A 144,179-nucleotide genomic window follows, 5' to 3' on the forward strand; every position below is an offset into this window, starting at 1 on the left:
GTCTCCTCCTCCTAGTCAACTTTGGACCTACCTCATTGTCCATCTGCAGTGTCTGTCTAAGATTTATGTACAGATGGACCAACCCTATGGGATATATATCTGACAGCACATTATAGTCTGGATTATTGGTATCCTTCATCCACTTGGTTTTCCCAGTGTGGATTGTAAGGTAAAACTTTTTTCAGTGATGATAGGCCTCTTTAGGAAATTGAAATGTTGTGGGGCTTGATGCAACTAGTACAGTGTCATCTGTAAACGGCAGCATCTGGGACATCCTCCATGATAACGATAGATGCCTTTGTTGAGCATATGTCTCACTGTTTTGGGTCTCCTCCCCATTTGTCTGGAACTGTGATTTTATTGGTATAGAGAACTCCTGGTGAAGAAACTACCTCTACTAACACAAGCTGGCACTTTGTTCTGCAACATGGAGACTAATGCCTGATGCAACTTTGTGCCTTGTTTGATATTCGTAACTAGAGTGTCATTGAATGAAGTTATTTCTGTTGTTAGATCTTTGAAGGAATCTTGCATGATTTTTACTTGTGCATGGAAGATATCTTGTTATAGGAGAGTTTTTAAGGTAGTCTTTGTGCTACCAAATACAATTCTTTTCAGTAGTCAATGAACAATAAGCGCAGGAGCATCTTGTACTATTTGTACCTTTTAATCACTTGTGTGACTAGAAGGATTTGGTCTGCTATTCAATAACATTTGTAAAAGCCTTCCTGTTCCCTTCTCTTATCTTCATCACATGCCCTCGATGTGCATGTAGATTATTTATAGAATATTCTCATACAGATTTTTGTAGATGGGAAACCAGGCGTGTAGGTTAGTAATTATCAATGTTGTCTCAGTTGACATTTTTTTTTGGTGAGAATAAGATCTATGATTCCCCTCCCCCTCCCTGCCTTGAATGCCATTTTTACTGTTTCATGTAGAACACTGGGGACTATGATGTTCGAATACAAAGGTGGTACCTCCACTGTCATTGATAGAGAAATAGAGTTTGGTATAGACATTTTTTTTTTTACAGATCTTAGCCTTTCTTTGACCTGTTCATTGTTCTCCATCCAGTTTCATACTTAAAATGTCTTCAATGTGACCTATCTTAATTGGGCTCTTCTCACCTTTCTGTAAATGTGTTTTTCCTTTTTTTTTTTAAACTGCTTTTTACAGTTCAATGCAGGAAGACTGCTTATAATCCTTTCTATAAAACTAAGATTTTACAAAAGAATTTATTATTCTAAAACAAGGTCACCCTTGGCTGTCATATCTCATTCTTAGCAAGATGATCAAGTGTCTTTCTGGATGAGGGTTTTTGAGGCTCTTTTGGTCTCCATATTGTGATGATTAACTTTCTTAGGAAATGGCAGTAATCTGTGTCCGTATCTCTTAATCCATTTCCCATTTTAGGGGATCAACAGCTTGCTGAACTAGAACAGGTTGGAGTTGCTTCAGTTGTACTCCATAGCTTCTCATTTTTATACCTTCTAATTGGTACTGATCTTGAACCAATAAGTCATCGATCTGGCTTTATATAGGCAACTGATTCAAAAATGACCTCCACATTGGTAACCAGTCATTTTGTGTATGTTAATATCAGAAAAAAATCTTATTTCATATTACTCCTCGTCCTATACTCTCCATTCTAGTCAAACTTCCCAGTTACCTGTTTCCCATAATGAAATGTTATCTCCCAACTCTGTGCCTTTGCATGCTTGGAATGTACTTTCTTCTCACCTCTGCCTTGTAAATTCCTAGCTTTCTTCTTTCCTTCCTTCCTTTTTCTTTCTTTCTTTCTTTCTTTCTTTCTTTCTTTCTTTCTTTCTTTCTTTCTTTCTCTCTCTCTCTCTTTCTTTCTTTCTTTCTTTCTTTCTTTCTTTTTCTTTCTTTCTTTCGCTCTTCCTTCCTTCCGTCCTTTCTTTCTTTCTTTCCTTCCTTCTTTCTTTCTTTCTTTCTTTCTTTCTTTTTCTTTCTTTCCTTCTTTCTTTCTTTTTTTCTTTCTCTCTTCCTTTCTTCCTTTCTCTCTCTCTTTCTTCCTGTCTCTCTCTCTCTCTCTCTCTCTCTCTCTCTCTCTCTCTTTCTCTTTCTTCTTTTTATCATATTATAGGTGCTGCCTTTTGCATGAGGTCTTTCCCACTCTTTCCCAATTCCCATTGTAATTAGTGTGTCCTTCCTTGTGAAATTACATCGTACGACTTTATTTTGCATTTACTTATTTCTATACCTTTCAATCTTGCTCCTACAATGTAAGCTCCTTGAGGGCAGGGATAGTTTTATTCTTTTGTCTTTGCATCCTTAGCATCTAGAACAATGCCTAGCACTCTTAGGTTCTCAACAAATGTTTCTTGAATTGAATGAATAAATGAGATTTGTTGGAGAGATTCCTTGCAGGTTTTGGCTGGACTGACTAGGTCACCTCTGACGTCCCTTCCGACTCTGAGATAGCATGATTCAATGCTATTGTGCTAAAACACATAAGTGATGCAAACATTTTGATGCTTCCCTCCTAGAGTTCTCTAAATAGCCTCAAACATGAAGATTTTATATCTCTAGTTAAGTGTGTGGTATGTGTTGAGTGTGTGTGCGTGTCCACATCAGATTATACACTGTGGGTGGATTGGCTCCTGAATTAGGAAACACAAGATGTTCTGTGGTTTTAGTCCAGGGGTGGGGACTCCAGTACAGCAGCCCGGATGTTATCCCCAACTTTCTTTAACCTCCCCTCCCTCAGTGCCCCTTTCCCCAATCTGATCACCCACATGATTTTCTAAAAGTGGAGGTTATGCTTGGTTTCTGTAGATCTCTTGGGTGGGACGTGATGTAGGAGCTACCTTGGAGTAATCCAGTAATTTGTCCTAGCAGTAAGCTAGAGGATGACCCCAGGATGGATTTGAGATAAATTAGCTTTCCTGTTCCACCAGCTGGCTGCTCTTTCGATGAGGATGGAGACCCAGTGGCACCATGTGAATATAGTCAGGCCCAGTATGATGATTTCCAGTGGGAGCAAGTACGCAATGATGCTGGACCCCGGTTCCCACCAGACCTGCCTCATGGTGAGCCTTTTTCTTCCTTTCTTTAAAAAAATGCTTTATTGATGCCTTATGTCTTTATGTCAGTTATATCTCACCTCTACCTCCAGATTGAACCTTCTTTTTGTGACAAAGAAAAACAATGAAGCAAAAAAACATATACAAAAACCTTGTCTCACAATGTCTACAGTATCTCTCCTAGTTGTCTTTCATCTCTCTGTCATGGGAGAGGATTTATCTTTTGTTGTCTCTTCCCTGGGATCTTTACTGGTTTTTCTGTTATTCACAGTATGATTCCTTTTGGTGTATTCCTCATTTATGTTTTGTTGTTGTTGTACATTGTTCTCATGATTCTGCTTATTTTTCTGTACTAGTTCATACAAATCTTTTCATGTTTCTCAGAATTTTATTACATTCATATGTCACCATTGGTTCAGCCCAATCAGTGGACCACCACTTTGTTTTCAGTTCTTTACTACCCTAAAAAGCTTTGTTATTAATATATTGGCATATATGGGAACGTTTTTTCTTTCTTTGACTTTCATGAGGTATATACCTGGGAGGGGGGTGGGTTATTCAGTCAAAGAATGTAGGCAATGTAGTCATTTTTCTCACATAATTCAAAAGCGAAATCCAGACTAGTTCGATTATTTCTCAGCACTGAGGTGAGTCATTTTCTGCTCTCCCCTCTTCCCTGCCCTATAGTGAGCCTTCTCTTACTTTCTCTCAACACTGAACCTTCCCTGACCCTCTTCCTTTCTTATCTAACGTAGAAGTTAGATGCAAACACTACTGAGATTCATAAAGGCTCAGGATATCTGCCCTGTAACGTAAACATGAAGCTGTGTAGTATCAGGTTATCGCTAGGCGAGCCTGACTTCCTCTTCAGGAAACTGCATTCCCCACTCTCACATTCATTGCCTTATCACCCCTTACCCTGGTTAATCTGGGCACAATTCTATTTTGGGTCTAGTCTAAAGTTTCCTCCAAGAGGGACAAAATAAAAGAGGTGCTCAATGTACAAACATGAATCTGGTATAGTATAGGAGAGTTGTTCCTATTTAAGGAAGCCATGATAAGCAAAGGAGAATCTTGGCAAACATTACAGAATGACCAGAACAGAACTTTGTAGCTTGCTTATTACTGCCAGTGCAGTTAGCTGGGAGTCAACATTCCAGCCCCATTTGGACATAAATAGGTTTTACAAGACTTCTGATTAGCCATGTTACATTAGACAATGCATGCCACCTCCTCCCCTGGTGCCATCTCACTCCGTCTGCTCTCTTTTGATGTGGTCAAACTTCCCAGTGCGAGTACTTGCCCCTTGCTGACAGAGATTGCTGTTCTAGGGGGATGCCATTTCTCCCACCTTACCAGTGGTAGATGTTGCCACTATGACCAAAAGGCTTCTAGGCCTTTTGAGTTTCCACAAGGCCCTGTACCAAAGTCATGAAGACATAAAAGGCATTAGCTTGCCTAGACAAAATAGAAGGAAGAAAAAGGGCTAAGGCTCAGGGTACCCCTTTAGCATGCTCAGAGTTCTGGCTTAGCAGCGAATTATGGGACTGAACTCAGTGATGAGTTGTATATGGTCGAAAGCCAGTCCCTGAGAAATCCCACATGGTCCCCCTGACAGCAGGAAGAGGATATTTGTCTGTGGGTAGAATGGCTCCCATTACACTTGCCTGGAGCTTTCCCTGACCCTCTTCCTTTCCTGTCCCACAGTGAAGTTTCCCAGATTCCCCATCCTTGCTCCATCGCCTTTTCTCTGATCCTCTTCCCTGTCCTGCACTGAACCTCCTCTAATCTTCCTTCCCACCCCACAGCGATCCCCTCCTAATCTCCTCCCTTCTTTGCCCCAGAGTAAGCTCACTTTGTTTCTCCACTGTGGGAACCTTTTTGGGTCTTTCCCTGCCCCACAGCAAATCTTCCCTGATTGCCCCTCATCTCAGCCCAAATGTTCTGCTGGGAACCTTGCCTGATTCTGCTTCCTTCCTGTCCCCCTGTGAGCCTCCTCCATTTCTTCCCTTTGCCCTTCCATGGACCTTTCCCAACAGGCAGGTGGTGTGATGGAAAGAGCACTGAAGATGGGAGACATATTTACTACCTGTGTGACAGCAAAGGACTTTCTTTCTCTGAGCTTCATTTTCTTCATCTATCTCATGAGGGGTTTGGGCTAGGTGATCTTTAGGGTCCTCTCCAGCTCTATATGCCTGGTCCCCTTCATTGTTTACCACTCCCTTCTTAGTCTTGCCCCATGATGATGATCAGGGCCAGGGAACTTTTCTCATACCTCTCCTCTTCCTCCCTCATTGTCTTCAAGCTGTCCATAAGCCCATGAACCCTGTTTCCATCAGTGGCTGTTCTTACTCCTACATGGTCTTCCCTGCTCCTTCTCTTTTTTGGGCCTCCAACACCCCTCTCCCTGAGGATTCTCCTTCCTTCTATAACTCCCTAGCATACAACATTTTCTGCTCAAATTCTGATCCCTACTCCCCCATCTAATGCCTGGACTCATAGCCCTTATGTGTTATCTTCTCCCTTAGAATGTAAGTTCTTTGAGCTCAGGGACTATTTTGCTTGCTAACATTTGCATCTCTAGCACTTAGCACAGTTCTTGGCCCACAGTAAGTGCTTAATAAATCCTTTGTTTATTTATTTCATAGATGGTGTGCCTGACCTCAGGACAGCCTCCCCCACTTTTTGAAGGGAAGGATAGAGTTGCCATCACTATTTCTTCCTTCAGGTGCCCTCTGAGCTTGAGAGGATGAATCATGCAATCCCAGGTTCTACTCAGGCCTAGGTCTGATCAGAATTTGATGGCCTTGGTGGAGAATGGGTATGATGACCAGTCCTGCTTGTGTCTCTCCATGTTCTGAGATAGAATCTTCAGCAACCTCTCCAGGGCTAAGTTTGGGGTTCAGCCATCACCGTTATGCTGTGGTCATATCACAGAATCACAGAACTGAGAGCTGATGAGCCTTCTCTGAGGCCATCTTTTTCCAAACCATAGCCAAAAGGAATCCCCAGAATAGCATACTTGACAAGTGGTCATCCAGCCTCTGCCCGAAGACCTGCAAGGAGGGTGAACCACTCCCACCCCTCCTCTTGGGGCGGCCCAATCCACTTCGGGGCAGCTTTCGTTGGGACGAATGTTTTCCCGACATCAAGCCTACACTGGCCTCTTGGAACCGTCTACACATTGTTTCTTCACTCTAGAACCAAGGAGAGCAAGTCTAATCTTTCCACCTGCTGGCCCTTTAGATAGCTGAACAAAGATATCATGCCTACCCTGAGCCTTCTTTTCTCCAGACTAACCATTCCTAGTTCCTCTAAGGGATCCTCATGTGGCATGGCCTCAAGGTCTGTCACCATCCTTGGCTGCCCTCCTCAGGCTTCCTCCATCTTATCAAGATCCTTCGGCTCTGATGCCCTGTTGAATTCTGACTTCCTTAGAGACTTGCTTACTGCATGCAGCAAGCCTCAGATGTCTTTCCAGGCACGTCAGAAAGCATCATAGAGCTTCAGAGCTGGAAATGCCCTCAGAGGGTAACTAGCCTAATTTCCTCATTTAAATAGATGACCCAGATTGGGGCAATTGAGTTGCCTAGGGTCATCCAGCATAGTCAGTGGCATGGTTGGGAACAGAACCCAGGTCTTCTGATTCCTAGTCTGTGAGTCTTTTCTGCTCCATCATACTGTATTTTAGAACTTTCTGCAATGCTTTCTCCCCCTATTCCTCTTCTCCTTGTCTCTCCTTCTCCTTTTCCCAGAAGCTCACAATTGTGGAGCCTTGGAATCTGATTAGGCAGCCTTTTCTTCCTTCTGAAAATAATTTGGGCCCTCTTTTTTTACTTTTAACATTTTTTTCTTGATATCTTTTGTTTTCACATTGCCACGATTTCCAAATATAAACCTCCCTCCTCTCCCCTACTGAAGGAACCATCCCTTGTAACAAGGGATAGAAAAGAAAGGGTGTAGTGTGTGTGTGTGTGTGTGTGTGTGTGTGTGTGTATGTGTGTGTATAAAGCACTTCAGTAAAACTAACCAACCGATTAACTGAGTGTGACAGTATATGCATGTTCAACATTCATAGCTTCTCAACCCTGCATGGAAGTGGGGGAAACCATTTTCTCATCTCTTTATTGGGAATTCCTTTCTCTCTTTCCTTCTGCTCCTGCTTCTTTCCCCTCCCAGACTGGAACTTATCTTGGCTGGCACTGGTAACCTGTTAACATCCCACTTTTCTTCTTCCTCTTCCATCCTCATTAGGGGTAAGGTTAGGGATGCCCAAATTCTCCCCCCAGGAGTTCTAGTGGCTAGGTCCTTTTATTAAGGGGATTTGTTCTGTGAAGTTTGGATTCAGTCAAAGGGCTGCACTTAAGGACCGAGAGGGCCGCATGTGGCCTGGAGGCCGTAGGTTCCCCACCACTGAATTCTAGCCTGTTGGGAGGATAAGTTATACCCCTAGAATAGCTAGAGGAAGTCAGAGCATGACTCTGTGTTCCCTAGTATTTTGGGGACTAGAGTCAAGGAAGATCAAAGCAGGATGGAAAGGGAAGGCAAGGGGTCATTGATGACACCAGGGCTAGAGCCTAGGACTCTGATGAATCAGTAAGGGAAGGAGCCAGAGATAGGAAGGGCTGTTTCTTATAGAGAGGAAAAGAACAGGAGGAGAGAAGGGGAGAGGGCTGTTCTGGTTCCTGGGTTAGGGGCTAGGATGGTAGAAAGGAAGTCAATGGGTTCATAAAAAGAGAATACAAGTTTGTTTAAAAAAATCAAAATCTCTAAGCCCTGCCCACTTCCCTCCTGACTCTGTAGTCCTTGCCTTGGAGGAATGAATGAAATTCCCTTCCAGGGGTGTCTCAGGGGAGCTCTGAACTCTGGAGGTACAGGGGCTGAGATGAAAATGAGTTTTTGTTGGATGTCTTCCAAGCCCAGGAGTCAACTGGGATAGCTCTGACTTTTGGCCTCTTGCCACTCGCCTCTTCCCTCCTGGGTGGCTTCCTCAGCCACTGATCACCTCCTGCTCTCCTCTGGCCTCACTCCAAGGAGCGATGGCTCCTTGTCTTCAGATCACTTCCCCTATCCCGGGCCCAGTTGGGGCCTCCCTAGTTGACCCCATTTCAGCAGTAAAGGTCATACCCCAGAGAGGTGGACCTGTCTCTCTGGGCTCTCCCCAGGAAGGACTTGTCTTTTAATCCCCCAGGAGAACTAGGACCCCCAGCTCATAGCCCTGAAGGATTGCTTCAGTCTGACCTTGCTAGAGCAGAAATCACCTGCTCCAGGTGGTTCAAGATGAAGAGGCTCATATGCATAGCTGGGATTGTGAGGGACAGCTCTATACATTGGGAAAAGTGCTGGAGAGATGGAGGTTGGAATTCCAGGCCTGCACTTACAGTCTGTGTGACCATGGCTAGCCTCTGAAACTCTCGGGGCCTTGGTTTCTCTCATCTGTGAAATGAGAGGTTGGATTTGATGATCCAGTTAGGTGGAGCTGTGGATAGAGGGCTGGCCTTGGGGTTCACAAGGTCTGGGTTCAAATCCTGCCTCAATGACTTACCATCTGCATGACAAGTCATGCAGTTCTGAGTCTCAGTTTCCATGCTCATGAAATGGGGATAATCATAACATCTATCTCACAAGCCCATGAGGATCAAAACAAATGAGATAATGCACTTTGCAGGCCTTAAGGTGGAATAGAAATGCTGGCTAGTACGTAAATGCCAGCAATCTCTTAGATCTCTCCCAGTTTAAATCTAAGAGCCGATGGTTTATTGCCAAAATATACAGGAATCCTCTGGTTCCTGTCTCATCCTGTCAGCATTTCCCTTGACTCCTTCTTCCCTGACTTCCTCCAGACCTTCTTTGTTTCTCCTCTGTGGCCCCCTAACCCTGTCTCCCTGAAGCCTTCTTAGCTCCCCAGTGCTTAACACAGTGCCTGGTGCATAGTAGGTGCTTAATAAATGTTTGTCGACTCTGTTTATTGACTTAGTTTTCTCCCCCTTCCCCCATCCCCAAATTGTGAATGTTTCTCATTCTAGGTTCTTACCTGATGGTCAACTCTTCCCAGCATGCTGCTGGTCAGCGAGCCCACGTGGTCTTCCAGAGCCTGAGTGAGAATGACACCCACTGCTTACAGTTCAGCTACTTCCTCTACAGCCGGGATGGGCACAGCCCTGGGACCCTGGGAGTCTATGTGCGCGTCAATGGAGGCCCCTTGGGCAGCGCCGTCTGGAACATGTCTGGCTCTCATGGCCGTCAGTGGCACCAGGCTGAGCTGGCGGTCAGCACTTTCTGGCCCAATGAGTACCAGGTGAGCCGACCACGGGCGCTCAATTGGGGAGCAAGCCTTAGAGGTCTGGCTATGGCCAGGCTGTGGCCCCTTGGGGTTAGAGGGCAGGCAGAAGGGGTTTGGGGTAGACATGGAAGTAGAAGGGCTGGGACAGAGGCACAAGGTATGAGATCCTCAGTTCCTTCAGGGAAGGAGCATTTACTTGCATTTCCTACCCCCCAAATCCCAATACAGTGCTGTGCACCTGAGCATTTGTCAAGTGGATAAATGAAAACCCATGTGGCTTATAGTGGTCGGAGGAGGAGCTGAAGGCTTTGGGGAGAGGGGAAGGAGCCCTTTGCTAGCAGGGATTGCTTCATTCTTTGCACTTGTATCTCTAGCACCTAGAGCTGTACCTGGCACATGGAAGATGCCTACTAAGGGCTTGATGATTAATTGATCGATGGTGGGGCTGGGGGAGGGGCAGAGGCCTAGACCATGAGCTCGGGTCCCTGCTTCCCCAGGTGCTGTTTGAGGCCATCATCTCCACTGACCGCCGAGGCTACATAGGCCTAGATGACATTCTGCTCTTCAGCTACCCATGTGGTGAGTCCTCCAGGGAGTCCGTCATTCCTTGGAGAGGTTGCTAGGGTGGGATGTAGAGGGGACTGCCCCCTGGGGGGCAGAGAGGAGCCTGGCTCTTCCATCCTGCCTACATACCCCATCTTCACCGCCTTGTGACCCTGTCCCCTCTCTCCAGCAAAGGCCCCTCACTTCTCCCGTCTGGGCGATGTGGAGGTCAACGCAGGCCAGAATGCCACCTTCCAGTGCATGGCAGCTGGGCGGGCCTCGGAGGCAGAGCAGTTTCTGTTGCAGGTGAGAGGCTTTTCTCATTGCCCTTCTCCTTATCACTCTGCCCCCACCATAGGCCATCTGGTTCTTTCTTTCCTTGGCGGGCAAGGCAGCAGGCTGCTCCTTGGGTTCTCCTTCCTCCTCCCAGAGTGGCTGTTCACTCTCCTCATTCCTGGTGGGCTGGTCCCCCAGCAAATTCTCTTCCTTTCTGGTGGTCAGGGCTCTGGGCGGGCAGGGTAGTCACCAGGCTTACTCTCTTTCTCCCCTAGCGCCAGGGTGGTTTGATGGTCCCTGCTGCCTCTGTGAAGCACATCAGTCACCGCCGCTTCCTGGCCACATTCCAGCTGCCCGAAGTCGGGCGGGGGGAACAGGACCTCTATCGCTGTGTGTCCCAGGCCCCACGAGGGGCAGGAGTCTCCAACTTTGCAGAGCTCATTGTTAAGGGTCAGTGAACCCCTGAGGTGAATTAGACCTGGGGGATCTAGGTCAGACTGACGGATCTGGGAGAGTCAGGCCTAGAGGGTGGCCTCTGGGTGGGTTAGGGTCAGTGTATGATTGGGGGAGGGAGTCAGAGTCAAAGGGTATCTTCTTGGTTCCTCTCTGGGTTATGTCCCCCTGCACTCCCCCGATCCCCTTAGGGATTCTAGAGTACCAGACATGGGCAAGAGGTGGCTGTGGTTTCTCCCACACTGCCTTTTCCTGCCTACCTCCTCCTGTCCCCCAGAGCCCCCCACACCCATCGCACCTCCCCAGTTGCTCCGGGCTGGCTCCACCTACCTCATCATTCAGCTCAATACCAACTCCATCATTGGTGATGGCCCCATTGTGCGCAAGGAGATCGAATACCGTATGTCTCGGGGCCCATGGGCAGAGGTGCATGCGGTCAGCATGCAGACCTACAAGCTGTGGCACCTGGACCCCGACACTGAATATGAGATCAGCGTGTTGCTCACCCGGCCTGGTGAAGGGGGCACTGGAAAGCCTGGCCCTGCGCTCATCAGCAGGACCAAATGTGCAGGTGAGTGGTGCTGGAAAGGGAGAGGAGTGCATCCTGGACCCAATCTAGTAGAAGCTATTTGTGTCTGAGGAAATTAGGCCCAGAGATATTGAATGATTTGCCCAAAGTCTCACAAGGAGTAAGTAAAATCTGAACCCAAGCCTTGTGACTCCAAATCCAGTGCCCTTTCTGCTGGGCTATGCTGTCTCTGTGGATACTTAGGCTCAACAAAATTGTAGGGGGGATGCTTAACCTACTGAGGAGAAAAACTTTTTAAGTATCCTACTGGCCTGAATATATGTCACCCTTGTAGGTAGGTGGCATTTTGAAAGTGAGAGCACTTTGAAAAGGGGGTAAAAAAGATACACACTGAAAAATAATGCCAAGTATAGAATGCATTCAAGTTTTATCCAAGCCACATTTGGAAGAAAAGTGTGGCAGAGATCAGAGGTACTATTTGCTTGTAGACTGTTAATGTGCTAATTACAAATAGTCTTATTTATTCCTTAAAGTGGGTCCCTACGAGACCTCCATTTGTTGATACTTTTTCAGCAGTTACTGTTGGTATTTGAAATTAATGAGATTTTCCCTAATATTTCGAAAGACCCATGATTTCCTGAGTGGGGTATTCCCTGACACAGATCGCCATCACTTTCTGTCTGAGAAAAGGGTCCTCTTAAGTTGCTGGGGTCAGTCCCTTTTCCCCCAATGTCTACTGGTGGCCAAGTTTCTGGTGATGTGCATCAACTGCCCTCAGCTGGGTCACTGCTCAGTGATTGGCTTCAGAATTGTATCTGAAGCCTTCCCAGCTCAGCTGGTTCTGGCAGAGCTTGGGGCTCAGCTGGTTCTGGCAGAGCTTGGGGCTCAGCTGGTATGGCCTTTGAGAGGGTCTTCTCCATGAGACCGTGGAGGCTGCTGTAGAGGATAGAAATGGAATTCCTTTGAAGTGATTCAGACTGGCCTTCCCCACCTTAATCTGACCCTGGGGTGGTGCTGTGTTCGTGGTGGTTCTTTCTCAGCATCTAAGGGCAGTACCTTCCTATATTTCCTTCTGGCTGATCAGTTCTCTCTCTCCCCCCACCCCTTTCTCCCTGTATTCTTCCCCATCTTTCCCCCTGCCCTTTGGCCCCATCTTTGTTCCCCAGAGCCCATGAGAGCTCCCAAGGGTCTTGCCTTTTCTGAGATCCAGTCTCGCCAACTGACCCTCCAGTGGGAGCCCCTTGGCTATAATGTCACCCGCTGCCACACTTATACTGTGTCCCTGTGCTACCGCTACACCGTGGGCAGCAGCCACAACCAGACTTTTCGGGAGTGCGTGAAGATGGAACGGGGCACCAACCGCTACACCATCAAAAACCTGCTGCCCTACAGGAACATCCATGTGAGGCTCATCCTGGCCAACCCTGAGGGAAGGAAAGAGGGCAAGGAGGTCATCTTCCAGACAGACGAAGATGGTAAGGCCCCCGTGGTTCTGAGTGGCCTGGTCCTACATGAAGGGGGCCGCCAGAGTATTGGTGGAAGTCTTGTTTGATGAGTGCCTTGGGTCAAGGACTGCCTGCCTGGCAGTGGTTGAGGATGGGTCAAAGAGCTAGAACTCAGTAGTAAAATGGTCAGCAGCAGGACATTTGAGAGCTAGCTCACCAGGACTAGGAGGCAAAGAGTGTGTCCATTTGCTCTCTTGTAACTCTCCAAGGTACTTAATATGCACTGAGTTCTAAACGAACCTACATCTGCAAACATGTATTTACCTTTCTTTGTATTTCCAGGGCTTAACACAGTGCCTGGAATACATACAGTAAGCACGTAATAAATGTTTATGGATTGATTGGGAATATGTAGCAGAGTGTCTGAAGCTTGTGGACTGAATGATATGCTTAATACTGACATATTAAGTGCCTACTGTTTACAAAACATTACACTAGCTATTGAATGAGATTCAAAGTTTAAAGAAGTCACTGTAGTTCTTTGCTAAATCTACCGTGAATCAATCAATAAGCCTTTAGTAATGACCTGATATGTGTCTAGTACCGTGTTTGACATCTCAAAAGGGCCAATACCACACACTTGCACCCCTTTTCCTCCATTCATACAGCCACCTTAGCTCATCACCCGTCATCTGGATTATTGTAATGACTTTGCTGATTCTGGTCTTTCTTGTCTAATCCATCCTCCACACAGCGCTTTAATGGTCATTTAGTAAACATTTGTTGAAATTATTGTGTATTTATTGAATTTCTGAAGTCACACATCTAATCATAGTACTGCCTTGCCCAAGAATCTTCAATGGCTCCCAGTTGTCTCTAGGATAAAATACGGAGTTCTCAGCCCGGCATTGCAGGTTCTCCCACTTACTTTTCCCATTTATTTCATAGAACTCCACCTTCACAGTAGACTAGTTGTTCTCTGCCCTCGACCTTTCATCTCTAGCTTCAGTGCATTTGCATCATCCTTTCCCCATACCCGGGACACACCCCCTCCTCATCTCTGCCTCTTAGAATCCTTATCTTGCTTCAAGGCTCAGACTAGGTGCCACCTCTTCCATGAAGACTTCAGGTATCTGTGCCTGCTCCATCTGCCAATTGCTTTGCATTTACTCCTGTATGTTGTTGTTGTTGTGTTTTGACTTCCAGGAGCTGGCCACCCTCCAGCACATTTCTCAAGGGTAGGACTGTTTCACTTTTGTCTGTGTTTCCTCAAGAGTTAGCACACTAGGGTGTATACAGTAGGTGCTTACTTTACATTTATTGAATTGAATGGGAGACAAGGTCATTGCTCTGCCTTTTTGCAACTTACTGTCCAGTTGGTCAGACAATAACCATAATGATAAACCATAAAAGCCAACATTTTGGTAGTGCTTTATAGGTTTTACTAGGCATGTGCCTCAGGGCAGCTATGCCAACTAATTGGTACAAGCATCATTGTCTTTATTTTACCAAGAGGGATACTGAGTCTCAGAGAGATTGTGACTTGTCACATAACGCTAACAAAGTAAGCTAAGCCAGGCTTCAAAATACAGGTGCCTTGGGTCTAAGTCCAACCTGCTTCATTGTCCCCCATGGTTTAGGTGTGTGAGGGAACCATAGAATTCCAGCATCAGGGAAGACTTCAGAGGCCACTAGTCTAGCCCAGATCTAAATAATCAAACAGTCAGCTGGCATTTACAAAGTCCTACTCTGTGCCAAGCCCAGTGCTGACCTCCGTGAATACAAAGACAAAAACAGGACAGCATCCCCTCCACTCGTACCCATTTAACAGTTTTCCAGCCTTTGCTTAAAGCCCTCTACTGAGGTCTCTAAGGTATAAGGGAAGATATTATTACAGATGAGGAAACTGAGGTTTAAAATGAATAAATAAAAATTATTAAGTGCATACTATGATATAAATACAAAAATGAGACAGTCCCTGCCTTCAAGGAGCTTACATTCTAATAGGAGCAGATACACACACACACACACACACACACACACACACACACACACACAAAAGACTATCCAAGGAAGGGTATTTTGGTTTGGAAAGTTACAGGGATGCTGAGAGTGGAGCCCTGCCATAGGGTTGGTAGATTGATATACCCTTTCAAAAACAATAGCAGTATTGATTGGATTGTGGAAAGCCAGGGGAGGGAGGCAGAGGCTTGGGGTGGAGGGTGGGTGTGTGGCTGTTGAGGAAATGGCCATGGAATAAAGAGAAGAATGATGATTTTGAGAATTGGCCCTGGATAAAGAGCTCCTGAGCTTTGTAGCAGGCCTTCTCCTTAGGCAATCAAATGTACTTGTTAGGCTTCTGGAGTTATGGAGTCTTTATATTCTCACACAGTCTTATTGTACATGGTCCTTGTTGAGGTGGCTAAAAGGGTGGAACTCTGAAAACCTGAGTTTCAATCCTGCCTCAGACTATGAGATTCTGAGCAAGTCCCTGAGAGAGGTCTTGACCTCAGTTTCCTCATCTGAAAAGCAGGGTTAATGATAGCTCCTCTCTCACCGGATTGTTGCGAGGGTCAAATGATAGCTGAATAAGTAAAGTGCTTTGCAATCCTTAAATGCTGTAGGAATATTAGCTCTTATTTATTATCCCATGGTCTTTAGGTTACTATATGGCCTCTTAGATGGTCATGTATCCTATAAAGAAATATGACATAAAAACTAAAAGACATCAATAAACCTTCCTTTGAAAGGATTGGCCTCAAATCAATTACTCCATCAGTAAGAATTTATTAAGTGCTTACTATGTTCCAGGCACTGTGCTAAGTAAGCCCTGGGGATATGAAAGAAAATTAAAAAAAAAAACTTGTCTCTGCCCTCAAGGTGCTCACATTCTAATGGGGGGAGGGAACATGTATAAATCAGTGCACACAAGATAAATCCAGAGTAGGTGGGACAGATACTCACAACTGCATATAAAATGAATAGATGCAGAGTATAAGTGCCCCATATAAATATCTGCTTACACACATGCTTGCACAAGACACACATGTACATGCGTACATTTACATGGCACATGCACGCAATGCAATACATGTACACAGTGCAGCTCCTATAATACACGTACACATATGTACACAGATACGCATGTATGTAACCCTCTGCACAGCATACATCCATGTAATACATTTATACAGTACGTTCATATATACCTGCACAAATGTACATATTCACAGTATGTATGTACACACGCACATGTGTGCATCATAGATAAGCACACATATAGGTGTATATTGCCATAACACACATGTGTACGTATATATGTGTGTACACACATATACACACATATGTGTATTATATAATATATACATATACTTACACACATACATACACACATATGAGTGAATACTTACTGTTACCCCAAACCCAGCTCCACTAGGGAGCTCCTTTTCTCGCCTCTCTACCCAGCCTCCCCTGTGCCCGTCCCTTGAACAGCTAGGGGTGGCCCCTTATCCTAGCCCTCTCCTGCTTCCACCAGTCTGCGCCTGGTTCCTGGGTAGCCCAATCCCCCTCTTCCCTCTTCTTGCCTCTAGTCTGGATTCCCTTTTCTTCTCCTTAATACATTAAAGTCTGATGTGGGGCATTCTTTTCTCACTTACAAAACATCCTAGTGCCCAGATTTATTTGATCTTCCTGTTACAATTACTGTTATCGGTCTAGTAGGCTGTCCTCATACTACTGTGCTATCCTTCAGAAATAGAGACCCTAGGGCTGGACCGTGCCTTAGAGACAATCAGTCAGCAAGCATTTATTAAACATCTACTCCATGCTGGGTACTGTGCTAAGCTCTGGGATACAAAGAAAGGGGAAAGGAAAGTCTCTGCCCTTAAGGAGCTTACATTTTAATGGGGGAGGCAGCATGCAAACAATTATGTATAAACAAGACGTAGACTGGATAGATTTGAGACTGCTGAGTCCAGCTCTCTCATTTTGTACAGGGAGACTGAGGCATAGAGAGATTGAGTAACTTGCCCAGGGTCATACAGCTAATAAATGTCTGGGGCGGGATTTGAACTTGGGTTTTCTCGACTCCAAGCCCAGCACTCCATCACCACCAGTGATGTTGCTGACTGTGTGATTCGAGTTTGTTTTTCTTTCTTTGAAACAAGTGATATTCTCTTTGGTTTTGACACCACCTTCATTGTCAGCTAGATCCCTCTTCTCTCCTCTCCTTTGGGAACCATCTAGCGAGGTCCTGGGGCCAGCTCTAACCCGCTTGCTAGACCCAGCCTCAAATTTTCAGTTGGAGCATTCGCACCTCTGAAACTGGCCTATCAGGACTTGATTTACTGTCTTGTTGATTGTCTGGCCTTAAAAGAGTTAACAATGTAGATTAAACTTAAAAAGATGTGTGTGCATCCATACATTTTTTTTTTTTGCCCCCAGAGAACCTGATTGTTACACGTTTACCAATTGAGTTTGCTTCCTTTGTAATAATGAAAAAAGGAAGGAAGAAAAAAAAGAAAGGAAGGAAGGAAAGAAGAGAGAAAGAAAGAAAGAAGGAAGGAAAGAGGAAAAAGGCATTTCAGCTGATCAAACTCAGTTGACTCCCCTCCCCTCCCCTTCATTCATCAATTGAGTCTGACAGTATAGTCTATGCAGCACTCCACTCCCATAGTCCTCCATGAGGTGAGGCTTTTCAGAGGGACTTTACCAGCCGTAGCTGAAGAAAGGGTGAAACAAAGCAAACTTAGAGGCTGGAGTGTCAAAGTTTCAGGACCCAGGGATCTCGATGCTGCAGTACCCCTAAGCTGGCCATAGAGGCCAGTCCAGCTTTCTGGGCTAACTGACCAGCATGCTGCCTTAGCACACATCTCTCCCTCCTAAGCCTACAGCTCCATTCTTGTCTCTTTTCCTATCTCAAGGCTGATATCATCCTAGCCCCTCTTATCAAATTCTGGGGTTAGTGCTTCCAGGAGGATCCCTGCCCTCCACTTGAGCAAGGCTCCATCTACTTGGCCAGCCTCCTTTTGATGAATGTAACTCCTCTCTCCCTGCCAGGCTGATAGCACTCTGCCCCGCTCCCCCCCCCTGCCACTCCCCTCCCCCATTGACATATACAGTAATAACCACATACAGTTTCCATTATTATGAAGGGAAAGATCTTCAGAACTTTATATGAATCTGTATACTTCTTGCAATCTTATTTTTCCCTCTTGGCTGACATTGAAATTGGAGGGATCAAGGATAGGGATGGTCTGTACTACTAAGGGTGTTGGAAAGAGGACTGAATTTGGAGTTAGAGGACCTGGGTTCAAATTCGGAAGCTTGCAAGTGTGCCCTTGAATAAGTCACATCCTCTATTGGCCTCAGTTTCCCTATCTGTAAAATGAGGTGGTTATACTTTATTAATCAGTCAACGAGCATTGACTAAATACTTACTATGTACCAGGTGCCATGCTAGGTGCTGGAGATACAAAGAAAAAAATGAGATGGCTCCTGCCCTCAAGGAGTTTACATTCCAGTGACTATCTCTAAGCTCCCTTCTAAGTGTATGATCCTAAGAGGAGGTGGAAATCCAGGGAAAGTTAGAGGGTCTTGGTCTCTCCTCCTGGGATGCTACTTCTAATACTTCCAAAATATTCAAAGACCTCTCAAGTAAAAGGGAAATGGGGCGTGGGGGAGTTGAGACTCGGCTGAAAGCCTATGGGCTTTGCCTTGGCAGTACCTTCTTTGAGCCCTGCCCTGCTCCCTCCCTGTTATGGAGGTTGTTTCTGGGAGCTTCCAGCCTCCGGATGACACAGAGCTGGAGCAGAAGCTGCAGACGTAGCAAAAGCAGCTGGGACTCCCCTGCCTCTTGCCTTCCTTTCAAGGGATGGGCTGCCCCCTGGAGAGGCTCCTGCCTGGGCCTGGGGCCGATCCTCTCTCTGTCTGTTTTAGGCTCCAGTCTATGTGGCGCAGTAGATAGAGTATCAGCCTAGGGTTCAAATCTGGCCTCAGAACCTTACTTACTGTGTGACTATGTGTGACTATGGGCAAGTCATGACCTCTGTTTGCCTCAGTCCTCAATTATGAAATGGGAATAGTACCACCTACCCTCCAGGGTTGTTGTGAGGATTAAATGAGATCATATTTGTAAAGCACTTAGCACAGCGCTTGGCACACAGTAGGGGCTATATAAATGTTATTATTTTTATTGACTCATTCATTCATTTATCTCTATTTATCTATGTGTTCGTTCCTTTATTTGCGTATCCATTCATTTATTCATTTATCTATCTATTTATTCATTCCTTTATTTATCTATCCATTCATTCATTCCTTTATTTGCCTATCCGTTCATTTATTCATTTATCTATTTGTTCATTCCTTTATTTATCTGTCCATTCATTCATTCCTTTATTTACCTATTCATTCATTTATCTACCTTTCTATTCATTCATTCATTCCTTTATCTATCTATCCATTCATTGCTTTGTTTGTCTGTCCATTCATTTATTCATTTATCTATTCATTTCTTTTTCTGGAGGCTCCATAGTCAGTAAATAGCAAACCCAGGACTGAATTCCAAGCTCTTCTGCTTCCAAATTGCAATACTCTTAAAAATAGTTTTCAATGAATGAACATTTTTCTTTTTTTTAAATGAAATTTTATTGATATCATTTGTTTTCACATTGCCTGTCTTCTCAGTATTCTTCCCCTTCTCCCTCCCTCCTCCCGAAGAACCATCCCGCACAGCAGAGATAGATAATTTTTTTTAAAGAAAACGAGGTAGAAAAAGAAATCAAAAAAATTGATTGAGATATAGAAAAATTCTGAAGATATATGCAGTGTTCCGCATCCCTGGCCATTTTCCTCCCCCCGCCCCCCGCCCCTTCTCTCTCGTCCCTCCTCTGAGGCCAGGCTCGTTCTTTGTAATTCTGCAACATTCATTTTCATTTGTTTTACAGTTGTTCCTTCCGTTTCCATTGTCGTAGAAATTATGTATATTGTTTTCTTGGCTCTGCTTACTTTACTCTACATCATCTTTCGATGCTTCTCTCTTTGTAATGTTCTTCACTTCTTACACGAGAGAAGAGAAAGGGAAGGGATTTAGCATTTACGAAGTGCCTATTATGTGCTAAACACTTTAAAAATATTATCTCATTTGATACTCGCAACAATCCTGGAAGGAAGGTGCTATTGTGACCTCATTTTATAGTTGAAGAAACTGAGGCAAACAGAGGTTAAGTGACTTGCACAGAGTCACACAGGTAGGACATATCTGAGGCCAGATTTTAACTCAAGTCTTCTTGATTCCAGGTCAGGTGGTCTCTCCATGGGCCACCAGCTGCCTCTTAAAGCAGTAATATTCCATTCCATTCATGTTCCACATTTTGTTTAGCAATTTTCCAATCTCTAGGCATCTACTTTATTCCTAGTTCTTTTAAGTATTTATTTTCTTTCCCTCCTGCCTCCCCTGTTATTGAAAGAAAAGAAAAAGAAAAAACCCTGGTAATAAATATACATAGTCAAACAAGACAAATTCCTACTCTGGCTATGTCCAAAACCATATATCTCAATCTACACCAAGAGTCCATCACCTCTCCGTCAGGAGGTAGGTGGTGTATTTCCCCATAGCTCCTCTAGAATTGTGGCTGGTCATTACCTTGATCAGAGTTCTTGTCTGTCCTTACAATGTTGTTATTACTGTGTAAATGGTTTTCCTGGTTCTGCTTATTCACTTCCTTCTGCATCAGTTCATACAAGTCTTTTCAGGTTTCTCTGAAACCATCCCCTTCATCGTTTCTTATAGCACAATAGTATTCCATCACCTTCCTATTCTATAACTTGTTCAGCTATTCTCCAGTTGATGGGGACCCTCAGCTTGCAGTTCTTTGCCACCACAAAAAAGTAACTATAAATATTTTCTGTACATGTGAGTCCTTTTCCCTTTTCTTTGGTCTCTGAGGGTGTACAGGCATAGTTGTGGTATTGCTGTGGTCAGAGGGTGGGGGGTGTTTTCCTGCAGCTGCCAGCCATGCCCCCTTCATAACTAGATTATAAACTCCTGGAGGTTAAAAGCATGTCCCTGACCGTGTTCATCATAGGTGCTTGGTGAGTTTTTGGCTCTAACAATCATTCATAAGCCTTTCTTGAAGAACAGTTGACTGTCTGGGCTCCCTGAATAGCCTCCTTCCCCAGCCTTCCTTCCCCTTCCCTTCCCCAGCCTGGGAGCAACATCTATGCTTAAGTAGGGTGGTTCAATCCTGCTTTGAAGTTTTCGCCTAATGATTAGGGCAATTAATTGGAGAGTGCTCCTGGGTTGTGTGGATTCTGGGATGGTGTCTAGGATCAGGGTCTCCTCCCTAAGCCAAGAGGGCATGGGGTGAGACTCCTCTCTCCCCAGTCTGCTGGGAATCCCAGCAATTCATCAATCTAGGCTGGGTGGTGAGGCAGACACCATGGCCCTGGAGGACTAACTGTGGTTTTTGTGTAGATTGTTCCCTTGGGTCTGCATTTTTCACTCTGCATCAGTTCATATCCAGTGTGGCTGGACTTTTCATTAGAGAGACTTGGATTCAAATTCCACCTTGGACTCAGGTCATCACTTAACCTCATTGGGCTTTGATGTCTCCATCTGCAAAAATGAGAGTGTTGAATTCAGTGACCTCTTCGGTCTCTTTCAGCCATAGATATAGGACCTACTACTTCTACACAGGCCACCGGGAAGGGGCCAGTTCCATTGCCAGGCATTTTGTGTGCTTGGGACAGGGTTTCAAGATGGTGCCTCAATGGGTCAATATCCTCTGGGTGCTTTTCCCATTTAATATATCCCACAAGACTCAATTCATTCCTAAGTAAACTCCTCCAGGCCAGAGAGAGTAGAATTTTCTGGCATACAGGATATAGGGATTAATCAAAACATCCATTGAAAAAGATTCCATGTTATGTGGTTAAGAGACTTGGGTTCTAGTTTTACCACTGACCAGCTGTGATCTTGGGTAAGGCACTTGTTTGGGACTTTGTTTCCCATCCTATACAATGAGAGGGTTGGACGAGGTTGTCTTGAAGCCCTTTACTACCTTTAGCAGTCTATTCCTTTTAAAGCATTTTATTAATGTTCTTCCTTCCCATCCCCATCTTTCTTGCTTCCTAAAGACTCTTCCTTCCCAATAAAACCTTACCTTATAACCAAGAAGAATACTTAAGGAGAACAAATCAACATAGGGGCCATGTTTGACAATGTGTGACTTATTCATCACCTCTCTGATGAGCTGTGGGAGGCCGAGCATTCTTTTCTGCTGAGACACCTTATTCTCCATGGTGGTCCCTCACCTCATTCTGCTCCAATTTTGCTACCTGGAAATTTCCTCCTTTAATCATCCAATTTGTCCCCTTGTCTTGCTGTATTGTTCCAGGGCTGTTCTCATAGCATTTCCAACTGACTCCTCACCTTGGACCCTCCCATCTCCCATCTTTGCACTGAATTCCTTGCCTGGAATACGTTCCTTCCTCACCTCCACCTCAGAGAATCCTTCTCTTCCTTTATAATGAACCTCAAGAACCGTCTTCTGAATGAAGCCTTTTTTGATATCCCCAGGAGTTGTCCTCCCTCCTAAACCATTGTTGTTATTATTATTCACTTGTGTCTGACTCTCTGTAACTCCATTTGGTGTTTTTTTGGAAAGATACTGGAGTGGTTGCCATTTCCCTCTGTGGCTTATTTTACAGATGAGGAAACTGAGGCAAAAAGGGTTAGGTGACTTGCCCAGGGTCATACAGCTAGGATGTGTCTGTGGTCAGATTTGAACTCATGAAGATGAGTCTTCCTGATTTCAGGCCTGGCCCTCTATCCACTGCACCACCCTTGTATTTATTTGTATTTATCCAGGCAATATTTTTGCTTCATGTATTTATAGGTGTACTTGTCTTGCCCATTAGACATAAAGCTCCTTGTGAGTAAGGATTGTTTGATTTTTATCTTTAATATCCTTAGTGCCTAGCTCAGTGCCTGGCATGTAGAAATCATTTAATAAATCCTTGTTGGTTGAATAGGGCCTCTCCTGTTTTTAAAGATTTCCAGGGAAGGGAAGCTCCCAATTCATCTGTGCGAGCTTCATCTCTTTTGTTGTCAGAAAATTCCTCCTGTTCTTTGACCTCTGTCCCTCCTGATCATGGCTGGGCTAATTGAGTCTGGGTTGGGGTTTCCCTTATAGTTCCTGGAGGAATCTCAGCAGAGTCACTGACCTTCACCCCTCTGGAGGACATGATCTTTCTGAAGTGGGAAGAACCCCTGGAGCCAAATGGCCTTATCACCCAATATGAGGTAGATATACCTTCTTGAGACTGTTCCTAGGGGATTAAACCTTGGCCCTCTGGTTAGATACAGACCCATAGGTGTTGAATAGAAACCCAGGAAGGTGGGCAGAAGAAATGGGTGGATGGTGGAAGGAGCAAGAGGAAGAAAAGAAGTTGTCTTCTACAGTACCTTCTGATTCTAGGATTCTTTGGGATAGAGAGGTGAGAGGGAAGAGTTGTCTGGATTTTGGGGAGAAGGGAGATAGAAAGTTGGAGAGGTCATCCACAAAACTCATGTTGTTAGGGCTTAGTGACCTGTCTCCCTACTGTAAATCCCAGTGGTCCCTGATGGTGACAACTTCTTCTCTGTGATTTTTCCCCCTGCCTTGGTCTGTCTCCAGATTAGTTATCAGAGCATTGAGTCATCAGATCCTGCAGTGAATGTGCCTGGCCCCAGGCGCACAGTGTCCAAGCTCCGAAATGAGACCTACCACGTGTTCTCCAACCTGCATCCGGGTACCACATACCTGTTCTCTGTGAGGGCAAGGACCGGCAAGGGCTTTGGCCAGACGGCTCTCACTGAGATCACCACCAACATCTCTGGTAAGCAAATACCTTCCCCACCCACCAACCTACCCTGTGGACTGGATTTTGCCATGGAATGTAGGTTCCCGGAGAATCCTGATGAAAGTCAAACAGGGTTGGGGACCATCGTTGGGTTGGATTAAGGGGTGAAGTAGGCCCTGGATGCTTGGGTGAGGATTCATGAGGGAGGGGGTTACCCCCCAATAAGTTACTGTGCGGTGTCTAGGGGCTCAGTTCATTTCTCATTCCATTTTGGCCTATCTTTTCTGGTTTCTGAGTACATGTCTTGCTGTCCTTGGGGAGAGCTTTGTCCTTTCTACCTGGAGGGTCAGTGTACTATTAGTCCTCCTAACATAGAGAGACAGCCTGGCATACCAGAAAGCTGGTCCTGGACTACCTGGGAGACCTGGGTTCATTTCCTACTTCTAACACAGGCTGTGTAACTTTTGGGAATTAACATCTCAGAGCTCTAGGCAACCCTCTAATGCTATGGTTGCAGAGAAGGTGCTGACCTGCATTAGTAGGGGGTTTCTTTACCTAGAAGTTCTCTATACCAATGAAATCACAGATCTGGACCCTATCCCTGGCCCTTTTGGTACTTCCCAGAGGAGTTAGGAAGGCAGGGGACAGGGAAGCAGAGGACAGTGATGTCAGGGGAGCCAGAGATGAGAGTGGTCAGGGATGCTGGGGTCCAAAGTATCAGGCATTCTGGGGACTTCTACACCAGCAAAGGGTCAGGGGAAAGGAGGGTCAGAGAGGTCATGGATCTAGAGGGATCATGGAGGTTGGGGACAAAGGATCAGAGGACTAGAGACTAAAGGGTTAGAGAGGAAATGAAGGATCATTGAAAATGAAGGATCTGGGAGAATTCAAGAAAGTTCGATATTAAGGGGTCAGAGAGGTTGTAGATAGAGTGATCGTGGCGGATGAAGGCCAAAAGATGTAGGGTGGGGGACTGGACCCTGAAGGATCATGGAGGCTGGAAAATGGAGTGTTTGGGAGGCTGGAGAGTGAAGGAGTAGAGGGGTCAGGGGCCGGGGGAGTTAGGAAGGTTGGATGGTCGGGGTCAGTGAGATCAAGTACAAAGGGATCACTGAGGCTTGAGAGTAAGGGCACTAGGGACTTCAAAGGATCAAGGAGGCCAAGGATAGGAGGGGTCAGGAAATTTGGCTGTTAAGTGGTCATAGATGTCAGGGACAAAGAGGTCAGGGAGTCTGGGACCAAGAGACCGGGGAGCATGGGGACTGAATGTTGAAGGAGCCTGGAGATTAACTAATCCAGAAGGGTGGGTTTTAGGGGTGAAGAAGGCTGAAGATCGAAAGATCAGGGAGACTAAAGCTTGACATGTTTGGGAGTCTGGGGGTAGGAGGGCTCAGGAGACTTGGGTATTAAGGGAACAGAGAAGACATAGGAGTCTAGGGGACAATGGTCATGACGTTTGAAATCCAGGATGCTCTGAATGTCCTCAGACTTTTCCCCTGGCCCCTGGCTCACTCCTCCCCTTCTCTCCCTTCCCAGCTCCAAGCTTTGACTACGGGGACATGCCATCCCCACTGGGGGAGTCGGAGAGCACCATCACAGTGCTGCTGAGGCCAGCACAAGGACGTGGGGCCCCCATCAGGTAGGGCGGCTCAGTGGAGAGGGCCGGGAGTGAGTGATGCTGGGAAAAATTGGCTCCTGGAGGACCTTTTCTCTCCCAAGTCTCCCTCTGCCTGTTTGTTCTTTTGTTCCCTTTGTCCTTTCTACCTGATTACATTTCTTCTCCTTTGATTCATAGTTCCATTCTTTTGTATAACACCAGCTGCCTCACCCCTTTCCCATGTCTTCAACTCCATTTTCATCTCTGTTCCTTCTTCTTCCTGGCTGGAGACGGAAACCAGTGAAAAGAGATTGTTTCCTGAAGGCCCATGATTGGGAAGGAAATAGGGTAGGGTTGGGTGGAGGTCATTTTTCCTCTGGAGGTTTTGGTTGGTGTGGTGTTGTTTGGCTCCAATCTTGTCTTTATGCACCCCAGTCACTGGGGACTCTGGTCCCTGAGGTTTCAGTCACTCTGAATACTAGTCCCTGAGGATGGTGGTCTCTGAGAATACTGGTCATTGTCATGGACATTGGTCATTACTGATCCTAGTTGCTAAGGATCATATGGTCATGTTATTCACTATGGATCCTGGACTCCGAGGATGTTGGTCAATCTGAGTACTATGGACACTGACTGCTGAGGCTGGTGGTCACTGTGGACCCTGGTTAGTAAGGGTACTGGTTACTGTGGACCCTGGTCATTAAGGGTATTGTTTACTGTGGACCCTGGTCAGTAAGGATATTGGTTACTGTGGACCCTGGTCACCATCAGTATCAGTCACTGAGGATGTTCACTGCTGTGAACACAGGCCATGTTCACTGTAGACTCTGGTCACCAAGGATGTTGGTTACTATGGACATTGGTCATTGAAGATTCTAGTCCCCTGGGCTTTGGTCACCATGGTCAACTTGAGGGAATTGGCTACTGAGAATATTGGTCACTGTGGATCCTGGTGACTGGGGATGCTGTTTATCATGGACTACTGGGGACATTGGTCACTGTGGACATTAGCTGTCGATGATGTAGGCCATTGAGCAAGTTGATCATTAGGAATACTGGTTACTATGTGATCACTGTCAATACTAGTCAGGGAGGATCTTAATCCACTGTGGACCCTGCTAATTCTGTTCATTATGGATTCCTGGTTTGCAAAGATGGTAGTCCCTGTAGACTAGCATTGAAGATAGCATTCCTTTGGACTCTGATGACATCGATCCCTGTCGATATTAGTCACTAAGTATGCTGACCATGGTATATTAGCAATAGAAGATGCTGGCCACTGGCTGTTGGGATGTTAGCTAATGAGGGGATTGGTCACTTTGCATGTTGGTCATGGAGGGCTCTGATCACTGAGTATGTTGGTCAATGGGGTGCTGGTTACTCCACATGTTGGATATGGAGGACACTGATCACTGAGGGGCACCAGTCAGTGTAGACATGCCAGGTACTGGACATTGTACACTTTGGGAGAACTTGCTTTTCTCTATGTATTTCTTTGCTGCTATAGAAACAGGGTGAGGCTTCTAGCTCCCCTTCTCTAACCTGCTGGAGTTGAGGGGATGGGGGTTGGTAAAGTATGTAAGGAGGTAGGAGACCACAGGTTGTGTGGTGGAATTGTGTTTGAGATGGGTGTCTGGTCATGGGGTGGAGAGCCACCCAAACCTGGGGAAGGGCACCAGGTGGCTGCCTCATTTGTGATCAGGAAGATACTTCTTTTCACTTACCTGCCCCCAACTCATGAGAGAGGGTTGGGTTTGTGGGTTTTTTTTTTGGTTGTTGTTGTTAAGAGGGCTGCTTCTGTAATAATATTAATATCATTATTTATACTAGTGATGACAACACTGGGGGGCAGCGCCTATTCCCCACTCTCCCCATTGCCCCCAGAGATGGTAGCAAGTGGTGTCTGGCTTGTTACCATGGAGACAGGGATGTAGGAGAGCCTCTCATTGGGTGAGTTTTCCCAGCCACAGGGCAAGAGAGAGAGAGAAGCTTGAAGCCATCCCTTGGAAGGGCAGACTGTAGTGAGGCTGGCCCTCCTTTGCACAGCCTGCCCTGATGAAGAAGGGACAATGAACTGGTTTTGTGGCTAATCTGCATAGACGTTCTCCCTCTCTGACCCTGAACCTCTCCCACCAGATTGCTTTTCTCCTCTGGTGTTCCCAGTTTTCTTCTTGTTGAAATGACTGACCGGCTTCCATTTTGGAGCAGCTCAGTAAGTCTTAACCTCCAACCCTTGGAGTCAGGAAGACCTGAGTTTGAATCCTGCCTCAGACACTTATTAGCTGTGTCACCATGGACAAGTCCCATCGCTTCTCTCTGGCTTTGTTTCCTCATAATATTAATAATAATAGCACCGACCTTCCAGAGCTGTTGTGAGAATCAAGTGCTTGGCAAATCTCAAAATGTTATATAAATGCTTGCTATCATTGTTATTAATATGAATTAGTTAATGTCTATAATGATGATAATAATTTCCTCAGAGGACCTTACTTCCGCAATGTGAAATAAAAATCCTCTCTCGCTGTCATGGTGTGAAAGTGACCGGGGATTCCCAAAGGCTTTACAAGTCATCAGCATGCAAGATATAGCAGGCCTACCAAGCTGGGATGGGTTCAAGGGCAGGCCTAGTTCAGAACTAGCCTGGCTCTGTTCAGAAATGCTCATTTTGTAGGGCTCTAATTTTTCAGCCCCTGTCGCTCTCAAAGCCCGAGTACTGAGTTATAGAGGGTTTGTGATCTTTGTCAGTGACATGGGGAGAGGACCCACGTTGGAAGGCTCATGTCCTTAAAGTTTTACAAATTAGGGCAGAAGAGTGTGAATTTCCAGAGCCCAGAATGATCTGGCCATAGAGCAGGGAGATCATAGCCTGAGACGTCCTTAACCTGACTCTGGAGGTCGTCCTGGCTTTCTGTTCTCCTCTTACTGGCCTCTGGGTCTGGCCTCACAGTGCCTTAAGGCTCATCATGACCTTGATCTGACTTCCCTAACACCATCTTCTCTCAATTCCACGGAATCTCAGGGTTGGAAGGGGGCTTTGAGGGCATCTACTCCAATCTCCTCCACAGCTTCCCTGAGAAGTCACCATCTAGCCTCCATGTACAGACCTCCATTGACAGGAGCCTCAGGATCACAGAATTTGGGAGTTGGAGGGGAAGGATGGTCAGGAGCCGCCTGGTGCAATCCATTCCCTGAAGGCATCCACATTATAACATACATGACAAGTGGTCTGCCAATCCCTGCTTGAAGATCTCCAGGGAGGGGGAGGAGCTCCCCCCCTCCCATGTGGGTCCTTCTAGTTTTGGACAAGTTTCATTGAGAAGCCTTGAAACCAGGATGACTCGAGTTCAGGTTCTGCCTCTGACATATGACTTTGGACTAGTTCTTTCCTTTCTCTGAGTATTTACACACACACACACACACACACACACACACACACACACACAGTTATATATATATGTATATACACATACATATACATATATATATATACACACACATATATATACATACATACATAGACAAACATGCATACACAAACAGACAGTACTTATTTGCAAAGAAGTGTCCTAGCTGTTGGGAGAATCAGGAAAAGCTTCATTCAGGAGTTGTTGCTTGAGCTGTGTCTTAGAGAAAGAGAGGTAGTTTCGGAAGTGGAGGTAGGAAGGGAGTGCCTTCCAGGCACGTGGGGTAGCCAGATGGGAGGGCTGTTTGTGAGAAGAAGGGAAGGCCAGTTTGGCTGATTCCACTCCCCACTCACAAGGCTGGACCAGATTGTCACCAATGTATCCACTTAAGCTTTTTGATGTGTGTCCCATTCTCCCTGCTGGTTCCATCCGAGTTCTTGGGTTTAGATTTTCACAGGTCATATCCCCCAACCAGGGAACATTCTCCAGAAAGCTCCTAGTGTTTACAACACCTTAAATGCAGTGCATCTATGCATAAGCCATATGGGACTGACATTAGTAATTCGTGGGAAGGGTCATTGCTTCACAATTGCTTTTTTCTGGATATAGGGATGCTATCTCTGTCTGGGGCCGTCTCTCCAGGGGGCCTGGGTGACTCATCCTTCCCTTCACCCTGCCTTCCAAGCGCTCAGATGGGGGCCAGGGAAAATAGTCAGAACCAGCTGAGCTATCAGATTGAGGGCACAGCCAGCTCTGCCGAGGAGGGGACTGGGACAGGTTTGAGAGAGGCCATTACAGAGATGGTGCCCAGAGATAGTGGGCTCTGGCTCTGGTTCTGTCCTGGATCTGGAGGCCCCCTCACTTCCCCAGAAGTAATAGAATTAATTGAGGAGGGGGCTGGTCCTTTTCACTGCCTTCCTGAGGCTTGGTGACATCAGCTGAGTGGGATAGTAAGAGCAAGCATTTATAGAGGCTTTTACGTGTGCCATCTTATTTGTTAGACAGCATGATCCTCTTCAGTCTTCCTGCACCCTTCTTTCTTCTTCCTATTCCTCCCCTAGGAGGAGAGGACTTGGAGTGAGGGAGACCCCAGTTCCAAACCTGCCTGAGATACTAGCTGTGTGACCCTGGGCAAATCATTTAAGTGCCACCTGCCTCAGTTTTCTCATCTGTAAAATGAGGAGATTGGACTCAATTGCTTCTAAGATCCATTACAACTCTAAATCTATGGTCCTGTGATCCCTGTGTCTCTTCTTTTCTCTCTCTCCTGTTTTCTAGCTGTGCTTGTAGGGTAATGAGCTATGAGAGACCAACCAGGAAAAGTGGCTAGAAAGTCAGTGCCCACATGCTGCTGCCGTGAAAAAGACCAAACTTATGGCTTTGGGATGGGATTGGGAAAAAAAACAACCACATCATAGTCTCCAGCCTCCCCCCACCCCTCCACCTCAGAGGTCCATGTGCAGGGCAGCTCACTGTCCCCAAAGGGAGCTTTTATGGAACTGAACGAGGGGCCAGGGAAGCTAATTAGATGACCAAGAGCATTGGGGGGCGGCTGGGTGGAAGACGAGAATTCTAATGTCTAGATATACTCTGGCAAGATGAAAATGAATGGGACAGGATGCAAGTTTATAAACTAATCAGAATGATGGAGGGGACACAGGGACTTACTCATCCAATCTCCGAGGGGTAGCAGCTGACATTTCTGTAGCATCTTAAGGTTTGTGGGGTGCCTTACCTGTGTTACCGATATCTGGTTACACAAATATTGATCTGCAGCAGGCCGTGGACTCGGGAGCAGGAATGTTGGAGTTTTAGTCCCACCTTGGACACTTACCAGCTGGGTGACCCTGGCCAAGTTACTTAACCACACTGGCCCTCAGTTTCCTCATCTGTTGGACTTGATGGCCTCTAAGATCCCTCCCAGCTCAAAATCTATGCCTCTATTGTGTCATCTGGGCCTCACCACAAAACCAGAAAGTAGATACTGTTGGGATATTATTGTCCTTCCTTTATAGATCAGTGAAGTGAGGATCAGAGACGTTAAATGTATGGTCCAAACCACACGGTGTCAGGGACAGAATGACTCCAAACCCATCACTCCGTCTGCTACACCCTGTTGCCCCTAAAACAGCAGCTCTCCAGAGTTAGGGTCCCTGCCCCATTATGGGCTAGCTAAGTGACCCTGGGCAAGTTAATTTCCCTTGCTGAGTCTTGGTCTCTCTCTATAGGGATAATAATATAAATATGCACTACTTACTTCTGAGGGGGTGCTGGAGCTGTTAAGTGCTATAGAATGGGGAGCTATTGTTATTTAATGGAACTAGTTAGCCCAAGAGGTGGGACAGGCTGAAAATAGAAATAGCTTCAGAAATGTTTAGCTAAATCCATGGCTGACAAAGCCATAATGGGTTACTAAGGCGATATGAAATCATAGCATTTTAGAGCATGGGGGATGTGTGTGTGTGTGTGTGTGTGTGTGTGTGTGTGTGTATGTGTTTGGGGATGGGCACAGGATTTTGGTGAGCCTTCAGGGCCCACTGACATTGCCATGGTAATCTGGTGGTTTCTGCTCTCAGGCTTCTTTCTGGGGCTCCTCGAACCCTATCCTGATGCCCCAGGGGTGGGGGCCTCTGACTGTCTTGTTTCTTGTGTGCTCAGTGTTTACCAGGTGATAGTAGAAGAGGACCGTGCCCGGAGGATTAAGCGGGAGCCTGGGGCTCAGGACTGCTTCCCGGTGCCCTTGACCTTCGATGCTGCCCTTGCCCGGGGTGCGGTCCATTATTTTGGGGCAGAACTGCCAGCCAGCAGCCTCCTGGAGGCCACACCTTTCACTGTGGGTGACAACCAGACTTACCGGGGCTATTGGAACCCGCCGCTGGAGCCCAAGAAGGCCTATCTCATCTACTTCCAGGCCACAAGCCACTTGAAGGGGGTGAGGAGCAAGCTGGGGCCAGGCAGGGGCTGGGGATACTCCCTTTTTCTTCTCGGAACTATCTGTACCCTTCCCTGGGGGCCAGGCTGTGGGGTACAGTGGCCCTGGTTTTGGGTAAATGCTGCTCCCCAGTCCAAACCTTCTCTTGGTACTCAGAGGCATTGAGGGGGTAGTGGAAAGAGTTCCAGATGTGGAGTCAGTGTCTAGATTTAGAACTACCTGCCATGACCTCAGGTGAGTCACTGAACTTTTCTGGGTCACAGTTTCCTCATCTGTAAAACGAGGAGATGGACCAGATGATCTTGAAAATCTCTTCCAGCTCTGGATCTATGATCCTATGATCCCCGAGGCTCCCTCCCTCGGTCTTCTTCCCTCTTAGGGCTCTCCCCAGTTTATTCCATGCTTCTGGAATGTGCCCCTGATTTGGACATCTAAACGTTGGCTTGATCCTCCAAACCAGCTATGAAAGAGAGGGCAGCAGGCTTTGTGGGCACAGTCCTGTAAGGCTAGGGGAGGCCTCAGGAATGTGGCAGGCCCTGAATGCCAGGCTCGGTGGTGTTGATATTCCCTGTTTCATGTGTGTCTCCTCAGGAAACCCGGCTGAACTGTATTCGGATTGCTCGCAAAGGTAGGACCCTACCTGTTCCCCTCATCCTCCTAAACCCCTCCCTTTCACCAATCTAACCACACTCTCCTCCCTTTTTCATAAATATACCCATTTTTCTTTCTCTGCAGAATTACTGGCTGGTTTTTCATTGAGCTTGCTTTGGGGAGGGGCGGGGTAGGGGCCATCCACAGAAGGGCTGTGCATGAGGCATGTCTAGTGGGGTTGGCCATGCATGAGGAACTGATCCCTATCTGCATTGGAGGAGGTTGGTCCTGTATGTGGAGCTACGTATATGTGCTGTGTTTGAACACACACGTATGTGTGGAGCCACATGTAAGTGTTGTGTGTTTGAGCAGGGTAGATCACGCACAGCTAGAGTTATGTGCATGCTACATTTGTGTTCGATTAGCCTCAACCTGGCTCACCGCCTGGGGCTGTTAATGTTGGTTGTCTGGGCAGGCTGGTGCCTGGTGAGTTCCAGTCTCGAGCCTGACACTTACTAGCTCTGAGACATTAAACAAGTCACTTAATTTCTCTGGGTCTCAGTTTCCTCATTTGTAAAAGGAAAGCATTGGGATAGATGGTCCCCAGGGCCTCTCGCAGCTCCCATATCCCATAAGTCTCTAATTCAGTCTCCTTATGGAATAGCTTTAGAGGAGAAAGGATGTGTAGGAAAGGCAGAGGGGGAGGGGCATTTGTCCTCTTTCCTTCTTATTCGCTATGACCGTTAGGGGAAAGGCCAGTTTAGGGTTGGGTCCTTGTGGGATAGTAGGAAGCCTTTCTTCGTCCCCTCCCCTTCACCAGCAGCTAGTCCCTTCCCTTTAAGATTTACACACACACGCACACACACACATCAGCTTCTCTTTGCGTCCATTCAGACCCTTGGCTTTACATCATTATTTGTATGTTGAGGCCCCTGAGGACAAGGTCCGGTTTTTTTTTTTCTTCATTTTTCGCATCCCCAGCACTTGGCAGCACAGTGTCTGCCACTTGGAGGCATTTAAGAAATGCTTGATGCTTGACTGCCTGGCAGTTGGAGGTAGGGGGAGACTCCCCCCCTTACCACACTTTGGGGGATGTCGGAGTGGAGGTCTGTAGGGTTTCTCTGCCTCTCCTCCCCCTTGTTTATAGAGTTCGGACTAATTAGGCAGCTGTGGCCTGATGCTTTCCTAGGGTGTGACATTTGGGGAGCTAATGAAGTTGCTGCTGAGCTTGGCTGAAACATTCTGTTCTTTTGTCCAGTGCAGAGAGAGGAGGAATATCTTAGCTCTGGGCAGGGGGAGGGGAGGCATCGGGTCTCAAGGCAAAGCCTGAGAAAGGCCAAAGAGGGCAGGTTCCTACGGGGATACTTGGATGACCCCTGGGGGAAGGCTGAGCAGCTCAGGTGTGGAGGGAGGAGGCCAAGGGAGGCCTTAGGCTCAGGGCAGCCTTGGAGGTCACAATCTAGGTCTGAGAGTGCAGATGGCCAGTCTGCTAACCCCATCCACAGAGGAAGACAGGAGGGATGGCTGCCCAGGGATAGCCGGGCAACCACTACTTGGTGGCTGAAGAAATTCCATGGATGACCATATATCACTACTTGGAACTGAGGGATGGGGTGGGGCAGGCCATGGAGCGAGGAAATGGGGTTGTGCTATCAGGTGGAGGTGTGGCTGGGGCCTGGAGGCAGGCTGGTTCTGCAGCCTCCAAGCCTCTCCTGAAGGGTGCAGCTGTACCAAGGTTAGTCAGGGGTCAGCAGGCTAAAGCCGAGGCACCTTTTGGGGTGGCTAGGTTGGGAGTTAGGAGTCCTGGGTTCCAGTCTTAATTTAGCTTCTAGCTTTTTTTGTGCTTTTTGGGGGTGTGTCACTTCTCTCTACATCTAGTAGATTTGGTCCTTTCATGTCCCAGCATTCTGGGTTCTATGGGGAATATGTGTCCTTGATGCCACTTGTGGCCCTCTAGGTCCTCAAGGGCGGCCCTTTAACCGAATCCAGACTTCATAGAACAAACACCCTTAATAAAAAGGACAGTCTATATTCTAGACTCATTCTGGAGGATTAAGTGGGAGCCTGGGGCTCAGGACTGCTTCCCGGTGCCCTTGACCTTCGATGCTGCCCTTGCCCGGGGTGCCCCTTCATTCTGATTCATGGGAGTTTCCCAGGTGAGAGTGGGGGTGGGGTGGGATGCTAAGGGACACCAGGAAACAGTCCACCTTTTTCCGGAAGTCTGATGAAGTCTCGTCCCCTATCACCTTCCCCAGCCCAGGCTGCTGGGTCAACTGTTGTCTTCATCATCAGTTACCATGTTCTCCATCACCATCATTGCCATCATACGAGGCCCAAAGGGAGACCAAAGGGAGACTAGGCCCTGCCTTTGGGTAGCTTATGGTCTAGTAGTGATCCTGCTGCTCCATTGGGGGACATGATGTTTTCTCCCGAAGCCTCTGAAGGCTGAGCATATGGACACATAGAGGCACGTTGGTCCATCAATCTATAAGAAAGCATTAAAAACATTACTCTGAATTTAATCAACAACCCTCCCCCTCCACCCCCTGCTGAAGACAACATGTTCATATACCACGCAGAGCAGAAAGAGAGAATATGTGAAACTGTTGGGTACAGTTTGCTTTTAAAAAGTAGAGAATAAATTTGATATGATATTTTCAAAGCTGTGCTGCTTCAGGAAATATTTACTGTATTAAGCACTCTGTATCAGAGAAGTTAAATTACTTGCTTGTAGTCACAAGTCAGTACGTGCCTAAGGCAAAATTTGAACTCAGGTTTTCCTGCCTTCAAGTCCAACACTCTGCCTACTGTACTGCTTGGCTGCCTCTGCTCTGCTCATCAGGACACTTCATATATGCCCTCATTAGAATGTAAGTTCTTGAGTTCAGAGATGTTTATTTTCGATCTTTGTACGCCTAGCATAGAGCTTAGGACATTCATTGCATGTTCAGTCATTTCGGTCATGTCCAACTCTTCATAACACCATTTAGCGTTTTCTTGGTAAAGATGCTTGGAGTGGTTTGCCATTTCCTTCTCCAGGTCATTTTACAGATGAGGAAACCGAGGCAAACAGGGTAAAGTGATTTGCCCAGGGTCACACAGCTAGTAAGTGTCGTGGTCAGATTTGAACTCAGGAAGATGAGTCTTCCTGACTCCAGGGGCATCGTCTAGGTGCCCTTATCCATCGCACATTAGGTGCTTAGTAGAGGTTTATTGGGTTCAATCTGTAAAATGGAGATAATAGTGGTGCTTGATTTGTTTAACCTACCTCACGAGGCTGTTCTAAAGAAAATATTTTGCAAGCTGGGCTTAGATAAATGGAATTACTTTTATTATTGGTTCAGAGGAAAGAAGCGTGAGGCTGGATAAATAGCTGGGGCTAGATTAAGGGAGAGTCTCGAATGCCGAGCTGAGGCTTTTGGATACGAAGGTAATGAGAAGTTTTGGGGGGACTCGGTGTCGGAGCATGTGTATGTGACTGTGGGCGTGTTTCTGTTTGCATGAAAGTTGTATTGTCATCATGGTTCTGCAGGGTGGTCTTAGGGCTCCCCTCTGACTCCTCGCCCTGGGCTTCCTGTCTCCCCAGCTGCCTGCAAGGAAAGTAAGCGGCCCCTAGAGGTATCCCAGCACTCAGAGGAGATGGGCCTGATTCTGGGTGTCTGCGCTGGGGGACTTGTGGTCCTCATTATCCTCTTGGGGGCCATCATCATCATCATTCGCAAAGGGTGAGTTGGGTAGGGTGGGTGGGAGGGAGAGACCCCACTTGAGTTCCCATGGGAAAATTCAGCGACCCCTTTTCCCTGTGGTTAGACCAGGGTCTCTTCATAGACAAACCCAGTGTCCTTTCCCTATAGACAAATCCAAGGTTCACTGCCCCTCCCCAAGGACAAACCCAGTGCCCATCTTTTCCCATGTCCGGTGCTTTTCCCCACTGGGCAAACCTAGAATTCCTAATGTCCCCTGCCTTTCCTCATGGACAAAACCAGAGGTCCTTGTCTCTCCCCATGGAGAGATCCAGTGCCTGTGCTTAGCACATGCTTGGCACATAGTAGGTGCTTAATAAATATTTATTGATTGATCGAATGAAAAAAAAAGTTTCCCACCATTTTTCCATTGGTAAACCAATTGCCCTTGATCTCCCTCCACAGGTAAATCCAGTGTCCCTCACCTTCCCTCTATGGTCATACCCATCATTTCTCACCTTCCTTCTGTAGGTAATCCCAGCATTTCCTGCCTTTCCTCTATGGACAAGACCATGTCCCCCACTTTCTCCCCATGGGGTAACAGACCTATTTTCTCTCACTTTTATCCTTCATTAGCTACAGCTAAACCCTGATGTCTCTCAGGGTGCCCTATTCCACTTCCAGACAATCTTGAGAAGCAGGGGACAGGCTTGGGTTCTGTGATTAGTCAGCCTTGACTGACCACTTTTAATTCTGTGCAGCAGGAACATCCCCAGCTCTGAGGACGAGTTGTCCCCATGTCAGTGTCAGATCAGTGGGGATGAGCCTGGTGCCAGCTTGAAGCTGGAGAATGTGTCTGTAAACACATCAGCCATGAAAAGAGCTGCCAGGCCATGCCAGTAGATGCCACTACCCGAGAACTATGGCACAGTGCCCACTCAGCGTGCCTGAATTAGCATCTGGAAGGTGGCTTCACAGAGAGCATGGCAGCATGGCCCCTTTCCCTACCACCCCTTCTCATTTTCCTACCTTCCCCTAGGCTGTTGGGGAGGGATAGATGGAGGCAGAGAGGTCAACTTTGGTGCCTATAAGTGAGACAGTTAAGGACTGTATTCAGAGATGCTGAGCAAGTCAGGGCACATTCAGGCACTGAGCCCAGGTGTGGCAAGGAATGAGGCTGTGCATCACTGCCCTCTCCATGGGGCCCTCAGATGGCTGATCTGGCCAGACCGTACCAATGAGAGTCTGAGGACTGAGGAATGTCAGTGGTGGGTGTGGGGGATAGGGAATGACTTTGAAAATTCTCCAGTCATCATCCCACCCATTCTCTCTTTTGGCAGTCCCTCAGAATCACAGAGCTGAAAGGGACCTCAGAAGGCATGTGGGCCAACTGCTGCCCAAAGCAGGAATCTCCTCTGTAGTGTCCCTGACAGCTGGTCATCCAACCACTGCTTGAAGACCTTAGCATCCCAATACAAGGGGCAGCCCATTTCATTGTCAGAAACTCCAAGGGTTGGCAATCCTTACTCTCTGTTGATCTGGAATCTCCTTCCCTGTAACTTCCACTGATCGGGCCTCCTAGTCCCGAACCTTGGGGTCAAGCAGACCAAAGCCAGTCCCTCTTCCACAAGAAGGAAGTGGTGATGGGAGCACTGTGGACAGAGCACGAGGCTGGGGGTTAGGAAATCTAGCTTCTAGCTAAGCTCCACCTTTACCTCACAGTGTGACCTCAGGCAGGTCATAGCCCTCTCTGGGCTTCAGTTCATTTTTGGGAAATGAGAGAAGCCAGCCCTGCCCTACCTCTCCTCAGAAAGTCATATTATGAAGGTCAAATGAAGTAATGGATCAATGGGCAAAGCACTGTTTGCAAAGGAGCTGTTTATGATATTCTGTTGTTCCTGTCCCGGCTCTCAAGGTTGGGTTGTTTCAAAAACCCACTGCTCCTTTCTCATACCATGTCCTCTGGACAGGGGCCCTAGAATTTAACTTCCTGTGTTACCTGCTCCACAGGAGTTTTGCCATCTTTGCTCAGCTCAGTGCCAGCCTTGTTCTCCTGTGGGTGGATTAAAATTTTAGGAGTTCTTCAGTATTGTAGGAAATCACTCCTCCCTTCCTCCCTCACCCTTCCAAAGTGGTTGGACTGGCTTTTGCATTGGGAATATTTCCTGGGTTCTTTGCTGTCTTCATCATAGCCAGAAGGAGCTGGAGCCAAATCTCAGACTCTAGGAAACATAATTTAGGAAACAATATTCTGCGTATGGACAAATGGACTAGAATCTCAGGCTCATGGAAATGTAGAATGTCAGAGCCAAAGGGGATATTAAGTCACAGGATGTCAGAGTAGGAAAGTGCCTTAGAACACAGAATGTCGGATCTGGGAGGCATTGTGTATAACAGAATGTCAGAGCTGGGAGGGAGCTTGGAATATGGAATGTGAGAATTGGAAGGCCTTTAGAACACAGAATGTCAGAGCTCCAAGGGTCCTGAAACACAGAGTGTATGATCTGGGAGGGATTTCAGACAACAGAATGTTAGTGTTGGAAGGAAGCAATCTAGACCAATCTCCTTACTTCCCAGAGGAGAAAACTCAGGCCTGGGGAGGGGGCATGATTTGTCTAAGGTCACACAAAGAGACTGTGGAAGAGCTGGCACTGGATACCTTCCAGCCCTCCTCCTAGCTGGCTCAGAACCACTTCCTGGCTCCAGGCCCCTAGGCTGGGCCACATCCACCCACTGGCTCTTATCTCCACCTTGCTGTTCTGGAGCAGATAAGCAAGTTGGGGGTTGAGGGCTGGGAAGGTAGCCTCCCCTCAGTCTGGCCTCACTTGTGTTATAGTGGAAGATGCAGTCAAGAGGGAGCCAGATGGGTTGGCCCTGATTCCTGCCCCTTTGAGTTCAGGGATAAAGGGGGACCCGGGCAGTTGGAGGAACCTAGTGGAGAAGGGACATGGGACAATGATAGGGGATGGGGTCCTGAGGGTCATCCTCAAGGGCAGGGGCCTGGAATGCAGGAGGCTTGCTTAAGGAGAAGATGATCTATTCCCCCTCTCTAGGAATTCTCTTTACTTCTTCCTCTGCAAAATGAAAGCTTAGACAAGATGGTCTCTATGACCATTTCTTTCTCTAAAGCCAACCGGCTAAAGCCATAAGGCTCCCCACATAGCAAACCTTATTCCCCCTACCCATTACTGGCCCATGGCTATTCCTCTAGGGATACCCCACAAACCTGCCTTGTGGCTCCTTCAGAGACTCTTCTGTTGTATCTTTCCTTTGTGCAGGCCTCTGCTCTCCCCCTCTCTCCACCCCCATTCTCTCAGGTTATCCTCAATAGAGGGGTCTCTGAGAGAGGCCAGACCTGTAAGGGAGAGAACTCTAACTCTGTGGGAAACTGATGAGAAGAAGCAAATGAGGTATAGATTTGCATAAGACTCAGACACACAAGGCCATGTTGAGCTCTTTGGAAGGGAAAATCATGGATCTGAGTTGGAGGAGGGAGGCCAGGGGTGGCAGGGGACTGGAAGATCCTAAGGGAAGTGGCTCAACCCTTGTATTTCCAAAAATAGACCCCTGTCCCATAGTCCTAAAACCCCTTCTTCTTAACCATAGCTTCCAAGTCCCTGCTCCATTCACATGGCTGGGGAATCTGGCCTTGTGTCAAAGACTTAACCTCTTGGGGTCCCCAGCCATTGCTTCTTCTTTGTAAGGCTGAGTGGCCCTGTGTTCTAGGGAGAATGGAGACAGTCATGTGGTAGGCTTCCAGGGCCCAGGTGAATGGATGGGAATATTGATTTGGAGAGGGACTGAGAGACTGGAGTTGCCAAGCCAAGAGGGAAAGCAAAAAACTTTATGCAAATGTAGGAGATTAGTATTTTAAGGGTGGAGCCTCAGGAACAGTTTCTTGAGGTGTTGTGAGAAGGGCGGAAGAGAATGGAGGGATCTGAAAGTCTTTTGGGCTCAGTTGTCAGGTGAGGACTGAGGAGACAGACTGACAGCCTTTGGAATCTGGGCTGAGACTCAGTGAACCCAGCTGACCTGGGGATAGGTGAGGTAGGATATATGAAGGAGATGGGAGGGAGAAGAGGAGGGAGGGTATAGTGCTCTGGAGGATGGGGAAGTAAGGGACACTGAATGGAGGAGGAAGACTCAGGAAGAAGAGTTCACTTCGACTTTTCAGGAAACTGTAGGCATACTGGGATCTGGGTCTGGGTAAATACCATGGGGCCAGGACCAGATCAGAGCAGACAGAGAAGGAGGCAGCAGAACAAGATAGGAAAGCTAGGCCAGTAGGTGGGTGACTCTGCAAGATATCAGAGCAAGAAAGAAGAATGGAGATAAAGGCAGCACACGCCTAGAGTAGCCCTTTTTTTTTCTGAACATCAGAAAAGATGGAGAGGGGAGGAGAATTTCCTTTCTAGGGCCCATTCTTGGCTTCTCTGGCCCAGATTGTAGTGTTATGGACTATGACCACTCCCAGGGGAGATGCTAGGATTGTCTTTGCAGGCTGGGAAACTTGCCTCTTAGAGGTATCACTTTGGGTGCCCTCTAACATATGGTTGCATTGCGACGCCTGGAGCCTTGGGCTGACCCTGTCTCCTTAGAGACTCAATATCTTTGATCCAGAAGGGATGCCAGAGCTCAGCTAGTTTGGCCTGTCCCTGAAGCAGGAGTCTCCCTACAGCATCTCCAACAAGTGGTTGTCCAATCTGCCTTGAAAGACCTTCTGTGAAGTGTAACTCACTACCTTACACCAATGGCTCTCATTGCTTCCTCTCCAGTAAACTAACTTGGCCTACCGGTAAACCTCTACCCACTGGTCCTCTCAGAGGTCCACTTTCACAGTCCGCAGGGTGGGGAACCTGTGGCCTTGAGGCCACATGTAGCCCTCTAGGTTCTCAAGGGCAGCCCTTGGACTGAATTCAAACTTCACTGAACAAATCCCCTTAAAAGGATTTGTTCTGTAAAACCTAGATTCAGTCAAAAGGCCACACCTGAGGACCTAGAGGGCCACACGTGGCCCCACCCCTGGTCTAGCAGAACGAGTTCAGTCTCACTCCCAGGGGCCAACTCTTCAGGTATTTGAAGACGGTGATCACATCCCACCTACTTCTCTTCTCCAGGATACACATCCCCAGTTTCTCCATCTTATCCCCAGGCAGTACAATCTCCACTTCCCTTACCCTCCTACTTGTTGATGACCTTTCTAAAATATGATGCCCAGGACACGGTACTCAGATATGACTGAACCAGGGCAGAATTCAGTGTCTGTTGACTCCCTCTTGCCGCTCCTGTTAATGTGACCTGATGCAACTGGCATCCTCTCACTGAAGTCCGATTTTGATGCCTCATTGTAGTATAGGGTGATTCTAGACTCTTGAAGACTCTACCATCAGAGTTTTGGGCATTTCACACAGAATTAGAAAGGTTTAGAGAGGGATCCGGTCGGTGATACATTGGATGTCTGTTGTCTGAAGACCAGCCTAGCTGAGTTCAACAGGACTCTAAACCGGCCATAGAGTAATCAATCCCCTGGCCATAGTAACTCTTGAAGGAGATCTACTAAATTTTAGAGTTTTGATTTTAATCTGTGCCAGGAGAGGTATTACAAATGCTTGATGATGTGGGGAGACAGCATGACATGGTGGTTAGGGCACTTGGAATTAAGATCTGAGTTCAGGCCGTCTCTCTGACTCAGACTGGCTGTGTGACCTTGGGCAGAGTGATGTGATGGATGAGGCGGTGGACTTGTGGTTAGGAAGACCCGGGTTTGATTCTTGCCTCTGACATTGGCTAGCTGTGATCCTGAGCCAAGTCGCATAATTGCTCTGGGCCTCAGTTTCCTCATTTGTAAAATGAAAGGGTTAGACTTGATGAGCTCTCAGGGCCCCTTCCAGATCTTAATCCATGAGTGTATGATAATATTAGCTTTTTTGGCTTCTACACCACATTGTTGGCGCTCTCTCTCTCTCCCTCTCTCCCTCCCTTCCTCTCTCTCTCTCCCTCTCTCCCTCCCTTCCTCTCTCTCTCTCTCAATAGGGTCTATTGTCTAGCTATTCCTCCCCTATCTTTACTTGTTCAATTGATTTTTTTAACCCGAGGGCAAGACCTAACATTTACCTCCATTGAATTTCTTCTTGTTTAATTTGGCTCACCATTCCATTTTAGATTCAATTTGCGTCATCCAAAATGTTAGTTGTCCCCCTTCTGTCCCACTCCCCGCCCCCAGTTTTTTGTCATCCACAAATGTGATAAGTGTGGTATGTCTTTATCTAAGTCCAAGATCAGAGCGCGCCATTAGAGCTCTTCCCGTACATAGATGGACATCGATTGATTAATCACCGCTCAACCAGCCCACCAATGAGCCGGGATGGGTCCTTTCGAAGGTCCATCCAGGAGAAGTGTATTGAGGCCTAGACCAAGATCTAGAGCTGGAAGGGACCTTGAAGACCTTCTAGTTCAATCTAGTTATTTTATAGGCGAGGAAACTGAGGCCCAGGAGGTTGAGTGACTTGTTCAAGATCACACAGGGACTAAGTGGAAGATTTAAGATTTGACGTTTGGTCTTAGGAGTCCAAGTTCAGCCCTCTTTCCATTGCTTCATACTTCCTCTCTACCCCCAACCCCAATCCCAACCTGATTCATTGGTTATTATTGTGTGTTTGTCCTTTGTTCTCAAAGAGGACCATGACATCAGGAAAATGATGACATGATTTGCAGTTGACTTTGATTTGAGTGAGGGAGGGCTGTTCAGGGTCACCAGCCTCACTTTCTCCTCCAGAGCCATCTGGGTCCAGTGGCCTGATGTTCACCAGGAGATGGCCCAGGATGCATTGGGAGACCCTGGCCCTTTCAGGCTAAGGTCTTTTTGGGTTCTCACTTTGAGTGAGGTAATGCCCATTATTATAAACTACAGTGAGAGAATGGGCATTAAAGTGCTTTAGAATAGTTACAGACACTATAGCATGGAAGGAACTTAGTCACTGGACAATGGGCTGGACGAGGTCCTTTCCAACCCCAGCATTTGATGATTCTCTTAGGTCAGTTGTCTTGTGTTGAGGCTGGGGGTGGGGGGTGGGGTCCTGAAGGGAGCCAGCTGTACTGGCTGTACAGGTCAGGTTCCAGGGTCTCTTAGGACCTGTAGCGGGGCATTACCTGAGAGTGTCTGGACTGAGGTGGGAGAGCTTAAATTTGAGACCCTTGAGCTGAGCTGCTAGGATGAGCCTGCCTAGAATTGTCCTGCTCAGGTTGTGTGTATGGGCTACCTCTGGAGATCCCCCAGCCCTGCCTTCATCAAACTATTGGTTGGCCAGTTGTTGCTTGTGTGATAGTGCAACAGTGTTGAGGCTTTTGAGTGTGTATTTTGGGCACATGTAAGTGTTTGTGAATGAAAGCGTATTTAGGAGCCTGCATGCCTGAGTGGATGTGAGAACATGTATGCAGGTGCATGTAGAGTGTGTGGGTGTTGCAGTGGGTCAGTGTATTTGTACAGCTGTGAGCGTGTGAATGTGGGTGTGTAAGACTTTGGGGGGGGAGCGTTTTTGTGGGGCTGAGTGTACTCCTCAAGGTGTGTAAGAGGGCTCAGTGTGCTTTTCTTGAGAGAAGGACAGAGACAGAGACCCTTAAGCACCCCATCCTGGCCTGATGTCTCCCCCTGCCCCCTCCCACCAGGTCCTCTGCTCTCATTTCTTCCCCTCCCACCAGGGGCCCAGCCCAGCCCCATCCTTGCCATTTACATGACTTCTGTTCTCTATTTGCACGCTGCCCAGGAGGGACTACTATTCCTACTCTTATTACCCGTAAGTAACCTGGCCCCAGCCCGGCCATCTGTGTCCCCAGTGTCTCCCATTCTTTCTTGGACCAGCACGTCTCCATTTATCACCCCTTCTCCATCTCCCTGCCTCCATTCATGCTGCTTCCCCCACCTCCCTCTGGCTCTTTCCAGCTCTGACTTTGTCTTGCTTCCTGTTGCTGTTTCTATATAGCTCTCCCTGTCTCTGTCTTTCTGTCTTTTTTTCCCCTAAGTTCAGAGCAAATTGATTTACTAAGAGGACAGAGTAAGAAGAGTACTTACAAGACATTCCCCCCACAAACCTGGGACACACTCTCCCACAAATACACATGGTGTCAGTGGGAAGAGTGGGCACAAGCTTAGAGTTCTGCCTCTGTCTTCAGTCCTGCCTCTCTGTCCTTGTCTGGTCTATCTCCCTCTCCCTCCATTCCCCCCTCTTTCTTTCCTCTCTTTCCATCCCTTTCTCTCTCTCTCTCCTTTCCTTTCTCTTTTTGTCTCTCTTCCCCACTCTCCCCTTTCTGTCCCTCTTTCTCTCTCCCCCTCCCCTTTTCTCTCTCTCCCTCCCTTTCTCTTTCTCCTTCCCTCCCCTTCCCTTCCTGTTTCTTTTTCTCTCTTTCCTCCCTCTCTCCCTTTCTGTATCTCTTTTTCTTTCTCTCCCTCCCCTTCCCTTTTCTCTTTCTCCCTCCTTTTTCTTTCCCTCCTTCCTTTCTTCCTCTTCCCCTTTTCTGTCTCTCTTTCTCTCCCCTCCCTCCCCCTTTCTCTTTCCTCCCCTCCCCTTTCTATCTTTCCCTCCCCTCCCCTTTTCTCTCTCTTCCTCCTTTCTCTTTCTCTCCTTCCTTCCCTCCCCCTCCCCTTTCTCTTTTTCTTTCCCCTCCATCCCCTTTCTCTTCCCCCTCCCTCTCTCCCTCCCCCCTCCCCCTCTCCCTTTCTGTTTCTCTCTCCCTGCCCTCCCCTTTTCCTTCTCCTTGTCTCTCTCATTTTCTCCCCTTTCTCTCTCTGTCTCTCTTTGTCCTCTCCCTTATTTCTGTGTGTCCTTTTTTGAGTCTCTTTTGTCCTCTTGGTCCCTGTCTGGTTTTCTGTTGCCTTCCTCATTTCTCTATGTATCTTTGTCCGCCTTTATGTCTTTATAGCCCTTTATGGCTTTCTGTGAGCACTGGTTTTAGAGTCAGAGGACCTGGGTTCAAATCCCAGCTCTGTCACTTAAGGCCCAGGTAACCTTGGGCAAGATACCTCCCTTCTCTGGGTCTCAGTTTCCTCATCTGTAAAACGAGAGGATGGGACTAAATGGTCTCTGAGGTCCCTTGTAGCCCTAAATCTATGATCTTATGACCCTCTGTCTTGTGTCTATCTTTCTCAACTCTGTAAACATTTATTAAGCACCTATTAAGTACGAGTCTTTTTGCTTAGCGCCAAAGATACAATGATGAAAACAGATGTAATCCCTGCCCTCAAGGAGCTAACCATATGTAGCTATGATATTAAGTGTAGATAGAATTCAGAAAAGGAAGTATGCTGGAGTTAGCTCCACTTGGCTTTCGAGAGCTAATTGTTAAATTCTCAGTGTGAACACATACTTCAGAAATTTGCAAATGCTACGATTAGGGCTTGATTTATTGTTTTGTTGATTATCTTCTAGACTCAAGAAAGTGATGGACAAAATGTTAGTAATACTAATTATATTTAAAAGCATGTCCCGGGTACATTTTTTTCCTTTGGAGACCTGATTGTTAAATATTTACCTGGATCAATTCTAGCTGGAGGGTGGGGGAGGATCAGGGAAGTCTTCATGGAAGAGGTAGTTTCTGGGCTGGGCCTTTAAAGTAAGTAAAGTAAAGTAAATTCCAATAGGCAGAGATGTAAAGAGTCCATACTAGGCATGGAGTACAGCTTGAGTAAAGGCACAGAGATGGGAGGGGGCAGGACAAAATCAGAGAATGGAGAAATAGATTTCCTTTGTCTGGAAACAACTCAATATAGGAAAGACTTTTCTCACAATTGAGTATTCCAAAGTGGAATCCCTGCCTCTGAAGGTAGTGAGCTCCTTGTTTCTGGGAGTATTCAAGGAAAGACTGGATGGTCCCCCTGTCAGAGGTGTAGATTGGGTGTTGGTTAAGAAGTTGGAGGAAATGGTCTCTAAGGTCCCTCCCAACTCTGACTCTTCGATTCTAAGTGTGTATAACCCTTTGTGGGATGGACCATTGAGATGTCATCTAGTACCTTCCCTATCTCTGGGGAGGTATTTGACTCAGGGAGGAGATTCTCTAACTTTCCCCTCTGACCTGTAGTGTCTCATGTTCCTTATGACCAAGAAATCGTGCCTTCTGTCTAACTAGTATCCTCTTTCCCATGAGGGCAGCCCTTTCTTGTCACTGGCTTATTTGTGGAACTAGGAGACAGACCTGGTCCTCCAAAGCATCCTTCAGAAGCTGACCTGTCTCCTCTCAGCCTGATCTTTTCCCATCTGAGTAGTCCCAAATCTCTCCTATGCCCTTCTGACACCAGAAACACACACCTCCTCCTCATCCTGGATTCTTCTAATTCCCCTATGAATCCTCTCTTCCCTATTCCTTCCCCTCTCCCTCTCCACAGAAGGTAAACCGGAAGTCTGGCATTTTACCTCTGCCCCACTCCCTGATCACCACGGCCTCTTTCCAAACCAGAGTCAGGCAGTGAGTTCAAGGGGGCAGGCCAGCGCTGCAGGCCACATCACCTGCAAGGCATTGGTGTGAGGTCATAACCCAGGTTGGGTGGCTTAGGGGTTATAGCATGGTGTCCAGGAGGAGGAGATTGAGGTTTGATCATAACATGGAGCAGTTAATTCACTTCAATTCTATCATCTTTTTTAACCACCTGCTGGATAATGGATATTGGGGATGTGAGACTGACATGAGACAAAGCCCCTGTCTTCAAGGAATTTATAATCTCGTCGGCTTCACACAGAGTAGCCTATATATTTAGGGCTATGGGTCACAAGAAATGCAGTGTGAATGATTCAGGATGAGCCCTTCCCCGCTGTCAGAAATGGGGCATAAAGATGGCACTGTGGGCAGAGCTGGGAGTGCCCCCATGGGGGATGTTTTGGGATAGTTTGAGGTCTGTGAGATTCCTTGGAATGAAGGAAATGAAGAATTGGGGAAATGGCCTACAGGGTTGGGAGGATAACCTTGTTTGTACATTGAGTTCTGTAACTGCTTGGGATGGACCAGCCTGAGCCGCTTAAACCCTGGGAATGGGCACGGTCGAGGATTATACCCTTCCTGACAGGGGACATCCTCTTCTGAACCAGCAGGGTCCAACCTCTAGGGGGCCAAGCAGTGGGGCAGGGTGTCAGGAGTCTCCCCAAGGAGAAGGTTGTTACAGCAGGTTCTTCCTCATATTACCCTGTGGCTTAGGTTTTCCTGCCCTTCGTGGGGTGGGGGGTGGTGGTGGTGCAGGAGCTTTCTAAGAGATAGTATGGGACAGTGGAAAGTATACTGAATTTGGAGACAGAAGACCTGAGTTCAAATCTCATCTCTGTTGATTACTTCTTATGACCTTACACGAGACATTTAATGTTTCTGGGCCTTCATTTCCTCATCTGTGAAATGATTGGGTTGGATTAGATGAACTCTTCCTTCAAGCTCTAAACCTATAATTCTGTATACAGTTAGAGTCCGTGGTTGCTGGGGAGGAGGAAGAGGGTGAAGTCTGTGGTTCCACCAGATGGGTTCAGGGGGCTTAATAAGCATTTTTTCTCCTTCCCTGACTCCACTTCCAGCCTTCAGTACTCTAGCTCACCCCCTAGTAAAGTTCTTCTCCCATGGCTGTGCCCATTCTCTCTGGATGACTCTCAGACTGCTGTGTAGTTCTTGCTGGTTAGTCCAGCCCAGCACTCACCACTCTTCCCTCCTCCATGTACCACAGGAAGCCGGTCAACATGGCCAAGGCCACCATCAACTACCGCCATGAGAAGACCCACATGATGAGTGCTGTGGACCGCAGCTTCACAGATCAGAGCACGCTGCAAGAGGACGAACGCCTAGGCCTCTCCTTCATGGATGCCCATAGCTACAGCACCCGGGGTGAGTGGTGGGCAGCTAGGCAGAGGGTATTCTTCTTGGTGCCATGATTGATCCTCTCTCATCCAGCCTTGGAAGCCTATGTATTTCTCTACTACTCACCAAGCTGGACCTCCCTGTTCACTCCTGGCCAGCATGTGCTCCTCAGCTAGCCAAGCCCATAGCCAAGAGGTCAGGCCACAAGCAACAGGCCTGAGGTCCCTTCTGCTCCTCCAAGAGAAATCACAAGGAGAGCAGGGCCCTCTGGCCAGTCAACAACTGAGTGAAAAGAGACTAGGCTTGGAGCCAGAGGATCTGGGTTCGATTAGTTTCCCTGACATTCACTGTCTTTGTGACCTTGGTCAAGTCATTTACCTGCAGCACCTCAGTTTCCTCATCTGTAAAATGAGGATGTTGGACATGGTGATCTTTAAGATCTCTTCTCTATAATTTATTATTCAGATAAATGGGATTTTGCTATTTTAGTAGGATCTTCCATCCAGAAAAGACAAGACAAAAATGGCTATTAGTGAACCCAGGGTAAGCAGGAATATATATAGAGAGCAGAGCATCTACATCTTTAATGGGTTTAAGTAACCAGGACCAGATGGACTACATCCCAGAGCAGTGAAAAAAGTATTCTAGCTCTGACATCCTGTGTTCTAAGGGCCCTTCCAGCTCTGACATCCTGCGTCCTAAGAGCCCTCCCAGCTCTGACATCCTGTGTTCTAAGGGCCCTCCCAGCTCTGACATCCTGCGTCCTAAGAGCCCTCCCAGCTCTGACATCCTGTGCTCTAAGGGCCCTCCCAGCCCTGACATCCTGTGTTCTAAGAGTTCTCCCAGCTCTGACATTCTGGGTTCTTCAGCTCCTCCCATCTCTGATATGATTCTTTATATTAAGGGCCCTCCAAACATTGAAATTCCACATTCTAAGGCCCTGTTCAATTCTGACATTCAGTGTTGTAAAGTCTCTTAGAGCTTTGATGACATCCTTTGTTCAGTGGCATGGTGGGTTGAACACTGGGCCTGGATTCAGGATGCCCTGAGTTCGAATCTAGCCTCAGACATTTGCTAACTCTGTGACCAAGGCAAGTCACTTAATCTCTGCTTGCCTCGGTTTGCTCAAATGTAAAGTGGGATAATAATCGCACCTCCCGCCCTCCCAGGTTTGTTGCGAGGATTAAATGAAATAATTCTAAAGCCCTTAGCAACCTGTCTGACCCATAGTAGGGGCCCTATAAATGTTAGCTATCATTATTTAGCTCCCAGATCCTGTGCCCCATGTCCCTTCCATCTTCAGTGATCCGTTCTAAGACTCCTTCCAGCTCCCGATCGGTCTGGGGGCTCTGTCTTCTCTGAGCTCGGGGGTGCTTCCAGGCGTTCTCCAGCGCAGACAGGAGGATCCTTTTTCCTTCTCCCTTTCCAGCAGACCCACGCGGGGGCCATCTCGTGCTTTGCTTCATGTCCTGTTGGGGATGCTTTTGAGGCTTGGCTCTGATCTCTCCTGATTGGCTTTCTGACCACATGGCACTGTTTGCTTGTGCTCATGCCCAGTAGCCCTGCTCACTGTGACCGTCCTCTTGGTGAGGCTCTTTGTGCCTCTTCCCTTCTCTGGCCCGTCCCTCTCAAAGCCTAAAGGGCTGCCCTGAGTGCAGCTACAAAGGGCCCCCTCCATGCCTCTGTCTCTCAGGTGTGCCGTGCAGAGCTGTCCTCACAACTTCCCTGAGACCCCCAAAGCTATTCCCTTTAGGTCGGCCAGGCTTGTCTTCTCGCCTCTCTTCCTCTTCTGAACAGCGGAGACCTTTGAGCTGTGCTCATTCTTCCTCTAGCTGTAGCCTTTGACTTTCAGGCCTGAGAGTGAAATTACTGAAGACAGAGCCAAGAAGAGCCCTCTCACTGTTGTCCTTTATTTCCTGCTCCCCAAGAAACGATCCTGCTTAGAACCTTAGAACACAAAATGTCAGAGCTGGGAGGGCCTTAGAACACAGGATGTCAGAGGTGGGAGAGCCCTTAGAACACAGAATGTCAGAGTGAGGAGGGGCCTTAGAACACAGAATGTCAGAGCTGGGAGAGCCCTTAGAACACAGAATGTCAGAGCTGGGAGAGCCCTTAGAACACAGGATGTCAGAGCTGGGAGGGCCCTTAGAACACAGGATGTCAGAGCTGGGAGGGCCCTTAGAACATAGAATGTCAGAGCTGGGAGGGCCCTTAGAACACAGGATTTCTAAGCTGGAAGGGGCCTTAGAACACAGGATGTCAGAGCTGGGAGGGCCTTAGAACACAGGATGTCAGAGTGGGAGGGCCCTTGAACACAGGATGTCAGAGCTGGGAGAGCCCTTAGAACACAGGATGTCAGAGCTGGGAGGGCCCTTAGAACAAGGAATGTCAGAGCTGGGTGGACCTTAGAACACAGAATGTCAGAGCTGGGAGGGCCTTAGAACACAGGATGTCAAAGTGGGAGGGGTCTTAGGACACAGGATGTCAGAGCTGGGAGGAGCCTTAAAGACAGAGAATGTGAGAGCTGGGAGGGCCTTTGGAACCTGTGGCAGCTTCCCCACATCTGTCAAGAATATCAAAGTTGCAAGAGAACTTAGAATATAGGATGTTAGAGACAAAAGGATCCTTTGAACCAGAGTTTCAGAGCTGGAAGGGGCGATTGAATAATGAAGCCATCACAAAAAGAGATACATGGGCTCGTTCCAGAGCTGCTGGAAACTGTCCAGATCAAAGAGGGTGGAATTAACAGTACTAATAAAAACAGCTTCTGCTCATACAACAACAGACTTAGAACCAGAAGGGGCCATCTCTATAGGCAATGCTTCAAGTTTGGCAATGTAATTTCTGTGTGTTAGCTCACTGGATTCTTTTGGCAGTCCCCTAAAGTTGGTATTATTGTGATCCCCTTTTAATATACGAGGAAACCTCGGCACAGTGGTTTGAGTGATTTCCCCAGGGCCAGCTAGGCAGCAAGTATACGGAGTAAGATTCTATCCCGGGTCATCCTGACTCCAAGTTCCATGCTCCATCCATTACAATCGTGTTGAAGCAGATTCAGACTCCGTAGGAGGGAACGTTTCTTTACCATCAGAGTTATGCAGAAGTGAAATAGATCTCTTTGGGAGGTAGTGAGTTCCCCATCACTGGAGGGGTCTGTAACTGGAAGTTCTTCTTTGGAAGCTGCAGAGGAGATTCCAGTTTGGACTAGCTGACTTCTGAGATCTCTTCTAGCTCAGAGTTTCTCTGATTCTGTGAATCCAGGTTTCTTAATTCCAGATTCAAGGCCTCCCTTGCAGAGCTAGCCTTCCCTCCTGTGGGGCAGAAGGGCTGAAAAGAGGGAAGTGCCTAGGGGGTTCCTCATCTGGTCCTGGCTGTGTAACTTATTAGCCATATGACCTTGAGCAAGTCTCTTTTCCCTGTGAGCCTTGGTTCGCTTCTCTGCCCAGTAGGAATAATAATCCTGGCCCTACTGACAACCTAAGGTTGTGGGGGGGGGGAAGTGCTGGGGAGTGGAAGCTGCTTTTAATTTTTCTTCTTGTCCCATGGGAAAGGGGAGGTTTAATCAGGCCCCCTAAGCTCCTGCAGCCACTTGAGTCTTGGTGGGCTCCAGAAAGGGCACTGATCTTTGGGCATACCCTAGTGGGCAGGCAGGGGTTGGTGAGGAGCAGGAGGTGGAGGACCCCTCCCAAGTGGGCTGTGGGGGCCAGGGTTTCAGGAGGGTTCACTAAACTTGAATCAGGAGGGGAGCGTGGCAGGGGGGAGACTCTCCGGGCCTGAGGATGATTGGAGCTGAGAGCAGCAAAGGTTTACAATGGAAAATGCCAACGCAAAAGAAATCCCTCTATTCAGCTCCTCTTACTAATCCATAGCAGCAGCAGCAGCAGTGGCTGGTGGCAGCGGCAGCTATTTTCAGGATTTTCTTCTCTCTGAATGGGGGGTAATTGCTGGGAGTTGCCAAATGTTCCAGATTGTTCCCCAGGAGAGGGGGGGTGCTGAGATTGCCTTGTTTTCCAGGCTGTGCAGGGGAGGGGGCAGGAGGGTGGAGGGGGAGGAAAGAGTTGGGGGGGATCAAGGTGGTTTTCGGAAGGATTCCAAGCCTGAGCCCCTTGCCACACTGAGCAGCAGGGCCCAGAGCCCTGACAGGAGAAGGAAGGAATTAGGTTTTCATAAAATACAAGAATTTCAGAACATAGATTATCAGAACAGAGAATGTCAGAGCGGGAAAAAGCTTTAGAACTAGAATGTTAGAGCTCTAGGAACCTTAAAACAAACAATATGGGGCTGCTAAAGACCTTAGACCAGAGGTAAGAACTGGCAGGGGCCCTAAGAACACAGGATGTCAGAGCTGGGAGGGCCCTTAGAACACTGAATGTCAGAGCTGGCAGGGCCCTTAGAACACTGAATGTCAGAGCTGGCAGGGCCCTTAGAACACTGAATGTCAGAGCTGGGAGGGTCCTTAGAACCCAGGATGTCAGAGCTGGGAGGGCCCTTTGAACACAGGATGTCAGAGCTGGGAGGGACCTTAGAACACAGGATGTCAGAGCTGGGAGGGACCTTAGAACACAGGATGTCAGAGCTGGGAGGGACCTTAGAACACAGGATGTCAGAGCTGGGAGGGACCTTAGAACACAGGATGTCAGCACTGGGAAGGACCTTAGATTATAGAATGTCAGAGCTGGGGTGGTTCTTAGAACATAGAATGCCAGAGTTGGGAGGGAACTTAGAACACAAATTGCTGGAGCTGGGAGGATTCTCAGAGCATAGATCATGAGAGCGGGGAGGGCCTTAAGACCCAGAATGTTGAGGTTGGGAGGGGTCTTAGAACATCGAGTGTAAAGGCTGTGAGGGCCCTTAGAATGGAGAAGAAAAGGCTTGGAGGGGTCTCAGAAGTGAGCCAGTGTGGGGCAGAGGAGGGAGTCCTGGCAGTGGGGTCAGAGGATTTGGGTTTGAGTCCTATCTCTGTCATTCCTACTTATTTGTCCTTAGCCAAATCCCTTCACCTCCTGGGCCTCAGCATCCTCATCCCTAAAGTAAGAAGGTTGCAGGAGAGCAGTGGTATCAAATCCCTATGGGCAGCGTATTGTTGACTTAGAAAACCATACGTTAACATTATCCACGTGCAATTGTACTTTTTACTTATTTTGTTCAATGTTTCACGATTACCTTTTAATCTGGTTCAGGCATTCCAGCCAGTGTGTGCCACGAGTCTGGTCCGTCTGGACTAAGTGACCTCTGCAGGCCCTTCCAGGTCTATGTCTGGGATGCTCTGAAGGCCTCCCTCCCTTACCTGCTCCCTGTATTCCCTTCCCCTTGCCAGGGGACCAGCGAAGCAGCGTGGTCAATGAGTCCAGCAGCCTGCTGGGAGGCTCCCCCCGGCGGCCCTGTGGCCGGAAGGGCTCCCCCTACCACACGGGACAGCTGCACCCGGCTGTCCGAGTGGCCGATTTGCTGCAGCACATCAACCAGATGAAGACAGCTGAGGGCTATGGCTTTAAGCAGGAGTATGAAGTAAGTGCTCCCTGGGGTGGGAATAATCCCAATAATTATAACATATTTATAGCTCTTTAAGGTTTGCAAAGAGCTTTACAAATATTACCTCATTTGATCCTCACAACCCTGGGAAATAGGTGCTATTTTATATATGAAGGCACTGAGGCAAACAGGTTAAGTGACTTGCCCAGGGTCACACATCCACTAAGTGCCTAGGTTTGAATTCAGGTCTTCCTGACTCTGAGCCCGGCACCCTATCCACTATTCCATGCTGTCTCCAAGTCCAGTGAGAATAACATAGATTTTGGAGTCAGAGGAGACCTGGGTGTGAATTCTGGCTCTGCTATTTATAGCCCATGTGACTTTGGGTAGATCCCTTAACATCCCTCTAAAACCGAGGGACCTGCACTGTAAGATCACTTATTAATCCGTCCCAACCTGAACTGAGTCTGACCCATCTGTAGCTTCCACTCTGATTCCGATCTTTCATTTCTGATCTTGAACCTCCCCAGACTCTGACCCTGATGCAGGTCCTAACTGACCAGCACCTGAACTTTGGCCCTGCCCCTGACTCCAATCCTTAATGTTGACTCCAGTCTAAATTGAGGCTTCAGTTTGGTCAGACTCTGATGGTAATCCAAGGCTGGCTACCTGCCCCTTCGCTTCCCCCACCCCGTTTTTCTGACAAGACCAAGGCCTGGGAGAGCAGGCACCCCAGGATCTGGCCCTCAGAGACTGTCCATGAAAGTGTCTCTGTTGCTCTGTGAATGCCCATAGTCAAAGCAAGTCATGGGTACAATTCACAAAGTGAGTTTCTCCATTAGTCTGTAGCCAGGAGCCCCTTTCTGGAGGGTGCACATGCTCAGAGAACATCCTCTTCAGCTGTGGGGTTTCCCCAAGACGTTTTGTGGGGGAGTATGGCAGGCTCAGGGGATCCCTGGGGCCCCATATTTCTCAGTGCCTCCTTCTTTTGCCTCATTCTGGGGTGTTAGCCTGAGGGCTCCGGAAAAAGAAAGAAGAAGCGCATTTCTGGACATGTGTTTGATGTAGGATAGAGGCAGGAGCACAGGGCCTGGAGTCAGAGGACCTGAGTTCAAATCCTGACTTTGTCACCTCTCTTAAGGCTCAGTATCCTCTTCTGTAAAAAGGGGGTGGGACAAGGTCACTGGGGTGAGAGCTGTAGCCTCCTGCACCATTCTCATCATCTGTGTTTTCTATAGAGTTTCTTTGAAGGCTGGGATGCCACCAAGAAGAAGGACAAGACCAAGGGCAGAACGGACCCTGTCCCACCTTGTGAGTGGCAGAGATGAGGGAGGGGTGACATGATGGGCAAGCATTGTCCTCTGTCCCAGCATCTGGGACAGGTAGAAGTTGGGCCACGTGGCTTGGGCTTGGGGGTGTTTCTGGTATAGAGGGAGGGGGTCCTGAGAGGGCCCTCTGCGAGGCAGGTCAGTCCAGTTCAATCCTATAAGCATTTATTGGTTTAGTCCAAGGCTGGTGGGAAGGTTTGGAATGTTGGTATAGCAGCAGGAGGGCAGAGTTGTCTTTCCCCCAGAATCCATAGAATCCCCACCTCTCCCCTTGTGGGGTTCCCTCAGCTCTGAATTCTGCCTCACCCTAATCTTCCCTCAGGCCACTAGTTCTGCACCACCTCCTCTGCTCCTTGCCCCCTTATGTCCCATAGCTCCCACCCCTCCTGCTACCTTTCCCCACTCCCCAAAGTGTTCTCCTGACCTTTATGGTACTGGGCCCATGGGGCTGCTCAGCCTTTATAGTGCTGGGCCCATGGGACTGCTCAGCCATTATGGTGCTGGGCCCATGGGGCTGCTTAGCCTTTATGATGCAGCCCCTGCTCTGGATTTGCAGACGATCGGCACCGAGTGAAGCTGCATCCGCTTCTGGGAGACCCCAACGCAGACTACATCAACGCCAACTACATCGATGTGAGTGCACCCTGAGAGACCTCCCTCAGCTGCCCTTCCCCTGCCCCTCCCCTCACACAGTCAGGCACCGAACACGTGCTGAGCACCCACAGGCAGGCTAGCCTCTGGACTGGCTGTTGTGGGAGAAATGGAGGGGCCCAAGGTTTACTCCCTGCCCTCGTGAAACTCCTGTTCTAGCAGGGGAAACCAATATCTAATCTATGGCAGAAGGCACATTAGGAAATGCATCAGATAGTATTTCAGGAGCTCAGGGGAGGGAGATAGCTGTGTAGACTGGGATAGTTAAGGAAGGCTTCTTGGAGGAAGAAGGCTTAGAAGGATAGTTTGGGCTAGGAAGAGAGGACACACAGAGCCAGAAACCAGCATGGCGCATTGTAGTGGAATGTCAGCTCCTTGAAGGCAGGGGCTGTTTTCTTTATTTTGTTTTTGTCTTTGTACCCCAAGCATTTAGCATACTGCTGGACACACAAAAGGCGCTTAAGAAATGGTTGTTGAACTGAATTCAGTTGGGTTCTCAGGACTGGGAAGAGATAGTTCTGACCAAAGAAGAGAGGATTTGTGTGACCTCCTGACCCCTCTGTATAGGGGTGGCCAGGGAAGTCAGGAAAGGGCATCTTCTCCTGAGGTGCCATAGAAGAAGGAACCAGAGTGAGGGAAATGGGCCCAGCCAGTGTGACGTTGGCAGTGAAAAAGCCCAACTCAAAAGGGGCACGTGGATGTGGTCAGTCCAGAGAGGCTGGGAGCTAGGCGGAGCAGAGGAGAGCAGAGCAGAGGAGAAAGGTATTCTTACTAACCCCTATGGAGCCGCAGAGGGGGAGAATACTGTGTTACCCTCAAGCTAATCTTGCTGTCTCTGATCAGTCATATTGCAGAAAAGGCAGTAGCTCTGTTGGGGAGGGATGGAGAAGGGGACTAAGGAGAAAGGACATGATCTGAGGTCTTAGTTCAATTCAACAAGTATTGACAGGGCACGCACATGTGCCCAGTCCTGTGTCAGGGCCTTTGGGGGAGATTGAAAAGGAGAAGGCGTCATCTCTGTCCTGGGGGTGCTCAGAGAGTCTGGTGGGGAAGAGAGGATTTATGCTCAGGAAAGATTTAGATTCTAAATGTCATTTATCACTTGAGGGGATGGAACAGATGTTAAGTGTTGTGAGGGCCCAGACCATTGGCATAGTCAGGGATGCCTTCTTGGAGGAGGTGGGGTTTGATCTGGGCCCTGAAGGATTTGGCTAGATGGAGGGGAAGGCATTCCAGGCAAGTCCACAGCATGAGCAAAGGGGTGAAGACAGGAACAAGCCTCTCACCCCACTCCTCCTCTTCTCCTGGGGGGCCTGATGCTTCCATTCTCCATTCTTGGCCTTTCCCTGTCCTGTTTTCCCTGTATCATTTCCTTCTTTTTCTCCCACTCCCAGGGCCCCCAGATTTTGGTAGGGCAACCTCCCCTCTTCCCCCCTCCCCCTTTTTCCTTCCTGATCCCCTCCCCTCTGCCACATCCATGTCCCACAAAGTCCCTTCCTGCTCCTGCCTCTCCCTCCCATGGCCATGCCCAGTGGGCTAATCTCCCTCTTTCTGGTCTCTTTGGCTTGGGCACCTGTCCTCTCACCGGAATCCTTAAGATTCGGATAAACCGAGAAGTAAGTATATCTTCTCTCTCTCTCCTCTCTCTCTCTCTCTCTCTCTCTCTCTCTCTCTCTTTCTCTCTCTTTCTCTCTCTATTTCTCCCTCTCTCTCTCACACACATACACTTTCTGAGTCTCTCTCTTCCTTCCCTTCCTCCCATCCCCCAGTGCTGACTGCTCCCATCTCAGTGATTGGGCCAGACCCTGGTGATCCCTGAGTCACTGTTCACTCTTCTCACTGAAAGCAAAACCATCCACCCATTGGCCGCCTTCTCCTTTGTTGCTCCAAGCAGAACACTGGGGAGGGTAGGAGGCTGGAGAGTGTGGAGGGGATGGTCTTGGTAATGGACAGCAAGCAAGGCCAGACCCTCTTGACCATGTTAACCCGGCCTCTGCCTTCTCTGCCAGTAGTCCTGAATGCCCTCCACCCTATGGTCAAATCCATCTCTGCCCCAGGTCCTCCCTGTGGCTTGAGGTGGGCAGTGTGCTGGACTCGATGGCCATTAGGTTCAGAAGCAGGGGACTTGAGTTCTGGTTCTCACCCTGCTGGCTGTGTGACTTTGGACAAGTCACTTCATTTTTCTGAGCTGCAGTTTGGATGAGACAATTGTCAGAGGTTCCGACATTCTACAGTTCTGTATTCACCTACAGGGAGTCCCAAAAGTCTTGTGTAATGCCACATTTTAAACTAAGACTTTTGGGATGCCTGGTGCAGGGCAGTGGTGTCAAATTCAAATAGAAATGGGGGGACACCACTAAACTGTACGTAAGAATCCCTGTGGGCCACATATTGACTTAAAAAATCACACATCAACAGTATCTAAGTTCTATTGTATTTTTATTTATTTTGTTCAATATCTCCTAGTTCCATTTTAATCTTGTTCAGGAGTACTGTGGGCAGCCAGGTGGATACCTCTGGTGTAGGGCCTCCCAGATGAGGAAGCTCCTCTGAGGGAGGGCTTTTGCCACTTACTGGCTGAGTGTTGCCCAGGGCAGTGAGGAGTTAAGTGACTGACTTGCCCAGGATCACCTGTGTTAGAGGTGGGACTCACGTTCAGGTCTTTGTGACTTCTGGGACTGGGTCTCTTCTCTACCGTGCGTTGCTGCCTCTCTGATTAAATAGAGTTGCAGAAAGTAGCCCCATCTCCTCTGCGTGGCTGTGCTTCTGACCTCTGATAGATTAGGAGCTGTCGGGAAGGTAGGGCAGGAACTAGTCAGGGGAAACTTGGCCATCACTCAGGACAAGTAAGAGGGGCCAACCGCTAGTGGGCATCATTGCCATGGTGAGCAGGACAAGAGGAAAAGGACTTGATTTGCATTGGGTGGGAACTAGATTAGATTTTAGTAAGGACTTCCTCACGGGGATGGTTGTAAGACTGGATGTTATCTCTGAAGAAGGTTTCTTGGGCAGCTTTAGGAATAGGGTCATGAGTGGCCTGGAAAGGGTTGAACATAGACATCCCTAGAGCCAGGGTATGATGAGCTTTAGGGCAGAGGCGCCCCTGCTTTCTCCCTGAAGTGATGGAGGGGTGACTGCTGGGGGGCAGTGCTTAGAAGGACATCCCTGTGGCCTCTGCTCCTGGGTAGAGAGTCATGGATCCTGTCTCCAAGGCAGGAGTGGGACAAGGTTCTTGAGACTTGGGATAGATTGACCCCTGGATGAGCAGGGGCTCCTCATGGGTCAAAGAGATGGGGGAAAAGGGTTTGGGCTCCAGGGAACTAGGGGTTGGTCCTTTGGGAACTTAGAATGTTTGGGGACATTTTACCTTGGGGGCCATTCTGACTAGATGACTTCAGTGGCTTCTTTGGGGTTGGGGTCAGAGCTGGTGCTCCCTGGGTGGTCTGACAGTGTCTCCTTCTGTTCCAGGGCTACCACAGATCAAACCACTTCATAGCTACTCAAGGTACCCAGGCTTTCCTTTGGCTGTGTGTAACTCCTTCCCCTCCCCTCCTCCCCTCTCTTTTCCTCTCCTCCCCTCCTCTGTCCTCTCCTCTCCTCTCCTTTCCTCCCATCCTTACCTCCCCTCCCCTCCCTTTCCTTCCTCACTCTCCTCTCCTCTCCTCTCCTCTCCTCTCTTCTCCTCTCCTCTCCTTTTCTTCCCTTCCCTGTCTTACCATCTTTCTCTCTGCCTCCCTCTCTCTTTGTTGTGTCTGAGTCTCTCTCTCCCTCACCACACCATACACGGATTCCCAGAACCTGGAGTCCTCTGGCAGAGAGTCCCGCCCTTACCCCTATGTCTCTGTCTTTCAGCAGCCAGTCTTTACCCCACCAGGTGCTCCCAGTCTGGGCTGCCATGGGCCCTCTCATCTCAGTCACTCTTTGGGACGTGAATTCTGCTCACCAGTCCTGGGCTCGGGTGGTAGGTTGGGAAGGTCAGGGGTCCCCTGGGGCCAGCCTCCTGGGGCTAGGACTTTGGGTTTGCAGGCCTGAGGAAAAAAGCCTGAGACCCATCCTGTGCAGTCAGTGCCTCTTGGCTCCCACTCTCCTTGGGCCTCCTCACCACTCTTCCCTGCCCCCTCCCCCAGGACCCAGGCAGGAGATGGTGTATGACTTCTGGAGGATGGTGTGGCAGGAACATTGCTCCAGCATCGTCATGATCACCAAGCTGGTGGAAGTGGGACGGGTAAGGCGCCAGGCAGGGCGGGGAGCCTCGGAGAAGGGAAAGGGGATGCAAGAAGGAGGCTTGGGAAAGGGAGGGGAAGATGACAGAGAGGAGTGAACTTGGAGTCCTAGGACTTGAGTGTGAACCCTGCTTACTCTGTGTGTGACCTTGGGTAAGTCACTTAAGCCCTATTGGCCTCAGTTTCTTCCTCTGTAAAAAGAGGTTGGACTAGATGACTTTTCCAGTTCTAGACCCATGAGGCAGCTGGTGTTGGAGTTGGAGTCAGAGAGACCTGAGTTCAAAACCTGCCTTAGATACTTACCAGCTTTGTGGCCCTTGACGAATTAGCATCCTCGGCTGTAAAATGAGATAATGATGGCGTCCACCTTACAATGTTGTGAGGATCGATGAGATAATATTTGTAAAGTGCTTTGCAAACCCTCAAGCGCTATATAAATGCTAGCTATGATAATAATTATTATTCTAAGGTGAAGGGGGAATAAATAGGAATGAAGGAGCTTTGGGCCATGGCCCATCAAGGTCAGTTGAAGGCACTGGGAACGTTTATCCTGAGAAGAGAAGACTGAGTTGGGAGGCTGGGTGGGGAGATGGGATCATTGTCATACATCAGAGCCATTAGATGTGTTGTGTCTGGCTCCAGGAGACAGGACATGTGTTGTGTTTTCATTGGGGAGTAGTTTCAGAGAGGCCGCATTTAGGTTTGATGTTGGGAAGAAGATCCTAATAATTGGAGCTGTCCAAAAGTGGAACAGGAAGCAGAGAGTCTCCCAATCACTAGGATGCCCACCTGTCTAGACGGCCTCTGAGGTCCCTTCCAGCTTTGACGTTCCATGACTCCATTGGGGTGGGGAAGGATGATAGCGGGAATGCGCAGGGAATGAGGGGACAATGGGTCTTGGAGAAGGAGTGGGGGATGAGGGCCAGGGAGGCTGGGAAGGGGAAGGGCTAGGGGAGGGAAGGGGGAATCGTGCCAGACCCTGCTGGTCTCTAGGTGAAGTGTTCTCGCTACTGGCCTGATGACTCAGAGATGTATGGAGATATCAAGATAACTCTGGTGAAAACAGAGACCCTGGCCGAGTATGCAGTCCGTACTTTTGCTATGGAGAGGGTGAGCTGGCACCATTTTATCCTGCCTTTTGGGGAACTGGGGACCCGGCTTGGGGAGGTGGGATTCAAGGAGGGGACCAAAGCTCACCCCATACAGAATCCATCCAGTCCCCATATTAGTGTCCAGGTTGCTACCTCTGTCCTGGCAGTGCCCCCTCTGGAGCACTCCTCTACGTTTGCCCTTCCTGAGAGCTCTGATGATAGTGGGGGATGGGGGGAGTTCAGCTAGGGCCATCAGGAGGAAACAGAAGAGGAAGGAGAAAGGCCTGTCCAACTCCAACTCTTTCTTCTTCCCCCAGGCCCCAAATAATGAGTCATTAAGGCATTGACTCTACATGCATGTCCAGCCCCTCTTCTCCATTCTCTCTGTGATCCCCCAAGCCCAGGCCCTCAGCCCCTCTCATCTCTCTGATTACCACGACTGCTAGATTAGTCTTTCTGCTTCCAATCTTTCCCTTCATGTGCCCTGCAAATAAAGCCTGATCCTTGATGTCAGGAATTCGGGCCCACACTCTGCCACAACTCTCTCTCCTTAAAAAATTTTGTTTTGATCGCTGCATTTCAGTGTAAGTGGTTTTCTTTATAATTTGTTATTTATCTTTTTTATTCTTTTATAAAAATCATTCTGAGAAGGGGTCCATAGGCTCCACCAGACTGCCCAAAGGGGCCAGGGCATACAAACAGGTCAAGAGTCTTTGGTCTTGTGGGTGATTCAGATGAGTTTACAAATAGCCCCAGAATAAGGCAGTATATTATAAAGGCGATAGAAGGTCAAGACAAACTACCAGCCGGGGAGCACTCACAAAGGAGGGAGAGATAGCATCTGGTGGTGGTGGTGGGGCATCAGGGAAGACTTCATGGAAGAGATGGCATTAGAACGGGACCTTGAAAGTGGGCCTTTGAAACTGGTTCTGGGGCATGCTGAGCCATGTGCTTTCCCCACAGAGGGGCTACTCGGCCCGTCATGAGGTACAGCAGTTCCATTTTACTGCATGGCCAGAGCATGGCGTCCCTTACCATGCCACGGGGCTGCTGGCCTTCATCCGCCGTGTCAAGGCCTCCACTCCACCTGATGCTGGGCCCATTGTCATCCACTGCAGGTAGCATTAGGTTTAGGTTGGGGTATAGGGGTGGTGGGAAAGGGGTGGGGGAGGTCAAGGATGAGGGTGACAAGAGAGCCCTGGTGGAAAGTCCTAGAGAGACTAATGTCTTAATGGTCCCTGGGGTCACCTACTAGAGCCTCCTGCTAGATTATATGTGTGTATGTGCATGCATGTGCATGTGTATGTGTATAGATGTACATGTATGTGTATGTGCATATGTGTATGTGTGATATTGTTTGGAAACAAGGTGATGGTAATCTCCATGAGGGCCAATGTGGTTCATCCCCAGTGCAAAGAACAGGGTCTTACACAGAATAGGTAGTTAGTAAATGCTTGTTTTTGTTGTTGGTGACATCTAGGGAAACCCATGCTTTTCATCCTTTGATTTCAATATTCTTCTTCCCCAGAAGCCTTGGGACAACAGTCCTATAGGCTGGCAGTGGAGAAGGGAGGGATTCTAGGAAGTGGAAGGTGGGGGAGAGGGCCTAGGTAGAACTGGGTAGATGTGTCCCAAAGATCCTCCCCGCTCCTTGTCCCCATCATGGATGGGGTCGCGGTCACTCCCCTCTCTTCCCAGCTCCAGAATGGCTACCTCCTTCCCCTCTCCTCCCATTTCCAGTTCTCCTGCCAATGGCTTGAGGCAGGATGTGGCTGGCTATCTCCCCAGTGCAGGCACGGGCCGGACAGGCTGCTACATTGTTCTCGATGTGATGCTGGATATGGCTGAATGCGAGGGCGTTGTAGACATCTACAACTGTGTCAAGACGCTGTGCTCTCGCCGAATCAACATGATCCAGACGGAGGTAGGTATGCTTTTGTGTGTGTGTGTGCTCAGGGGAACATGCCCTAATTGCCCTGACCAGCATCCCTGAGGAGTCCCATCAGGCCCTGATCAGTGAGGTCCCCTAATGGCCTCTACCCTGTGAAAGTTCTAGTCAGTTCATCAATACGCAATTATTAAGCACTTTCTGTGTGCCAGCCACTGCACACAGACATGAAAACTGCAGATGTGAAAACAAAGCATCCCTCCCCCAAAGAGCTCACCCATCATCCTATCTCTCTTCGTGTTTCTAAATAGAATTATGGGACCTGCCCATGGTATGTTGGGTTGACCCAACCTAGAACAATGGAGAGGAGGCGGGCAAGCTTTAAACTCCCCTGTCCTACATCCTCCCCACCCTCCCTTAGGAACAGTATGTCTTCATCCATGATGCAATCCTGGAGGCCTGCCTGTGTGGGGAAACTACCATCCCTGTCAGTGAATTTAAGGCCACCTATAAAGAGATGATCCGAATCGACCCCCAGAGTAACTCCTCCCAGCTGAGGGATGAATTTCAGGTACGTGGTATGTGTGCCTGAGTGTGTGTGGGAGGTAGGTGGGGAAGGACCAATTAGGACTGAATGGATTGAAGCTGCCTAGGAAGGAATTATAAAACTAGACACTAGGTAAATGTCTTGGCTCCTGGACAGGGAAGCATTGGGGTTAGTAATGGCTTATTGAGGCTGTGGGACTCCCTCATTTGGGAATCCCTAAGAAGAGGAGAGATAGCCCCTCTGATTGCAATCCCCACTTCCCCCCAATTCTGGGCATATGAAATAGAACATAGATGAACTAGATACCTCAGAAAGCCCTTGTGATTCTGTGAAGGGATCAGGAGGAATCAGGTAGCACTCACGGCTTGGGGACAATCCCATTTGGCTATATCTCTGCAGCTGAGCCTCCGCTTCACTGTTCCCATAGCCTTCTGGGTCCCTTAACCCCCCAGGCACCTCAGGTTATGGTATGTTATATAGCGGTGGATATGAGCTGGGTGGGATAAGATGGAAAGCATGGGGGCAGGGGAGACTCGATGAGAACTCCTCCTTCTGTCTCTCCCAGGGAAAGGTCCTAAGGTTTTCTTTGAGTTTCCCTTCAGTAGGGGAACAACGGAAGGGTCAGGCAATGTATGTTCTAGGCCCAACTCTTCCACAGGTTGCTTTGTGACTTTGGGTGAATAACGCATCTGCTCTGGCCCTCAGTTTCTTCATTTGAGAAGGGGGAAGGAGAGGAAAGCATTCTTGAAATTCTTTGGTTCAAACCCAAGGGAGTGCTGGTTCAGGCCTTCTTTCTCTGCCCTCTTGCAGACCCTTAATTCAGTGACACCCCCATTAGATGTGGAGGAATGTAGCATTGCCCTCCTTCCCAGGAACCGGGAGAAGAACAGAAGCATGGATGTCCTGCCTCCTGACCGCTGCCTGCCCTTCCTCATCTCCACCGATGGGGACCCCAACAACTACATCAATGCAGCTTTAACTGATGTGAGAAGCCTGGGAGGCACTGGGGGGGAAGGGGGGTGGTCCTAGGGCTTTCCTCTGAGATGCCACCCTGGATTCCTGCAGCTCAAGCCCTGACTTTTCCTCTTTTTTCCTCTCACCTCCAAAGCTCTTGATTCTACCCCTTTACCACATTTTCATCCCCTTTAACCATCTGGGCATTTAGGGCAGAGTTGGGATATAAGCTGCTGTTGCTGTGAAAATAATCTGGGGGTCTTAGTAGGCTGCAAGCTCAGTATGGGTCAACAATGTGACATAGCAGCCAGAAAAGCTAACTTGGTCCTTTGCTATGTGGTTGATCCTGTGTGGGTCCAGGATAACAGAGATGACATTCTTTTTGTAAGAAACAGCTAAGTGGCACAGTAAATAGAGTGCTGGGCCTGGAGTCAGGAAGATCCGAGTTAAAATCTGGCCTCAGGCACTTATTAGCTATGTGACCGTGGGCAAGTCACTTCACTTCTGTCTGCCTCAGTTTCCCCAGCTGTAAAATGGGGATCACAATAACATCTACTTCCCATGGTTGTTATGAGGATAAAATGAGAGGATATTTGTACAGTGTTTTGCAAATCCTAAAGTATTATATAAATGCATGATGATGAGGATGAAGATGAGGATGTTAGATGATGAGGATGGCTTGCCCTGGTCTGGCCAAATATGGCATATTGTGCATTGTTCCAGGCATCACATTTTAAAAAACATGGTAATTAGCTAGCATATTTTTTAGAGAAGGGCAACCAGGGTGATTGGGTCAGATGAGGATTGGTTGGAAGGGCTGGGAAAGAGAGGGAAAGGTTTAGTGGAAACGCAACAGCTGCCTTCACGTATTTGAGGGGTGTCTCTCATTCTGTTTGGCCGTAGAAGGCAGAATTGGAGGCAGTGTTGGCAAGGTTGAGAGATGGATGTAGGCTACACACAAGGGAAACCTTCCTACTAATTATAAATGTCCCAAAAGTCCAGTGGGTTATCTCTGGAGATGGTGCATTCTGCTTCCTTGGATATTTTCTAGTAGAAGCAAATAGGATATACAAGCAAGAGCAGGTAACAGTGGGTGAATGCAAAGCCCAGAATACTGTCAGGAGGCCCAGGGTTTACAATAAGCTCGGGCTGGCAAAGAGAGCTCAAGACAACGAAAAGCTGGAACTTTGAAATCCATATTGGGGAAAAAAAGGAGAATCCAAGAAGAGCCAACTGGGGTGGATGGGACAATGACAACCTCTCATAACAGAGAGGAGCTGCTCAAGTTGGATTTTGCTTCTGTTTTCTCTGTTGAGGAGAAGGAGCTTCGGACTGGAAAGGGCTGGCTGATAGGGAACTGGTGCCCAAGATAAGTAGTGAGATTATGAGTGTAAGAGTCCAAGCCCAGATAAACCAGGTTGTCAGGTCCTGAAAGAACTGGCTGGTGTGATTGCTCAGCGAGAGTGATCTTTGAAAGATCACAGAGAGTGGGAGAGCAGCCCAGCAACAGAGAAGGACAAATGCTGTCTCAGTGTTCAAAAAGGAGAAGGGAATGGAATCTCTAAGCCTGAACCCTAAACTGAATTTTGATCACTGCAAAAATTCTAGAACATGCAACAGTATGTTCGAGGGATGGTTCATGGACACCTAGAAAAGGAAGCAGTAGCTATTCATGATTACCGAGAGCCAGCATGGTTTCATCAAGAATGGGGCATGCCACGCTTAACCTGTTTCCTTTATTTTGATGTGGTTACTAGGCTGGTATATCAGGGGGATGCTGTAGATGGAGTTAACCTGTTTGATAACGACAATTTGACAAAATAAAGCATTTGATAATGAGACAGCACTTCACAATGGAAATGTCATGGGCTCTGGAGTCCGGAGGACCTGAGTTCCATTTCTACCCCTGATAATTACTAGCTCCATTGATTCTGTCACTTAATTCTATCATTGATTCTTCAATTCTGTGGGTTTTGGCTTCTTCATCTATAGAATGAGGGGGTTAAAAGGTAGATCACCTCTGAGGTCCCTTCCAGCTCTCAATCGGTAGTCCCATGTTCTTTCTTATGACTCTGTTGTGGAAGAGGTTGAGAAATGTGCAATTAGATGTACTCAGAACTGGTTAAGTGACTAGATTAAAAGAAGGTCATTCATGGTTCTAGGTCAGCTCCCATTACAGTGCCCTGTAGAGTTTTGCTTGGCACTCTACTGTGTAACATTTTTATCAATGACTTAGAAAAAGATGTAGGGTTAAGGAGTGGACTTGTGATTTCTTTGATAGAGGGATCTTCCAGATGAGGAAACTCTCTCCACTAATGTAGGTTGGCACTTTCTCTTCAACTTATAGTCCTAGAGAGTTGTCTGGGTCAATGAGAGGTTTAAGTGTTTTGCTCTGAGTCCCACAGCTAAGTAAGTGCCTAAGGCCAGATTTGAACTTGGGAAGATGAGTCTTCCTGACTGGCGCTCTGTGCACTGTGGTGTCACCTAGCTGCCCTGTTGTTTTGTTGTTTTCTGTCATACCACATTTGCAGATGGCACAGTGCTGAGAGGGACAGCTGAGACACTAGATGACAGAGTCAGGGTCCAAAAAATCTTGAGAGGAGAACGTTGGGCCAAATTACTCAAGATGAAATTTAATAGAGACAAAAAGTCCCCAACCATACTGTTTGGTTAGAAAAATTTGCTTCATAGGTACAAATTGGGCTGGACAGTAGTTTGTCTGAAAAGAAGAAGATCTAATAGGTTCAGTGGAACACAAGCTTATTCTGAGTCAGCGGTGTGATTTGGCAGCTAAGAAAGCTAATGAGGTTTCGGTCTGCATTGGTAGGTACTGCATCCAGGATAAGGGAGGTCAAATCCCGCTGTCCTTTGCTCTGGTTATACCACATCTGGAGTCTTATATTCAATTTTAGGCATCATGAGGACATTGACAAGCCTGAAAGTGTCCAGGAAGAAGGCATCCATGATGGCAAGAGGCACCCCACCCCACCCCAGTCATGCCATAGGGATGATGATAATAATAGCCAGTATTGAAATATTGCTTTGAGGTTTGCCAAGTACTCTAAATATATCTCATTTGATATTCATAACGAACTTGGTTTTCCCATTTTACAGATGAGGAAACTGAGCAGGACAGAGGTTAATGTTTGAGTCACACAGCTAGTAAGTGTCAGAGGCTAGATTTGAAGTTGGGTCTTCCTGATTCCAGGTCTAGTGCTCTCCACCATCGCACCGCCCAGCTGCCTACATGGATGAAGGAATCAGAGACGTTTAGCCTGGAGAAGGGGAGGATTAGGGGAGCCATAATAGCTGTCGTCTAGTGTTTGAGGGGCCATCACATGGAAGATTGACTCGTCCCCCGTGGATAAAACCAAGAACAGTGGGTTGAACATACAAAGAGGTTAATTCTAACTTGATTTAAGAGAGCTACCCCAAAGTGGGTTGGGGCCCCTAGGAAGGTAGGGTGTCCCCTTTATTGGAAGTCTTCAGGCAGAGGTTGGATGATTACTTGAATGTATTATAGAGGCAATCCCTGTTCAGGGAAGGGGTGGATTACATGACCTCTGGGGTGCTTGCCAACTCATGTTATGTGATTTCTATGAATGTAGTGAGGAGGAAATGAGCCACAGGGTCATCATAGGAGTGTGTGTGCATGTGTGTGTGTGTGCATGTGTGTGTGCGTGCGTGTGTGTTGTTATCTTTCTGTCCTAAAGAAGTTTTAATCATTCAGTGCTGAGCCAGGGGCCAAGTTTCCTAAGGAACAAAACCTTATTGATAGGTCCTGCCCCATCCTCTTTGGAGTCACAGTATGCCTGGATTGTTGTAGCCAGCTTTAGAATCGCTGAAGCCCAGGATCTGAATCTTTGGGTGGCTTGACCATGATCCATTTAGAAACTTCTCTGAATTCTGGGAATCAGTCTCTTCCAGTGCCCTGAGGGAGACCTGGGGGGCCAGGCTGCCAAAGTGGGGTGGCCTCAACTGTGGCTGCCTAGCTCTGGCCAGCCAGAGAAGATTTTCAAGGAGATTCCCTCCATATCAGGGGCCAGTCCTGGTCATTCTGGAGTCTGGGGATTGGTTGGAGGAGGTGGCCAGTGCTTGGAGGAGGGAATATACTGATGGCACTCAGCCTTGGGGTTCATGTGGATGTCTAGGACCAGGAGAGGCTTAAGTATTGGGCACGGGAACCACAAGAGAAACCCACAGGAAGAGAAGCTTCCTGGAGAGAGGGAGACTGAGTGAATTTGGGAGCCTGGAAGGAGGGGACAGCAGGGGAAGAAAAAAGATGAAGAACTAAGTTGGTTCTGAGCTTGGTGTGGCCAATATACAAGAGGCTAGCTTCTTGGATCTCTCAGCTTCCTTGTCCTCCTCTTCCTCTTCTACTTGTCTTCTCTTCCTTAAGAAAATCTTAGCCCTATTCTACCTTGTATCGCAAAGAAATTGATGTCAGTTTGCAAATAAATAGGTATTGGTTACAGCAGGTGAGGCTCTTCTGGACTAGACTGGACTGGGCTAGGTTCAGCTTTGTAGAGAATACGTTCCCCACTCTATCCTCTCTGGTCTGCACCCAAAGCCTATTCACTCCATCAGCATCCAGAATTGGAGTGATATCTGGCCCTCAATCCTGCAGGCAAGAGCCTGGAATCCATCTCCAGCCCTTCCGACCCTTCCCCACCAACCCATCCCAGGTCACCTGTAAGCCTGGCTTTGGACATTGCCTCATCTGGTGGGCTAGGGGACCATCCCCAAGGCCTACCCTTGGGGTAGTCTTTTGGAAAACTCTAGGTTAGTTTCCCCTTGGATCAAGTTCCATGTCACTGAAAACTGATCTCTTATTTCTGGTTTCCTCTTGGACCTCAGAGAATTTCTAACTTAGTCAACTGGCTTGGAGTACAGTGAGGAGTTTCAAGTAATGGGAAAACCCAATTCCTCCCATTGTTTGAATGCATGTAGAAAGTTATCCCCATCCCCACCCCTTCCCTAGGTTCTTAGTTTGATATGAAATAATTAATATGAAAAAATTCAGGCCAGTTCCATTCCAATTCAACATAGATGGGTCATGTACTCAGATTTATGAGTATATTAAAGAATTTTTAATTCTTTTAATAATTTTAATAAAAGTATAATTAATTTTTGTAACTTTAAAATAAATTTATATATTATGTATTTATATTATAAAATGTATAAAATTTTAATAATTTTATACATTTTATAATTAATAAAGAAATTATTAAGAATTTATTAAATTCTTCCAAGGTCTCCTGCCTTTCAGAAGCTTGAAGCCTTCTTCAAATATTTGGAAGGCTGTCACATGGAAGAAGGAATACGCTAGTTTGGGCGTGGCCTTTGTGGGCAGAACTCACAGCAATGGGTAGAAGTAACAAAGGAGCAACCATAAGAAGAAACACCTCAACAGAGCTAGTCAAAACTCTACTTAGTAGACCAAGACATACGATGTCTATTGGAATTGACTAGGAAGGTGGGGTGGAGGGGCAGGAGAGCTCTGCCTTTGTGTCCGTAGGACCCAGATCTCCTGGTGCCTGGCCCTGTGATCTTTTCTGTTCCTTCTTTTCTTCCCACCACTGTTCTTTCTGGCATTTCTCCTCCTCTGTTTCTTACTCTCTCAAGGACTGGGAGCTTTTCCAGATTAAAACAAAAATCCTCCTCCCCACTTTGCTAGCATATTTCACATATGGGGCTGGGCCTTTAATAATAACAATAGCTACATTTACATAACACTTTGAGATTTTCAAAGTGCTTCACAATTATTACCTCATTTTCTCTCAGGACAACCCTGGGAAGTAGGTGTCTTATTATCCTCATTTTATAGATGAGAAACTGAGGCAGATGGAGGTTAAGTGACTTGTCTAAGGTGACACATCTAGTAAATTTCTGAGGCTGTATTTGAACTCAGGATATTTCTGACTCTAAATCTGGCTTGCTATCTACTGCTCTCTCTGCCTGTCTGTTTAGTCCAAACACTGTATCCGGAAAGAACTCCTAGCTGAATCTATGGGATCATGGATTTAGAACTGGAAGGTACCTTAGAGGCCATTCAGTCCGACCCCCTCATTTTATAGATGATGACATTTAGGTAAAGAGAGGTTAAGGTCATGCATGTAGGACTTGAATACTGATCTTTTAAACTCCAAGACCAGCATCCTGCCCACTATGGCATGCTGCTGCTCTTGGTCATCCCAAAAGGTTTCCCGTGAATTTAGCTGTCCATGGTGCTAGCCTGGGAACCATATATGGGGCTTTGCAGACTCAGGGTTTCTTTCTAGCTGATGGAAGGCTGTAGGAGTTGACTTGGGTCCACCAGAGATTACTTGGGAATCTGGACAGTATCATTCCAGGCATCCTCAGAATCCTCTAGGGGGTTCCCAATTTTGACAGCATCAGGTGGCACAGAATAGCTCAGAGGACCTCCTAACAGAGAGCAAGAAGCTTTAAAAAGAGAAATGTTTGTTCAGTTGAGTTAATAATAGTGATAATCACCAGCATCAACACTTATTACCCTATAAATGCATATCTAATGAAACTAGGAAACTTGAATAATAACTCCTTATAAATTGCCATAGGTGTTGAGGAAGATGAGAAAAAAAGTGTTATTTCACAGCTGGTAATGGATCTTTCCCCACTACTTGCTAGAATATGAAACTGAACTAAATGTCATATGTTGAGCTAAACTGAATTAAAGGAGTTATTACATCAAGGAACTTAAGCTGACTTTTGCCCAATGAAAGAAACTGTTGATGGGGAAGCTCATGAATGAGACATTTTGTAAGCAGGTCAAGGGAAGGAGCATCCATATCTGAACTTTTTGAGACTTGGATTCTTCCTTTTTTATACTCGGTTTTAACCTCAAGTTCAGAGCATTCAGGGCCTAGCATATTACCCTGGACATAGGAAATGTTTAAAAAATGTTTGTTGAATTGGATGGAATACAGGGGAACAGCAGGTGAGGTGACTTTTAATGAGTATACTAGTATTTGTACCAGTTGATCATGATTGCCTCTTAGAACTCTGGATGGGTTGACAGGCTAAAGTGATGGGCAACAGCCAATAAAATGATACGGTAACAAATGTAAGATCCTCTACTTAGGTTCAAAAAATCAATGACCCACCAAATCCACAGTGGAAGAAACATCAGTAGTATTCATATGGTAATAGTTAAAAGAACCAAGGATTTATAGCCTAGAGAAGGGAAGACTAAAGGGAGATACGATAACTGTCCTTAAACTGTTGTGGCCCCAACTTGTTCTATATGGCCCTAGAGGTTTGAACAAGGGGTACAGAGGTAGATTTTGACTTAATGAAATAATTTAGTGCTGTCCAACAATAGGATGGTCTGCCTTATGTAACAGTGAGCCTTCTAATCCTGGGAGGATTCGCATAGACAAGTGAGATGACTACCTGTTGGGATTTCTGTTAAATGAATTCCTTGTAGGGTGAGAAGTTGTGGTTAGGGTGTATTCTGTGTGTTGAGAAGCTTGGACTAGATTACCTGTGAGATGCCTTCTAGCTCTGAGAATCTTATTTTCTAAGGGCCCTTCTAGGTCTGAAATTCAGTGTTCTACCTCCGATATTTGGCATTCTAAAGTCTCTCCTAGCCCTGACATTCTGTATTCTAGCTTTCTATGTTCTAAAATTCTTTCTACATTTGATATTTGGTGTTCTAAGATTGTGTTCTAAAGTCCCTTTCATCTCTAATATCCTGTGTTCTAAAGGTCCTTCCAGCTTGACATTCTGTATCCTAACATTCTGTGTTCTAAAATTTGAAATTTGGTGTTCTAGATTCTGTGTTCTAAGGTCCTTTACACTTCCAATATTCTATGTTCTAAAGTCCATCCTAGCCCTGATATCCTGTATTATAGGGTTCCTTTCAGATCTGACGTTCTATGTTCCAGTGCCCCTCACAGTTCCAATATTCTATGTTCTAAGGTCCCTTCCAGTTTTGAGATTATATAGTTCCTTTGGGGCTGGGCCATGTGGCTTCTCTTTATGGCTTCTATGGCAACAAAGACAATCCATCTGCTTCTGAATCAAGCCTCAATGCTCCCTATGTGTAAAATGGGGTAGCTGATGCTAGGTGGAAGAATCTAGCTATGTGTTCCAGCTGGCCTGGAATGAGCTCCGTTGGGCTGCGTGTTCATTTTGAGGTGCTTCAGAGGATTGAGGTGGTGGACTGACCAATGGGTGTTGGACCTTCCCTTCCCTTGCAGAGTTACACCCAGAGTGCAGCCTTCATCGTCACCCTGCATCCGCTGCAGAGCACGACCCCTGACTTCTGGCGCCTGGTCTATGATTATGGCTGCACTTCCATCGTCATGCTCAATCAGCTGAATCAGTCCAATTCTGCCTGGGTGAGTGTGTCTATGGGGAAGCGTTGATTGATTTTCCTTATGTCAAATAGCTAGTAGTTGTAGGAGTCAGGACTCGAACCTCGTTGCCTCATACTACCTACTTTTCTCTGACCGCAGGGGTTAGGGTTTCTCAATTAGCTGAGTCTGAGGGGGAAGGTATTTATTGGTTTTGAGGTCCTTAAAGGGTCCATGGGGAGGGGAGCTGTGGGGCTTGCAAGCCAGAGAGAGCAGACAATATTGATCTCCCGGCCTGGTAAAAATGTCCCCAAGACTGACCAGGAGGGCCTTGAGGTCAGAACTGGGTCAAAACTCGAGAATGTGAAGTGAGCGCACAACCCTCAGACCTGCTCATGGGCATCAGCCCTCCCTCTTTCTCAGTGGCATCTGGGAGTCTTGGATCTGGGAGGGCGCCAGGTGTGTGAGGAGGGCTTCTGAACAAAGGGAAGGAACCTTAGGACGTAGAATGTTCAGCCCTTACCCACTGACCCCAAAATGGATTGAGAAAAAACTCCAATGGCCAACAAATGTAGTCCTGTTACCAAATGGTGATCAGTGCTTTCCCCAGGGCTGAAATCTAGAAGGGCTCTGGACAACTTTTTTAATCCTTTAGAATTGTAGAATCTATTGAGTTTTAGCATCTTATTAGCAAGAATAATTAGTTTTTTTACTCTTCTTTATGATAAGGGATGACTCTTTAGGTAAGGGAGGAATTATATATTTAGAAATAAAGGCAATATAAACGCAAAAGATATCAATAAAAATTTAAAAAGCATAATTATTTAAAATGAGACTCTGCCAGAGGGGGCTTTATCCCCCCATATGACCACACTGTGGATTAGGTCCTTGTCTGCTGTGTCCTACCCCACTTTTCCTCCCCAGTGGTTTCCTCAGAAATGGCCTTGCATTGTCCTAAGTTCTTCACCATCTTATCTCCTCCCTTCCCAACTGAACTGAGGGCATTTGGTATCACTTGCCGGAGGTGCAAAGGCTGCTGGTTATGGCTCTGTTCATTAACTCCAATGGGAAGTGGGCTTTATATACAATTAAGTTCATGGGCTTTTAACAGATAGCAGAGGAGACTTCATTAAGTGAGGGATTTTATGAGTTTCATTTCACAATGGCCCGCAGGCAGATGGAGTAGTAATCTGGTCATAGCTACCCAGGACATGCGCTCTGGTTCCCTTGACCATCAATGCCACTAGAAGGAGGAGTGGGGTCACAGAAGTGGGTGCCCCCGCCAGTCTACAGAATTAGGGCTCCAGCCTGGGCTGGTGACGGAGTCCAGGCTGACTTGGAAAGTCTGGCCTGGGAGCCAGGAGACCCGCTTCAAACCCCAGGCTCTGGCTCTAACTGGCCATGCAAAGCCTTGTAAGTCACTTCCTGTGACCTCACCCTGGGATGGGTGAGGATTGCACTTTGCTGAGAGGGGAATTGGAGAATTTTTTATTTATAACTTTTATTTCTCCCCATTCATCTGTGAGCTTCTTAAGAGACTGCCTTCTGCCTTTTTTTTTTTTTTAATCCTGAGCACTTATCATAGTGCCTGGCACATAGGAAGCACTTAGTAAATATTTATTAACTGACTAACTAGATCTGGAAAGGATGCATCGATGGTCATCTAGTCCTACCTCCTTGCATTTTTTAAAAATTAATCCTATCATTTGTTTTTCCATCACATTCATTTCTATACAGATCTCATTTCTTCTCAGAGAGCCATCCCTTATGACAAAGAATAAAAAAAAAAGAGGAAAAAGAAAAGCAGTTCAGGAAAGCGCATACTTTATTTAGAGGGGGGAAGGCAAGGCAATTGGGGTTGAGTGACTTGCCCAAGGTCACACAGCCAGTAAGCATCAAGTGTCTGAGATCACATCTGAACTCAGGTCCTCCTGACTCCTGGGCCGATGCTCTAGTCCCTGCGCCACCTAGCTGCCCCAGGAAAGCTCATACTTTAACTGAGTCTGATGGTGTAGACAATGTTCCACACCCATAGCCCACCACCTCTGCAAGGAAGGGAGGGAAATACAATTTATCCTTTCGCTTCTGCTGTCCCCTTGCATGAACCTATGATGATGCATTTGCTGGTGACTGACTCTCTGAGGAAGGTGTAGACACCTATGTTGCTGTGGTGACCCCACTTTGTCTTCAGTCCACCCCCACCCCTAGGCCCCTGCCCAAATAGTAGGATCATAGATTTAGAACTTGTAGGGACCCCGAAGACCGTTTAGTCCTCATCTTACAGATGGGGAAACTGAGGCCCAAAGAAGTTAAATCCCTTGCCCAGGATTTGAATCCATGCCTTCCTGATGTTAAGTCCAGTGTTCTAGCTACTCTGACTCCTGCCCTTGGGTTGATTGGTTTCTGGGGCTGAGCCAGATTGTAGATACTCCCTTATTCTCCATCCCCCAAGCCCAGCCCAGGGATGTGACATCCGAGGCATCCTTGGAATTGGACAGTCTGGGCAAAGCCACATGGGGGATGGTAGGAGAGAAGCAAATCTTTCTCTCTTGTTGCCTTTGTGTGTTTGTCTGTGTCTGGGGGTGAATCTGTGGGCAGCTAGCTGTGTGTGTCTGTGCAAGGCTTGTGGGTCTGGCCTCTACATATACACATGTGAGGCCCTGGGTCTGTGTGCACTAATGTCTTTGTGAGAGTGTGAGGGCGTCAGGTTGCCTGGGTGTTGGAATGGAGCCGTGGGTCATCCTGTATGTATCTGGCCTTGTGTGTGTATGTTGGTACACGTGTATGGGTGAATGTCACTGTGGCTCTGTGTAGATGTGAGTAGGTGAGGCAGTTAGTCCACAAGCATTTATTAATGGCTTACAGTGTACCAGGCACTGTGTTAAGCTGTCAGGGAGCTCACAGTCTAATGAGGGAGACATCATGTAAATAACTGGGTACATGCAAGATATATGCGGGGGAAATATAATCTCAGAAGGGAGGGAAGCAGTAGCTGGGAGGGACCAGAAAGGGCTCCTGAAGAGAAGAGGGGGTGTGTGCATATGTGTGTGTGTGTGTGTGTGTGTGTGTGTGTGTGTGTGTATGAGTGTGAGTGTGTATAGATGTGGGTCACTGTGGGTGGGAGTGAGGAGGCCCTCATTCCCCATCTGACTGCACCCCCCAGCCCTGTCCCCAGTACTGGCCAGAGCCTGGCCGCCAGCAGTACGGCCCCATGGATGTGGAGTTTGTGTCTGGCACAGCAGACGATGACCTCATCGCTCGCCTCTTCCGAGTTCAGAATCTCACTCGGGTAAGTGTGCCAGAGGTGTGTGCGTGTGTATGTGTGCGTGTGCGCATGCATACAAGCAGGACTTAATTATCAACTAATTAAACTGAGAGGCATTAGCATTCCGGCCCCACAGATTGAATTTCCTTGTGATTATCATAAATATATTTGAGGCCCGGCTGCTGGATTCGGGGTCTCTCTTCCCCAGGTCTCCCTGCTGCTCCCATTTCTATGTCATTGATGTGCTCCTGTCCCCTGCCTGTGCTGTCCCTCTCCTGGCCCTACTGTCCCCTTCTGCCTTCAATGCCCCTACCTCCCTCAGCACCCCCCATTTCCTAGCCTTGGGGTGCCGATGTCCCCTTGTCCTCCCCATGCTCAATGACTCTCATCCTTTGGTTCCCCCAGCCCCTGTCCCTTGTGTCCTTTGCCCCTTAGTGCTGAAGAACCTCCCCCATCCCTCTGATACTGAGGTCTCCTTGTTCTTTTGACCTCCGAGTCCTCTAGGCCTGACGTCTCCTCATTTCTCTTACCTTTAATTTCTCATCACTCAGTCCCTGATGGTCTCCATCCTCTTCCCCTTGATGCCTTACACCCTGATGTCCTCCCTGATTCTGATGTTCCTCATCTTCCTGCCCACAATGTCCCCTTGTCTCCAATTCCCCATCCCCTGGACCCCAATGTCCCTTTGATTCTGAGGTTCCCCCATCCCTCTGTCACAGATGCTCCCTATCCGCCTGCCCCCTCTGTCCTCCCTGACCCTGCCTTGCCCTCCCTAGCTACAGGAAGGACATCTGCTGGTACGGCACTTCCAGTTTCTGCGCTGGTCCGCATACCGGGACACACCCGACTCCAAGAAGGCCTTCCTGCACTTGCTGGCCGAGGTGGAGAAATGGCAGGCTGAGAGTGGGGAGGGGCGGACCATCGTGCATTGTTTGTAAGTGACCTCAGGGGCTAGAGTGGGCTGGGCACTGAAAACCAAGGGCCCACTGGGGACCACATATACTGGAGCCGTGGGCTAGAGGTAGGGTTGGGGTGGCACCTGCAAGCTCATGGCTGGGCCTTGGGACACCTTTCTGGGGCCCCGAGAACTGGCCCTAGAGAGGCCCTGGGGCTGAGTCCTCTGCCACTCAATCCCTGGGCAACCGTGGCCTCAGTTTCCCATCTGTGAAATAATAGGGACAAGCTGGCCTCTGGAGTCCTTTCTAGCTCAAAAGTTCAGACACACAGATAAATCATGTGTCAGGCTCTTCTATTTGGCTGAGCCAACAAAAATGTTTCACCAACAGTATGTGCTGACCTCTTCAACCGCTCCCTCCCCGCCTCCGCCCGGGGGTGCTGCATCAGCCTTTTTCACAACAGGGCCTAAGGGCACTGGGGGGGGGGGCAGGAGGGGGAAGTTAACAGACAGGGAAAGATACCAGTTCATCAGGGGTATACGCTTGGAGGTATGATGGAGGGAGTGCCCTCTGTGGGGCCCCAAATCCTGTAGAATTCCCAGCTTTCTCTAAGGCAAAAATTCTTAACCTGAGATCCATAGACGAAGATTTCAGAGGGTCTGTGAACTTGGATGGGAAAGCAATTACATCTTTCTATTCATTAAACCTAATTAAAATTTGGCATTTCCTTCAATTAAAAAACCCCACTATATTCTGAGAAGGAGTCTATAAGCTTCACCAGACTGCCAAAGGGGGCCAGGACACAACAAAAAGTTAAGAAAATCTCTGTCTGGGGAGTCACCTCCAAGAACCAGGGAGGACAGATGCTCAGGTAACTAAGAGCAGGCCCTAAGAACTGGATCTCTGTCCTCGTATCCAACAACATGCCTGGTTGGCATGGAGGTGGGGAGAAGCTTTCCTGGTGGGCTCAAGTCTGTTGGCCACTTTGGGACAACTATTCGGCTTGCCATGACCTAGGTGCTTGGTGCTAGCTGGTGGCTGAGTGTCCGGGCTGTGGTAGAGAAAAAAGAGTGTGAGGAGGGTTCTCTGGAGTGAGAAGTCCAGATAGCAGTTGCCTGAATTCCCTTCATTCCATGCAATTAGCCCCCTTTGGAAAATCAAGGCTCTGATGAGATTCCTCATCTGGGAAGGAGATGGAGGAGCCATCGACTGTCCCTGGGAAGGATGGGACATTCTGGGGATGGAAGAGATAGGCAGGCTGAGGGAGTGAGCATGACCCAGGCATGTACATATATGCTTGCTACTCACTGATTCCTCCTTACCTCTCAGCAGACATTTATTAAGCACCTACTATGTGTCAAGAACTTTGCTAAACACTGAAGATACAAGGAGAAAAATGAAATAGTTCCTGTCCTCAAGTAGTTTACAGCCTACTGTATACACACACACACACACACACACACACACACACACACACACACACACACTTACCCAACCTGTGCTTTTATTGATGTAGGAATCTCCTGATAAGGAACTCTCTCTACCAATTAATTCTAGTGCCTTCCTTCTATTGATTATTTGATTAATTTGTTCTGTCAGTAGCTTATTTCTAGTTGTTTCCATGTTGTCTCCCCCATAGACTGATCTCCTTGTTGCAGAGACTGTCTTTTGCCTTTCTATGTATCCCCCATGCTCAGGATATAGTAGGAGCTTAATAAATGTTTATTGGCTGACTGGTTTGCTGACCATTGTAGGTGGGCATCTGTTCTGCATCTTGGAGTCTTTGGTACCAGAGGCACTGACAGGCTAGGTGACTTTCTCAGGGTTATACGGCCAGTAGGTGTCCGAATCAGGACTTCCTGACTTCAAAGTCAGCTTCTCTGTTCACTATAGCATACCCCCTCTGCACATATAAATAAGTGCAAGACAATCAGAGGGAAGAGCAAACATGGTGAGTGGGATGGGTTGATGGTGGTAAAGAGCACACATGGTGAGTGGGATGGGGTAATTGTGGTCAGGAAAGACCTCTTCTGGGATGTGGCGCTTGAGTTGAACCCTGAAGGAAGCTGATGGTTGAGGAGGGAGAGCGTTCCAAGTGTGCGCCACACCCTGGGTTTCTCTTTCTATGTGTGGGTCTTTTTCTTCCTGTGTGTCTCTCTGAGATTTCTGGCTAGCTCTGTTTCTCCATCTCCCGTCTCCATCTTTGGGTGTCTCTGTCTCTAGCAGTATCTCTTGTCCATTCCTCTGGGTATCTCTGGGGACCTTCCCCCTCAAAGGCTGGGCCTTCCCTCTCTTGACAGGAATGGAGGTGGTCGCAGTGGTACCTTCTGTGCCTCCACCACGGTCCTGGAGATGATTCGCTGCCACAACCTGGTGGATGTTTTCTTTGCTGCCAAGATGTTGCGTAACTACAAGCCCAACATGGTGGAAACTCTGGTGAGTGGGCTCCCTTGTGCCCTATCCTTCCTATGGCCAGCACCCTGTTCATTCCAAGCCAATCCATACCTTGTGTCCAACGTGCCATCTAGTCTACAGGGTGTCCCTAAAGTCTGGACACATATGAAAAATGCATATTTTGAAATATCTGGAATATTAACAGACCTTAGCCCCCTTGACTTCTTTTTCTGAGGTATGCTAAAGGAGAAGGTGTACTTAATGAAAATCACAAATGCAACACACTTGATTGAATGCATAAAGAATGAATGTGCTAAAACTGACGGCAATGTGGAGTGATTACATTGAGCTCAAGCAAATCTTGCAAAATGCATCAACTGTTGCATCACAAATGATGGAAATCATATTGAAGATGTTATTTGTTAATATTCCAATTAAATACAATGTTGTTGAAAATTTCATTCATTTCATTTCCTGAAAATATGCATTTTTATGTATCCAGACTTTAGGAACACCCTGTACATTCTACACTCATCTATATCCCATGCCCAGAGCCCTGTCCTTTCCATAAATGATGCCCTACCCCTATGCCCAACATACCAAACACTCTGTTCGCTCCATTCTCACTATTCTACTATGTATGCCTAGCATCTATCCATTCTGGTACTCCATGCCCAGCATCTCATCTGTGCCTAATGCCATGTGTTTTCCATTCCTAACATGTCATCCACACTCCATGCCTATTCTATAACCTGTGCTCAGCATACTGTCCATTTCATGTTCTATTGCTTATCTTTACCCCACTGCTCATGCCCTGTCCCTTTCATACCTCATGCCTGCCCTCCTATCCATCTTGCCACACCAAGTCCAGCATCCTCTCTATTACATGCTTACTCCACTCCAGGGGCCCTTCTTCCATACCCTAGGCTCAGCATCCCATTCATTTTAGCCCCCAAACTCTTCCATACTACATGCCTGATGCCATGTCCAGGTTGAGTACCTTGTCCTTTACCTCATGCTAAGCATCCCATCCATGCCCAGCATCATGTCTATTTCATGCTCAGCATCCTTTCTGTAACTTGTGCCCAGTGCCCATCCATTCTACATTCTATGCCCAGCATCTCATCTGTGCCTAATGCCCAATCCACTTCATACCTAATGTTTAACATTCAGTCTATTTCATACCATATACCAGCATCCTGTCCATTCAATACACTATGCCCTAGCCATTATAAATTCTATGCCAAATTACCTGTTGATTCCAAACCTAATGCCCCCATGCCTAGAGCCTATTTCATACTCTCTTCCCAGTATTCCATCCATTTTATACATCATCCCACCCATACTTCCTTTTCAATGTCCTGTCCATTCTGTATCCCATGCCCAGAATCCCATCCATATTCAATGCCCTGTTCACCCTGTTTACCCTGTTCACTCAGTACTCTGTCTATAATTTGTCACCAGCACCCATCCATTAGATATTCTGTGCCCAGAGATCTGCTTATATTTTACCCCATGTCTACCATCCTGTTAATTCTATACCCTGTTCTCAGTGACACTTCTGTGCCCTTCTCATCTGTGCCCAGTGCCCTCTCCATTCTATGCCAGTGTCTAGTTCATCTCGTATTTTCTGCCCAGTATTTCTTATCTATTCCATCTACTGTTTCCAGTATCCCATCCTTATTCCAGTGCCCAGTGCCCATTTGTTCTATAGCCTATGCTCAGAATCCAGCACCTAGAAAGATCCCCCATGTCTATGGTTAATGCCCCCAAACTTATCCCTTGTCTCTCCTTGGGTGGCATCTTAATAGCTTTGTGACTGAGAACTCTAGGATATCAGGCTTCTTATCTCAGCCTTATTAAGAAAGCTTCTTGTCCTGGTCTCTTTTCCCTGGGACAGTGATATGTTGGGGAATGGAGTATGCAGGCAGACGGGCAGAAAAGGCCCTGATAACAGCTCACCACCTCTTCTTCCTCCCTCCCTTCTCTCTCCTTCCCTCCTAGGAGCAGTACCATTTCTGCTATGATGTGGCCCTGGAATACCTGGAATCATTGGAGACAAGATAGCGTGAGACGTGCTAAGTCTTAGAGGGGAGGGGGCTCATCCCCCAGGGGCTGGCCCTCCCATCACCTGCCGTCCCATCTGCAAGTGAGAACCCTGGCATGAGGGAATGATCTGGCCATCATTTGCCTGTCCTAGGTTACCCTGCCTCTGACACCATCCTGTTCCCTGCCCTCTTAGGCATAGCTCCCATTCAGTGGCCCTTGGAGAAGGAGTGTGAGGGGGAGGTCCTGCAGATAGGATGTGGCACTATGCTGGATTGGGGTTTTCTCTAGGTCAGTCCTGGTACCCGGGAAGGTTTTAGGGACCAAATGGAGGGGGTGGCTGGGGATGGGGCCGAGTATAGCCTCCCAGCCCACTCCGGCTCATATGGGCCTAGTAAAAGGTCTTTGGTGTTGCTAGGCTGGGACCACAGAGCAAAGAGGGAGCTGTTTTAGTGAGAGTACCAGAGTGGCTTTTTCAGATGTTGAAGGGGATAGGGGTTTGTCAACCATAGCTACTTTGCCCTGAGATCGGGTCTTTGAGCCCATGAAGGAGCCGGGCAGCCCTTGACTAAGAGAGAGAGTTTAGATCATCAGGAAAGGGCCTTGAAGAGGTTATAGCTGTCTGAGTCCTTCAGGGCTTGAGAGTACAAAGGGAAGAAGTTTGCTTTAAGGCTGGTGAATGGGTGGGGCTTGAAAGTCTAGTCAGGTGCTTGGTTAAGAGGAGAGAGTCCTAGCTACGACTTCCCAGTAAGGGGTAGTGGTAACCATTGATCTTTTCCACCAGGGACTTGGCAGGCTCTAATGAGTGAACACTAACCTTTTCCTTGTGTCTGAGAGGTCACACTCTTTACTCCCTGACTCCCCCTCCCCCCGTGACCAGTCAGCCCACCTGGCACTGATCTACCCCCTTCACCTACCCAGGCCAGTTTATTTCCTTGGGTTACTCATCTCCTGCATCCCCCAGAATGCTTTTTCATGACCCAAGGGGTTCTGGCCCTCCAGCCCCAAACTCTTCTCTGAACCAGATGCCAGATGCCTGAATCAGGGGGTGCTGAGAGCTCCCTGACCAGTTTCCCCTCACCCCAATATCTCTAGCCCACTGTGTTCTGAGAATGAAACTGATTCATTACCCTCTCCTCGCTCCTCCTTCACTCAGAGTTTCGTCCTCGCTGGTCTAGCCAGGCCCAGCCCAGGCGAGTGACAATCTGCAAGGCTGAACTATAGACCACCATGGGGAATGGGGAGCCTATAGACCCCTGGTGGGTGCCCACTGAGGATAGAGGGAAGCACTAGAGTGTGCTGGAGCACCGGAACATGGGCGTTTACTTGCATGTCTGGGTGATCCCAGGAGCAAGGATGCATATGTTTCTTTTCTTCTTTTCTTTTGCGGATGGGGACAAGAAAGATCTTTTCACAATGGGGCAGGCCACTTCCCCATTCTGTGCCTCAGTTTCCCCATCTGTAAACTGTAGATATGACTTACTGACCTACCTCGCAAGGGGCTGTGGGGAGTCACAAGCTGATGTTTGTAAATCGCTTTGTAAATAAAAGAGCTCTCTGAATGCCATGGATTGGGTCTGTGTGTGCCTGCCTTTTCTGCTTTATGACCCCTGGAGGTTGTGGTGACGTGGCAGAAAAACTGCTGAATTTAGAAGCTGGGGTCTATGCTACTGTGTTACCTTGGTTGAGTCACTTCCTCTCTGGGCCTCAAGTTTCCCCATCTGTAAAATGGGCAGCATGAATTACATCCTACTTCTAAGCTTTGAGCCTGGGTTTCAGTGGGACACTGGAAGGCCAGCTGCTAACCAAAGATCCAAATGTCTGGCCCCATAGCTAGACATTTTTCCCAATGACCAGTCCTAGAGTTCTACAGGCCAGAGTAGGGGTACCGAAGGTCATCCTAGATTCCAGCTCATGGTGAGTAGTTCAAAGTAGGCTCTGAGTTGCTAAGATGGAGCCTACTGAGGACATGGCCTCATTGAGGGCTTCAGTCATGGTTTGGCACCTTGGAGCTGATGCCTGATACGGGGAGCCCCAATACTGCCTTTTGTCATTGATAACCCTCCCACCATGTATCCTTCATAGGAGGGGACTGCCTGGTATGGCCTTCCACATCCCTGCCAGTTTTTTTTCTTGGCATCTCTCCTGAATGGTTTCTCATTAGGGAGCTGGGGAGGGATGTGGAGGAGAGTCAGAGCTGCAGAACGAGCCTGAGGGCAGTGACACCCCCCCAATTGGCACCCATGGACCGGTACCTCCCATCTTAGGTCCTTGCTCTGCCAGAAACACAAAGAACAGGACCCTTCTTCCTAGGACTGATGGAAAAGCATACTCCCAACATGGTAGGTCTGACCACCAGACACTATAGGGACACATCCTCTCCAGCTCTGTCTCATGAGGTCTCAGAGTTGAAACAAAACATTTGAAAACATTGAAATCCAATTCTTTTGGCCACAGCAACTCATGAAGACTGTATTCTAAGGATGGAGGAGTTGAGATTTCTGTTTATGACATTTACGTTGATGTTATGCTGACCCCAATAAAATCATGCATCTTTGAAGTATGGTTCTACCTGGGTTGTCCATGAAGACGATAAAGGAACTAATGGGTGTAGCAGTGTCCAGAGTGGACCTTTTATACTGGACACTTCTGCTCAGCTGCTCAAGTATCATCCTATTTTTTGCCTGGACCTTAAAAATTATTTTGTATTTTTCAATGAACAAAAATCTATTTTCTTTCTCTCTCATCTTCCTGTGAGAAAAAAAAAAACAAAACCTTTATAACAATTATGCCTAGTAAAGCAAAATGAATTCCTTTTTTGGCTATGTCCAAACAATATACTTCTGCGTCTGCACCCTGAGTCTATCCCTTCTTTGCCGGGAGGTGGGTAGCATACGTCATCATCTTTGGAATCATGGTTGGTCTTTGCATTGATCATAGTCCTCAAGTCTTTCAAAGTTGTTTGTCTTTAAAATGTTACTCTATAAATGGTTCTCCTGGTTCTGTTTACTTCATTCTGCATCAGTTCATACAAGTCTTCTCAGGATTCTCTGAATTCTTTTCCATAATTTCTTACAGTGCAATAGTCTTGCATTACATTCATTACATGGTATTACATTACATTATATATGTATTACATGCATACATTACATTACTCGGTTTACACCATACCTTGTTCAGCCATTCCCCAAATGATGGACATCCCTCCCCCTTACTTTCCAGTTTTTTGACAGCACAAAAAGAACTTCTTTCTGTACTTTTCTATCTAAATGACAGTGTATTATAGTAGATAGAGAACCAGCCTTGGAGTCAAGAATACCTGGGTTAAGAATGGCTTCTGACAAGTCACTTAACCTCTGAATGCCCCAGCCAGAGGACCTGGGTTCAAATCTCAGCTCTTCTACATGCTTTCTTTGTAACCTGAGGCAAGTCATTTAGCATCTTTGAGCCTCGGCCTCCTCATCTTCGGGGGTCAGACTCATTGATTTCTAATGGCCTTTCCAGCCTGAAAATACACAATCCATGTGACTACAAGTTGTAAGGAGTTACCAATCTGTATTGATGGAGGGCGTTTCTATGCTGAGAGTTCCCTACGTCAATTAAATCATAAGACTAGAGGAAAAACTCTTCTATTTGTCTGTCTATCCTCACTGTACCTCGGTTGCTTTATTGGTGAAATAGGGATACTTTTGTCACACCTCTCACAAGCCATGAAAAATGACTTACTATGCTACTAGGCCAGCTTCTATGGAGAACACAGGGGATTTCAGACACGATCCCTGTTCTCGGTCTTGACGGGGAGTCAGGACTCATCCACAGGAAACAGGGAATGGAAAATCACAGCATATAGTGAAGGGCTAAGAGATGATATATAGGAAGTAGCAGCTGCAGGAAGCCAATGAAGGGGCAGATTCACCCGGGTAGGACTTGAGAGGAATAGGAAGAAAGAAAGGAAACAAGCATTTATTAAGTGCCTACTGTGTGCCAGGTGCTATGCTAAGCCCTTTACAAATATTTTGTTTGCTCCTTGTGACAATCCTGGGAGACAGACATTATTATCTTCCTTTTACAACTGAGGAAACTTAAGCAAGCATAGGTTAAATGTCTTGCCCAGGGTCACGCTTCCCCAGCTAGTAAGTATCTGATGCTGGATTGGAACTCAGGTCTTCTTGACCCTAGGCTCAGAGCTCTATCCACTCGGTCGATGAATTGCCTCTAGGCATCTAGGATTTGCATTGATAGAGAATGGGACCCCTCTTGGTTGTGATGGTGGTGGTGGGTAGTGGGCCAGATATTTCTGGTTACAACCAACTTGCAAGGGGCTGAAAAGATGGCTTTGTTCCCTCCCTGGGATGCCAAGCTGGCTCAGGAGGCCTCCTAGGATGCGTTTTTTGCACTAGTAAGATATCTGCCCAGGGAGGTGGGGTGTTGCTTCCTTGGTTTTCTGTACCGGTATCCCAAAGAGCTGGTGTATCTTTCTGTTCCATGCCCGGACATGGGGACATAGGGTCTACTCACGCTTCAACCCTCTGGCCTCCCGGAGAGAGTCATGGTTGAACGGTGATGTTCAGGTTTAACTTTTGTTGTTGCTTATTTGTTTTTTACTCTTCATGACCCCACTTGGGGTTTTCTTGGCAAAGATACTGCAGTGCTTTGCCCTTTCCTCCTCCAGCTCATTTTATAGATGAGGAAACTGAGGCAACCAGGGTGAAGTGACTTGTCCAGGGTCACACAGCTAGGCAGTGTCTGAAGCTGGATTTGAACTCAGGTCTTCCTGACTTCAGGCCTGGTGCCCTGTACACTATGGCACCGCCTAGTTGCTTTGGGGTATGATAAAGGGGAGAATACTCAGAATAATTCCTTCAACACTAATATCTGGGTGGCATAAAGCAGCTAGAGGGCATAAGATTGAGGAGTGGAACTGGCATGAAGAAAATCCGAGTTCAAATCCTGCCTGACCCTAGTGTTAGGATCCTAGGCAAGTCCTGCAATTTCTCTTAGCCTCAGACTCCTCATCTGTAAAGTGGGCATCATAACAGCCCCTACCTTGTAGGTTTGTTGTGAGAAACAAAGAAGAGAACATAAGGAAAGTATTTTGCAAACCTTAAAGGGCTGTCTAAATGCTATTCTTACGATAGATTATTACATAACATTGTATATATATATAATATATATGCACAATGTTATACAATAATATATTAATTATACGTTAATACATTAATATATAATAAATATAAATTATAGTAGCTAAGTGCTATTGATATATTGTTGTATTAATTATATTAACATAATATATAATATTATAATAAATTATACTATATAAGTTTAGCTGGTGCAGTGGATAGAGCACCAGGCCCAGAGTCAGGAAGGTTCATCATCTTCCTGAGTTCAAATCTAGCCTCAGACACTTACTGACTGTGTGACCCTGGGCGAGTCACCTAACTCAGTTTGCCTCAATTTGCTCACCTGGAAAAGGAGCTTGATAAGTAAATGGTGAAGCACTCTGGTATCTTTGCCAAGAACACCTTAAGTGGGACCACAAAGAGACATGACAGAAAACAACAACCAAAATTGTATTGATAAAGTGTTCAGGCTATGCTCCCTCTCCTGACTTCTACACCTCCTTCCCAGCAGCTTTCTCACCCTAGAAATGCTTCTGCCCTATGGCCCTGTCTTCTGATTGGTGAATTCCTGGCCTGGACTGCAATTCCATGAGATATTCAGGCTGTCTCACTTTACTCCCAGCTCCATTGTTTACTCTCCAGATTTAATCTCCCTGCCAGAACCTGGCCGGCCTAATTGCAGGTATCCTCTCCTATCCCCTGGCTTTCTAGCTCCCCTTTATGTTTTGTCTTCTTTTAAAATGTAAGCCCCTTGAAAGTAGGTACCATATTTTTTGTTTGAATTAGTATGCTTGATACTTCACATAATTCCTGGAACATAGTAAGTACTTAATTAATGCTCTATCTATCTATCTATCTATCTATCTCTGTCTCCATCCATCCATCCATCCATCCATCCATCCATCCATCCATCCATCCATCTATATTTATCCATCTATATATATCTGTCCAGTCATCTATCGATCTGTCTATCTTGTATCATTTCTCCGTCTGTCTCTCTATTTATTGATCTCCTTCCTGAAGTCCACGAGGGAAGGACCCTGTTGGGTTTGTCTGATCCAGGAGATTGCAACTTGAGATCCAGCATGATACACTGGAAAGAACATAAGATTTAGAGTCAAAGGTTTCAGAACCCAGCCCTGCTAATGTCTACCTGTATGACTTTCAGCAAGTCACTTAATCCCCGTGGGCCTGATTCTTCATCCATAAAGTAAATGGAATTGGATGAGGTGATGTCTGAGGTCTTGTCCAGCTCAACATCTATGATTCTATGATCCTGCCATAATTAAGACCATCCCATGGAACATGTCCAAAGTTGCCTTTGCTGGTTCTGGATGATGTGTTGTGGCTTAGCACTTGGCCTCTTGGGGGATGATGAACTCCTGGGCTGCTTTTGGCCAAATGGTGGTTCAATGCTGAAGAATATAGGTGATTTAAAATGATGAGGCATACTTCCTTCTATCATTGGCTGCTGGCTCAGGGTAGCTGACGACTTCGTGGACTTTTTAAAAGAAGAGACTGTTTACAGATCACTCTCTTGCTTAGCCTCTCCCTGGTGGACAGTAGTACGCTTAGTCTCTAGTCTCCTGATGAGGAATTGGGGGACAGGTGGCGATCTTTCCTTCTGCCCCATTATAGCTCCCACATGGAGCATAGACTCAACGAGGCAAGCTTGTGCCTGGGGTCCTGACTGGCTTTTCTACTTCATGCTTCCTTTCTTGAGTAGGTTATCAAACATCAGTTTCTTATTAAAATTTTTTTAAAATTAATTAATTTATTTTTAGTTTTCAATGTTCATTTCCACAAGATTTTGAGCTACAAACTTTTTCCTCATCTCTACCCTCCCACCACCCGAAGATGGCATGCATTCTGATTACTCATTTCCTCAGTCTGCTCTCCCTTCTGTCACCCCACTCCCCACCTTACTTTGTTGTAGGGCCAGATAGATTTCTATACCCCATTGCCTGTATATCTTATTTCCCAGTTGCATGTAAAAACATTTTTTTTTTTACCATTTTTACCATTGAGTTCCAAATTCTCTCCCTTCTTTCCTCCCCACTCCCCCCTCTCTGAGGCTAGCAATTCAATATAGGTTATACATGTATAGTTATGCAAAACACTTCCATAATAGTCATGTTGTAAAAGACTAACTATATTCCCTCTATCCTATCCTGACCCCATTTATTCAGTTTTCTTCTTTGACCCTGTCCCTTTTCAGAAGTGTTTGTTTTTGACTATCCCTCCCCTAATCTATCCTTCCTTCTATCATTCTCCCCCTCCCTTATCCCCTTCCTTGCTACTTTCCTGTAGGGTAAGATACCCATTTGAGTGTGTATATTATTCCCTCCTTATGCCAAATCCAATGAGAGTAAGATTCAGTCATTCCCTTTCACTTCCCCCCTCTTCCCTTCCATTTATGTGAGATAATTTAACCCATTCTATCTCCCCCTTTTCTCCTTCTCCCAATATAGTCCTTTCTCACCTCTTAATTTTATTTTTTTAGATATCATCCCTACATACTCAAGTCACTACCATAACACTGAGAAAGGTCTCTTGAGTTACAAATATCATATTTTCATGTAGGAATATAAACAGTTCAACTTTAGCAAGTCCCTTATGATTTCTCTTTCCTGTTTATCTTTTCATGCTTCTCTTGATTCTTATATTTGAAAGTCAAATTTTCTATTCAGCTCTGGTCTTTTCATCAAGAATGCTTGAAAGTCCTCTACTTCATTGAAAAATCCATATTTTGCCCTGAAGCATTATCCTAATTTTGCTGGGTAGGTGATTGTTGGTTTTAATCCTAACTCCTTTGACCTCCAGAATATCATATTCCAAGCCCTTTGATCTGCTAGAACTTATGTTATCCTGATTGTGTTTCCACAATATTTGAACTGTTTCTTTCTGGCTGCTTGCAATATTTTCTCCTTGACCTGGGAACTCCAGAATTTGGTGACAATGTTCCTAGGATTTTTCCTTTTGGGATCTTTTGCAAGAGGCAATTGGTGGATTCTTTCAATTTCTATTTTATCCTCTGGTTCTAGAATATCAGGGCAGTTTGCCTTGATAATTTCTTGAAAGATGATGTTTGGGCTCTTTTTTGATCATGGCTTTCAGGTAGTTCGAAAATTATCTCTGCTGGATCTATTCTCCAGGTCAGTGTTTTTTACAATGAGATATTTCACATTGTCATCCATTTTTTCATTCTTTTGGTTCTGCTTTATAATTTCTTGATTTTTCATAAAGTCATTAGCTTCCATTTGCTCCATTCTAATTTTTAAGGTAGTATTTTCTTCAGTGATCTTTTGGACCTACTTTTCCATTTGGCCAATTTTGCTTTTTAAGGCATTCTTCTCCTCATTGGCTTTTTGGACCTCTTTTGCCATTTGAATTAGTCTATTTTTAAGGTGTTATTTTCTTCAGTATTTTTTTGGGATTTCCTTAGCAAGCTGTTGGCTGATTTTCTTGCATCACTCTCATATCTCTTCCCAATTTTTTCTCTACTTCTCTTGCTTGATTTTCCAAATCCTTTTTGAGCTCTTCCATGGTCTGAGACCAAATCATAGTTTTCTTGGACGCTTTTGATGTAGATTCTTTGACTTTGTTAACTTTTTCTGGCTGTATGTTTTGATCTTCTTTGTCACCAGAGTAACATTCCGTAGTATGAGCTGTCTGCTCATTTTCCCTGCCAATTACTTGACTTTTGAGCTCTTTGTCAAGGTATGACTGCTTCCAGTGCTCTGTCCTGAGCTTCAGGGGTTTTGCACAGATGTTATCGGAGCTACTTGTGGGCACCTGTAAATTTTCAGTTTTTCTGAGGTGGTATGGTCCAATGAGAGGTGTTTACCCCTCTCTTGGCCTGTGTTCTGGTCTGTGAGTGATCTCAAGCACTATTTTCTGTTTGTAACTGCCAGAAGGACTCCTTCTCCACAGCCACCACAAGCTCTGCCACACCAGCACTCCTCCTCACCCCAGGACCGCCAACCAGGATTGCGACCCCAATCTAAGCAGGGCAAAGCAAGAGAATCCTGCCTTAGCACCAGCAAAGAGATCCCTGCACTCCTGCTCTTATCGGCTGCCTGCTTCCCCCCACCGTCTGTCCAAACATCGTTTTCAAGGTAGACCTTTCTAGGCTTGAAGGTGAGCTTGTGGCCTTGAGAGGTCTTCAGGTCTTGAGTTCTTTTGGTCTGAGCTGAGTGGAGGCATGGAAAGGAGTCGCTTGCAATTACTTTGGTAATTTTAGAGAAGACAGCCATCAAGACATAATCATCAGTAAGAAAATGGGTCCAAGCCTGGCTCATTTTTACCAGAGAAATGGAATGACAGTTGTTTGGACAGTGCAGAGCCAAATGAAATGTGGCCATATCTATCAGGTGCCACCAATTGCTTTCTGTTTTGATGGGGCTGGCTTAAAAATCTAACTCCCAAGAGACTGTAATAATAGTTATAGCCTAAGCTGTTGAATTCATTTGAATTCTTTAGTTATTTTGTCAACATGTCAATTATGAGAGTCTTTTGTATCTTAGCATTTCTTTTGTGTAGAAGAAATAAATTCCTGTTCCATATCTGACTTTTATTGGACACTGAGCATCTCCACCTTTTATGGAAACCCTAGATGTTTGCCAAAATCTGAACTTTAAATAATTGTCCTTGGGAGTACTGCAGTGATGGGGGTCTAATGAGCTGAAGAGTATGAGAAAAGGCATCTTATCCTTCTTGTCATTAGAGGTCAGGTTCCCTGAGGCTTGAACTTGATTCAGATGACATGCTGGGATCCACATCAGAAGGGTGCCTTGGAGAATGGGAGTGGGTGCCCTCTGAGCCCAGAAGTGGTTGTTTATGTTAGACTATGATGGGTAAATGAAGGAAAAAAATTGTTAAGCACTTACTTTACCCCAGCTGTGTTAAGTGCTGGGGATGCAAATATAACAATTGAGATAGTCCCAGCCATTAAGAAGTTTACATTGTGATAGGAGACATATAGAGGAGTGGTGACCACAGAAGAGAGTGTCTGGGGAGTCATAGGGATAGTAAGTGGATTCGTGGGGCACCTTTTTCAGAAGTAATGTTAGTACTGATTTGATTACTGTGGAAAAGTGCTGTGAGCAAGAGGTGGAAGGCTCATGTTTGTGTGCTGGGGGTATGTGGCAACTTAGTAGGCAAATGGCAAGATAGTCTGCTGCAGGCAAATGGTAGGATGGTCTGCTATATGGGATGTAAAATGTGAAGTAGAAACAGAGTATGACCTGGCACCTGGGGCCAGGTAGATATAACAGGTCAGGGAAGTTGGCACTTAGTCATCATATGAGAAGTCATCAAGATCCTAGGGCAAGAGCTCCAAAGATGAGAGGGGACATGGATGCTAAAACCCTCTGATGGAGGGTCTTAGCCTAGGTGGGAGAAGCAAGGTTGGGGTAACAGGCAGATTGCAAGGTGGCCTGGCTAGCTGGCTAGAGATGATGTGACAGCAGATACATGGTGACAGTGTGATACAGATGAAGAACTTTGGGCTGGAAGTCAGGGAACCTGGATCCTAGTCCTGATTTTACCATTAACTCACTAACCCTAGGCAAATCATTTCCCCCTTTGGGTCTCAGTTTTCTCATCTTTAAAAAGGGTTTTTGGACTAAATAATTCTTAAGGTCTCTTCCAGCTCTCTAGATTCCATAATCCTGCCTTCATTCCTTTTCTCCCTCCTTTTCTTCTTCCCTCTCTCCTTTCCTATTTTCCATCCTTCCTTCCTTCCTTCCTTCCTTCCTTCCTTCCTTCCTTCCTTCCTTCCTTCTTTCCTTCCATATAGATTTATTAAGAGCTTATCATGTCTAAGGCCCTTACTAAAGCTAATTCCTTCACCTGCATTCCTGATCCCATTGCCTCCTCCATGACTTTGACCCAACATTTATCCATTCTCTACCTTTCATGCATCTTTAATCTGTTTCTCCCCTGACTCCTTCCCATCATCTGCCTACATATATGTTCAGGTCTTCTCAATGAAAAAAAATCTTTCCTTGACCTATGTAACTATTGTCTTGTCCTTCTTTTCATGACCACATTTCTAGAAAAAGTGTGATGACAGTTGATTCTCCCACTTCTCCACCCACTGATTCCTTGACCCCTTGGGACCTGACTTCAGTTCTAGAAACTGTCCTCTCTGAGGTCAATAAAGCCCTCCCAATGACCAGTTCTTATCCTCTTTGACCATTTGCATCATTTGACACTGTTTACCACCCTACCTACTGGATACTACCTCCCACCTTGGCCTCTGAGACACCATATTATCCTCGTTTTCCATCTGTTTTCCTAACCATTCCTTCTCTGTTTCCTCATTCTCCTCTTGATTTCTTAAGCGAGTCTTTCTCAAGCTTCTATCCTTAGTCATCTTGTTTTTCTCTCCTCCTTGGCGATCTCATTCACTCTCTTGGCATTACCTCTTTGCAAATGGTTTCCAATTCTATCTGTCCAGCCCTGACTTGTGTCTTGCCCTCTAGAACTTCAGTTCCAACTGTCTACAGGATGTCACCTGGATGTCCCAGAAGCACCTAAACTCAATATATCAAAAACCAAGCTTGAAACATGAGAAGACTTAAATTAATTGAGGCAGGGTGAAGTAAGCACAACCAGGAAAACAATTAACCCAAGGACTACAGCAATGAAAACAGAATGAACAATATAACAACAGCAAACCCTAAATCCCAACACTGTAGAATTATAATGAACAGGCTTGACCCTGAAGGAAACATTTCTCCCGTCTTGGTGGAGGTACTACACAAAAAGCATGCTGGGATTGTGATTCAGCAGACCTGAGTTCAAATCTCAGTTCTGTTCCTTACTACTTGCGTGATCCTGGGCAAGTCACTTAACCTTGAGTGGGGCTTAATTTCCGCATCTGTAAAATGAGAGAATTTGACTAAATGATCTTTGGAGTGCTTATAGCTGTAGCTCTATGACCTTGTGACTTAATGCATGTGTTAGTTTTGCTGAACTGCACCCAGCAAGAAGCAGGCCCAGTGAAGTCTAGATGTGAGAGGGGAGGAGTTTTGTGGAGTAGAGAGACAGCTCTGGTTGTCAGCAGTTAAGTTGTGAAATTGAATGAAATGGAACAGAAACCCTTTGGTTGATTCTGGGGGTACTAGTGCCCTCCCCAAACCATGAATTGAACATGGCGATTGAGCAGCTCCCAGAACCTGTCTTAGGGATGTCATCTTGCCCAGAGTCAGTGGGATGGATGAGATGACCTCTGGAGGAGATTTCTATGGTTCAGTAGAAGGGAATCGAAGGAAAACAATGGAGGGATGCATGCTGACGCGGCCCGTCAGGGCTGTCCTGTTAGACACCCACTCCCGCAGGCTGACAAGCTCACAAATTCCAGGCTTCATTTGGAGCCAGTTACTGTCCAAATATTGTAAAGTGTGATGACTGTAATTATGCCCGGCAGCAGAACGACTGTCCATTATTCACTGAGAACGGCAGAGGGAGGACCTGCCACCTGTCAGGCTCAGAGACAGGGGCTGCTGGAGCTCTATGGAGGCAACAGCTCAGGAATGGATTCTCTCCTCCTGTTTGCCTCTGGTTGGGCCCTGCCCCAGCTTCTAACACAAGCCTGACTCTGGATTGGTCCTGTCCTTCTCTTTCTGGCCATAGAGAAAATTAAAGAGCAGTCATGGTTAACTCATTGGGACTTCTCTTCAGTCGAGTCTGCTTTAACATTCTCTGCTGACATCATTCCCTCCAGTCACTGATGTGATTTCTTCTTCAACGGATACCACCACATCCTCCATTGACATACGTCTAACTCTCTAATGGTTCGATTCAATTCAATAAACATTTAATTACCTTCTATGTGGAAGACATGAAAAACAAGGTAGCCTCAATAGGCTTAAATTTAAAGGGAGGGGTGTGGTGGGAAGGTGTGCCCAAATAGGTTTAAAGGCAAAGCATAGGTATGGCTAGAAGGGTGTCACCCTGCAGTGTGTGGGCATTCATCATCATTGGTCTTCTTCCTTCCCTTCCTTTTCTGTGCTGGGTCAGACCTGACCCTGACTCAGACTGGTCTTGTGGTTCAGGCTCAGGATTAGACTGAGTTGGGATCCTCAGAAACCATATGACCTTCATCAAAGTGAAATTTACTCAACATTAGCATGAAAAGGACATTCAGTAATGATACAGCATTGGATGAAGCTCCTCTTAGCCCTTCATTGGCCATGATGATATGTCTGGTCAGAATGTTAGTGCTACATCCCTTAAGCCTGAGGAATCCCAGCTGATGGTGGGCTGACCTTTTATGCCTTAGGTAATGGGGAAGCTGTGTCAAATGGTTAGTCCCCTGGACTAATTAAGGATGATTTTATTTTTCTTTCCCTAGTCACCTTTAACTTGCTTTCAGGTCTCCCGTGGAGTCCATTCCTCCAATTTGATATACCTCTCATTCCCCTTTCTCCAAACTATATATTTCCTCTTTTGTTTTCATTCTTTTTCTAAAACCAAATTTTAGTTTTTACAATAAATGAAAATCTATCTTTTCCCCTCCCATTGAAAAAGGAAAACAAAACAAAACCCTTGTTACAAACATGTATAGTCAAGAAAAACAAATTCCTGTGTTGGCCATTTTCCGCCCCCTCTTCCCAACCCACTCCCTCCAAATGCAGCACTGCATTCTGAGTCCATTATCTCTCTATCAGGAGACGAGTAGCATGCTTCATCATGAGTCCTCTGGAATCACACTCGATTATTGATCAGAGTTCTTGTCTTTCACCTAGGGCCAATCGCAGGTTCTTATCTTTTTTCCCCTTTCTTTTATTTAACCCTTCTTCAAGTTTCACTCCTCTTAGTTTTGCTTAGTGAAAATCCCTTCTTTAACCTACTCTCCCTTTTATTCCCCCCTGCTTCCCTTAACCTCTTTCCCTCCTGTTTCTTTATTGAGTAAAATGAATTTCTGTACTCATCTCTCTCTCTCTCTCCCTCTCCCTCTGTTTCTCTGTCTCTGTCACTCTCTGTCTCTCTCCCTCCCCCACCACTTCTCTCTATCTCTGCCTCCCGCCCTCCCTCTCTGTCTCTCTCTCTCTGTTTCTCTGTCTGCCTGCCTGTCTGTCTGTCTGTCTCTCTCTCTCTGTATGTGTATATTCTTTCATCTCTTAACTAGGTTCAGATGAGAATGAGGTTCAAATGTTGTATGCTCTCACTACAACCTTCCTCCTTTTGTGTATAGACTTCTACTTGTGTACCATAATAACATGAGATAATTTTGCCCAACTTCTTCTCCTCCCTCTTCAGTATATTTTTCCTTTTCTGTCTTTCCATTCTTTTCTTAAATTCATCGAAACATTACAGAACTACTCTCAGGGTCTTTGGTTAGTTCAACTCTCTCTATGACCTCTGATGATGACAGTCTTCAGAAGGGATATATATTGTCTTCCTGTATTAGAATGTTAACAGTTTATCATAGCTTAGTCCCTTATGATTGCTTGCTTATGTTTACCTTTTTATATTCTTTTTGACTTGTGTTTGTATTTCAAAGTTTCTAGTCAGTTCTGATCTTTTCATCAGGAATGCTTGGAAGCCCTCTGTTTCATTAAAAGTCCATCTTCTCACTATAGGATTATACTTATGCTAGGTAAATTATTTTGGGTTGTATTCTTTGTCTTCTGGAATTTTGTATTCCAAGTTCTTTGAGCCTTTATTGTAATGGGTGATAAATTTTGTGTGATGCTTACCATGGCTCCTCAGTACTTTAATTCTTTCTTTCTGGCTGCTTACAGCACTTTTATTTTATATTTGGTATATTTTATTTTACTTTGACCTGGAAGCTCTAGATTTTGACTATACTGTTCCTGGGAGTTTTCATTTTGTGGTTTCTTTCAGAACGTGATTGGTAGATACTTTTTATTTCTACTTTTTCCTGTGGTTCTAACAAACCCAGGGAGTTTTCCTTTATGATTTCTTGAAATATCATGTCTAGGCTTTTTTTTTTTTTGGTCATTGCTTTCAGAAAGTCCAGTGATTTAAATTTTTTTCTCCTTGATCTATTTTCCAGTCCGTTGCTTTTGCTATGAGATAGTTTATATTTTCTTTTATCTTTTTCAGTCTTCTGACTTTGTTTTAATGTTTCTTTTTGTCTCATGGAGTTATTATCTTCTGTTTGATCCATTCTAACTTTCAGGGAGTTTGTTCCTTTGTTCTGTCCTTTTTTTGCCAAATTGTTTTCCCTTTTTTATTTCTCTTCAATATCTTTCATCTCTTTTCCAACTTATTCCTCTAGTTCTTTCATGTCATTTATAAAAACATTTTAAACTCTATTTTAATACTCTTGCTTCATTTCTTAGAAATTTTAGTTAAACTCACACACAGGTTGGTTTTCTTTGAGGCTTTTTTTCCCTAGATGTTTTGAAGTCATTCTCTTCTTCTCGGTTTGTGTCTTGAGCATCCCTGCTCAATAATAACTTCTTATAGTGGGATTCTTTTTTTTTTTTTTGCTTGTTTACTCATTCTTCCAGCTTACTTCCTGATTTCAGACTTTATATTCAGATTATGTTCTGTGTACTTCCAGAGGGAATGTATGGACTGAGCTTCTGTACTTGTTTCTGCTTTCTTGGGCTATTAAATATTCTATTATCCCATGATCTCAGTTACAACTCAGGCTGGGGACTTGAAAACTTTTTGCGCTTTCAAAGCAGTATGATCCAAGTTGAAGTCTGATCACTGCTCTTCTGATCTGAGCTCTGCAAGTTTTTGCACTGGATTTAGATCTGAACAACACACCTATGGGCTTACCTCCTTTGAAGTTTCAGTAGACTGCTACTTGATTCAACCCCATTAGCTAGTTGGAAATTTCTGCTGGTTTAGCATGCTAGAACTACGGACTCCTCTTTGTTCTTAGATTCTTCCCTTGTTTATTCTGCTGCAGGCTTCAGACTGGGTTAGGGCCTGGAAAAAAAGATCTCACTCTGCTCCTGGGGGTTAGAGCCACCCAGCTACTGTTTGCTTCTGAACTTGTTCTTTCTTCAGTACTCAGTCTGGGTCTTACAACTGCTCCTCACCCTGGAAGACCACCTCTAGGCACAGGTCCACTCCTCAGTTTGACCTGGATCTGTGATCTGAAACTGGGTAATGAGTGATTGAGTTCCAAGCTGGCATTTGTGCCTGCACTCTGCATAAGTTGACTCCCTCTATGGAGGCTTGGGACCACTTATTGCCCTGGTACACAGTCTCCCTGTGCTAGAATGCTCCTAGTGTGGCCTTTCTTGGCTAAACCTTGTCCCTAGTATCCATAGACATCTTTCTTTGTCTTCCTATTCTACCTGGACAAGAAAAATGACTCCCTGTGTTTTTTTTTCTTGGATATTTCAATTAAGATTCAGTCTTGTGTGTTTTCTAAATCCGTGTGGAGGAGTTGTGGATGAGATCTAGACTATACATCTTCCTATGGCTCTGCCATCTTTGCTCCACCCTGACTTCCTTGCTTTTAAAAAGAAAAACTAGCCCAACTGGCTGGTTTTCCAGTTTTACTTCCTTAGGTTCCAATCAGATTAGTAGTAGATGTTTTCCTAACCCTCGGGGGAAGCAATTAGAATTACAGAGTGAGCCTTGTACCTATCACACTCTCCTAGGCACACCTATGATACAAAATACAAGTGATAAGGGCAACCTTTGGGTTCATTTTTGGCTTTTCCTTCTCCCTACCCATCCCCTCACCTCCTAACTTGGAGTCAGGAAGGCTTGAGTTCAAATCCTGCTTCAGAAACTTACTAGTGACCTTGGACACTAAGGCTTTGTGCCTTATTTTTCTTCACCTGTAAAATGGGGATAATAATAGTACTTAACTCACAGGGCTGTTGTGAGAATCACATGAGATGCTATTTGTAAAGGCTTAGCATAGTACCAGTCATAGAGCAAGCACTGAAAAATACTCCCTTTTCTTTCTTTTTTTAAAATTTTTACATCTCCAAAATTTCTCTAAATATCACTCTATTATTCCTCTAACCCATGTAATAAATAATATTTTTAAAGAAAATAAGAAGAGGGAAAAATCAATAGAACTGCTCAATATGTTGAAAAAGCCTGAAAATATATACAATATACTATACTCATGGACCTCTCATTTCTACTAAGGAGTGAGGTGTGGAGCACCTTCTCCTATTTCTTCTTAAGGCCATACTTGTTCTTTGTAATTTTGCAATGTTATCCTTAAAATTTTTTAAATTGATGTCTTTTTTATATCACCAGATTTCCCCTAATATCGTTCCCCCTCCCAGAGAGCTATCCCTTCTAACAAAGATTATTTTTAAAGAAAAAAAAGAGTGAAAAAAATCATCAAAACTGATCAAGACATCAAAAAGGTCTGAAAATATGTGTAATGCACATCGACTTCTCACCTCCACAAAAGGGTGTGAGGTGGAGGAGCATCTTTTCATTTCTCTTCTTTGGAACCTGTTTATGCTTCGTAATTTTGTGGCATTCACACTGGGTTGTGCTGTGGCTGTTGTTCTTTCAATTCCATTGTTGTCCTTGGGTCTCATTTTCTTGGCTTTGCTTAATCCACTCAACATAAGGTCATGTAAATTTTTTCATGCTTCTTTGTATTCATCATAGTCAGCATTTCTTATAACATGGTCATATTTCATAATTGTCACATACCACAGTTTGTTCATTGCTTTCCCAATAGATCCAGCAATTTGTTAGTGTGTGAGCTCCTTGAGGACAGGGACCGTCTTTTGCATCTTTTTTAATTCCCAGTACTTAGCACAGCGCCTGACACATACTTGGTGCTTAATAAATGTTTATTGACTGACTGACTGATGGACATCTACCATGTTTCCAATTCTTTGCTATCACAAAAAGTGCTGCCATAAAGATTTTGGTATATATGGGAGTCTTCTTCTTATGACCTCCTTGTGATGTAACTCTAGTGGTAGACTCTCTGAGTTGAAAGGTATGAACATTTTAGTCACTTTATTTTCATAATTCTAAATTGCTTTCCAAAATTGTTGTACCAATTCACAGTTCCACCAATAATGTACCAGTGTGGCAATCTTCTCACAAGCCTTCTAACATGATCTATTCCTGTTTTTTGTCATCTTTGCCAGTTTGCAGGGTGTGAGGGGAAACTTCAAAGTTGTTTTGATTTGCATTTCTCTTATTATTAGTGATTTGGGTAATTCTTATGTAATAAGTCCTTAATTGTTGTCTCTGCTTCCATTTTCTCCTTCTCCAAGACAACTGCTACACATTTACCTCAATGATTTTCCTAAAGCACATGCTTGATCAAGTTTGCATTTCAGCTCAAATACCTTCGGTCGCACCCTAATTCCCCTAGGAATTCTTCATCCTGGCATTGAAGGCCCTCCACAATCTCCAGCCTCCCTCTCCCTGTAGTGGATAGAATCCAGGAAAACCTAGGTTCAAATCTTACCTCTGATACTAGCCTCGAGCAAATAACCTCATCTATAAATTGAGGGATGATCTATAAGATTCCTCAAAATCTATGATCTCATTTTCTATGTAGTACGGATGTTCTGACCTTACTCTCCCAGAGTGAGGCCTGCTATGTCTCCCCTTTAGGATCCTAGGGGGTACCTTGTGGGGTTTGGGGAACGGGTCTGTTTTCTAATCAGCACAAACCCACATCAGTTGTGTTACCTCTGGTCTCTGGAGAGGGCGGGCTCAAATTTAACTGAAGTTCTTCTACAACATGGATCCCACCCAAATTTGTTATTGCTACAAGATGAGTCCCTGTCTCATCTACTACTGAGCAGAGTCCGAAAGGCCACTCTTGAAAATCAGTTTTTGCTTCTCGGGGCGTTGATGCTGGACCGGCTATAAGATATGGACACTGGGTTGTTAGGATGCTGGGATGACCTGGAGCTCACTCTCCCAATCTTTTGAAAGTCACAAAGTCGGAGTCTCCAATCTTTTCACCTAAAATAGCAAAGAACAAATGCAAGCCTTGGTGGTGGTGGTGGGGTGGTCCTTGGTGGGGAAGGGCCAAGGCTTCTCTCCTTACAGCATTATCTCCTATTGGACACTATCAAAAAGGGATCAGAGACCCACCAAGAATGAGTGGTTGAAAAGAATAAGGTCTGGTGACCAGCACTTTCTGAAGTCCCTCTCTGCCTTCAGTTCTGGATCTTCAGTCAATTGAAAAGGTTTCTTCTAAATATGTGGTTAGTAGATTGGAACCAGTTATTGGCTGTCTAGGGATGAAACTTCAAGATGTTTCCATTACATGTCGTCATAGTTACCTGGGAAACCAACTCCCTCAACTTACCATGGGGAGATGTTATCAGAGGGGTTCTCATACCTTTAATCAACCAATAAACATTTATTGAGCACCTACTGTGTGCCAGACACTTGCTAAGCATGTGCTCTGTACACATGCCAGTTCCTGTTTCACATGGCTGTTGTTGTTGTGTGGTTTTTCAGTTGTGTCTGACTCTTAGTGGCCCTATTTGTGTGTGTGTGTGTGTGTGTGTGTGTGTGTGTGTGTGTGCGCGCGTTTGGTAAGGATACTGGAGTGGTTTGCAATTTCCTTTTCTAGTTCATTTTATAGATGAGAAACTGAGGCAAACAGAGTTCAGTGACTTGCTCAGGGTCACCAGTAAGTGTCTGTGGATAGATCTGAGCTCAAGAAGATTAATCTTCCTGACTTTAGACCTGGCACTCTACCTACTGTGCCACCTAGGTGCCCACGACACATGGCAGATGTCTCCATTAGAGTATAAAGTCTTTGAGGACGAAGACTCCTTCATTTTTCCCTATGTTCCTGGCATCCTAGCACAGTGCCTCATATATAATAAGTGCTTCTTGAATCAATTTCAATAGCATATTGATGAAGAGAGGCATTCTAGTATAATTGATTGACTCACAAATGTTCTAGATTTATAGCAATCTTTAAGGTTTACTTTTCTCACAACTTTCCTGAGAGGCAGGTTGCCAAGGTATTATCAGCCTCTTTTTACAGAAGGAGAGACTGATGCACAGAGAGCATCAGAGAGGTTAAGTGATTTTCCCACAGTCATACACCTAATAAGTGCTGGGACTGGAACTTGAAGCTGGCTCTTCTCAGTCTTAAACCAGCACCTCTCTAGAGGCTGAATTTGGAATTAGGAGATGGGACCCATTAATTATCATGTAACTCTGTGCAGATCCTCCCCCTGCTTATACCATAGGCTCTGTCTTTATAAAATAGGGATGATACTCAAATATTGAAATACTTAAATGGATCTGTGACGTCATGGATGCGAGTCCTCCTTCCAGCAATGCATAGAGGACCTTCCTCACCAGCTCTTGACATTGCAAGGGCATCAGTGGAGTACACGTGCTTCCCACTGATTATTTCTTCTCTGACCATACACAATAAACCTGTGTTGCTTCGCTCGCACATTTCCCTGTTGACATCCTTTATTCTGCTTCTTCCTCTTAATTCCTTGTTTTTTAACCACCAAGTGGCCCTGCCAGCCACTAACCTTATCCTATTCAACAGGAAGGATCAGACACCAGGCAAATCCCACTGGAGGTTACATATTATTTCACTCTGTTGAGCAGACATTGAAAGAAAATGACACACACTCCATGGCTTTCAGGAAGTGGGCAAGTCTCTGTCCTTGAGCCTTGCCTATCTCTAGGTGGACACATTAGTTAGAATCTGTTGGGAATTCCTACCTACTGGCAAAATGCTGTCTCTTCTCTGAATTTCCAAAGTTTCTCAAAGCCCTAGTCTCATGACCTTGGTTGCCTCTCCATAGGAACAAGTGGACTGTGCTTAAATCTAGAATTTTACTCTTTCATAGCCTCACTGAAACAACATATAATGAAACATCTTTTGCACAGCTTTGTCCCCACATCTTCTAAACTCAGCGAACCCTCAGAGTCATGGCCTCTGAATCATTAAAAGAACTTTGCAGTTTTCCATAGGCAATTCTGTCTATTATACTCCCTCTGTTTTATTCTGGGCCTTACTTTTTTGCGGGGGGGCAGGATAGTGTTTGTTCAAGGTATATTCACCAATGGATGAACTCTATAGTTTGTCACTGCCTATCATAGTCTGGATAATAGCACTTTTCATCCACTTGATTTTTCTTGTGTGGATAGTTAGGGTAAACTTTGTATAGTGATTATCAATCTCATGTAGAAGGCTTAGGAGTATTCCAGTGATTGATGCAATTAGCATAATGCCAGCTTCAAACAGGGGCATCTAGAGAACTTACTCATCTTTAGGAATTTCTCTACAATTGGACTTTGGACCGGATCTTTTCTATGACAGCAACAAATGTCTTTGGGGAGCATACATCTTGTTTTACTCCTCACTTGATATTAATGATCACAGGGTTTTGGAACAAAGTTGTGTCTTCTTTTCTTATGCCTCTCAAAGGATCTTGCATAATTTTGACATGTATCAGAGATACCTTGTGGAAGGGTCTTTAAAGAGAGTCTTTTTCATTTTTAAATTAAATGCATTTCTTTTTATTGTCAACAAACAATGAACACAGTGGGATCCTGTATGTTCTGCATCTTTCAGGCAACTGTGTGATGGTAAAGATGTAGTCTATTGTGAAATATCAATTAGGAAACCTTGCCTGTTCCCTTCTAAGAAACTCATCAAGGATGTCCTTGATGTGTGTGTCGCATATTCTTATTAAAATTTTATATTAATGAGAAAGGAAGCATATGGGTCAGTAAGTATTGACATTCTCTTGGTCACTTTTTTTTGGTAATAAGGTTTGAGATTTTTACATGCCTTACCCTCTTTTGGATACCTTGAGAATTGGAGGTAGTTATGCAGTAGAGTAGAAAGAGCAAAGGACTTGGAGTCAGGTACTTACTAGCTGTGTGATCCTGGGTAAGTCACTTAATCTTTCCATGCCTCAGTTTCCTCATATGTAAAATGGGAATGATAACAAGCACCTACGTCATAGGGTTGTTGTAATAATCAAATGAGTTAACATCGGTGAAGCTCTTTGCAAGCCTCAAAGTGCCATATAAATAATAATGGCTAGCCTTTACGTAGCACTTTTAAGTTGCAAAGTGCTTTGTAAACATGATCTCATTTTATCTTCACTACAACCTTGGAATGTAGGTGCTATTGTCACCCTCATTTTACAGATGAGGAAACTGAGGCACAGAGAGGTTAAGTTACTTTCCTAGGGTCACACAGCTTTGGGACTCTGATGTTAGAGTCTAAATATGGTGTCTACACTGTCTTGGATGGTCAAAGGATTTGAAAGATTTGCAGTAAAAAAATTTTCAAGATCTCTTCCATCTTTTATATTTTTCCTTTAAACTGGATTTTTCCCATTTTCTTCATCTCACTGGTTTCTTTTTTTTTTTTTGAGGTGATGCCCATAATAGTTTTCCACCTTCCAAGTGATGTGCTGGAGCCAGATCCTACTGGCTTGTGAGAACTGATTGTTAAATTTTCAGTGTGAGCATTTACACCTTGGAAATCAGCAAAAGCTACAAACCAGGGCTCAGTTTATTGTTTTGTCAATTGTCTAGACTTAAGAAAGCCACAGAGAAAATATAATAATGCAAATAAATTTAAAAGTGTATAATGAGTACTTTTTTCTTGGAAAGCCAGTTGTTAAATATTTACCAGCATGTCCCCCACCTTTCTCTCTTAGATTTTACAAGTGAATTCATATACCAAACTGATGTTGTCCTTGTTAGATATAACTCTCTGCTTGACAAGTAAGTTAAATGTTAACTGCTTAAGGCTTTTAGGCACTTTTGATGTCCTCATTAAGATGATTGACTTACACTAGTTAAACTTCTGTATGAAATTGTAATTTGTGTCCATTCCTTTATCCAGTTTCCATCTTGGGGGTATCAATGACTTGTTTAAATAGGTCAGGTCTGAGTGGTTTTTTAAGTTACACAGAATATCTTTTTCTTCTTTTTCTAGCCATGCATTCATTTTAATCTCTCCTCTCATAAATTGGCGGACTGATGATACACAGAGAAGCTGTTTCAGAAATGACTCAGTTATGAATCATTTCCTGTCCATTAAAACATGATCAGTTTCACTTTTTGTGATGTTACCTAACGTTCACCTTATCTAACACCTTTTGATCCTTTTTTCTGAGGAAAGTATTTATAAGTATGACACATCTGTGTAGTTGTCTATAGACAACTCATTCCCTACTCTTGAACTGGATTTTCCAACACATTTTTTTTTCATCTTCATCTGTTCCCATTTTTATACTGAAATCACTAAGTATCAAAGTATATGCTGATTTGATTTGGAGGCTCTTTCTGATTTTTTTTGGAGGGGGGAAGGCAAGGCAATTAGGGTTAAGTGACTTGCCCAAGGTCACACAGCAAATAAGTGTGTCAAGTGTCTGAGGCCGGATTTGAACTCAGGTCCTCCTGACTCCAGGGCCAGTGCTCTGCTCACTGCACCTCCTAGCTGCCCCTGTTTCTGATTTCTTAATAGAATTTCTCTACTTTTTCTTCCTTCCCAGTATACACTAGTGCATAAACTGGGGTTATTTTCATGATGATATTTTTGCAAATGCATGAGCACTGTGATGGGAGATGAGATGACCAAATGTCCCACGAATTAATGTTTCCTCCTACCTTTGTACACAACTGATAAAAATGGATAAAACAACTTGGCCAACTCCTTTATTTGCTTCTTCAAGAAGAATCCACGAGCCCTGGAAAAGGACCATGATGCATTTTCTGCATCAGCAGCTAAGCTAACGTCTATAGGCAAAGCAAAAGCCATGTGACTCCCTGCATCCTGTGCTCTCCGTTCCTACCACTCTGTCATCTTCACCAGGGTAGGAGAAGAGGTTAGATAGGACTAAGGTTGATCTGTCTGCAATCTTTATTTTTGTTTTATGGATCACTGTGGCCAAAGAATTTGCTCATGAGCCCCTCCGCCCTTAGCATGGCTGGTCCTTGGAACGCAGATATGGTCTATTGCTGGGACTGCATTTAGAGCCTTTCTAGCTCAGAATCAGACAGAACTGGCATCCTACTAGCATAAGCTTTGAAAACCCAGGGCTACCTGGGTTGAAAATAACGGGTTTTTTTCTCCCCCTAGATAATCTGTGATTTCACTGAGACAGAAAACTTCCAAGTGAGGAAACTTCCTCTACCAATGTAGGTCTACTCCTCTTTAACTAACAGTCTTGCAGAATAACCTAGAGCACTGAGAGATTAAATGACTTGCCCAAGGTCACCCAGCCTGTCTATGTCAGAGAGTGGACTTGAATTTAAATCTCCCTGATCTATCCATTATACCATGCTCAGTAGTAGAACATGAGGGAAGGCAGGTAGAGCAATGGATAGAGCATGGCACCTGAAGTCAGGATACACCTGTGTTCAAATCCAGCCTCAGACACTTACTAGCTCTGTGAACGTGGACAAGTCACTTAACATCTATCTGCCTCAGTTTCCTCATCTGTAAAATGGGAATAATGATAGCACCTAACTCTCAGGGTTGTTGTGAGGATCAAATTGTAAAGTGCCTAGCATAGTACCTGGCACAAAATTAGTGCTTTTTATAAATGTTAGCTGTGGTGATGATGATGAGGATGTAAGCTATCACCATTATATTATTATTTTTAAATTGTATTTTATTATTTATATATAATATAGTAGGTTATTATGTAATATCAAACCTGATATAATATTTAATATATTAAATATTTTATTACATAATATAAAATATGTGATATGATATAATATAATAATATAATATAAATATATTAATATTTAACATATTAATATGTTAATAATTATATTATTATATATTATTAAACCTGATACAGGAGACTTCTCTTCCAGGTTTATGAGGATTCTTAACCTGGGGTGTGTGAATTTGTTAAAAAAAATTTTTTTATAACTGTATTACAACATATTTGGTTTCTTTTGCAAACCCCTGGATTCATTTTATGTGTTTAGGAATGTGATTCTGGGGAGGGGTCCATTGGCTTCGCCAAACTACCCAAGGGGGCCACGACCCCAAAAAGGTTGACTTCTGCTGTTAGGGAAGTTTGTGTTCTCTTCATGGGACTTATTAGCTTTTTGTGCATAATCTGGTGTTTGACATCATCTGGGCTGTATTTCTCTTTCTTTTTCTTGAATGATCAAAAATTATCTGTGAACAAAAGATGAGAATTTAATGTTATTTTATTGCTCTAAACCTGAGAGCCCTTCCAGGAAGACCCTAGGCCAGAGCCCTCTGTCCACAGGTCCATTTCTCCCAGCCCCAGAATCTATTCTCCTGGTGACTGTCCTTATCTCAATTCATAAGCTTTCCTCTTGGAAGGGACCTTCCATTTCATTCAATTTAAGTAAAAGAACGCCATTTATGAAGTGTCTACTATAATTGCTGGGCACACAAAGAGGAAAACAGATAGCCCCTGCCCTCAGGGTGGTTACCATCTGCTTAGATGGCATGCTACATGTACACAGAGGAGCATAATATAAGGCAAAATGGAATGGAGACAAAACAGACAAAGTGCTCTAGGAGAATTTAGGGGTAGTGAGATCACTCTCAGCTGGGGGAAAAACCCTGAGACATATGGGGTGGTATAGGGTGAGCCTTGAAGTCGGAGAAGGATTTCAACAGACTTCTCTCCTCCTCTCTTTCCCCCTCGCCCACTTCCTCCCTTGGGAAATACAATAGAAAAAAAAAGTTTGTATTCTGCAATATCTAATAGTGTATTTATCTTTCAGTACTTTAAAAAGTCAACATAATTACTCCAGTCCCATTAAGTTTAATTTGCAGCAAATTATGTATTTAGTGTGAAGTTGGGGGTTGCAATGCCGGTTGGAGGCTAGATAAAGATTTGGCTATTTATAACGCAGGGTTTCAGGGGAGCTGGTGATAAAAATATGGATTGGTGAAAGAGCAGTAAGTAATTTTCACTGCAAAGAATTCCACCTGAACCAGGATTCTCAGAATCTCAGGCCAGAGTCAAAAGGGACCTTAGAGCACAGAGCCTTAGAACATAGAATGTTTGTGCTAGAACTGAGCTTAGAACAAATGACCGATCCAGAAATGCCTGTAGATGAGAGATTCTTAAGGTTTTCCTATGCCCTTGACTCCTTTATCAGGCTAGTGAAACTGATGGAGTCTTTCTCAGGATATTACTTTTTAAAATGCAGAAAATAAAACTCATAGGATTTCAAAGGAAACCACTGATAGTGAAACAAAGTTATCAAAATATTTTGGGGGTTAAGAGCTCCTGCTCTAGAACTTACAGCTGGAATGGTCCTTAGAACAGATGATGTGAGAACATACAATGTTAGATCTGAAGGGAGTTTAGACGATGGAAAGTTAGAACATAGATTGTCCTAACTGGGAGGGACCTTAACACATAGAGATTGAGAACCCCTAAGTGACCTTAGGAAAAAGGGCTAAGCTGGAAATAATCATGGAACATACAGTGTCAGAGGTGGAAGGATCCTTTGGTCCCTGAGATCTCTAAGCAACCTTAGAAGTCATTGAGTCTAATCCCCTTATTCGTAGATGAGGAAATTGATCCCAAGTATATTTTATTTCCCCTTTGTTGTTTTTAAAATCATCAGATCCATGGTCAGGTTTCTGAGGTCTTTGGGTTGGTGAGATTAGGGGGAGGAAAGTGTTCTTCTCTCCTCCAAAAGCTTCTCTTGTCTAGGCTGTTTCTCAGAACTGAATGTCCTGAGGTTCCCTGGGTCACTGAGGTAGGGGTAGCTTGTGAGGAAACAACTGACCAGACTGGTAACTTCAGTATGGTATTGGATATGGCCGCCTGGGGATTTTTGGGAATGTAGCTCCTTTTCCCAATCCCTCTTGCCTAAGTCTCCTCTTCATCAAATGGGCATTGAAGGGTAACCCTCTTCTTTGGTCAGTTGTCCTGCGGCTACATTGCTAGAGAGTCTATACCATGTAATGGAAAGAGTCATGGACTGGGAGCCATTCAGGAAATCTGAGTGTGAGGAACACATCAATCATGAAGAATCTCTCTAAGTTAGATTTCCCTTATCTGTAAAAACAATACCTTCTTGCCTTCTTCACAGAAGCACTGTGAGGCTCAAGGGTGAGCATGGTATGGTGGGGAGAATGATGGCTCTGGAGGTTGAGGACCTGGGTTCAAATCCTACCTGTGATGCTTATTAACTGTGTGATCTTGGGTAAGTCACATCACTGGGTCTCAGGGACATCCTGCACTTTGAAAATACAGGGGTTGGGCTCTGAGGTCCCTGCCAGGTCCAGAGCCACAAACCTATTATATAAGGGAAGACCTATGCAAAAATGAATAATTATTATTCACTCTTGATTGGTGATTTGATCAGGCTCTTCTACACAGGTCAGCGATGACAGGTTCAGAAGGGACAGAATCCAGTTTGGAAAAATTAAATCTGATCCTGAGATCCCTCCATTTTTGATGTCCCTATTCAGTCCCATTTCTTGTCCATTTTCATCCTAGCTCCCAGGAGCCAGACATCTGTATTCTGTCCCTGACTTCTGTCTGTTCCTTGTGGATGATCTAGTTTTCTACATTAATCCCTTCCCTCTGCATGGATAAGCAAGAATTAACAGTATATAAAAGGAAAGAGCTTTTGATTCTAGCTGCGACCCTGGGCATCCACTCCAGCAACCCTCTCTCTCCACCTAGATACAGAGCTCAGTTGTGTCTGGCTCAGGAGACACACATCTCTCCCACAGATCTTTGTGTCCTGGATGCCCACATCTAGCCACTGGAGCCTGGCCCCTCCCATCTCTTTGTTGCCTCTTGGAAATGGCCGTTTTCCCCTTTGGTTCTCCTTGAGACACCTCTAGGCTGTTTTATTTGTGTGGTTGGGGCAGATTTGTGATTTCACTGCATAAGGTGTGTGTGTGTGTGTGTGTGTGTGTGTGTGTGTGTGTAAGCACTGGCCAGAAGTCCCAGTCTTTGAGAGTGTGCAATGTCCTACACACATGGCTGCTGGTAAGCCCGCTTCTGAACATTCATAGTGCAAAGACTCCTCAACCTCAGAGCATGCATAACCACTTACAGTATGGCAGAATGGGACAGTCTAGAATCTCAACTCAAGAGATCTCAATCCCAGCCTGGAGGTCCTCCTTCCATCTTTGCCTGAGTTGGGGCTGGTTGCCCACTCTGCTCCCTTTCATTCAGAGCCAAGATATTTAACTTCAGAGCTAGGACAAACATACTCATTAAAGGAGGTCTGGCTCACTTTCCTTACTGTAATTATTAAGGTCAGAGCAGGGATCAGAGCTGGGATTTGGTGGGGAGGTGTTAGGAGAAGAGTCTTGAAAGTCTTGGATTGAGAGCTGACTTTGGAATCAGGAATTTTGGGTTTGAATCATGCCTCAAACATTTACAAGCTCACAACCTTGGGGTCCTCTTTGACTTGTCATCCACACTAACCCCACATATCCAATCTGCTTCCAAGTCTTGCAATTTCTATTCTATGTTCTAAACATCTTTCAGATAAGTCCTTTACTCTCTACTTATGTAGCTGACATCTTGGGCTTTCTTCATCTTTTGGTCAGACTGTGGTCATAGACTTCTGGTGGTCTCTCTGCCTCAGTCCACCCTCCACTCAGATGTCAAAGTGATTTTCAGAAATCTTGGGTCTGACCACGTCACACCTTTCCACTCCACACACTCCACACAGTGGCTCCTGTTACCTCCAAGATCAAATGTAAGTTCCTTTATTTGCAATTTTAAAGCCTTCATGTCCTGGCCCCTTTCTTCCCACCTTTCCAGTCTTCCTACACTTAAGTCCCTTCCACACACTCAATGGTCCTGCTGTGTTGTCCAGCCACCTGCTGTTCCTTCCACACAACAGTCCATCTCTACGCCATTGCATTGGCTGTGGGCCGCAGCTGGACTCCTTTGCTTCTTTGCCTCTTTGCTTCCCTAGCTTCCTTCAAAACTTGCCTCAAATACCTGCTTCTTCAGGAGATTTTTTCTCATTTCTCTGGTTACCAGTGCCTTTCCTTCTGATCTTACTGTCCATCTACTCTGCATACATCTTGTCTCGACACAGCCATTTGTGTAGTCTCTTCCTCATCAGCATATGAGCTCCACATGGGCAGGAGTGGGGTTTTTGCCTTTGTCTGTGTCCCTAAGCTTAGCACATAGCACACACTTAATAGATACTCATTGACTGACTGATGGACATACTCAGATAAAAGCAAATGCTTCCTAAAATGCAAGTCTGACCATGTAGTTCCCTGCTACCACTCACTCAATAAACTCCAGTGGCTCCCTATTGTCCTCATGATCAAATATAAAATCCTCATTTTGGCACTCAAAGCCCTTCCTAACCTAGTCCCCCTTTCCAGTCTACTTACACCTTACTCCCTACCATGCACTCTGATCCAGTGACACTGGCTTCCTGGATGTTCCATGAACAAGACCCTCCTTCTCTGGGCTCAGGGACTTCTCTTTGGCGGTCCTCCATGTCTGGAATGCTCTCCCTCCACAGTTTGGATCACTGACCTCCCTGGGTTCCTGTAAATCCCAGCTAAAATCCCACCTTCTACAGGAAGTCTTCCCCAACTCCTCTTAATTCCAATGCCTTCATTCGTTTAATGACTTTCTGTTTATCCTGTCTGTAGCTTGTTTGTACATAGTTGTTTGCATGTTGTCTTCCCCTTTAGACTGAGTTTCTTGAGAGCAGGACATTCTTTTACCGTTCTTTGGGTCTCCAGTGCTAGGCACAGTGCACACATGTTCATAAATAAATAAGTTAGTAAATCACTTAAATAAATGTTTATTGATTGACTGACATGGGACCGGGGTCGACACAGGGATGTGAGGAGCCAGAGATAGAAGGACCATCGCCAATATTGCAGGAGCCGGGTAACTACTCTGGGCTCTGTCTTTCAGTCCCTCTGCAGTATGTGTGTGTTTTCCTTCCCTCTGACCCACAGCCCCCTCCCCAACCTGACAAGCTCCCGCTCTGCTGGCTCTGTGTGCCACACACTGAAGGCTGTTGTGTCCATGTGGGCACACAGCCCAAGGAAGGCCCAGTCTGCTAAGCTGTTGTTCCGGCCTCAGACTCCCCACACATAGCCTATTGTGCACTCCGGCCCACCCCCACTTCCAGCACTCACTGAGCCCACTTCAGCTAACTCACTCTACTCCCACTTCCTACCCCAACAGGAGGCCACGGGGACCACAGCTACAAAATTGGTATAATGATAAGAGAAAGAACACTAGATTTAAGGTCAGAAGAGCTGGGTTTAGATCCTAGCTCCAACACTAAATACCTGAGTGACATCGGCTTCAGTTTTAACCTCTTTGGGTCTCAGTTTCTTCCCCTGTAAAATGAATGATGACCTGTAAGCTCTCTCCTATCTCAGTGGTTCTTATGATCCTGAATCATTAAGAAAATATTAAATTATATTTTAATATCTTATATTTGAGAAGGCATGGAAGTATTCCACTGATGTTAGTTTTTGAATTAAAAATTTTTTTATTGAAACCTTTTCATTGTATATCATAGTCAACTCAACTCCTCAACTGAAGTCTCCCTTGGAACAAAGGGGAAAAAAAGCAAAACCAACTGATGAAGTGATCACAAATGATAGGGTATATGACATTTTGTAGTCATAGTCTCCCACCTCTCTACTGAAAGGAGGGTGGTACTTCCTAATTCCTTCTCCAGGACTGAGAAGGATCATTAGAGGCACTCAGCATTTGCCTTTATTTTAGTGTTTTTTTTTAATTTATATCATTGCACTCATTGTGTATACCATCTCCTTACTTCATCCTGCATCAGTTCATACCAGTCTTCCCATGTTTCTCTGAATTCCTAATTTCTATTGTTCCTTATGTTACAATAATATCCCATTACATCCATCCATCCAACACTTTTTTCAGTCATTCTCGAATTAATGGGCACTCACTTGGTTTATGCCATCATCAATTTTAGAAAATTTCCTGTGGTGTATATTGTAACCCATCTAAGCCTACTTGTCTTGTTCATTCTTGTCTATGCTTTTCTGTAAATCACAGAATCTCATAAGAGGAAGGTGCCTCAATGGGCTAAGCCATGGCTGAGCAGGAATTCTTTTGACAACACCCTGGCCGGGGCTCTTCAAGGCCCCGTGGGAAGGTCTTCTGTGAAAGAAGAGCTGATACCTCCAGGGATGCCCATCCTGCTTGGGAACTACTCTACTTATCCGGATGGTTTTTCCTCTTACTTGAGCCCCAAGGCAGTCCCTCTGCAGTTTTTACCCATTGGTCAGTTGGTTAGTCAGCTAGCATTTATGAAGTGTCTACTGTGTACCAGGCACTATATTTTTGTTCCCTATGTTGTTATTCAGTCATTCTCAGTCATATTCAACTCTTTGTGACCTCTTTTGGGGGGTTTTCTTGGTGAATAGAGTGGAGTAGTTTGCCAGTTTACAGATGAGGAAACTGAGGCAAATAGAGTTAAGTGACTTGCCTAGGGTCACACAGCTAGTAAGTGTCTGTGATCAAATACGAACTCAGATCTTCCTGATCCCAGGCCCAGAGTTTTATCCATCGTGCCACTGAGTTGCCCTGTTAATAGATAAATATATTAATAACTATAAAATATAAATAGAATAATAAATGCAATGTAATAAATATTTATATATGTTTAATATATAAATATGTAGCTCTTTTAATATTTAAAGAGATTAATCATGTCTGTCCTCACCTCCAGTCTTCTTTTCTTACATCAATATCCTCTACTCCCAATAAAAGATCCTCCTAGGGCACGTTCTCTGACCCTTCAACATCTGGGTTGCCTTTCTCTGTGCCTGCTCTCTAGTTCATTCATTCTATGGGTCCGGACCCCTGATTTCATTGGTGTAAGAGCCTCTCCCACCAGCAGAACTCAGCAGCTCTTCTGCTGTCTGCGTCTGTGGCACTGAGAGCTAATAAAATGACTCGACCAGGGTCACACAGCCAGAATGTGGCAGAGGCCTAGGTCTTTCTGACTCCAAGGCTGGCTCTCCATCCGCTCCACCACACTGCCTCTCGGTTTGTTAGTGTGCTTCCTAAAATGAGGGACCCAGAACTGAAGGTGATACTCTGGATGTGGTCTCACTGACTTTTCTCATTTTGGTGGCTCAGTGCAGAGTACTAGACTTGGGATCAGGAAGACTTAGTTTGACATTGACTGGCTGGGTGACCCTGGGCAAGTCACTCAACCTCTCTGTGCCTTACTTTCCCTATCTATAAAATGGGGATAATCATAGAACCTATTTCCCAGGGTTGTCATGAGGATCAAATGAGACAATATATGTGGAGTGTTTTGCAAACCTTAAGGCGCTATATTATTATTTATTGTTATTGTTGCTGGGAAATTAATAAGGAAATACACATTTATTAAACACCTATTAAATGCCAAGGACTGTACTAAGTATTCTTAGAAATATTATCTCTTTTGATTTTTGCAACAATTCTGGAAAGTAGGTGCCATTATTTTTCTTATTTTACATTTGAAGAAACTGAGGCAAACGGGTGAAGTGTAATAAAACTGTCTCTCTTAATGCAATCTGAGATTGGATGAGTTTTTTGGACTGTCTTAGCACCGTACTGACACACAGTGAGCGTGTGGTACATTAGAACGCCGTGTCTTTATTCCCAGAAACTGTGGGTTAGCCACATCCCCCATCTACAATGGATTCTCTGAACCCAGGTGTAAGGCTTTATGTTTGTGTCTCCTATTAGATTTGACCTATTAAGATATTTTTGGATCTTGATTGTCATCCAGCGTGTAAGCGATTTCTCTCAACTTCATGTCATCTGCAAATTTAATAAGCGTGGCAGCTACGCCTTCATCAAAGCCACTGAAAAAAATGTTGACTAGATAATAAGTGCTGACATTTATAGAAGATGAAGATTTGATAAACTCTTTATGTCTCTTATCTCATTTGATCCACAGTGAAAGCTTGCCAAATAGGTACTATGATTATTGTTCCCATTTTGCAGATGGGAGACACTGAGGTTCTGGGAGAATTAATGATGTGCTAGTAAACATCTGAGGTAGGATTCAAATTCAAGTCTTCCTGACTCAAGTCTAGAATTCTATGTATTATTTCAGCTAGCTGTCCCAGGAACTGATTCTTAGGGAAATCTACTAGAAATCTCCTTCCAAGTTGATATCAGCCCACCAAGGGCTATGGGTTGGGCCCAGTCACTCAACCAAACATCTCTCAGTTCTTGAAGATAATACCAATGAAAGACAATCTGGCAATTTCCATAGAGCTAGAATGGTATATCATCCTTGTCTTGATTGTGTCTGCTCTGTGTACTCGTCTAGCTAAAGAGGAAGCTAAGGAGAAAGAAATTCGTTGCCAGATTAACCATTCTGTAATGGATTCTTTGTCCATGGTATTTCATAGGGCATAGAAGCATGAAAATACAAAATGGCGCTCAGTCCCCTGTATTTTTCTTTTACTTCAATAGTGATGGAGGCAGAAAAGAGGAAAAGAGCCCAGAGTGCACTTACATCATCGACAAACATTAATTTAACTCTTGGCACTCAAAGTGAGCTATCTTTTTTCATCTAACCACCAAGGAGTTGATACATTTTTGGAAGAACTGAACCAATCAATCAACAAGCAATTATTGAGAACTTACTAATCAGTCAATAAGTATTTATTAAGCACCTATTATGTACTAGTCACTGTGCTAAGTGCTGGTGATACAAAAAGGCAAAAGACAGTCTCTGCCCTCAAGGAGCTCCCAATCTAATTGGGGAGACAACAAGCCAACAAATATGTACAAACAAGCGATATATAGAACAAATAGAAAATTATGAGCAGAGAGCAGGCACTAGAATTAAGAAGGATTGGGAAAGGCTTTCTGTAGAAGATGGAATTTGAATTGGGACTTGAGGGGACCTGGGGAAACCAGGAATTGGAGATGAGTGGGGAGAACATTCCAGGAAAGAGGGAGAGCCAGAGAAAATTCTGGGAGCTAAGATGGAGTGTTTTGTTTGTGTAACAGCAAGGGGCCCAGTGCCATTGGATCAAAGAACATGTGGCAAGGAATAAGGTGTAAGAAGACTGGAAAGGTGTGTGAGTGGCGGGGGAGGGAGGGTGATATATCATGGAGAGTTTTGAATGCCAAACAGAGGATTTTGTATTTCCTCCTGGAGGAGGTAAGGAGCCACTGGAGTTTATGAAATACTACTCAGTACTACTCTTAATAGTATTACTCCATGCCAGGCACTCTCCTGGGACCTGAGAGCACAGAAGTTAGATAGCCTCTGCCCTCAAAGAACTCACATTCTTTGGGGGTGGGGGATGGGATGTGTTCACGGGGAAATAAATACAGGATAGATGGAAAATAAAGACAAGGTAATTTGGGGGCATGATGCTGCCAACTAGGGGAATCAGTATTTCAATTATTCAAAAGCATTTAGGCTAAACGTGAATGGGAGCTAGGGATTCCAAGAGGGAGAGGTAGGAGATAGAGCATTCCAGGCATGACGACAGCTAATGCCAAGGTTCAGAGGATGAGATGGAATGTTGTGTATGGACAATGGCAAGTAGGCTGCTTTGGCAGGAGGGTGACGTTTGCAAAGGGGAATAATGCCCAAGCAGACTAGAAAGAGAGGTGACAGTTGGATTGTGAAAGGCTTCTAATGCCAGAGGAGTTTGCATTTTCCCTAAGACAAGGGGGAATCACCAAAGCTTCTTGTAAGAATATTAATTTGCCAGTTGTGTGGAGAAGGAATTGGAGATGGGAAAAAAGGCAGGAAGACCAATTAGGAGGCTATTGTAATAGTGTAGGTGAAAGGAGATGAAGGTTTGAACTAGATAGTTGTGATGTGAGCAGAGAAGGGACTGATTCAGGGGATGACTGATTAGATGTGGGGGAGAGGGAGGGAGAGTTGAGGATGATTCTTAGGCTGTGAACCTGGCCAACTAGAAGAATGGTGGTGTGCTTGGTGGAATCTGGGAAGTTAGGTGGAGGGGTGGGTTTAGAGGGAAAGATAATGAGTTCTGTTTTGGTCATACTGAATTTGAGATGTGAGTGGGACATCTAGTTGGAGATGTCTGCCAGTCAGTTGGAGATGTCCGCTAGTCAGTTGGAGATGCAGGATTGGAGCACAGAAGAGAGAAGAGGGCTCCAAGTAGATATGGGCGACATCTATATAGAGAAGATAGTTAATTCCATGGGAAATGATGGGAGAGAGACAATAAGAGAGAGAGAAAAAATAAGAGAGAGAGAATGAGAGAGAGAAATAGACAGAGACAGAAGACATACACGGAGAGAGAACAGACAGAGAAGATAAAGAGAGAGAAACAGAGAGAGACAAAGATACAGCGATAGAGAGAAAGTGAGAGAAAGTGAGATGAGAGAGAGAGAGAGAGAGAGAGAGAGAGAGAGAGAGAGAGAGAAGACAGAGAACAGATGGAGAAGATAGAGAGAGAGAGAAAGAGAGACAGAGACAGGGTGACAGAGAATGAGAGAGAGAAAGTAAGAGAGAGAGAATGAGAGAGAGAGAGAGAGAGAGAGAGAGAGAGAGAGAGAGAGAGAGAATAAGAGAGAGAAAAAATAAGAGAGAATGAGAGAGAGAAACAGAGACAGAAGACATACACGGAGAGAGAACAGACAGAGAAGATAAAGAGAGAGAAACAGAGAGAGAGAGAATAAGAGATCCTAGGATAAAGCCCTGAGGGACACCAGTACCTATCGAGGTGGGGTATAGATGATGATGTAGTAAAAAGGCTGAGAAGGATTAATTGGATAGGTAGGGAGAAAATCACAATGGAGCAGTGTCATGAAAATCCAAAGAGGAGAGTATCCAGCAAGAAGAACTGTTCGAACCATGTCAAATATTGTGGAGAGGTCAAGAAGGATGAGGGCTGAGAAAAAACCATTAGATTTTAATGAAGGGATGATTGACTGAAGAGATCAGTGAAGAGGTCTTTGGTAATATTGAGAGAATAGTTTCATTTGAGTGATGGGGACAAAAGCCAGATTATGAGGGTTTGAGAAATGAGTGGGAAGTGAGAAAGTGGAGGCAAAGAGGATGGATAGATTTTGTAAAGAGTTTCTCTGGGAAAGGGAGGAGAGATAGAGGGTGATAGTCTGAAGGAATGGTAGGGCCAAGTGAACATTTGTGGGGATAGGAGAGATCTGGGCATGTCTGTAGGCAGCAAGAAGACTGTGGACAAGGAGAGATCGAAAATTAGGAAGAAAGAAGGGATGAGGGGCAACGAAAGGGAGGGGAAAAGATCAAGCATGCAAGAAGGATTGCCATTGTCTAGGAGAAGAGTCACTTAATCCTCTGAGACCAGAGCAAAGGAGAATGGGGGATGATGCCGAGGTGATTTAAAGCATGGAATTGAGGAAGAGAGAAAGCTTGAGGATGATGTCAATTTTTCAATTTAGGGAAGCTTGAGACAAGAACCTTGGAGTAGAGTGGAGAAGGGGCAGCTTGAGGAGAGAAGAGAAAGTTTGAAATAGCCACCATGAGGAGTGTAAGAATCCATCAGGAAGGCACAACTAGGTGGTACAGTGGATAGAGCACCATCCCTGGAGTCAGGAGGACCTGAGTTCAAATCCAGCCTCAGACACTTACCAGCTGTGCGACCCTGGGCAAGTCACATAACCCCAACTGCCTCCAAAAAACAAACAAAACAGCAACAACACAAACAAACAAAGGAGAATCCATCAGTGAGGAATAAAAGGGCTTCTGTGTAACAGAGAGAGCCCAATTGAGAATAGGTAACAGATTTGCAGTAGATCTCAACATGGCTATGCAGATGATGGGAATAATCCAAGGCTGGGCATCTGGAAAGAGATGAACATTAATAGGACAATGGATCAAGGGATTCTAGGATTGAGGATGGAATAAAGTGGCAGTGGTTGACTAAAGTATCAAGATTTTTTTCTTTAAGCTTATTTTATTTAATATTTTAGTTTTCAACATTGATTTCCACAAGATTTTGAGTTACAAATTTTCTCCCCATATCTACCCTCCCCCACCCCAAGATGGCATATATTCTGGCTGCCCCTTTCCCCAGCCTGCCCTCCCTTCTGTCACCCCGTTCTCCCCTTATCCCATTTCCCCTTACTTTCTTATAGGGCAAGATAGATTTCTATACCCCATTGCTTGTATATCCTATTTCCCAGTTGATTGTAAAAACAACTTCTTTGAGCATTTGTTTTTAGAACTTTGAGTTCCAAATTCTCTCCCTTCTTCCCTCCCCACCCACCCTCCTTGAGAAGGCAAGCAATTCAACATAGGTCACACATGTATCACTATGCAAAACACTTCCATAATAGTCATGTTGTGAAAGATTAACTATGTTTCCCTCCATCCTAATCTGTCCCCCTTTATTCAATTTTCTCCCTTGACCCTGTCCCTTTTCAAAAGTGTTTGCTTTTGATTACCTCCTCCTGAAATCTTCCCTCCCTTCTATTAACTCCCCTCTCTTATCCCCTTCCCCCCTACTTTCCTGTAGGGTAAGATACCCAATTGAGTGTGTATGTTTTTCCCTCCTTAAGTCAAATCCAATGAGAGCAACATTCATTCATTCCTTTTCACCTGCCCTCTCTTCCCTTCCTTTAGAACTGCTTTTTTCTTTCTACTTTCATGTGAGATAATTTACCCCATTCTATCTCTCCCTTTCTCTTCCCAATATATTCCTCTCTCACTCCTTAATTAAATTTAATTTTTTTAGATATCATCCCTTCATATTCAACTCACCCTGTACCCTCTGTTTATATATATATATATATATATATATATATATATATATATATATATATATATGTATATGTATATGTATATGTATGTGTGTGTGTGTGTGTGTGTATTCCCTTCATCTACCTTAATACTGAGGAAGGTCTCATGAGTTACAAATATCTTTCCATGTAGGAATATAAAACGGTTCAACTGTAGTAAGTCCCTTATTATTTCTCTTTCCTGTTTATCTTTTCATGCTTCTCTTGATTCTAGTATTTGAAAGTCAAATTTTCTATTCAGCTCTGGTTTTTTCATTGAGAAAGTCTGAAAGTCCTCTGTTTTATTGAAAGTCCACATTTTTCCTTGGAGTACTATACTTAGTTTTGCTGGGTAGGTGATTCCTGGTTTTAATCCTAGCTCCTTTGACCTCTAGAATATCATATTCCAAGCCCTTTGATCTCTTAATGTAGAAGCTGCTAGATCTTGTATTATCCTGATTGTGTTTCCACAATATTCAAATTGTTTCTTTCTGGCTACTTGCAGTATTTTCTCCTTGACCTCTGGAATTTGACTATAATATTTTTGAGAGTTTTCATTTTGGGATCTCTTTCAGGAGGTGATCAATGGATTCTTTCAATTTCTATTTTACCCTTTGGTTCCAGAATATCAGGGCAGTTTTCCTTGATAATTTCTTGAAAGATGATTTTTAGGCTCTTTTTTTTTGATCAGGTAGTCCAATAATTTTAAAATTATCTCTCCTGGATCTATTCTCCAGGTCAGTGGTTTTTACAATGAGATATTTCACGTTGTCTTCCACTTTTTCATTCTTTTGGTTCTGTTTTATAGTTTCTTGATTTCTCATAAACTCACTACCTTCTACTTGCTCCATTCTAATTTTTAAGGTGGTATTTTCTTCAGTGGTCTTTTGAACCTCCTTTTCCATTTGGCTAATTCTGCCTTTCAAGGCATTCTTCTCCTCATTGGCTTTTTGGAGCTCTTTTGCCATTTGGGTTAGTCTATTTTTAAGGTGTTATTTTCTTCAGTATTTTTTTGGGTCTCCTTTAGCAAGTTGTTGACTTGTTTTTCATGATTTTCTTGCATCACTCTCATTTCTCTTCCCAATTTTTCCTCTACTTCTCTTGCTTGATTTTCCAAATCTTTTTGAGCTCTTCCATGGCCTGAGACCAATTCGTAGTTTTCTTAGAGGCTTTTGATGTAGGCTCTTTGGCATTGTTGACTTCTTCTGGCTGTAGGTTTTGATCTTCTTTGTTACCTAAAAAAGATTCTATAGTCTGAGTCTGAGTCCCTTTATGCTGCCTGCTCATGTTCCTATCCAACTACTTGAAACTTGAGCTTTTTGTCAGGGTATGACTGCTTTTAGAGTGGAGAGTGCTTTGTCCCAAGCTTCAGGGGCTGTGTGCTGCTGTTTTCAGAGCTACTTCTACTCCACAGTCACTGCAAACTCTACCACACCAGCACTCCTCCTCCCCCAAGAACTACCAACTGGGACCATGATCTAGATCCAAGCATGGCAAAGCAAGAGAACCCCGCCTCTGTGCCAGCAAAGTACTCCCTGCGCTCCCGCCCTGATCCGCAGCTTGATTCCTCCCACAATGTGGGCCAGGGGCTCTGGAAGCAGCTGATGCTGGAGCTTCCTCCTGCTGCTGCCTGCTGCCACCAGGGCTGGGGCTGGACACTTCTTTCACCCAGATCCAGCAGTTTTCCCACTGATCTGCTCTGCTGTCTTTGGCATTTGTGGGTTGAGAAGTCTGGTAACTGCCACAGCTCAGTGATTCATGGCTCTGAGGCCTGCTCCACCCCATCTACTCTGGCCTGGTTTGTCCTGGTGCGGCCCATGCTGGGCTGTGCTGTCCTCCTATTAAGGTGTGATAGACCCTTCCCAATGACCATCCAGGCCATCCTGGGCTGGAGATCTGCTTCCCTCTGTTATTTTGTGTGTTCTGTAGCTCTAGAATTTGTTCAGATCCATTTTTTACAGGTGTTTGGAGGGGTTTGGGGGAGAGCTTAAGAGAGTCCCTGTTTTCCAGCCCCCATCTTGGCTTTGCCCTATAGTATCGAGATTTAGAAGGAAAAAAAAGGTGAGGCCAGAGGAGAGGTGATGGTCTGGGAAAGCAGGTTGGTGTGAAGGCACTTCAAGTTGAGGGGAGGAGGAGTAGGTTTAGGAAGGGTGAGGCACAGAGCAAGATGGAAGAACAGGAATTTATGTTCATAAAGAATTTTCAGAGTCATAGATTATGGAGGCGGAAGATTTATGAATGAGGACAAGATCAGAGGCATCCCTGTGTGTCTGAAGTGGAAAGAAAGTGCAGGTCATGGAAACTGAGGCAGGTAATGAACTGAGATGCAAAGATGTTTCAGGGGAGTGTTGATTTGCAGAGAGGCAGTGTGGCATGGCAGATAGAGGAGACCTGGCCTTGGACCCAGGAAGACTTGGGTTCAAGTCCTGTCTCTCCTTCTATGCTCCTACTCAAGTCACTTATCTTCTCAATGCTTTGGGAAGCAAATTATAAGACTATAATTTTTACAGAAGGTATGGATCTATATCAGGTAGAAGGATTTTGCTCATAGGGAGTTCCTTTTACCAATGACATTACAGGTTTAGTACCTGTCTTATCAACATGTAAATGGAAATCCCCCAAGAATAAAGGTTGGGTGTGGAGAGTAAGACTGAGCCAGGTATTAATCTCCTTGAGAAAGAAGGGAGAATAATTTGGGAATTAATCAAGGACAGCCATCAACATTGGGAGAGAGTGCTGTAGTAGTAGTTGTATCTGGACTGGTTGTGTTTGTCCTTCTTTGTTGAAGAGGACCATGCCATCAGGGAGATGATGACATGACGTGCAGTTGATTTTGATCTGAGCAAGGGAGGGCTGTGCAAGGTCACTGGCCTCACTTTCTCCTCAAGAGCCATCTCGGTCCAGTGGCCTGATGTTCATCAGGATGACTGGAGATGGCAAGAAGGAGAGGTTGCTGAATGATGGTGGTAGAGGGAGCAGCTGGAAGAGGCAGTGAAGAGCAAGAATCATACTTCCTTCTTCTGGCCCCGTACTGGAGAGGGTGGCCAAAGATGCCATGTATTCCAGGGGACACCATGTTTCAGCGGCTGTAAGGTGTTAAAAAGGATCATGAGAGGCTGAGATAAAATACAAAAGACCATTTGCTAACACTAGAATGGGACTTCCAGAGGGCACAATGGAAACAGTGGGTAAAGAAGAATAGGGAGATGAGAAGGAAATGGATGGTATGAGGGAGCAGGAGTGGTAAGAAGCTTAGATTCTAGCACAGGGGACAATGACAATTATAAGCAGGGGTATGCCGGTAAATGTTTAACGAGAAACTGCAGGAGACACTTTTAAATTTAATCTGCATTATTAACATTTTTTCCATCACTTGCTTAAGTCTAGACAGTCAAGAAAGCAACAATTCAAGTCCTGGTTTGGAGCATTCACAATTTCTCAGGTGTTGGTGCTCATGTTGAGGATTTAAATACTGGCTCTTGCAAGCAGGCTTGAGCTGGCTCCGGCACACCCCTGCATGTAAGTAGATGCAGAATAAACACAAAGAGCCCAAATCCAAATGAACATAAAGTCGTTTGGGATGGAGGGCACTAGTAGAGGAAATTCATATAGAAGCTGGCTCTTCAGTTGCATCTTGAAGAAAGAGAGAGATTATTTGAGGCAGAGATGAGGATAAGACAACAATCTCTGTTGCAAAAGGGGAAGAGAAGTTCTTTGAAGACAAGAGCCTTTCCGTTAAATCAGTCTATGACTTGATCTTTGGTGATTTCAACTGGAATGTGGACCCAGATGAAGGGACCAAAAAAAAAAGAACAGAAAAATATATATGTATATATACATATGTGTGGATATACACATATTTATATATACACAAGCACACATGTACAGACATATACCTACACACATATACATACATACACACACATATATGAAAACATGGTTCCAGATGAAGGAATGAAAAGCTGGTAGGATACTCAGAAGCTCAGTGCAGTAGCTGGAGCACTGGCCTTGGAGTCAGAAGGCCATAGGTTCAATCTCACCTCTGATGCTTGCAAGTTGTGCCTCTCTGGGCAAGTGACTTAACTCCTCTCTGGGCCTCAGTTTTCTTGTCTGTAAAATGAGGCAATTGGATCTGATGACCCCAAAAGTCCCTTTTCATTTTCCATCTATGATCCCCAAAACTTCCTCAGTGATCCTGATTTTGGGGGGAGGTCTTTCCTTAATTGGTGCAGGTCAAAATCCTTCTCTGTTGTAGCAGGTATTCCTCGAGGGTTTCTTTGACTAATTTGTTTCTCACAGCCAACCTGGTGATGAGCCTCTAGAATACAGCTAGGTCCTCAGATCAGTTCGTCGTTGAGACCGTACACAAAAGCTTTCCAGCTTAAGAGGCTTTCCAACTTGTTATAGCCTTCAAGGATGTGGGGTCACCTCCAAATAGGTCTTGGGAGAACATCTAAGAATGTTATAAACTATGAAATTGACTGTGTCTTAACCAATGGGGAAATGGCCAGTTACTGATGTGGTGTCAGATCTTTGATTTCAAAGGACAAAAGCAATGCCAAGTCAGAGGAAGGAAAATTAGCACCAAATCATAGGAGAGGATGAAGATGAGAAAAAAATTGGCTGTGATTTCATTTGCATTGGGAACTCTCAGTGGAGGAAATTCCCTCTATCAGTGTTGATCAGTACCTTTTCTGCAACTTATAAAAAATCACCTAGGCACTAAGAAATTAAGTGACTTGCCTAGGATTGTACAGTCAGCGTCTGTCAGAGGGATAATTTGAACCCAGGTCTTTCTGGTTCAGAGCCTGGCTCTCTATGCACTATGTCATATTCTCTCTCAAGATGAAAATACTTGATTATAAGAGCTCCAATTTATCATAGAGTGCCGACCCTGGAGTCGGGAGAACTTGAGTTCAAATCCAGCTTCAGATACTTACTAGCCATATGACCCTGGGTAAGTCACTTCACTCTGTTTACCTCAATTTCCTCATCTGTAGAATGAGCTGGAGAAGGAAATGGCAAACCACTCTAGTGTCTTTGCCAAGAAAACCCCAAATGGGGTCATGAAGACCTGAGTTCAAATCTGGCCTCAGATACTTGACACTACTGTGTGACCTTGGGTAAGTCACTTAACTCCAATTATCTTGCCTTCCCGTCTCTAAAAAAAAAAACAACCCAAAATGAAGTTCAACCAGTAGAAAACAGTTGCCACCATGAGACCCAATGTGCTCAGAAATTGCCCCAGCCAGCAAACAACTCAAGGTCCCTGTCACACCAAGGTCCAGAAGGCATCTTCAGTTTAGAACAGAAATGCGTTTGCAAACATTAAGGAGGGGGGTGACAGATGATTGTGAGCTATATCTTCTCACTAAAAAGTGACTATCAGCTCAAGGGAAACAAACTTACAGAAAGCCTGGTTTATGGTCCATCTAAGCCAGATCTTTCCTAGACAATTTATAGGTGAAAATGGAAAGAGAACAGACATAAAATGGAACCAAACTTCCAGTATTTCTTCTGTGATCTGTTTCTATGTCATACACCAAATCTGTCTTGACTGGGGTAGAGGGCAGCCGGATAGTTCATGTGGAAGATAAAGCTTACTACGCTTTTATTAACAGTCCCTATTTGGGTGCCATTGTCTCTCTCAAATACTCAAATAGCTCCATGATCTTTTCTCCTTGTGAATTCCTCCCAATGATGGAAACTGCAACCCATCCCTGTCTGCTTATACCATGTGACTCATTCATGACCTCCTCAAAGCTCACCAAAGGGAGTCCCACCCAAGGCATTCTTCTTCTCCTCAGATTGTGAAAGTGCCAGTGGAATATTCAGGCTGTCCACCAGTCATCCCTTGCTCTTGCCCGGTGACCAACCTGTCATCTCTTTCTATCATATAATTCCTTGATGTCATCCTCTTCCCTTCTGGCTCTGTTCCTGACTATCTGGACTTCAACACCCTTCCTCAACTGTCTTTTCATTCTGGAACTTCCTTCAGTGACTGATGCCTTCTCGCCCTACAACACCCTCTTTCTGACCCCCTTCTCCCATAGATGAGTTTCTTGTAGAGGCTCCGTTTTGGGATCAGGCCCAGAACGGTCACGCTTCATTCCTCCCCTGGCTTTGCGTCTGACTCTCGGGATTTCAGAATTGAGGGTATCCTTGGTGAGGGAATCAATAGGGAGTGATCAGGCTTTTACCAGTGATTTTCAGTAATAGGCCACATATTAACCACCTTACAATTGACTGAAACATGCAGAGAATGTAGGCTATCACTCTCTTTATCATATGTTGATTATAAAAATGCATTTGACTCCACAGAACAAAGTGCTGTCTTATACTCTCTCTTTAACCACAGAATTTCTCTTAACCTTGTACTGTGATTCGCTGCATATTGATTTTACAGTATAACAAGGTCTCCAGGTCTTACAGCTGAGGTTTTTAATCCAAAATAAAATAAAACAAATTTTGGTGTTTAAAGTGGGGAGTTTGATAACAATGGCTAGCATTTACACAGAGCTAGAAGATTTACAAAGTGCTTTACAAATATCTCATTTGATCTCTGCAACAACCCAGGGAGGTAGGTGCTATTGTTAGCCTCCTTTTACAGATGGGGAAACAGGCTGAGAGGTTTAGTTACTTGCCCAGGGTCACACAACTAGTAAGTGTCTGAGGCTGGATTTGAACTCAAGTCTTCCTGACTACAGGTCTGAGATAAGATAGCTTTTATATAAGACATCTCTTTCCCCAATGGCACTATATAATAAAGTTTCATAAATTCTTAAAACTAAAAAGGATCTATTAAAGGGACCTGTTAAAAAAACCTGAAAGTGACCATTTCTTTATCTGTAAAATGAGGGCACGCACATAAATATTGTTCGCTAAAGTCAAGTAAAAATGATTTTGTACTACTGGTGAACTGGCTTTTCCCCAACACATACACACATACATTTGGAGAATTCACAAGTAATCACTAGCTCCTTATATGCTGCGCCAATTTTTAAAGAACACGATGCAATTGTTACTAGGGCCAACACCAGCTTGTGGTCCACTCAGAAGCCCAGGTCTTTTTCCTGCCCAGGTTTTCTATAGCTCCCCCACACTGTAATACTATGACCACCTCCAACCTTTTTCAGAGATCCTGAGATAGAGGGAGTCAGGCCTGGTTGGCAGGGTCTGGTATTGAGAGGATGTATGGGCAAATGGCACCCTTCCCCCTAAGTCTCTGAAAATGTTATTCCAGCCGCAGGTCCCATATGCCAGAGGCTGTGATTGTGCGTAATCTATGGCCTTTGCTGAATGTTTGCTGGGGGAGGCCTGTGTCCCTCCTTAATCTATTACAGTGTCATTAAGAGAGAAAATGTTTGCTCCACTGGGGCCCTGATGGCCTTTAGACACTAAGAAAGAAAACCGGGCTCCAATTAACATTTGAATGAGGAAGTTAACCCTCCCAGCTCTGCAGCTCACTGCCTCTGTGACCTTGGGTAAGTTAATGATCCTCTCTCTTGGCCTCAGGGTCTTCTTCTGCAAAATTAGGGGCTAGCTTAGAGGGTCCCCAGAGCCCTTTCCAGCTTTAACACTATAATCTTGTGATTGCTCCCCTCTGTCGGCTCAGGGGGCTGCCCTGGGCCAGATCTTAGTCTCCAGGGGGCTAGAGAGGACGATTTTCTGAGACACTTAAGGCCTACCTCCCAGTAGGCCCCTGAGCCAACCTCTTTCTGAAAAGGGACAGGAAGAATGATCTGGACCCCCAGTTCAGGTCACTTAAAGACAGAATCATGTCCAGTGGCTTCAAAGAACGACATGGGGAACTATTGGGTATGGAAGGGTAGAAACTGGGCTGGGAGGCAGGAGCCCTGGATGTTCCCATAATTGAGGAGTTGGAGGTGGCCTTCAAAGTCACATTCCTACTCACAACGTTCACATACACACAAACACACACACACACACACACACACACACACACACACACACACACACAGGCTGGGCTTGAGTGAAGATGGAGATACCGTGATCAGGAGTAAAAATTTAATACAACCTCTTCATTTGACAAAGAAAGATGTTGACATTCTGCCTTGGGGTTCAGCCTGGGGCAGGCCTCTGGGCTCTTGTTCCTTCTTCTATTAAACAAGAAGGATACCTTGGGGATTTGTGATTGAATGTGTCCCTGCAGTTTGGACTGAAATTTGGGGACCTGGTGCGTAGTGGCAGACATAACTAGGGTGGAGCCATAAGTACTTTGTACCAGGGCGCTCATATTGGATGGGGGTATTCTTTCCCTGACCTACCTTGCAGGCTCCAAGCCTTTGACTGGCCCAAGTTGCCACCCCCAGGCTCTTATTTCTATTGTACTTTTCTACTGGGACCTACTATTAATTCTGTTCAACCTCTAACCTTTTGCTCCTCATCCCCTACACGTTCCCCTCATCAGCCTGGGAGTTCCAGCCATGCCATGCAACAGAAACACAACCTGGACTCTGGAAGTTGGATCACTCCCCTAATGTGACTGTACCCAACCAGAGCAGAGAAGTCTTCCCTCTCCCCCCTCACATTTGCAACAGGCATCAGAATCACAGTTCTGATCTGGATTCACTCAGTAGGTTATTTAGCCAACCAGCATTTATTAGGTGCCTATTATGTGCTGGGCACTGGAGCCCCTAAATTTTGGTTCCAGCAGTCCCCTTTCCCTCAACTCTCATCAGTAACCTCCCCCTCCTCTTCTTCAGGGGGATCTGTGGGAATGGTAGACATCCAAACAATGAAAGACCAGTAACCCAGGATCAGCACTAATGAGGGGGAAGTGTGTGTGTGTGTGTGTGTGTATGTGTGTGTGTGTGTGTGTGTGCACAGCAGGGAAATGGTGGCTTGGATTCCTGACATTTCCACAGAGCATAAGAAAACACATATACACTCACACTCATACACAGTGCACATGCTTTCCTACTCTCACCATCACACATACTTCCAGATTCACCCACATTTATAAAGGCATGTACTCACCCCAATATTCACACACTCATCTGTACTGACAAATACATAAACTCCCATTCAGATATGTATTAGAAAGCCCATGACTTCAAAGAGCATGGAAGGATACTGGCTCACAACTGGGGTACACACATAGACACACACACCGATTCACAAGTCCCATGTTCTTAGATATACTCCCACATTCCATTTTACATCTTTTCCCTCTCTTCTCCTACTTTTTCCTCCTCTGCTCTCCCCTCTTCTAGTCCCTATGTCCTCCCTCTCCCCTCCCCTCTTCTTCCCTTCCCTTCCTTTCCCTTCCTCCCCTCTCCCTGTCATTACCCAACCACTGACTGAGCTTGAAGGAGGATGCAAATACTTGCGATCAGGAGCTGGAATTAAAATGAAGACAAAATTCAATCATAGCCTTGCTTCCTTGGGGGGGAATTACACTGTAAACTTCAACCTGCTAAAGGCCAATTAGGCTAATTGTAAAGTTCCCTATTTCCTCCCTCTGAGTGTTTGCTCCCTGACAGCCACAGGAGGCCTGGGAGTGAAACTTCATTATCTTTCCCGAAAGCAGCAGCTCCCCTGTGAGGTCAATGGCATGGAAGGCTGTGTGAGTTGCTCGTTAAGTGCGAGAGGTGGAGAGAAAGCTGCGTATGGTCTGGGTGGGCAAGGGTCCATACCGGCTGCTGGGAGAGGCCAGGCAGGTGGAGGCTGAGCCCCTTCACCTCGGCCTCCAGGATTCAGAGGTTCCTTAAGGGAAGCCCAGGAAATGATCTTGGTATAGCTGATGCCCTTGAGGAGGCGTCTGACTCTGGTCAGATGGGTACCTGCTGCTACAAATGATTCAAGGGCTGGGCGTGGAGGCTCGGAGGTAAATCTTAACACAAGATTTGTCTGTCTGTCTTCATTGGTTCTCATGGCTATTGGGGTGATGCTGGAATATGTCCATCTGTCTTTCTCTGCCTCTATTTCTGTGTGAAAGGCCTGTTTCTCCCCCAGTTGCTTTTACTCACTTAAGAGACTGGGGAGGTGGGCAATAGGAAGGAGGTGGGTCAGGCCCAGTTCTTGCATAGTTTGGGCTCTGTTTTCATCAGTGGCACTACCCTCGGTCACTTGATCAGCTCAGACCAGCCCACGGAACCCTTGACCACAGACACACATAGACCAGTCCCCCTGTTCTCCCAGGGACACAGATGAGGAAAACTGGTGCCCTGGGACTCCTTCCTGAGATGCTGACCCAGGAGGAAACACATTTTCATCCATTCAAGCTGTAGTCACCCCTAAACCCTCTGGTTTTTTTGGGGGGGTTGACCTCTTTTCCGGCAGATTATCTCTTCTCTGGATCTGCCCTTCTGCCTGGCATCCCTTCTTCCTGCCTTTTTCAGAAACTGTCAGAAACTTTCATGCCCCATGAATGTAGAGCAGGGGGCTCATCGACTGACACACCGGGCCTCTCTGTGTGACCCTGGAGATGGGAAAACAATCAGTCCTATATCAGTAAGAGTCTGTCCCCTTTCCTCAAAAAGCTGTGACCCTCATTGAGGGCCCTGGTTGCTTCCCTTCCTTTCCCTGTTTTCTTGTCCCTGATGCTCCCTCATGTGACTAAAAGACTGTAATAAAGGTCTATTGCTTTAAGTGTTTACTGATCCATCTTGGTTTTGCAAAACCTTCAGGTCTTATAGTGGCTGAATGGATTGTCATATAAAAGAAGGATTCACTTGACCTTTGAATGACTGAGGCTTGTAGGTCCTTGGGTCAAGTCCTGGACCTTTACTCTTTCTCTTGGTGCATTAATTCCCTAGCAAAGCGTCATCCAGAATCATCCACATCAGAAACACTACCTCTTCATCCAGGCACGGGGCATGAACCAATAACCTAGAGGTACGGCCAATCTATTTTATTTTAACATTAAGGAACCACAAGGAGGTGGCACACTGTGGCCACTCCCTTCTCCACTAAGGAACTCCTCTGCTTGTGGTAGGGATTAGCCTTAGTCCTGGGAAAGCTTGGCTGCTATTGAGAAGGGCGCTAGACTCCTTTTGTTTTTCTCATACTCTTTGGCTCTTTAAACCCCAAACCCAGCACTCTGGGGACAGATTATTTAACATTTAGATCTTGGCATATGTTTAGATCTCTCTGAAAGGGGTGAGTAGAAAGGCACCCAGTGTGCTGTATAAATCAGGTATGGGACAGGTATTTATTTCCTACGTAGAGAATAAATGCTAAAGGACACAAAAGACTCATGAGTATGTATCGACAGAACAAACTTACAACAGGATTCAGCAACTTAATTTATAACTACTGTTACAATCTTCCGGGAGTCTGATACTTTTAACCTAATCTCAACTTGAAAGCAGTTTGCAAGATTGCTGATTAGGTATTTTAAATTTTGCTTTGGTTTTGCATTGTCTCCTTTTAATTCTACATCTCTGGCAAGTTAGACAAGGACCTGTGATGCTCCTCTTGTTAGTAATTATCTTCTTTGATATAGGACAGCCAACAGATATTAGGCACTTGATAAATGCATGCTGATTAATGGATTGAATCTCCCCTCAGAAGACCTGGATTTAAATCTCAACTCTAACATGCAGGTGACCTTGTGTAAGTCATTTAACATCTCTGAGTTTCAGGAGATGAGACTATATGATCTCTAGCCCCTTCTAGCTCTAAATCTAGGTTCTTATTAAATGCCTATTTATTGGTCAATGTGTGCTTGGATCTAAAGTCAGAAAACCTGAGCTTCGTTTCCAGCTCTGGCTCGTGCTGCTCTTGCGAACCTCCAGCTTTCTCAACTCATGAGGCTGCCTCCAAAGCTGGATACATGCACCTCAACAACAATGTTTAGATGTCTATTGAGGAAAGAAAATCAAAACAGAAAAGGCATCATCCTAGACACAAGACTACCTAGTTGAGTCTATGATTTATGTGGGAGTACCCATGGAGAATGGCATGACAAGCCCTGGGTGGTTCCTTGGTCTCCCCCCTCCCAACCCTGTCCCCTGATGGGGACATATTCCCCACCTTTCCCTCCCTTCTTCACCCCCTCAGGGGATGGGGTGGAGGGGGAAGATCAAGGGACCACCTAAGGCTTGTCATGTCATACCGAAACACCAAATCCTTTCAGTGTTGAGTCACCACATGACCGGAAGCATCATTTCTAAAGAACCCCAATGTTGGATCACACATGTGGTTGGTCAGAAGCTGGAAGGTCAGCTTTGGGCATGCTTAACCTTCAGTGCACCATGTTCCAAAGTCCTTCCCTCTTCTTATGTTCTTTGTTCTAAGGGCCCTTTCCAGTCCTTACCATCTTTATTCTTAGGATCCTTTCCAATTCTAACATCTCTATTATTGCTTTAATAATAGGTTTTATAATAATTATTATAATAGTAGCAATAACAATAAGTCAGTTTTATGTGGTACCTTCAAGTTTACAAAGCACTTTCCCCATGAAACCCTAATGAGTTAGTCAAGGCAACCATTAGACTTATTTTACAGAACAAGGAACTGAGGCTCAGAGAGGCTGGTTGAGTGACTCCTCCAAGATCGCTCAGTAAGTATATGTCCAGAGTTGGTGTTTGGAGCCTTATTTCCCAACTCCAACAGTTTTTCTGTTTGTTGTAAGAGCATCCACTTAAAGCTATAAGGGATCTTAGAGGCAGGCTACTTGAACTTCATCATTTCATAAGTCACAAGACTAAGCTGGAGAGTGACTCGACTAAGGTCACACAAATAAGTGAGGGAGCTAGAATTAAAACTCAAGTTTTCTGACTTTAGATCCAATCGGACATTGACCAATAAACAGGAATTTACTAAGAGCCTAGATTTAGAGCCAGAAGGGGCTAGAGATTATATAGTCTCATCTCCTTAGGAAACTGAAACTCAGAGATGTTAAGTGACTTATATAAAGTGACTTGCATGTCATAGTTGAGATTTGAATTCAGGCCTTCTGAGGGGAGATTCAATGCATTAATCAGCATGCATTTATCAAGTGCCTAATATCTGTCAGATGTTAGGCACAGGAAGATAAAAATAAAGCAGTTTTTGTCTTCAGAGAGTTTACATTCTACAGGGTGAGAAAACATGTACACATATAAGTATATATGTATATTGTATAAAAATAAATGCAGCATTAATTTTTGGGAGAGGTACCAGCAGCTGGGGTGCAGTGGGTAGAGTACTGGGCCTGCAGTCAGGAAGACTCATCTTCATGAGTTCAAATCTGGCCTCAGACATTTATTAGCTGTGTGACCCTGGGCAAGTCACTTAACCCTGTCTGCCTCAGTTTCCTCATCTGTAAAATGAGCTGGAGAAGGAAACGGCAAACCACTCCAGTATCTTTGCCAAGAAACCCCCAAATGGGGTCACAAGGAGTTGGACATGACTGAAACCACTGAACAACGACAACAGTAACCAGCAGCTGGGGGAGTCAGGGCCTCTGGTCTCATGTGGGAGGTGGTGTTTGAATTGAACTCTGAAGGAACCTAAGGATCTTAAGAGGTGGGGGCGAAGAAAGAGCATTCCAGGCAAGGGGGATGACCAGTGCAAAAGATGGGAGATGGGACACTATGAGTGAGAAACACCGAGGATTCCGGTTGGGCTGGAATGAAGAGTGTGGGAATGGAAGTCATCTGTAATAAGCCCAGAATGGTAGGTTGTGAACAGCTTTAAATAAAGGAGCTTTTATTTGATTCTTGGCTCTTTGGAAGACTCAGCTCAAATTCCACAATCTGTAGGAGGTCTTTTCTGGTCTCCCCAGCTGCTGGACAACTAGGACCTTCTCTACTAAGATTTCCTTTCATCTATTCTATATCTTGCAGGTATCTTTTTATTTGCAAGTGGTTTCCTCCATTAGAGTGTAAGCTCCTTGAGGGAAGAGAAAGTGTTTATCTTTTTTTTTGTACTCCCAGCAGTTGGTACATAGTAAGCACTTAATAAATTGTTGTTCTCGATGATGATGACCCTAAAGGCAATGGAGAGCCACCAGAGATTCTCAAACAAGGGGAATGATGAGTAAGAAGGATGCTTTAAGAATACTTTGACAGCTGTTTGGAGGATGGATTAAAGGAACAAGAGACTTGAGTTACTTAAGGAGACCAATTAGGAAAGTGTTTGCAGGGGAGAGGTGATGAGGGCCTGAATTAGGTCTCAGTCTCCCCTCTAGGCTTTAGTCATCTTGACAGAACCATGAAGGTAAGGCTTGTGGTGGGGATTACACTATCATCCCAATTAATCACAGAAAGCCCAGATTTCTTGTTGAAATCATAGGGTCTTCCGTGACTAATAGAATCTCTTACAACCATATCACCAACTGCCTATTGGACATTTCAAACTAGATGTCTTGCAAAATCTTACCACATCCAAAATAGAATATATTATCTTTCCCCACAGCTCATCGACTTCTCTTTTTCTGCCTGTAGTCACCCCTCTGTCTCACTCTACTTGCATTGCACTGGTAAGGACTACTTCTCCCCTCAGAGTTCTAGGCGTTTACTAGTATGGTCGTTCAAGAGCCCCAATTCAGTGTGTTCCTCTATATCGATCAACCAGTTGACATCAATTAGCTTTTTACAGAAGGGCTTTTGCTGAGAGAATATGGCAAGAAAAGTAGTTACAAAACAACCCCTCCAAACTGGGGGATACCCTCCCCTTACACACATACATACACACACAGTCCCCAGAGAGAATGGGCACATGCTTAAAGTACAAAGGTAGTCAGGAACATGTGTAGAGAGCATATAGGGCTGATAGGTACCTTGTGACTTCTGGCCCTAGGAGTCCTTTTTTTTTTACCTTTTATAGAGACCCTACCAAATGTGTTTTGGTGTATCACATTGTAATGGATCAGTTGGTCCCTTAACCAAACTGGGCTGGCTCCTCACTGGACTTGAGCACTGTTGCTACCAGCTCTGGTGGTCTTTAATTGCCAAGTGGTCTTCAGGACTGCTTTAAGGGATCTCCTGGTCTCACTCTTCTCCTCTGCTCCTCATTTCACATCCCACTGACATTAAGCACTTACTATGTGCCAAGCGCTGTGCTAAGTGCTACTATAAATAAAAAGCAAAGAGTCCTTTCCCTCAAGGAGTTTGCATTTTAATGGTAGAAACAAAACGTACAAATCAAAGCATACAAGACAAGTACAGAGTAGATGGGAGGTGACTGCATTAGCCTCTGGGGGTAGGGAGAAGGAAAGCATGGAGGAGGTGGTATTTGAGCTGAGTCTTAAAGGAATCCAGGGATTCTAAGAAATAGAGGTTGGGAGGAACAGCATTTTAGACATGAGGTATGTAATAATAATAATGATAATAAGTAAGAACTAAGATTTATATAATGTTTTGAGGTTTGCAAAGCACTTTCCCAATTGTGGCAAATTTTATCCTTACAACAACCCTGGAAAGTAGTTGCTATTATCATCCCCATATTACAGGTGGGGAAACTAAGCCTGAGTGGTTTGTCGAGGATTACACAGGTAGTAAGCAACTGAGCTAGGATTCAAACTCAGGTCTTCCTGACTCACAATCTAATGCTTTACCTACTATGCTGCCTAGCATATCACAAAATGAGGGGGATGAATGAGATTATCTCCAAGTTCCCTTCAAGTGCTAGGTTGCTCCTGGCTACTGGTAATGGACTTGGAGGTGGGGAGGTTGAGAGAAGAAGAGTAGTATCCATCCAGAGGTAGGAAATCTTTTCTTGCTTCTGGCCAGCCAGCCAGAAAAGGAAGAAAAAGATGAGTAGAACCTTCTCTTGTAGCAGGGCCTGAGAAATACAAGGCCAATTATAGACGCTGAAAAGCGTCCCTGGATTCACGAGTCCCGGCTGCCTGCTGGCTCCAAGGGCCCTACATCACTTTCATGCCAACTATTTAGTGCCAATGTAATTCTTCCCTAATGCCTCTCACAGGCCAGGGGAGCTTTCGGGAAAGGTGAGGGACTGATCAGCGGCCCTATGCACTGGAACTGCCTTAGCTGAGAATTTATCCAAGATTTGTGGGTGCTTTTAATCCAGATGAGAGTTGGAAGGATCTGTGAGGATCTCAGAGAACCTTGAAGTCATAAAACTATAGAAAGACCAAAAACCATCTAGTTTAATACCCGTATTTCTCCTGTAACCCTTGAGTCTGAGGCTCCCTCTTGATAAGATGGGTCCATGGACATCCTGGGGAATCTCTCGTGTCTCACTTTGGCTTTTCTGTTATCAGCTAGATGAAATCTGGAAACTTTAGGATCTGACATTCTCTCAAGGTTAGTTATGAGCAGCTAGGTGGCACAGTGGGTACAGTGCCAGGCCTGGAGTCAGGAAGATACTTCTTCCTGAGTTCAAATCTGACCTCGGACACTAGCTATGTGACCTTGGGCAAGTCATTTAACTGTTTGCCTCAGTTTCCTTATCTGTAAAATGAGCTTGAGAAGCCACTTTAGTATCTTTGTCAAGAAAATCCCAGATGGGGTCATGCAGAGTCAGATATGATTGAAACAACTGAAGAACAACGACAAAGTTGGTTATCAATTCATTCACGCTGATATCTAGTTTGTTTGCTGACCTGTGAACATCAGTACATGACTCCCTAAAACAGGGCTTCTTAACCTGTTTTGTATCATAGATCCCTTTGGTAGTGTCTGGTTAAGCTTATGGATTCCTCTTCAGAATAATATTTTAAAATCCATAAAGTAAAGTATTACAAAGGAAATCAATTGTATAGAAACACAAAATATTTCCAATTAATCCATTATTTCAAATATAAAAAAATCCAAATGTTTTTTAAAAACTAAGGCCCTTGAATGTGGGCTTGAGGGAGAAGGGCTAACAGTGTTGCAAAACAGTAATTGCATCATGGGCCAGAATGACTCTTGGGCTACTTAAGACTTTCTGTTTTTGCTTCACCCATTGGTGAGTTCTTCCAGAACCTCTATTTTGGAGAAGGGTCCCAGACCAGTCATCCTTGGTTCTCCAAACTTAACCACCACCCCTCAGTTGCTTTCTGGCTCTGCTTCTGTGGGTCTCTTCTCCCATTGGTGACTTCCCTAGAGCCTCTGTTTTTGGGAAGGGTCCTAGATCAGCCATTCTCCTGGTCTTAGCTACCATGCTTTCTGTGGTCTTCTGTGGTCTTAGCTGCCACGCTTTAGCTGCTTCCTAACTCTGCTCCTGTGGGTCCTTTCTCCTACTGGTGATTTTTCCCCAGAACCTCCATTTTGGGGAAGGGCCCCAGACCAGCCATCCCTTATTCTGTGGACTTAGCTACTATGCTTTTCCCTGGGTACCATCTACCCTGCCCCCCCCCCCATCATTTTGTCTTATTACATTGGAATATAAGCATCTTGAGGGCAGGAACTGTCTTTTCTTTTGCTTGAATTTGTATTACTAGTGCTTAGCATTAGAGCCTAGCATACAGTAAATGTTAAAATGCCTGTTTACTGACTAAAATGGGTATGATAACAGCCCTGATCTCACGGATTGTGAAGGTCAAATGAGAAAATGTTTATAAAGTGCTTTGCAAATTTTAAAGCACTCTATAAAGATTATTATCCTTATTAACACACACATGACTTAGGCCCTTCACACACAAGGGATTTCCTCAGGTTTCTAAGAGAATATCTGTTTGCAAACTCTGCTCCAACAAATCCCTTCTGTCTGAAGGACAGAGAGGAGTCTTCATGGAGTGAGTCCTTCCTGATTTCCCCCCTCCTTCGGTGTTTGGGCAGGATGACTCCCAGCTTATTATTATATCCTATTGAGTCTTAGGGCTTTGAGGGACACCTCCCTCACATCCTTTCCCTAAATGTCTTCCCATTTATCATCTTGCTCTGAGGCACATGGGCTGGACCATTCACATGTACCTACCTTTGTCTTGAGCAACATGGTGGGAGAGGGACAGAGCTGGCAGCTTCTCTTGATATAGGGGACTGGGAGTGGGGGGCATTTTGCCAATAGTGAGGATTCAGGGCTTCAACAAATGTGGCTGTGGAAACTGACCTCCAGACCGTGGAAATGGCTCGCCCATGGTCACATAGCAAGTTAATGGCAGAGTCAAGGCTGTAGCTTGGGTCTTCTCAGTCCTACTCTATATCAAGTTGCTTTCTTTTTTTAAATTAAATTAAGTTTTTTTTTCAATGAACAAAAATCTGCTTTTTCTCCTTCCTACCACCCTTCCCACAGGAAAAACAAACCCAAGGAAAATCAGCCCCTTATAACAAATACAGCATAGCCAAGCAAAACAAATTCCCACATGGGCCATGTCTAAAAGATGTGTCTGGTTCTGCACTATCACCCCCCTCTCAGCAGGTGGGCAGCAGGCTTCATCATGTTGCTTTCAAGCCCTATAATCTGACTTCTGTTTATTCCCACAGTCTCTACATCGTCCAGAGGCTCTTCCTCTCATGCCTGGATGACCACACTGGCCTCTAATCGGTCTCCTTGACGGCACATCCCGCCCTCTCTGATCTGTTCTGATTTTACAATGTCATTTTTTTTCTGCTCAAGAACCCATAGTGATATCCCATTGTGGAAAAGGATGGTCATTTCATTAATGCCTTCAACAAACATTTATTATGAGTCACCTGTTAGGGGCACATGACTGTCCTGAGTAAGCAGTGAGGAAGACAGTGTTGAAGGTAGAAACCGGTCAGGGATGTCAACAGGGTAACCAGCTCTTTGAGGTTCTAGGAGGAAGGTAATGAGTTATTATAACTGACATTTATGCAGCATTTAAAGATTTGCAAAATACATCTTATTTCGTCCTGGAAGGTAGGGTCTGCAGGTATTATTATCAACCTCATTTTATAGAGGGGGGAAACAGAGACTCAAAGTGTCCTGCCCACAGTCACACAGCTAGTAAGACCTGGAGGAATTCTATCCCAAGTCTGTCTAACTCCACACCTGTGTCCTTTCAATTAGTCCATAGTATGTCTTAGGAAGTAAACTGACTACAGCTACCCTGTAAATACACTCAAAAGGAGTGGAGTTAGTGCATTACCATGTAGCAGCATCATAGGCACTGCAGATGGGACTGTTTTTTCATTAACTTCTGCTTCCTGTGGGAGACTATGTTTACCAGTACAAGGGACCCCTGAGATGTCAGTGATCTGCTCATTGACCATTCATCCAAAAATTTCTTGGCTTTATGGGGCAGATGAATTCTGTATGATTCCACAGCAGGGATGTTTATGCTCCGAGTAATTCTTCTCCCATAGTGTTCAGGATACCTTTCTCAATGGGCCTTGCCCTGTGTTTTTAGGAGAACCAAGACTCCTTGAGAAAGTCGGGGATGGGGGTTGGGGTGGAACCAGGCTGTTAATTTGGATCTGTCTGTAGATAAAGAAAAGGAACTAACTTGAGCTACTTGGATGGCCACTGGTAAGAACTTGTCCCAGACCAGGGTACCTAGGCTTTTAGCTGGGTCTATAGCTCTGTGGCTGTCCCCAACTACTATTAAGGATTTCCCATTTAACTCTAATATTCTATGAATCTATGACATACAGGAAAGAAGCTACAAAGTCCCTAAAGAGCTTACACTCTAGTTCAGAAAAAACAACAAGAAGAAGATATATAAGTATTTTTGAATGAAATAGACTATAATAAGTATTTCAGAAGTACAAAGACCTTTGGCCCATCAGAGAAGGCATCTTGGTGGAAGTGGCATTTGATAGATGGGTGGGATTTTTCTGGGCAGATATTTGGGGTAGAGAGGGCATTCCAGTCATAGACAATGGTATAGGCTAAGGGACAGAAATGGAAAACTTGGTACGTTTTTTTTTTTTTGTGGGGAAGGATAGGGATCAGTAGAGTTTGGCTGTAGGATGATGTATGTGAGGGGGAAAAGAAAGAAATAAGATTGTGAAAACTGTTTGGAGCTAGGCTGCAAAGGCCTTGGATTCTAGGAAACATTTCTGGCAATGTTCTGGAAATATCTTTTTTTCCCCCTATGACGCTTTGCATTGCCAAGCACTGGGATGGACCCGTGGTATACCCTTAGTATATGCTTATCTTCATAGAATATTATATTTTTATGTGTTCTTGCTGCTTCTTCCCATTAGAAGGTAAGCTTGTGAGCAGAGATTGAATCTTTGAACTTGTATCCCCAGACCTTAATATAGTGCCTGGCATACAGTAGGTGCTTAATAATTAATAATAAATATTGATTAATTGATGGGAGGCTCCTTTAGACCATTGTATGTTAGGACTTGAAATGAGCCTTAGAGCATAGAATGTCAGAACTGGAAGGGATATGGAACTTAAAGAACTTGTAGAACTTGAAATATAAACTCTTGGAATTGGAATACCCTTACAGAGGATAGAATGTCAGCATTCAGAAGAGCCTGAGACACCCTCTAGTTTGTGGAGGAGACCTCAGAGACTTTCTAGTCTAACCCCTTCATTTTATAGATGAGAAAATGGGTTCAGAGAGGTTGTGACTTGCCCAAGGTCACAAGGTGGTTTTAGTAGGAGTACCCTGCAAGGAAGAGTCCTATCATCTTTAGAGAAGGCTGTTTTGTCTATGCGGGAGGGAGAGTAAACACTCAGGTGCAAGAGAGTCTCTCCTTGCATCTTGGCCTGTGTGGGTTGCTTTTATTTTATTCCGTTTTCATTATATACAATAGATCAAAGACAAAAATCTCCTTTGAAGTGAACACAATCTTATTGTTACTTGTGGTAAACCAAGTAACATATGGATAGTCTTATTCATTGGTACCTTTGTGCTGGTCTCCACCTCCTTATTCCATTCTCTTCCTTCCAAGGTCATTCCTCAGTCATGTGTGTTTTTAGCCATTATCACTGCCAAGAAGATCAGAAATATGTGTGTTCAACTGCCCTTGAGAGAGGTCTATGTGAACTTAGGCGGCTGGATCCCAGGATTTTTTTAAAGATTTTCTATAATACTAGACATTATGCCACTGAGTCAGGACATTCTGTGGAATGACAGTAATAATTTTGATCTAAAATTTAGTAATATTCCATCTTTTTTCTTAAGAGACAAAAGCCAGTTTTATTACGATGAGCATTTGGGAGCTATGATATGCACAAAAAAACACGGTGCCAAAGTGTAGATTTCACGACAGTTCAGAATGAGGGGGTCATACTTGTTTTAGTGGCCTGCCTAGATCCTAAATAACTATAGAATTCAGCGGTGTCGTGCCTGGCACACAGTAGGCACTTAATAAATGTTTATTGACTGATTGACTGCAGTAGTGCTGATCTAGGCTTAGTGCTGCCTGGCATATTTATTCTTATTGGCCATGTGCTTTGTAAAGCCACTGATGTACCAGGGCCATATTGTTAGCTATTAACTGCATTTAAGAAAATAATAATAGCTAGTATTTCTGTAATGATTTAATGTTTTCAACACTTTTTAGGTATGTTATCTAATAATAATAACTACCATTTGTATAGTGCTTTATTTCATTTGATCCTCACAACAACTTTGGGAGGTAGGTGATTATTATCCTCATTTTACAGATGAGGAAACTGAGGTTAAGTGACTTGCCAGGGTCACACAGCGAGCAAGTGTCTGAGGCCAGATTTGAACTCAGGTCTTCCTGACTCCAAGCCTAGAACTCTATCCATAGCAGCGCCACCTAGCTGTTCTGTTAGTCCTCACAACAACCTTCCAGGTTACTATCTTATATTATGGTGAGTTTCATTGCCTCAGTGACACTGAGCACTCCACTGGGACCCTGTTCCTTTTTTCTCATCTCTCCTTTAACCAAAGCTGGACACACTATTGATGGTCACAACATGCTCACTGATAGATGTGTGTTAATAGGTGATGTGAGTGGAGATAACTTGGATGTGTAGGTCTTGGCGTGGCGTGCACCATGGCCTGTGCATTGATATGCAACTCACATATGTTATGATAGGTACAGTGTGTGTGTGTGCATGTGTGTGTGTGTGTGTGTGTGTGTGTGTGTGTGTGTGTGTGTGTAACTTGTGGCCTATAAGGACTCTGCATTCATACAGACTAGGTTTGATCCTGGGGCTGTAACTCTAAAGGGTCATTTTTTCTTTGACTTATTGTCTTGACTTCTGACTCTGTGCCTGACTGTCAGTCAGTCAATATACATGTATAAAGTGCCTACTATGTGCCAGGCACTGTTCTAAGAGGCAAAAGACAGTCCCTGCATTCGAGGAGTTTACAATCTAACAGGGTGGGGGTGAGAAAGACAATATGTAAACCAGCATGTACAAAGGAGCTATATAGAGGATAAATAGGAGATAAGAGAATGAAGTCACTAGAATTAAGAGGGGTGGGGAAAGGCTTCCTGAAGAAGATGGGATTTTTAGTTGTGACATAGTAGACGGTTAATAAATACTTTAACTGCAATGTAGTAAGCGCTTCATACTTGTTGATTTATTGTTCTCACTCTAAATACTCCAGGAAACATTTAAAATATACTCACTGATATAGCTTAGGTTTAAGTTTCTCCAAGTATATTTAACACGGTCTCAAATTCCCACACAGGCACTTAGTATACTAAAAACATCTCAGAAATGGGACAGACTTTTTTTTTTACCCCACAGAAATACACAAGGCACAGAGGACTAATAGCATCCTAGGAAGAGGTACAGAAACATAAGGGACTCAAATAGCCCATTAGATCCCTCTGCCTTTTCCTCGTCAAAAGGCAAACACACGTTGGAGGCTAATGAATAAGCATCTCCTTCACACTGGACCTTCTGTGGCAATGCTCGTGGCAATAGCAGGGAGGGTTGATGAGGTTCACATTCTTTGTCTCTCCCTGCTGCCAATGATGTGACTCCAGTGAGCCAATCGCAGAGCACACGCTGCTGATCTTCCTTCTCCAATGAGCATACTGTTAAGGAAATCTCTCTCTCTCTTTATATCATATATATGTATACACACACACATATACACACACACACAGCAGAAAGGTAGAACAGGAACTTCAGGTCATCTGGGCAGCACCAACAGTTTTTCATGTGCTTCTCCTGTAAGCCAGCAAGGAGACTTCTCCTGGGAAGAGAGAGAGGGTAGAAGGGAGGGAGAGGGAGGGGGGGGGGGGAGAGAGAGAGAGAGAGAGAGAGAGAGAGAGAGAGAGAGAGAGATGGAGAGAGAGTCAGCTCAATTTTACAGCCACAGGGAAGTAGCTACATATCCAACCAGAGCCCCTAACCCTCCTCACCAATCATCTTGGAAGCAAGTCCCAAGGGACCAGTCATGGGAGATTCCTGTGTTCTCCCAGTTGCTCCAGTGGCTCCCCCAGGCTCAGCCAGTGTCACTCTCCTGCCAGTTGGACCCAGCCTGCGGTTGGGCTTACTTTGGCCATTCCTGCTATAAGACTGCATAGGCTCACCCAGAAGCCTTATAAACAGTGCCATGTAATGCAAAGAACTTGGGGTCAGGGAAGACTTGGATTTAAATCCTAGCTCTGATACCTACTAGCTGCATGACCATGGGTAAGTCACTTAACTCTACCAAGACTTATCTGTAAAATGGGGATAGTAACAATTACACAGCCTACTTTACAGAATTTTGGTGGGGAAAGAACACCGTAAGGAATAAAATGGTACACAAATGTGAGTTGATATCATCAGGGAGGAGCCGGGTTAGGCTGGATGCCAGAAGCCCCACAGGCCATTAGGTTGCTATACCAGTGCCTGACTCTGACCAGGAAGAAGGAAATGGAACTGCTGACCTGTGGAGGGCTCCAGGGGAGGGGGCAGGTGAAGGGCTGCAGATTCCCCAAAGACCTTCCTGTCGTGTGCACACATGTCTTTAAGTCTGGCTTAGACACCCCCACACCGCCCCCAGGGAACTAAGATTTCTGCCTGACTGGGGTAGGGGTAGGAGAAGCCGATGGCTCAGACCCATGAGGGAATGTCTCACAAATACCACACATTCCTCCACCCCAGCTTTCCCTCGAGGCCACTGGTAATTATAAAATGGGTGTTTTCCAAGATTCAATTATCTCCCTTGGGTTTCTTTTGTGGGCTGGTGGAGGTTTTCTTAAAGTTTTCATTCAAAAAGGGGAGGATTTTTCCCCCTCACTTCAGTTCTATTTGGCTGCCCTGCCTGCCTTCCCAGAGGAGAGACCAGAGAGTTAGCTAGGATCTGGAGAGTGAGCATGAGCCCTGTTTCTGCCCCTCTTCCTGCTCATGGCCTTCACCTGGCCCTGCTTCCCACCCTTAGCTCTCTATCCCTGCCCTGTCTTTGTTTGGGATCCTGTCTATATTTCTGTTGGTCTCATGTCCCAGTTTCTGCCCTTGTGTCCCCCCCCCCATCCACCCCCCCCCCCCCCCGGCTCTGCCCCGTCCCTACTTCTGTCCCAGTCTGTATGTTCTGTCTTTGCCCTTGTGACCCAGTGATGGGCTGCTGATGCCGAGCCCATTGTTAAATTTTTAGTGTGAGCTTTTACATCTTGGAAATGGGTTAACACCACAAATCAGGGCTTAGCGTCCTATTTTGATGATTATCTAGATCAGGGCTGTCCAAAATGCTGCCCAGCCTGCAGTTTAATTTATGCAGCAGCTACAAGCATAGAAATGGACATAAATGCTTTAGTAAAGGAAGCCGAGTTGCTTCAGAGCTCTGACTAAAATGGCAAATCAAAATATATTATCTATTATTTCAATAAAAACCTAAAGTTGGACAGCCCTGGTCTAGATTTAAGAAAATGATGGAGAAAATAGTAATAATAATGATAGTAATAATGCAGTTGCTGTTCAGTTGTTTCAGTTGTGTCTGACTCTTCTTGACCCCATTTGGGGTTTTCTTGGCAAAGACGCTGGAGTGGTTTGTCATTTCCTTCTCCAGCTCATTTTCCAAGATTTAATTATCTCCCTTCAGTTTCTTTTGTGGGCTGGTGGAGGTTTTCTTAAAGTTTTCAAGGTCAAGATGAGCAAACTGAGGCAAACAGGGTTAGCTGACTTGCCTAGGGTCATGCAGCTATTAAGTATCTGTGGTCAGAGTTGAACTCAGGTCTTCCTGACCCCAGCCCTGGTGCTCTATCCACTGCACCACCTAGCTGTCCATATTAACAATGCAGATTAAATTTTAAAATGTGTCATGCTCATATTTCCCCTCCCCCTGGAGAACTGGTTGTTAAACATCTACAAGCATGTCCCTGCTCCTGGCTCTGCCTCTGTCCTATCTGTATCCCTGTCCGTCCCTCCTCTTTTAATTTATTCTAGCCTCTTTCTCTATTCCTATCTTTGTCTCCCTGCCTCCACCACTGCCCTGTACTTGCCTCTGCCTTTGTCCCTGGTCCTGATCCCATAGTTCTACTTGTTTTCACTTACATCCTTCTTCCTTCCTCTGTCCCTGTCTCCATTTCTATCTTTGTCTATGTCTAGGACTTTGTCTCCATTCCTGCTCATGGCCCAGTATAACCTTGAAGAGCTGCTATTGGGCCCACAGGAGTTGGAGTACCACACCACTCCTTGCTCTGTACCCAGGCCAGGGAAATAAGTTCTCAAATCCTGGGGAAGATTTTATTTATAGCTAAGGTTATAGGTCATGTCTAGGACTTCTCCCAAAAGAGGGAACAGAAAGGTATTCAATGTGCAACATGAACAGGATAGGTAATTTATCCTACACACAAAAGAAATGCTAAACTCAGAACATTCTCAGGGATGCATTTGACAAAAATAAATTCAAAACAGCATACGGCCACTTAACTTATAACTATTGTTACTGCTGGAAGGTTGATATTTAATCTCACTGTTTGAAGGATTGCTAATTAGGCATTTTACATTTTATCTTGGCTCTGCTTGTGTTTGTCCTTCGTTCTTGAAGAGGGCCATGATGTCAGGGAGATGATGATGTGACTTGCAGTTGACTTTGATTTGAGTGAGGGAGGGCTGTGCAAAGTCACCAGCCTCACTTTCTCCTCCAGACCCATCTGGGTCCAGTGGTCATTCCCTGAATGGGCA

General features: G+C 45.4%; 1 protein-coding gene across 2 annotated transcripts; it reads left to right on the plus strand.

Moving 5' to 3' along the window:
- Positions 1 to 2,927: 2,927 nt before the first annotated feature.
- On the plus strand, positions 2,928 to 82,094 carry PTPRU (protein tyrosine phosphatase receptor type U; the record flags this gene model as incomplete). 2 transcript variants are annotated; one of them, XM_036744566.1, is given in 30 exon segments in its annotated part: positions 2,928 to 3,059; positions 9,080 to 9,351; positions 9,834 to 9,915; positions 10,070 to 10,185; positions 10,431 to 10,605; positions 10,886 to 11,179; positions 12,304 to 12,612; positions 22,779 to 22,888; positions 23,262 to 23,463; positions 24,964 to 25,066; positions 31,087 to 31,360; positions 31,952 to 31,988; positions 35,538 to 35,676; positions 47,324 to 47,481; positions 52,772 to 52,962; positions 54,165 to 54,237; positions 54,811 to 54,887; positions 56,504 to 56,521; positions 58,374 to 58,410; positions 59,033 to 59,130; positions 60,122 to 60,238; positions 61,183 to 61,337; positions 62,008 to 62,143; positions 62,529 to 62,678; positions 63,465 to 63,638; positions 71,831 to 71,971; positions 75,090 to 75,215; positions 75,968 to 76,125; positions 78,388 to 78,523; positions 80,486 to 82,094. In XM_036744566.1, coding segments are annotated over 30 exon segments (4,253 nt in total), but the record flags the coding sequence as incomplete, so codon positions are not given.
- Between the last annotated feature and the right edge of the window lie 62,085 nt (positions 82,095 to 144,179).

The sequence above is a fragment of the Trichosurus vulpecula genome, chromosome 2 (genome assembly GCF_011100635.1).
Source record: "Trichosurus vulpecula isolate mTriVul1 chromosome 2, mTriVul1.pri, whole genome shotgun sequence".
In the NCBI taxonomy this organism is placed as follows: Eukaryota; Metazoa; Chordata; class Mammalia; order Diprotodontia; family Phalangeridae; genus Trichosurus; species Trichosurus vulpecula.